Source organism: Dromiciops gliroides, chromosome 4 (assembly GCF_019393635.1).
Source record: "Dromiciops gliroides isolate mDroGli1 chromosome 4, mDroGli1.pri, whole genome shotgun sequence".
Classification (NCBI taxonomy): domain Eukaryota; kingdom Metazoa; phylum Chordata; class Mammalia; order Microbiotheria; family Microbiotheriidae; genus Dromiciops; species Dromiciops gliroides.
In genome coordinates this window covers 477,868,794-477,999,766 of record NC_057864.1, presented here as the reverse complement: position 1 = coordinate 477,999,766, position 130,973 = coordinate 477,868,794, and the positions used below count along the sequence as shown (strand labels likewise).

The window sequence follows — 130,973 nt, the reverse complement described above, 5'->3', positions numbered from 1 at the left end:
CTCCAGCCACTTGTCCACCTTGGTCCTTGATAGCCCATAGCCTCCAAGGTCCTGGCAGCTCCAGAGCTGTCATCCTGTGACACTGTGACCCATGTACACAGACAAGCAAGCATGATGTCATTCGGAGCGTGTCAGGACTTGACGGAGAAGGCTGAGCTGAGTGTTGAGGGAAATAAGGATTCTGAGAGGAGGGAGCATATGCATGCTAGACATGAGGGCACAGCCTGAGCAAAAGCACGGAGGGGGGAGATGGAGCCATGTGTCTAAGGAGTCGTGCGGCTGGCATGAAGTGGAATCCTGGGAAATGAGGCTGGGAAGGGAAGTGGGGGGCCTCAGATGCCAGGCTGAGGAGTTAGTTGATACTTTGCTTTGGGGCAGTAGCAAGACAAGGCCCATCCTGTGCCTTGGGGAGGTTTTTTTAGGTGGATTGGAGAAGGGCGGGCCTGGAAGTGGGGACCCTAATTAGAAGGCAGGTGGGAAGGGGGAAGAGGGGGCAAGGGAGATGTCTGGCCTTGGTGAGTCTGAGTGGAGAGAAGGGGAGAGATGTGCGCAGTGTGGTGGAGACGGAGCTGACGACACTTGGAGCCTGTGGCTGAAGGGGACAAGGGCGAGGGAAGTGCAGAGGGTGACTGAGGTAACAGGTCTCCTTGTCCCCAGCAGAAACGAAAGCCTGGAGACGGGCTTAGTTGATGGATAGAAGGTAATAGGATCATTACATTTAGAACAGAAGGGACCTTGGAGGCTAGCAAGTCTCACTCAGTCACTTTACACATGAGGAAACCGAGGCCACAGTGGGCAAGTGACTTGCCTAGGGACATGCAGGTAGCACACGGCTGAGCCAGGATGTGAAGCTAGGTATTCCAGCTGTCACTCTCACACTCTTGGTGTGGCGACACCCCTCTCAGAAAGCAGGGACTCACACCGAGGCACAGTTGCTTGTGCCTTGAGCTCAAGTTCCAGTCCTAGGGATGGAGCCTTAGAAATGACCCTTGAAGCACAGGCTGTACTTAGCCTGCCCTGGGCAGAGCTTGGGGGTGAGGCAGGGCTGGAGGTCAGGCCCTCTGTGACTCTTGTGGGGCCTCACCATCATCCCTGCCCGGTAGCTCCCGGATCACCAGTTACTCATTGGACTCTTCAGACTAGACAGAAGTCTCTGAGATGGCTTAAACTCGACGTGACTAAAACTAAACACGTCATTTCTCCCTCAAACCCACAGACTTTTCTTTCTTTTTTATCCTCCTCCTCCTTTCTGAGGTTCTTCGTCTGGACATAATCCACCTCTTTCCTCTCGCCACGTCTCCCATGACTCCCTCTCACCCCTAGGATCTAATATAGACCGTTACAACTTGGCCCCAACCCCAGCTTTCTGAGTTCGCTGGATATTGTTTTCTCTCCTGCACTGTTTGATATGCCAAACCAGCCTCCAGTTCCTCACACGGGACATCCCACCTCCCATCTTTTTGCCTTTGTGCTGGGCCTCCCCCATGCCTGGAAGGCTGGAAGCAATTCCTCCTGACCTCCCTGTCCTAGTGTCCTCTTCCTTTAAGGTTCGGCTCTTGCACTGCCTTCTCTGCAGAGCTTTTCCTGGTTCCCTCCAATCCAACCTACCTGGTAGTTCCTTGTTTTGTTTGTTCATCCGTCTACATAGATTTATGTGGCTAGTGATAATAGAGGTAGTTATATCTACATAGATATTGTTTGTATCATTCTTGGGAAAGGGCTGAGCCAAAGTCACAAAGGAGTTACAGTATTTAATAACTCCTTTATTTTTTCTTTTTAATTTACAATACCATAGCATGTAAATCCATGGTCGTCCGCAACTGGCGGAAGCCTACTACTACTACTACTACTACCACCATAGCATCATATGTAGTATATATAGGAAATAAAAAGTAATTTTCTAAAAGTTATGAAAACATCAGACCCCTTTGTGACTTTTGGCCCCCCTTTACCTGTATCCCTAGCATGTGCTTGGCACATAGTAGGGCCTTAATAAATATTGGTTGATTTATAGGACTGAGAGGAAATTATTAGTTGAGTTTAATGGCTGGTTGTTCATCTTGAAGGTAGCAGTGAATGTTGCCAGGAGAAGAATGATGATCATAGCTAATGGTGGAGATCCATGAGGTCGCTGGGCCCATCCACATCTCGGGCCTGTGCAGACAAGCAGGTTTTTGCTTTGCAGATTTCTGGGGATTTCTGGGACTTACCACCCTGTCTTTGTTACCTGTTGCACTGTTATTCTTCCCAATCCCCCAAACCCATTTGGGCCTTTGCTGCTTCAGAGAACAAATGCTTGGAGTCCCATCCTCACCGTGACATATCCTGACAGACAACAGCCCTTTCTGGTTTTCTCTTTCCAGGGTGGAGCAACCCCCTGCTGTGGACTTGTCCTCACAGGACCCTGTCTCCATCCCCTTATTTTCTTTGTTAAGAGGCTATCTTTTCTGCTTCTCCACATCCCTTTGAAAGTGTGGTGATCAGACCTGAGCACAGCTTGAACTAAGAGTAACTGAGTCGTGAAGGTGATGGAGAAGGATTGACTCAGCCTCACAGCTTGGTAGCCCATCTCCTAAGCAGGCGGGGTTGTGCTGCTGACTTTGGCTCTTTGGCTTCTTGTCCACGGTGACCCCTGGGTCCTCTTGGTCTGCACCAGGTATCTTCTGAGGAGAATACAGAAAGAAAGCAGCTTCCCCCACAGGACGAGTATTTAGACGTCCAGGGAGGCAGTGGAGTCTTCTGTAATCCTCTGTCTGAAATCATTGGGGGTGACCCTGGGGGCCTCCAGCATTTCTTATTGTTTGGAAAGGCAGGTCTCTGGCAGGTGCAGAGCCTTTCCCTGCCCCCTCCCCTGGGAACTAGTCAGATTCCATCTCTTGAAAGTCATCTGGCTTCTGGGTACTGGGAGGAGGGCTTTGTTATATCAAATCCAAGTCAGCACATGAGCCCCTGGCCAGAGCTGCTTTCAGTACCGTGCAGGTGGGGCCCATTCAGGGGAGGCCCTGTGTAGGGGGTGCTGGGCAGGGGAGGCTGCTCCCTGTTCCAATATCACATGGGAGATGGAGAGTGTTAGGGAAAAGCATGAACTCCAGGCATGTCTGTGTTAGAGATGTGAATGGGTCCAGGGACCTCATGGCTCCCTTCTCTACCATTAGCTATGATCATCATTCTTCTCCTGGCAACATTCACTGCTTGCTACCTTCAAGAAGAACAACCAGCCATTAAACTCAACTAATAATTTCCTCTCAGTCCCATCAACCAACCAATATTTATTGCAGTATTTCTGCTCTTGGAGAGCAGTGGGTCTGAGGGACTCTTCCAGAAGTCACTTGGGCTATAGTCTCCAGCTCCCTACCACTCCATTCTCAAGTCACTTTAACCTGTCTGGGAAAAGGGGGCACCTTTCCCAGCCTTGAGATTGCTCATAAAGAGCACCCAGGGTGTCCGACTCCCTGAGCTGTGCAGATAAGAGGCGTGGCAAGCCCCGGCTTAGGCGACTGATTGTGAGCTTGCCTAATGTTGAAAACTCAGAGTCCTCAAGGCTCTGCAGAGAACCCAGCGGCCCGGACGATGCCCTGACGTTGGCCTCGCTGGGCCCGTTCTCGTGGGCGGCCGGCGTGGTGCTGAGGCAATGCAGCCGTTGGCCTGTGTTGGTCTGCACTATTAGTATTAGACCTCTGCTCAGGACGCTGCCCTTTGTCTCGCAGGTGGCCATGGTGGAGGTGCAGTTGGAGATGCAATACCAGTACCCCCAGATGCTCCTCATCGCCTTCAGCGCCTGCACTACGGTGCTGGTGGCCGTCCACCTCTTTGCCCTCCTCATTAGCACTTGCATCCTGCCCAATGTGGAAGCTGTGAGCAACATCCACAACCTGAACTCCATCAGTGAGTCCCCCCATGAGCGCATGCACCCCTACATTGAGCTGGCCTGGGGCTTCTCTACCGTTCTGGGGATCCTCCTCTTCCTGGCAGAGGTGGTGCTCCTGTGCTGGATCAAATTCCTCCCTGTGGACTCGAGTGCGAAAGACGGGCCTAATTCCAAGCCAGGGCCAACCAGCCACACGGGCTGGCAGGCTGCCCTGGTGTCCACCATCATCATGGTGCCTGTGGGTCTCATCTTCGTGGTGTTCACCATTCACTTCTACCGTTCCTTGGTCCGACACAAAACTGAGCGGCACAATCGGGAGATAGAGGAGCTTCACAAACTGAAAGTCCAATTGGACGGCCATGAGAGGAGCTTGCAGGTTGTGTGAGTAGCTGGACACCCTGGGGGGCGGGGGGCGCATCTTTGTCAAGGGCAGAAAAGCTGGAAATAAAACAGGCATTTTGTTCACGGGAGCGCAAGCGTTGCTTGAGTTTTTTGGAATTGTAAAAATCCAGATTGTTAACTCCTGTTTCTGTGAGGCTGCTTAGACACGGCCAAGTAGTTCAAGACCAACATTTTATTCAGTCTCAATACCATAGCAATCTGTGGGAAACGATCCCTGAGATAATGGAAAGATTTTTAAATAAGAAACTGTTGCCAAGAGTAAGTTTCCCTTTCCCTTCCCATGTAACAAAAGTAAACTATTTTGGGAGGTGAAGAGACCGGCCTCCTGAGGCATGGGCATGCATGGTGGGGCGGGATCTTTCCTGGGCTTCAGCAGAGGTGCTGGCTTTTAAGAAGAGCCTCAGTGTCGGAAGTGGCCACATAATCACCCCTTTTCCTACAAGTCGCTAACAAGGAATGATCCGGGACAGTGCCTGGAGCTGAGTCTCCCTTCCTGGCCTCTTGCTGTGGCCTCTACACCCCGGGGAGGAAGGGCGGTGAAGATGCACCTGGAATCCTGGTATGGTCATGTGTTCTGAGCCCAGGAGGTCGTGCAGATGTGCTGGGAGCAGGCAGTCGTGTAAATCGCCAAGAAGCCGCGCGCACCATCCGCCCCCTTGCCCGTGAGTCACTGACACCCTCTGGGCAGTCAGGGATAGGAGACTTATTCCTAGGACTCACCAAAGCTGCCAAAGATTTTTTCCTTCCACCCCGCATTCCCTGGCGCATCCTGCGCTCTCCCAGATGTGCAGCCCACCGCTGCCCTGTGACATTTGGAAAGCATGTCTTGGGCGAGCTGCAAAGCCTTCTTACCCGTCCCTGAGGGGCATCCTGTTTGATAAAACTATATCCAGTCCCCTGGTGGGAGAGACAGGTTAGGGTCATCTTCCCAGCAGGCCCACTTGAGGGATAGCATCCCTGAGGCTTCCTGTCCCCCTCTCTGGATCACAGGGCTTTTGGAGTTGGAAGGGACCTCCCTCAGAGGTCACTTGGGTCTTGCTCTCATCCCCTCACTCTCGGGGGGGGGGGGGGCTATTTTAATTGCTCTGATCTGGGCCGTGGACCCCAGCAAGGCCCACCAGCTTGCACTTAGACCGATTGGCTTTGTGGCTCAGTAGGACCACTGTAACTTCTTGTGAAGACCCAGGTCTGCATTTCCTTTCTGTAAGGTTAAAAGATTGACCTAATTGCTTCTCCACCATGATTACTGGTCAGAGTAGGATCGTCTCAGGAAGGGTTCTTAACCTGGGGTTCACAAATACATTAGGAGGCCATGGGTAGACTTTAGGGGGCTCACAAACTTGGATGGGAAGAAAGTACATCTGTTTTCACTATAACCTCTAACTGAAATTTAGCATCTCTTCCCATTATAAATTATTATTATTATTATTATTTTTGGGGTGAGGCAATTGGGGTTAAGTGACTTGCCCAGGGTTACACAGCTAGTAAGTATCAAGGGTCTGAGGCCAAATTTGAACTCAGGTCCTCCTGAATCCAAGACCAGTGCTCTTTCCACTGTGCCACCTAGCTGCCCCCCATTGTAAATTTTTAAAAAATGAATTCTGAGTCTGTAGGCTTAACCAGACTGCCCAAAGGGTCCATGACACAAAAGAGACGTCCCCATCTCGTGTCCTCTGAGAAGAATCCAAGTGGCCGTGGACCTCAGGGTTCCCCTGGTGCTTGTCAGGGTCATCTCTGAGTCAGAAGGTTTGGAATGGATGGCCTTGGTTGTATTTACATGAAACAAGCCCTGCCGTCACTGGCAAGCTTTGTGCTTGTCCTTACAGATGCCTGTGGAGTTCCGTGGGCCCCTTATCTCTAATGGCAGCTTAACCGAGTTACTTCTGAGAGCCTATGCCACCTCTGCTTATGACGTCCTTGAAGGCCTATGGAGCAACACGCTCTTGCCAACGATGTTAAAAACATCTCCTTGAAATGTGAAGCGCTTTCCTGTGAGGGATGTGGGGAATTCCTAATAGAAGTTGTTGCTGTGATGTTGCGAGCACAAAAGCGACCCTGAGTTGTTGAAGGCCGCAGTGGTGGCCCAGACACTGCTGAAGCCTGGCCACGTGCACGGTCATGGTCGCCACTTGGTGCCACCAGGCCACGCTAGCCATGGCGGGCCTGCGAAGTTCCGTCCCATTAAGCCGAAGACAAATCTTGAAATACTTGTCTGGCGTGCCCCCACACAACAGCGTTTAGACATTTCTCTTTAATGTGTTTCTGTTGGATCTGTGCCCTTTAATCTCATTGGACATGCTTGATTTACCATTGTAAGCCCTGCAAAAATATGTAAGTCGAGATCCCCGCACGAAGACAGCTTTGCATTTGGCAACATGATGCACAAGGAGCACTGTGCAGAGACATCCTGGCTCTTCTCCAATATGATCCACAAGGGAGCTCGAGACCGGTCACTGCGAGACACCTTGGCCTCCTATTCTTACCTAGAATTCCTGGCCCAGCCACAGATGTGCCGTGGAGCTTTAAGCTTCCTACTGCTGTGGCTGGATGGCCCTGAGCTGCCACCTAAGGGCCTCCAGACTTTTAAAAGGAGCTGTCAGTTTTCTGGCCAAAGTTGACCCTACTCAGAGCGGCTGTTAGAACAAATACTGCCTTCGAGACTTGGGCCCATCTCATAATAAATGTGGAACAGAAGCAGCAGTGCTGTTGGAGAGGTATTACCTCCTCCGCCATGGGGGACCCAGAAGTCCCCTTTGGGCCTTTGCGAAGCTGTCTTCTGTTCTGTCCGCTGTGGGTGTGACAGCACATGGAATTGATTGCAGCCAATAAAGTGAGCAAATTAGGTTGCAAACTAGGAAAAAAAAAATCTGGAAAAACAAACCTTGGTGGGCTCTTGGGTTCCAGTTCTCCAAAGCTGCACATTGTTTAGGGATGGTCTCGCAAGAATTACCGTAGCGTAATGGATCAATTACTTGTCAGTTGATTGACCCTTGGTGATGCCCTGACTCCTCCAGTCCTTGGACTGCTCTGGAGGTTCAGAACCATTGTTGGCTCCCACTCTGGGGAGTGTGGGGGTCTCCCTGCACTTGTTCCAGCTAAACTCAAATCCGAAGGCACAAGGGAGCAGGTTGGCCTATTATTTTCTAATTAAGTCCTAGCTGACAGAACACTTCTCTGTCCCAGCCTTCAGTGCTTGTCAAACCTTAGCCCTCAAATATTTGGAGATGACTCCGAATATAGAGCACCTCCATTTGATATTTGTCATGGTTTCAAAATTCACTCATTTGTATTTTAGTCAAGAAGGCCGGATATTTTTAAGCATCCAGCAAAAAAAATCACATTTTCAAGTGAGGTCTCTTTTACAACAGAATGATCCAACCTCAAAGGCAATAAAGGTGGCATTTGGGGAGACAGTCATACCTCTGGGTGGCTTTAATCTTTATCAGTGCATGGAAATCATGTAAAGCATATATATTGTACATAATCCCTCTTCCACATGAGCTGAATAAATAACTGAAGCCATAAAAAGCTTGTCCGATTTTGTGTAGTTTCAAAGACCAAAACTTTCATAGAATCACATGGATGGATGTGATCTTAGAAGGCCATTAGGCCCATCGCCTTGTTATTCACCCTTCTTTTAAGGACCCCTAGATGCTCCTAACTAAAAGTTTTTTAAAGCCTTAAAAGGCCTTCTAGTGTTACTTAGATGCCTCAGAGATGGCCGTATTCCTGTTGTTCAAAGAGAGACATTTCCCCTCTCAAGGTGAGATAACTACCCAAACTAAACCAATTAGGATGAACACTAGGCATGACTTAAATGTTGGGCATCTTCACCCCTTTTATCTGAGACTGCAGGGAAAGGGATCAGCATTCAAAGGCATCACTGAAGGGTCTGGGTATGGAAGGAAGAATGAATGAATGAGCTGCTAGCTGGGTGGGTGGGGCAGAGCCTCTCTCAATTCCTACCCAGTTGAACGGGAGCAAATCATCAGTTCTGTGATTGAACAATGGATGAGCCCCATTGGTGTGAGTCAGACTCATCACATAATTTTTGGGCGTGGGGGTGGGGGTGAGGCAATTGGGGTTAAGTGACTTGCCCAGGGTCACACAGCTAGTAAGTGTCAAGTGTCTGAGGCCGGATTTGAACTCAGGTCCTCCTGAATCCAGAGCCGGTGCTCTATCTGCTGCACCACCTAGCCGCCCCCACATAAAATTTTAATAAAGGCCCCTTGTAGAGGTTGAAGCTTCACTTTTCACGATGCCGGCAGCTAGAGTAGAAAAAGCCCCAGGTAAGATCTGGGTTCAAGTCCCAACTCCCCAGACAACACCCCCGTCCCTTCTCTGGTCCTTATTTCCTCTTTAAAAAGGGGTGGAGGCAATTGGGCCTGGTGGTCTCCAAGGGCCCTCTTAGCTCTAACATTCTGATTCTAACTTGCATTTGGGGAATTTAGTGTATACAAGGCAGCGGGTGACATCATTTGTAAACTCAGTTTAGAAAAAGCATTTTGTTTTGGGTTTTTCCCCCACAGATCTCCACACCTGTTGAAAATCCAAGGCAGTCTGTGCTAGGATGTTGCTAAATTGTCATCCTCCTGATTTCCAAGTGGTTTTGTTTCTGTTTGGTTTTAACAGCCACCCGTACAGCTATAGGATTTGGAATGATCATCTTCAGGTCGTGACTTTTAAAATGATTAGAATAACCCTGACCTGGCTCCCGGGCTCAATACTGGTATCGAATGTCATCCTCTCAAACTCCAACCCCCAAGGAAGTGTGGCCTTGACTAGATAAACTTGATAGACCGAGCTGACTAGAGGTTTGGTTTGTGATGGACCCATTTCTCCAACTCCAACCATCAAGCCATGCTGAGCTGAACACACAGCTCCTGCACTAGCCGCCTTCGCGTGGGAGAGGAAGGGGAGGCAGCGAGACCAATAACTATTTGTTTTGTCATCCTACCCTCAAAATTGCCCTACCTGAAGGTAAGAGGAATGAGGTGGGCTTAGGAGGTCCCTTTGGCCCAGGTTTAAACTGGCTAGGGCCTGGGATGATGTCCGTCTAGCCTGGATGACAGACCCAGGGAGATGGAATTGGCTGTAGGAACAAACTGCTGGTCCCAGGATGCTCAAACGGGGTCTTTGTGGCATGAACCTCTTCTCAGATCTATATTATTAAATGCATAAGATAAAATATAGAACATTGCAAAGGAAACCAATTTTGTTGAATATAGCAAAATATATATATATTTTTTGGTGAGGCAATTGGGGTTAAGTGACTTGCCCAGGGTCACACAGCTAGTAAGTATCAAGTGTCTTGAGGCCGGATTTGAACTCAGGTCCTCCTGAATCCAGGGCCGGTGCTCTATCCACTGCACCACCTAGCTGCCCCATAGCAAAATATTTTAAAAAATTTTAAAAACAAATTCAGATGCCAGATTAAGAACCCCTATTCTAGATTGTGCTCCCTAGTTCACCCTGAATCTTCCCAAGTCCCTTAAAACCTGTGTTGACCCAACCTCTAGAACTAGTTTGGTTCCCCTGGGGTCTTACAGGCTGGGATTGGGCTAGATTTCCTGTGACTATTTCAGTCCAGAAGAACCCCTAGGGGGTTCTTGTATGGGAACTGGAATACCCTTACAGTGTTGGCTAAGGGAACAGAAGCACCCTTGCCAGGTTGGGCAGGGGATCTAAACTATCACAACTCGAGTTGATGAATTATCATTGCTTAGCCTGTGCCCAAATTTAGAACTCAAAGTAAATAAACAAAACTATTTTCTGAAGTCATCTGGAAGAGAAGACACGGGATAAGATGAATTATCATGTCCTTACGTAAAAATGCCCTATTAAAATGGAAGGCCATTCTTTAGAAAGCCATGATGAGGAAGTAGTGAAGATAAACCAATGGAGAGAGCACTTCAGCAAACTTGGGCTCTCATTCCAGCTCTGCTGTGCATTAGCTGGGGGACCTTAGATTTAGCTGGGGATGAAATCTCCTACCTGGTAAAGAAGGGGATGGGAGTGAGTGATCTTGAAGGATCTTAAGTTGTCTCTCTCAATTTGAAAATTCCAGAAATGTGAGAATATCCACATCTCGTAACAAGAACCTCTGCTAGGAGCGTGGGCCTGTATCGCAGGATGTTGGGTCTAGCCTCTCCTGAAAGGCCATCATTTCTGTCCCATCTTGTACACGGATTCTTGAAACCCAGGTGGGCCACCCCAACCCCTGCTCAACCCCAGCTCAAGCCACCCAGCCTCTGTTAGATGTAGCCCACGATTATCACACCAGCAGCGAGTCTGTCATTAAGGCCAGACCCTCAATCTTTCATCACATCAGAACTTTAAAAAAACATGTGTTTAATGCAACGCTCATCCTTCCATAACACACAGAATGTTGTGTATATTTAGAATGACCCCTAGAGTCTTACACTAATTTGGGTGAAGCAGATGCAATTAGGGGCCTTTTCCCCTCATGGAAACATCCATAGGCAAAGGCCCACCAATCAAAGGGCTGGATCTTCTCAGGCGAGCTGGGAGGAGGGGGTGCCAAGGTAGAGCAGCCCTCCCCAGCGTGGCCAGGGCTGCCGCATCACCATTCTTCCTGCCCTCTCCCGCTCTACCTTTACTCTGCCCAGGCCCTCAGCCTGGCTTCTTTCCAAGACAACAACAAGATGAGAATTCCCAAAGTGCTCTTCTTCAGACTGTGCAGCCCAACTAAAGTCATCCTGTTACGAATCCAAGGCTTGCAGGTGCAGCAGTGCCACCAGGCCCTGGACTTGTTTCGTGACAAATCTGGGTGCCGGCTCCCTTCCTCTGGCCTTGTCACACGGGTTTTCCTTGGAACGACAGAGCTATTTGCAGGAGTTCCTGCCCTAGTTCCCCCCACTTCCCTCCAGGACAGAACTCGGCCGACAGCTCCCGAAAGGTGGCACAGATTCGGCGGCTCTGGATGTGCTGGCGGTGGATGGCGTGCTTCCACTGATAGCGGGCAGCTCCAAACAACACGAGCAGGGACCTGGCAGGCAAGTGAATGGCCACCTCCACCTGGTCACACACAACAGCCCTCCGGGTGACCTGGGCGTCCTCAGGGTCTCCTGCCTTTGTGTCCTTCTGCACAGAGTTTCTCATTCCCCTCGGGGCCGCGGAGAGTAACTGAAGCATCTCATCACAGTCCCGAGACATGGACATCACCGTGGGCGAGAGCAGATTGAGGCTGAGCAGCCGCTCTCCCCAGAGCCAAGAGTCGTCCAAGTGGGGGTCGATCGCAGAGCCTCGTTCGGGGTGGTAGTCCAGGTTACACTGCTCGACCGGCAGGAACCTCTCCAGGAGGGGGTGCGCCCCCATCCTCTGCACGATCTCCCGGCTGAAGCTGGGCAGGCCATCAAAAGCACCAGGTTTGAGCTTCTGCTTCCTGAAGTTGACTTTGGGACCATAGTCCTGTAGGAGAGAGGAAACAGAAGAGGGCAAGGGGAAGGGGTGGTGATTTTCACTTGAAGCAGCTCCCTTATTAAGTAAATCTGAGCTAAGTGCTTGGGGGGGTCGAGCAGACATCCGGGCAGACTGGATTGCTAACTCAGATGTCTGTAGCTCCAAATTGGGCCTCGTGCAAGGACAGGCACTGAGCTCTGTACTGGGGGGCTGCAGGGCCTGGGCACCTCAGGAGACGGTCTCCGGGGGCTGCTCTGGCCAAAACGATCACCACCGGTAGGTGATGAGCCCTCCACCGAGCCGATTCCCAGACAGAATTGGGTGTTTCAAGCTGCAGACCTTTCTGGCTCGGTGGCCTCCCCCTGAGCTCGGGCTTCTGCTAAAGATGACAACACACCTGGTAAGTGCTAGATCACAGCCAGATGGACATGAAAGGAGGAATTCGGGAGCACCTATGGCTGCGACCAGAGACAGTTCTGCAAAGGGCCGTGCCTCGCCTGGCAGCTGCTGTACCTGTTTCCTCCTTCCAGACTGTGAAAGCTTCCAGTCGTCCTGATCCATTAATCGAACCAGTTCAGCCTCTTCCTCAGCAGTAACAAAGTCCTTTATCAGAGCCACTCCTGGGAAAGGAAAAGCCCAGCCAGCAAACTCTGATTTCTCCTTTCCCATGGCTAAGCCGGTCTCTAAACAGTAGATAAAATGGGCCGTCTTCTGCAAAGGAAAAGACAGAGGTCCTGCCATGACAAAGTTGATTTTCTTTTCTTTCTTTCTTTTTTTTTTTGGTGAGGCAATTGGGGTTAAGTGACTTGCCTAGGGTCACACAACTAGTAATTGTTAAGTGTCTGAGCCTGGATTTGAACTCAGGTCCTGAATCCAGGGCTGGTGCTCTATCCACTGCGTCACCTAGCTGCCCCAAGAAAGTTCATTTTCAAGGGTCAAGTCTCCATGATCTCCTTATGTGCACCAGGCACTGTGCTGTGTACTCTACTGTCTCCTTTGACCCTCACTACAACCCTGGGAGGGAGGTCCTATTATGTCCTCATTTTACAGATGAGGAAACTGAGGCAGGCAGGGGTAAAGTGACTTCCCAAGGCAAGTGTCTGAGGCCAAATTTGAACTCAGGGCTCTGTCCCCAGCACCACCTACCAGGAAGCTGGGAATGTTTTAATGATTGATCTTTCTTTCTCCCCCTCCTGGGTTCTAGCGTGTTAAAGTCTCTCCTCTGCCTATTGCTGGCTCCCACTTGATTACCCTGCCCCGTCCTGGCTGGTCAAGCCTGGCTAGTGACAGGCTGTGGTCCTCAAGCCAGTGACCAGCCCCTGGGCTCCTCAAGTTGCTGACTCTTCTGTCCCTCCCTTCTAGTCCATGCCCATCAGCCTTTTCAAGCCTTCACCCAAGGCCCCCAGCGCAATGCCAGGACCATTAACAAGCCCAGTCTTCCGGTAACTTAGCGCTTGGTCGGGGTCTGTGCCTCCACCACAGGACTCAAAGCCTGGGAGGTGGGGAGGGAGGTTCAAAGGGATCAGGGCAGGCTCCCTGGAGGAGGAGGCATTTGAAGTGAGCTTGGAAAGCAGGTGAGAACTTCACAAGGTCGTGGCCTGGGGGCGCGGGGCACCCACTAATAGACCAGAGGGACCCCGACCACAGAGCCCCGCCCACTCAGGGCCAGGAGCCTCTGATCCCACTCCCCTCGCTGGGGGAACGCAAAGGGGGAGTCTGAGGAGGGAAGATGGGTCACAGGTGGAGGGTGGACAAGAGCTCCCCGCGGGAGGCGGAAGGGAGCTGGGGATGCTAAAGGGAAGGAAAGGATGCCCCCCACCCCCGGGCAGCCACAAGCCACGTGACTCGGCCTTAGTTTGCCCAACTGTGAAATGGAGACACCCCGGGCCAAGGCCGGCCGCCAGGTGCTTGGCAGACTTTGGGGAGCTACGTCAGCGCCCCCATTAGACAGATGGAGCCCCGGGGGGAGGGCTTTGCTCGACCAAACACAAATGGGAGGGGCAGTGACCCCCGGCCCCAGCCCCGGGGCTTCCCGCCCCGCCCCCTCCCACCTGAGGGGCCACAGCTCCGGGCGGGCCGCCACCTCGCTCCCGCTCGCACACCAGGCAGGTCCGGACCCCTTTGCAGCCGCAGTCTCGGGGTCGGGCCCCCCCACCGGCCGCCGCCATGCCGGTGCCCAGAGTGCCGCCGGGCGGACAGCCTCAGCGGGGTGTGTGCGCAGGCGCGGGCCGCGGTGGCCGCTGGGAAAGGTAGTCCCGTGGGGCCAGGACACGTGGGATCCTGCTCGGCCAGGCCTTCTTCCGGCCGGCGGCGCGCGAACCTCTCCGGTGCGAACAGCCGGACGGAAAGCCGAGGCTGCCGCTCGGAGCCCCAGCGTCGCCCCCGCCCCGGGCCCGGGTGAGCTCGTGGAGCCAGCCCCAGGCGGCGGCCGGCGTGGGCAAGCAGGGCCTCGCGGCAGGGAAGCAGGGCGCGCCCGCGGACGCCGGTGGCCATGGGCCGGCTCGAAACCCCGCTGCTGCTGCAGAGGGGGCAACCCAAGTCCGACCGGCTCAGCAGGATCAAGAAGCTCGAGTAAGACTGGGCGGGGACGCGCGTGCGCGTGTGCACGCGCGTGTGTTTGCGGGTAGGGGGAAACGCGTGTGCGTGCACGCGTGCGTACCCGCGCCCTTCTTCATTGGGCCTTGCGCGCGTGCTTGCGTGCTCGCGGCCGTCGGCTCGGTGTCCTTTCGTGCGCCTGTGCGTGCGTCCAGCTGCCAGGTGTGTTGTGTGCGTGCAACCGCGAGCGAGCAAACCCTGCTCTCTCCTCCAGCTGCCTCTGCCACTCCTGGCATCCGTGACCCGGCTGCCACGTCTCCCAAGGCCCTGAGCAGCCCGTGCCAAGGCGGCACCGCCCTTGACCCCCTGGGGCCCCGTTCACCTGCCCCGTGTCCCTCTTCGTGCTCATGTCGCTCTTTGCTGCGGAGGCCCCCCCCTCTGCCCTGGCTCCCAGCCGCCGACCCCAGGGGCCCGAGGGTCGGGGCTGGAGCTTGGGCCCTGCTGCCCTCTCCGGGAGCTCGCTCCCGTGCAGCCTCTTGTCCTCTGCCTGCTGGGTCACCTCTTGGAGCCCCTGCTTCCATCCCTGTCCAGCCTCCTTCCCTGCTCTGGGCTGTGACCGGTGCTCCCTCTGACCTGCTGTCCCACTGGGATTGAACTGTCCCTTCTTGAAGAGTGACCTGGGTGACTTGGGCTTCGATTCTCCCCTGCTAAGGAATGGACACAAGGGCCCCACAAATCCCTTCCCTTGTCCCCCTTTCTCCTTCCGTTGAATGAAGCGGTTCAAAGCTGCTTTTTGCCACTTGTCCCCGTCTGTCCCAATCACTAGGTTCCCTCTCACTGCTTCCCACCCCCCTCCTCCCCAGCAGTCCCCTGCCCTCAGGAAGCTGGCCCGGTGGCTGGGAGACCAGCTGCCCAGAGAAGAAATCACCCTAGTTCTCACCAGATTTGGGGGAGCCTCCCCTCACCTTCCCTTTCCTTGCTGCAGTTTGTCAAACCTCCAGCTTCGCACAAAAGATCTGGATCTCAAGCTCCTCAACCGCATGAAGCAGCTGAAGGAGCTGGATCTGTCAGACAACCTGCTGGAGAAGGTGCCCGAGGGCCTGGACCTCCCCTGCCTGCAGATCCTCAAGTGCTCCAACAACCAGCTGGAGGACGTGACCCCCCTGCAGCAGTTTGCCACACTGGAGGAGGTGGATTTTGAGGATAACTTATACCTGACGGTGAGCTGGAGGGTCCCTGTCAGAGCGGCTCAGGGTGAGGAAGAAAGCACGGTGCTCAGTCATCTACAAGTACTTATTTAGGAAGTGCTGACTATGTGGGAGGTGCTGGCAGTAAGGGAAGAGCGAGGGATGGCTAGAGAAAGCACTGGATCCAGCACAAGGACCTGAGTTCACATCCTCTCTCTGACACAATGACCATATTAGCCTCCTTTTACAGATGCTTCCTCATCTAACTGGACTAAAACTTTCTTAATCCAGCACTTTCCCTCTGCTGATTATTTTCAATTTAGCCTGAATATGTGTGTGTATATACACATATATAACACATAATGTAATACACGAGCACATATGTCATGTCATGTGTCTGCATAGTTTGCTCGCATGTTTATGTGTTTTCTGTCATGTGTCTGTATTGTGTGTTTCTTTTGTGCACACACATTCAAACATAAGTTTATCTAATATAATATATGTGGATGGCGCTTGCCTGTGCATAGTTTAGACTTTGTCTCCCCCATTACACTTGAGCACAGATTATCTTTTGTCCTTCTTTGTATTCCCAGTACCTGGCACACAGTAGGTGTTTAATAAGTGTTTGCTGATTGACTGACTGGAGGGCCTTTGAGGTCCCTTTAGCTCTAGGTTTCTGATTCTCTGTTCTTCAGCCCTGTGCTGGGTGCTATGAGGGACTCATAGGACTGTGAGCCACACAAAAGAACCAAACAGTCCCTGCCCTCAAGAAGCTTCCATTCTATAGGGGAGACAACAGGTACATGTAAAGGAATATTCGGAATCAATAAAGGATAAACCGGGTGGCGCCGTGGATAGAGCACTGGCCCTGGATTCAGGAGGACCTGAGTTCAAATCCGGCCTCAGACACTTATCACTTACTAGCTGTGTGACCCTGGGCAAGTCACTTAACCTTCATTGCTTAAAAGTCTAAACTCTTGCTAAAGTGACCACTCATTAGATTTTTAGACAGCCTTGCTAGAATTTTAGCCCCTTACAGATAGCAACGTAAAGAACTCAGTACCTTGAGGTTTGGGTTGGTGGCCAAGACCGCTTGTTCCTGAGCTTGTCTGTATTTACCTCCAGGTCAATGACAATTACAAGATCTCCTCCCTCCTCCCCAACATCCGAAAAATCAATGGGAAGGAAACATCCTCACTGATGAATCATGTGAAGATCCTGAACCGGGAACTGACCAGCCGAGTAAGGATGGCAAGAGGTGGGGTGGAAAACCTTTCTGGGGCCTTGCATAGAATTCCCTGTTCTAAGCTCCAGAAGTTCCCCTGAGGTCAATAAGTGCTTCCCCCTACCCCCAGTATGATTTCTGACTGAGACACTAAACTCAGAGTCTTGCTAATGCAAGTCCTTACAGGTCAGACACTGGCCCCCAATACTGAAATTGACCTTGTCTGTATGTTTACAGATTTATTGTCTAAATAGGGATTCTTAATCTGGGATCTATGGAGCACCTAGGGGTCTGTGGGTGGATAGATTTCCAGGGGTACTTGAATGTGGATGGGGGGGGGAATTACGTCCTTGTTTTCACTTATCTCTTTCTGAAATGTAGCATTTGCTTCCATTTTTTTTCCCATATAAATATTTTATTATTTTCCAGTTACATGTAGAGATAGTTTTCAACATTTGTTTTTATAAGATTTCTTGTTTCAAATTTTTCTCCCTCCCTCAGACAGCAAGTAATCTGATATAGGTTATATATGTACAATCACATTAAACATGTTTCTGCATTAGTCATGTAATGAGAGAAGAATCAGAGCAAAAAGGAAAAACCTCAAAAAAGAAAAACAACAACAACAAAAGCAATAGAAATAGTATGGTTCTATCTGCATCCAGATTCAATAGTTTCTTTTTTTTCTGGATTTGGAGAGCATTTTCCATCATGCATCCTTTGGAACTATCTTGGACCATTGTATTGCTGAGAAGAGTCAAGTCTATCACAGTTGATCAACACACAGTGTTGTTGATACTGTGTACAATGTTCTCCTGGTTCTGCTCATCTCACTCATCAGTTTATGCAAGTCCTTCCAGGTTTTTCTGAAATCTGCCTGCTCATCATTTCTTACAGCACAATAGTATTCATATACAGCACAATAGTATTCCATTACATTCATATACCACAACTTGTTCAGCCATTCCCTGATTGATGGGCATCCCCTCAATTTCCAATTCCTTGCCACCACAAAAAGAGAATATTTTTGTCCATGTGGGTCCTTTTCCCATTTTTGTGATCTCTTTGGGGAAAAGTCCTAATAGTGGTATTGCTGGGTCAAAGGGTATGCAAAGCTTTATACCCCTTTGGGCATAGTTCCAAACTGCTCTCCAGAATGGTTGGATCAGTTCACAACTCCACCAACAATGCATTAGTGTTCCAATTTTCCCATGGCTTCTCCAACATTTATTATTTTCCTTTTTTGTCATTTTAGCCAATCTGATAGGTGTCAGGTGGTGCCTCAGAGTTTTAATTTGCATCTCTCTAATCAATAGTGCTTTAGAGCATTTTTTCATATGGTAATAGATAGCTTTGATTTCTTCATCAGAAAACTGCCTGTTCATATCCTTTGACCATTTCTCAATTGGGGAATGACTTGGATTCTTATAAATGCTTCCATTTTTAAGACTTCATTCTGAGAAGGGACTTCACCAGACTCCCTGCCAAGGAGTCTACCCTGGTGATTATCCCTAATCCTTACAGTGGTTGGAGAATAAGGTTCTCCAGGAGGAATGGATCATCTAGGAAATTAGGCATATTATAATTGCTTTTTTTTTTTATAGGGCAGTGAGGGTTAAGTGACTTGCTCAAGGTCACACAGCTAGTGTCAAGTGTCTGAGGTCAGATTTGAACTCAGGTCCTCCTGAATCCAGAGCTGGTGCTTTATCCACTGCACCACCTAGCTGCCTCCTATAATTGCTCTTAATAGGAATCTCCACCGTTTTCCTGCCTGAGGAAACACAGTATCTGCTTAAATATTTGGATGTAGCTCTAGGTCCCCAACACTAGCCATCTTTTAGATTTCCCATAAGCATCTCAAACCCAGGGTGTCCCAGGTGGATTCATTGTTTTTCTCACGAAACACACTCCTGCTTTCTTGCTCCTTTCTGTTGAGGGCATGACTCTCTCCCACATGCCCATCATCTTCTTGCCAGACTGGTCTTTACTGCCCTTTCCCCCTCTTGCTTTGGGTGGAGGCTGTGAATTGGGTCTTTTCCATCCAAAACTTGTTGCTGTTTTGTGAGATGATGTTGCATAAAGGAAAATTTTACTAATAAGTTACTGTTCTAAACAAGTGATATCAAACTCAAGTAGAAATGGATCCCTGGGCATATTGGCTTAGAAAATGATGAGTTAATATTATTTATGTTGTCTTATATTTTAACTTATTTTGCTAAATGTTTCCCAATTACGGTTTAATCTGGTTCTGCCTGGAAGGCAGCATGTTTGACACCTCTGTTCTAAACCACTGTTGTCCTTGGCTGACATGTTTTTCTTGGCAAGGAGACCAAGTGCTTCTTGGCTATGGTGGTTTCTAGGTTTTTTGTTTGTTTGTGTTTTGTTTTGTTTTGTTTTGCGGGGCAATGGGGGTTAAATGACTTGCCCAGGGTCACACAGCTAGTAAGTGTCAAGTGTCTGAGGCCAGATTTGAACTCAGGTACTCCTGAATCCAGGGCTGGTGCTTTATCCACTGCACCACCTAGCTGCCCCCTCTAGGCTTTTGTGACATCCTAGTTTTAATGATCTGATTTATCAGGTTTAAACTTCCTTAGTAAATGGTGATGCTCAATGTCAGTGTCTATTTCTTTACCCATTTCCCATTGTTCATTGTCAATAAGTTGTTTAAATAGGCCAGGCTGTAGCTATTTCACTTGCAGACCCTATCTTCTCATTTTCTTCATCTAGTTTGGTGCTGATTTTTATCTTTGTGTTAATTGTCTTGATTGTACTCAATGACCTGATTTGGAATAACCTCTCATGGGTAACCAGTTATATCCAGACTGTTGGGTTACAGCCACTTTCATCCTCTGCTCTTAATTCTTCTGGAAGAAAGTCTTGGTGCTAACTAGCTTGTGGTGGCTTCGGCCGCTCTCGTTTCTTCCTCCTGACTCAGATTCTCCAGCATATTCTTTTGCCACCCTTCCCCCATCCCCATTTCTACAACGAAGTTACTAAAGATTGGAGTATATGTCGATTTCACTTGCAGCAGATTCTGACCAAGTTCATTCTTTCTTTTTTTAAAACTTTTTTGTAGTGAGGCAATTGGCATTAAGTGACTTGCCCAGGGTCACACGGCTAGTAAGTGTTAAGTGTCTGAGGCCGGATTTGAACTCAGGTCCTCCTGGCTCCAGGGCTGGTGCTCCATCCACTGCGCCACCTAGCTGCCCCCCATTTAAGTCTTAAGGGCCCTTGACCCCTTTGCCACCTCCCTGCACACACTTTCTTGTTTCATGGTTGGTCTTGACCAGATAATTTCTCAGGAAGTAGTCAGAATGCTGGCAAGAAACCTCTCTGTTCTTACCTCAGAGGATCACAGATGTACAGCTAGAAGCAGCTCCTCTTGTGGTACAGATGAGGAACTGGCAGGCTGGCGGGCAGGGGCATGCACAGTCACCCGGTGGCTGGTGATGTCTGGGCTTGGAGCTGTCCTTGGACCCCTTTCATCAGGGTAGCACGTACTGGAGCTTAGAGCAGCCAGGGTCCCCTCCCTGTACTGCGCACCGTGTCCCAGGCGGCGGCAGACCGTCTGGAAGAAGGTGGCTATGGGTTTCAGAAACAGTTTAATATAGACAGTGACAACACTCAGAGGCAGGCGGGCAGACTCTGACGGATTGTAGTGCATACGCTGGTCCTGGAGGACTGGTGGCAGGGGCAGGGGAGGGCCTACACCGGGAGCTGTGGGATCCGTGGGGTCCAGAGGGATGATCGTAGTGGAAACCCATGGGGCGATAACCTTAAAAGCCGCCCCAGCCTCATTCGTCCTTCCTGCAGGTTCCCTGGTGCCCCTACGTCTGAAGCTTCTGTGGCCAGGGAAGCCAGGTCTCTGAGCAGGCTGAGAGGTTCATTTCAGACGCAGCTGAGATGAACTGGTCCTGCTCCCTGTGGAAGCTTCTCATGCCCCGGCTGATAGGTGGCCTTCAGGGTTCCTCCCAGCTCCGAGCCTGCTTGAGCTTTACCCTTTCTGGCTGTGAAAACCCCGAACATAGAAACTAAGAAGGACGCGATGTACGAGAGGGAGGGAGGGGGTAGGGGGGAGCGAACTCAGCAAGGCCCACAGGCGGCAGCTAGGACTGTATCCAGGGGTAGGCACCACCTGAGAAGCCCACAGACCCTTTCTTGCTTTCTCTTGTCCTGGCCTAGGTCACTGCTTACTGGGAGAAGAACTACCAAGAGCAGCTGGACTCCCGGGCCCAGGCCAAGGACATCCATAAGGAATTTGTGAAGGCTGCCGTCAAGGAAGTGCGCTACGGGCCCGAGTCCCTGAGCGACTTCACACAGTGGAAGGTAGATCCCGGGGTGGGGTGTGGGCGTCAGGGCCACTGGGCTCTTCTCTGTGTCCCTGTGTAACCTGGGCGAATGAATTCCTTCTGCGTTTGTGAAGTCGCATCATCATTCCCTGACTGTTTGGAAAATCCCTGAGTACAGATGAACCCACCAGTCATTTCGGTGGGGCCCTGTTATGGCCTTTTTTCTTTTCTTTTTTTTTGGTGAGGCAATGGGGGTGACTTGCCCAGGGTCACACAGCTAGTAAGTGTCAAGTGTCTGAGGCCAGATTTGAACTCAGGTCCTCCTGAATCCAGGGCCGGTGCTCTATCCTTTGTGCTACCTAGCTGCCCGCTGTTATGGCCTTTTTAAAAAAATTTTTTGAAATCCCCATGATTACATGCAGAACATTCGACTTGGCTTAAATGAACATATTAACATTTCTTTTTCTAATGTACTTGAACCATTTCCCCTTAAATGACCCCATCCTCCACCCTCCCTTCTAACAAGAACAATCACATCCACCTGTAGTTCCCCACATTTGACAGAGAGAAGGGGCCTTTTCAGCCTTGTTTTCCAGACCCAGCTGTTCGTTCTCATCATTTGAGCTCAGCAGCCCCACCCCCTCTCCCAGACCCCAGCACGTAACAGTGTCTCCTGTGCTGCTTGTCTGTGCCCAGTTGTTTTCCCTGTTGCTCCTTCCAGAGGGCAGGCACCGTGGTTTGGTCTGTTTTTGCATCCCTAGCACTTAGCCCAGGCCTTGACAGGCCATAAGCACATAGTCAGTGCTTTTTGACTTGAAGGACTTTGGCCTACCCCAGGTGAAAATGATCGCCCAGCAACTGGTGACCTCGAAGCTGAACAGAAAGGAAGCCCCCTTGGAGGAGGTGTCCAAGGAAGAGGAGTCGAGCCCAGATCCCCCAGAGACCCCGGCGGCGACTTCAAAGACCCCGGCAGCAACCTCGAAGACGCCGGTGACCCCAGCAGGAGCGCCCAACCAAGAGTATGTGGTAAGGTCCTTCTCCTTGGGAAGCCTTGGCTGTGGGCCTGCCATGTATGGGCCTTACCTTCAGTGAGTGACTCATTTAGGGCCTGATCGCCCTCACCGCCCCCCCCCCCCCAGCCCCTGGCGTGATCAGACCCGATCTTCTCTCTGCCTGGCCCCCCCCCCACTTGATCTCCCTTCTTCTGTGTTCTCTCCCTTCCCCCCACGCCCCCCACTAGTGTCAGCTTTTGTAACAGTTTCTAAGAGGTGCCTCTGGGATGCCCCATTTCCTGACTGGCACCTGGGCCTGAATGCCATGCCCCTCGTGGTACAGATATTTTTCTTATAGGGCACTCTGGCCCAAGGATTCAGACCCAAGTCGATGTCTCAGTTGACATCTGTGAAGCCTGGCAGGACCCAGATTCAAATCCTAGCCATGCATAGGCAGGGTTGGTAGGTAAAGGGGAAGAACACCCCGTTGGAGCCAGGGATTCTGAGTTCAGATTCCATTCACTCAATCAGTAATAAACATGTATTAAGCACTTACTGTGTGCCAAACATCATGCCAAAGCACTAGGGTAACAAAAAGAGGTGAGACAGTCCCTGACCCCAAGAGCTCCCGGTCTGAGCTGCTGCAGAGACAAGGATAGTGAGAAGTGGTGACCAGAGGGAAGGCCCTGGGGAAGCCTTCCTGGAGGAGGTGGAAGGAGGGGATGGAGAGGACGTCCAGAGCCTTTGGCTTTGGAGCAGCCCGGAGGCCAGCGTCACTAGGTGCCTCGCTCACCCTTCCCCGCGCTGTGACTCAGTTTCCCCCTCTGTAAAACGAGGGTAGCATTGGGTCCAGGGGTCCCCGTAGTCTTGGGCTGCAGTCTCTGACCAGCAGTGCCCTCCCCCCACCCCAGCTCCAAAATTTCTTTTCCCCAGCTCAAGCTCTCAGCCTTCAAATGGAAGAAGAGGCTCCCTTCAGACCCCCCTCCCTGCAAGAGGGCCCGGCCCTCCCCGCCCCCCCAGGACTCGAAGCCGGGTCTTGGGGAGGCCAGCCTCAGCAGCTCAAGCTGCGGCCCGTCGGCCCTGGCTGCGGGCACCCAAGGCGAGACTGAGACAGAGAGTCAGGTAAGGCTACGGAGGTGCTGGAGGAGGGGGCTGGAGGCCAGGTTGGGTCCTGACCCTGGGGGCTTCTCTGCAGGAGCCAGTGGAGCTGCAGCCCCTGCACTTTCTGCAGTGCCACAGTAAGGGCAACAGCCCCGAGGACTTCAGCACCCAGCTGTGGGCCTGTGCCTTTGAGCCTACCTGGAGTGACGGCTCAGGTGAGCATCCTCCCACCCTGCTTGGCGCAGTCACCTGGTACACAGGGGAAGCCCCACCCACCCACCCACACACACACACACACACACACACACATACCTCCCGTCCTCAGTCCTGCTGCTTGCTTCCCTTGATGCCCCACCCCCTCTCCCTCAGCCTCCTGCCTGTTGCCCACCCTACCCCTCTTCCAGGACAACCCGGAGGTACATCCCAGACAGTGGCCACTTGTGGTGGGGAGGCCGTGTGCGTCATCGACTGCCAGACTGGCCTTGTGCTCCACAGGTACAAGGTGCCTGGAGAGGTGAGTGGGGGTCCACAGGGGCCTTGTCTCCAACCCCTGCATGACCAGTGTCTGCTTCGTTCCTCAGGGCTGGGGCCTGTGCCGGTTGCCGCCCAGTGGGCAGGGATGCAGGCTGTTCCAGGCTCCGATGGGGTCAGTGGGGGGGCTCTGGGCATCGTTTCTTGGCTGACGTGACTTCATCAGTGTGGGGAGAGCCCTCTTGCCTTCAGGGGGACCTGCCCAGGGCTTGGGGGGCCCATTTCCATGAGCATGAAAGGAGTCGTGCAGGTGCATGGAACGTCGGGAGTGGGTGCTCTCGCCCAGGCCCGTGAGCAGCAAGAAGAGGGTGTCCCTCTGAGGCCGGCCCCTTCCCCAGCGCCCTCTGCATCCTCCCCAGGAGTTTTTCACTGTGGCCTGGACCTCTTTGACCCTGGTGACTCAGGACGGACGGAAGAAGCGCAGTAGTGTGCTGGCGGCCGCTGGCCGGCGTGGCATCGTGAGCCTCATCCATGTGCGTGCAGGCTTCTGCTACGGAGACATTCGAGCCCACCGAAAACCCATCGCCATGGCCTGCTTTAGCCCCTCCCAGGAGACCCACCTCTTCAGTGAGACTCCCCTCCTCCACCCCGCCCTCCTGCCTCAGCAAGGCTGCCCACTGAGTGCTGACCATCCATGCAAAAGATCACCGTGGCCCCATGGCCAGGAGTGTGCATTCATGCCCTCTCGGGCCCCAGGCTTTTGCCTGCACACGCCCTTATCGACCCACCTCCCTTCTGGGGCTCTGGCCGCCTTCCCAAAACGGGGGCTCCTCCAGCTGCGACCTCACAACCTGGCCCCACTCTGGGAGGCTTCAGCTTTGGCTTTAGGCTTGGACAGTCAGCCTTTTCCTCCTTTCTCCCCAGCTGCCTCCTACAACAAGCGCATCACCCTCTGGGACATCGGCCTCCCTGACTACAACTATAATTTCAGGCCCAGGTGAGCTTTCTCTCTAGAGCCCTGGCTCTGTGGCGGGGGAAGGAAGGCCCCCCGCAGGAGGCTCACATTCTTGCTCCCTCCCCCAGCCAGCTCCTCATGCTGGATGCCAGCGCCACCCCTCTGCGCCTCTGCCCGGTGCCCTCTTGCCCCGACCACTACCTGCTGGCTGGCTGTGAGGACGGCTGCTTCGCCTGGGACATACGGCTAGATGAGCCACAGAAGAGAAGGTGAGGGAGGGCGGAGATGGGAGGCAGGAGATGGGAGGCAGGAGGGAACCAGCTGTGATAGACACAGGCTGGGGACCTCAGGGGCTGCTCTCAGAGTTTTCTTCCCACCTTTACAGGCAAGAGAGGCCTAGTTTGGGGAGGGGGTGTTTGGGGGGGCCCTGATGCAAGGTCCGCCTGAGACCAGTGTCCCCGTGAGGGTGCCGCCGATCTGGACGCAAACTGGCTGGCAGCAGGAGTGGGGGGAGGGGCAGTGCCGAGATCCCTTCTCTCAGCAGGCGCCACCTTGACCGTGGTTGGTGTTTGCTTGTTTTTACTGAAAAGATCTCGAGGCTCAGAACAGGTGTGGGATTGGGCTCATGCTCACTCTCTGGGCTTTGGGCGGGTCACCGTGTGGGACACCATGTGGGACGGCGTCCTGCGTGTCAGGCTTCTCGGCTGTCAGGGTTTTGATGTGTGCCTGTCTTCTGCGCCCTCCCTTTGCATCCCAGATGTCCCAGAGGAGCTCGATTGGCCCTTGGCTGTCACGGTCTCCTGCGTCTCTGAGACAGCCTTGGAGCCATCACAGGCCATTTCAAGCCCAGCAGGGTCTGAGTCGCCCCCATTCTCTGCCAGGGTGAACACAGTTTAAGGAGGGAAGGTGCATTAACCTTGCAATGCTTGACCTTCCCACAGAGAATTTGAGATGGTCTTCCTATTCCCCCAAGGCCCGGGGAGAGCACACAGGAAGGTGGATGGGCTGGGTTTTGTGAGTGAAGACGTCGTGGGTGAGTGCTTAGGGCCTGCCCAGCCTAGTAGACCCCCCCCCCCCCCGGGGCTGGTGGGGCAAGTCCCGAGAGGGGGAAATGCCCCCAGGTGGGGCCCATGAGACCAGAGCGGAGGAACTGTCCTTCATGAGAAGGGGGTCCCATGAAGGACTGATCGAGGGCTCATGGGGGTACAGTGGGTGGAAAGCTGGGCCCTGAATGCCTTAACCCCAAGCTTCTCCCCCTGGGAGGCCCCTCTCCCTTGGGTACCCTCCAGTCCCCCGAGCTGGCGGTAGGACCCCCTCCCCCTTCAGTGGCTGAGCGTCCTCCTTTTCCTGCAGCCTCCAAGGGCTGTACCCCAGGCTCTATCTGCTTGTGGAGCTGGAGTCAGTCCCTCGCAGGAAGAGGAGACAAGCAGCAGGTCACAGCTGCCATCTTGGCAGAACTACAGTGGTCCAACACGGAGCTGCCCTACCTGACCCTCAGCACCTGTCCAGGTAGAGCTCACCTCCAGAAAGCAGGGAACTGTGGGGGGCAGAGCCAGGAGGCGCTACCGAGACAGCAGGAACAGGTGGGGGGGAGGAGAAAACAGGCCTCAGGAACTCGGCCTACGCCTCAGGAGGCAGCTCTGTCAAGGGAGATGCTAACGGTGTCCTCCGGGGCCATCGCTGGGGTTCTAAGCCGGCCAAGGCTGAATGCAGCCAAGACGGGAGACCTCATAGGAAGGGTAGTGGAGGGGCCCCTGCTGGGGCCAGGAGAGGGTCTCTAAGCAGACTGGGGGCAGTGCAGGCCTCTCTGACTTGGTCACCCCCCCCCCCCTACGATTACAGAAAAGGCCTTTGTCTTCTGCGGGGATGAAGAGGGCAGCGTGTGGATGTACAACATCAAGCGTTATCTCGAGCAGCAGCAGCAGCCCCTGCAGGCCAAGGTGGCCCCCACAAGGGTAGGCTCGCTGGAAGTTCTCTGGGCAAAAGATGTGGTTTTCATTTTGGCTCCAACTTGATGCTTCTCATCTGTGGGCCCGTGTCCTTATCTTAAAAATGAGGATGAGGTGATTTCTAAAATCCTTCCAGACCCTGTGATCCTGGAGTGGCGTTCACAGCCAAAGGCTCAGAAATGCTTCCTTAGTCCCTCTCTTGGGTAGAAGTGGTGGCATTCCCTTCTGTTGCCCTCCCAGAAATGCTTTACAGACCAGTGAAGCCCTAAAGCCAGCTCTTAATGCTGTGCTTCTCTAGGCCTGGGCTAATCCTGAGGGGAAGAGTATGTCTCATGAACAATACATCTCAAGTTTCTTCTTTGTTTTGACAGATTCTCAAGTGGCCAGATCTCTCAGCCCGAGGCAAAAAGATGAACAAAACTTTAATCAACACAGCGGTGGCAGACCCTACCTTTACCTACCTTGTGGCTCTGACAGACACAAACATCATTGCCATCTGGGGGAGACTAGCAGCCAGCGGCAGGGTCAAATGACTGGTTTTGTGCTTTTCGTGGTGGAAATTGTGAGGCTCTCCCAAGTGTGCGTTTTCTAAATGGATAGTTTTTAACTAAACTCAAATTAAAACAAAGCGAGCTGTGTTTGTATGTTCTGTGGACCAGGAGAGAGGGCTAGCTAGCTAGGCCTGAGCATAGACACCAGATATTGGCTTTCCTGCCTTAGTGGCTATGTACTTGGTTGCTTACTGGATTGGGTGTAAGCAAGATGGAGTTTTGAATCCTGACGGGCATCTAGTCAACTACTTCAGTTCCCAATTCGTAGCACACCATCCACAGCAACAGGACAGAGCCCTTTGGCAACCTTCCTTCCGGCCGGACACAGATGAGCCCATCTCCCTCTAACAGTCTCCAGCCCACAGTGGCCAGGCTGTCACTTCATGGTTTCATGGCAAGCAGAACTTTGAAGATGGCTAAAAAGCGCTACTTGAAATATTGCGAGACAGTGACTCAGAGGTAAGAAATACATTTAATGAGGAAATTATAGGAGCTGTATGCTAAAGAGAAAAGCGATGAAGTCCCCCCAACTTTTCACATCAGTTGGATGTCAACAGGGAGAGTTTCTGTGCTCACAATCCTACAAACACTGCGTGGGGAGACACCAAGAACTATTCAATTCCTTCTTGTTTGTCTTTGATAGCAACCTAGAATGAAAAACCCAATTTAGCCAATGAGTCAGGGGCAAGATTGCTGAACAAAATAGAGCATCTCAAGGTAAGTTATAGGCATATCATGACCGATAAGAGTTCAAATGTTTTCTTCTGTTCTAGGAAGGGAAATATTAATAAAACACCCATATACATTTAGGCTGCATCGCAACAGTTATTTTACTATAGGTAAGAAACCCATTAACTGCAGCATCCACTTAGATAAGTGTCTTTGGACTTAATGTTGGCCTTTCAAAGTTGTTACCAAGAGAGCCATGATGTTTGTTACAGGGGGGAGCCCAGAGCAGTCTGATCTGGTGTCTCCATGGGGAATAACCTTTGGGGAATGAACTAAGTTGTCCCCATATCCCAGGTCTGTGGGACACTTGGAAGTGTTCTTAAGGTTGATCCTTTTATGTGGAAGGCCATGCTTTAAGAACAAAAACACACCACCAAGCACTGTGCCACCTCGGGCTAGAAGTATTCCAATTTGGGTCAGACTCTGGCAGATGGAAAAAAAGGTTTGTTTTGTAGAGAAGAAGCTACAAACACAGTGGGTAGAGAGAGACTATCAGGGGAAGATTCTGTTTTCCAGATGAGCTCATCCCTGTGATGCCCCACACCCTGGGTTTCTCCTTACCCGGAATCGCTCCTCCAACAAGGAGAGCTCACTGATCAAATCCGTGATGGCATTGGTGAAGGCCTCCTGAGGGCTATAATCGGGAGTTGTCTGTACTCGAATGATGATTTTGTGTTCCAGTGGGTGGGGGACTTTATAGCCCGCAAACAGCACCTGAGGGTCTTTCAGTAACTGTCTGAAACACAGAGGAGGCCAATGCTGAAGGTAATCCAGCTGAATGGAGAATGACAGTACCAGCTTCATTCCCACCATCCCCTCTCATCTACCTGCCCTGTGCTCCACACCGGCCCCCTCAATATCAGAAGTGCTTGGGACAGTAAAGGGATCATTTTTACAATAAAGCTTCAACTTTCTACACCTTTTAAAAACGTCTAGTTTGCAATGTCTGTTGCTGTGATTACTTATTTTATGTAATTTGGCACTGGGTACCAGATCTTTGAGACGTTCTTTAAATCGCTACGAAACCACTTATCGCACTGTATTTTTTTGGTTTTGTTTTGGTGGGGCGGTGGGGGTTAAGTGACTTGCCCAGGGTCACACAGCTGGTACATGTCAAGTGTCTGAGGCCAGATTTGAACTCAGATCCTCCTGAATCCAGGGCCTGTGCTTTATCCACTGCGCCATCTAGCTGCCCCCCCCCACACACACACACTGTATTTTAAAGGCACCTCTGGGGCAGTCTATAGTTTTTAATTGGGTTTAAGTAGCAGCCATTGCAACATCCTGGCCAAGTTTCTTGGCATCATGATGCCATGCATCACAAAAGGCCAAGACTGTAGATCTGTACTGTCCCCATCTCAAAATTTCCGTAATTCTGGAACAATTTGGCTTCTCATATCAGTTTGTCCTTCACTCTCAAAGAGGAACACGGCATCAGGAGGCGATGTCATGACTTGTACTGAATTGGATTTAGGCTGTGCAAGGTCACCAACCTCACTCTCCTCCAGAGCCATCTGGGGCCAGTGGCAAGATACAGATCAGGATGGCTGGAGATGGCTTTGGATGTTTTAAGGCAATTGGGGTTAAGTGACTTGCCCAGGGTCACACAGCTAGTGTCTGAGGTGAGATTTGAATTCCAGGGCCAGTGCTCACTCTAACTACTGGAATTTGTCAGAGTTCACTATCTCCTCAATGGGGACAAGACTTTAAGGCCCACTGTAAATTTTTTTTTAATCCCCAGAACATTTGGGGGTGGGGGCAGGGAACAGCAAATGTTCTATAGGGTGATGATGTCCAGATCTCAGGCTCACCTGAACTTCTGACAGTTTTGGGTAGAGCCTTGAATGACAAACAGTTTTCTTAGTAGAAATGACCCTTTCCCAATCTTCAGGACTCCAGTCTTGCCCGTATCAAGTGTGTTTTCTCCCCATAGCAGCAGTTCACTGCTGGGATTTGATGGTATAGAAACCTAGAAGAGGAAATTCCCTTTACCAACAAAAGGCAGCACTATCTCTGCAACTGGCTGTTACCTAGAACACGGTAAAAGAAACTGACCCACCTAGAGTCACAGTGAAGATGTTTCCAAGGTGGGACTTGAAGCCAGCTCTCTGCCCTTTCCCCATATCTCATGTTCTCAGCTGTACTGGGCAGGTCCCAGAACATGACTTGTACCTTCCTGCCTGGGGACCTCTGGTCAAGTGGTCCCCTAGGCTTGGAGCATCTTCTCTCCCCTTTTGCCAGATGAATTCCTATTCCTCCTCTAAAGACCAACCCCAATACCAGCCTCCTTCTGTGACGACGTGACTCAGAGCTGATGGCACTAGTCTTCAGCTTTCTACTGCACTTCTGTACTAAGTGGTCTGGGCATCTCTGGGCCCCCGTTACACTCCCAGCAGTCTCTCTATAAAGGCAGGGAACGTCTCTTAGCCAACCCCTCTAACTCTCCTTCTATCTACCACAGGCTCTGTACAATGTAAAACCTTAACAAATATTTATTGACTTTATATTTCTGAATATGGCCAAAGTAGCAGGATGGGAAGGTACTTGGCCAGTTAGCAACAGGAGCTAATTTACAATTTAAATTAATTACATTAAAAAAAACTGACACCAACTGTGTAAGGCATGGGCCCTAGTCATGCTGTGGGGCGGACAAAGGCAGCTAACACTCCCTGTTCAGACAGATCATTTCCTGTCAGTGTACCCAGGAAAGGGCTCCTGGAAGAGTGGGATCTCAGTAGGAAGAGAGGATGTGGAGGGGGCGAGAGGCCATGCCAGGCAAACAGTCAGAGGCAGGTGAGCGCACACAACACTAAGAGTAATTGGCAGGACTGTTACAAAAGGCCTGGCTGTGAGGGAGGATGGAAATAAGCCTGAAAAGGCAGCTTAAGTGCAGCAATGAACTAGAAAAAAATTAAATAGATACACAAACAGAACTGAAGTATCACTATGCCACAAGAAAGAGTAGCCATTGTGAGAAATAATTATTAATAACCAATATTTTGGGGAGATTCTGAGTCCCCATGTCCATCCAAAGTGCTAACTTTAAGTCTAATTTTTCTTCAAAAGGGCATTACTGATGATATTGTGTGGACCCACCTCATTTTGGTCAGACCCCCACCAACCTTGCAAGGCATTTAAGCTAGGGTGGGGAAGATCTATTCTAGTTTGGGTGGAGACAGACCCTTTAGTCCAGAGAGCTGAAGTCTGGGTATGATCTGAGGAGAGAGAATTTCTCTGTCCAGGGGTCACTCTCAGACCCCCACTGGAAAAGGTCTACATGCTTTGAATTGATAGCCTAAAGCTATGGGTGGTCTGGTATAAAGAAGCTTTCCCTATGCAAGAGATAACTCAGCCTTTCATTTTTTTTCCTCCCCCCCTTGGTGAGGCAATTGGGGTTAAGTGACTTGCCCAGGGTCACACAGCTAGTAAGTGTTAAGTGTCTGAGGCCGGATTTGAACTCAAGTCCTGCTGAATCCATTGCACAGCCTAGGTGCCCCCTCAGCTTTTCATTTTAATAAAGCCCACCTCCAATCACATTAACCAATCAAATTTGGTTGCTGTTTGATGGACCAGCTGCTTTGAAGGGTATATAAACTTTGAGTCCACCACAATTGTCTTTGGACTGAGAGATAGCCAAATGACCACCCTCTTATTAATAACCTGCTGGCGTAGGGAGAGAGAAAAGTTTGAAACTGGAAATCTTATATAAACAAATGTTGAAAACGATTTCTACGTGTAACTGGAAAATAATAAAATACTTTTATTTTAAAAAAATTATTAAATTACCAAGAAACTATGTCTCTCAAGCTTTTTAAATGTCACACCATGATGAAAACAGGGAAATATGGGAAGACTCAAATAAATGAACTGAAGCAAAGTTAACAGAACTAGAAAAACAAAATACACAATGACTACAACACTGTGTAGGGAAAGAACGGAACAGAACAAGAGAAGCCTACTGCTGTAATAGTCTAATAACCAAGCCTGTCCCCAAAAAGATACTCGAAAGTGCCTCTTCCACTTCTCTGCAGAGGAAGGAAACCATGGGTGCAGAACGCTGCCTAAAAGGCCCAACTTTTTGGATGTGTTTTGTGAGTTTGGCTTGAAGTTTTTTTCAGTGGGAAACCGGTTACATAAAGACAACAGCTATCAATAAAAACTTAATTATTTTAAATGTAGCCTAGGGATCAGACCTGATGGCTAGGAGGCACAGTGCCTAGAGAGAAATCTGAATTGAAATCTGGCCTCAGACACTAGCTGTGTGACCCTGGACAAGCTGCTTAACCATATTTGCCTGTTTCTTCATCTGTAAGATGAGCTGGAGAAGGAAACAGCAAACGCTCCAGTCAGTATCTTTGCCAAGAAAACCCCAAACAGGGTCATGGAGAGTTGGACAGATCGAAAACAACTCAACAGCAAAAGAAATCAGATCCTGGAAGGCATCCAAAGCCAAGCTAGGAGTTTTATTCTGTAGAAATTGGGGAGCTACTGAAGGCGTCTGAGCAAGGAAATGGAATAAGGACTATTTGGGTAAGATTAATCTGACAGTGGCATGTTAAGGCAGACAGTGGTAAAAACAACTTTTAAGTCAAGAGACCAGTTATAGTAGTCTAGGTGCTAGGTACAAATGATCTCCCAACCTAATTTAAGCCTCCTAAACTTCCCCCACTTTTATACTAAGCAATCCAAGGCTAGATGTTCACAAGTGATGAAATGGGGCAAATGAGCATGAATTTCTCCTTCCTCCCTTTCCTCACAGCTGCAGAGGTCTAAGTGCAGAAGATAAAAGGGATCCAAAGGTGGGGAGTGAGAGGAGGGCCTGGCTGTTTGGCATCTGAATGATGTACAGCCTAATTTATACTAGATGAACATAATGAGTCCACGTTCACACCTATGTGAAGAAACAAAGGAAAGCAAAAACACTCCAGGGCTGTCCAGTCTTCTCTGCTTCTGAAGGTTGCTCTGATTCGGTTTGAAGAACTTGCGCTTACTTATGATGAAGACAACCAGCCAGAATACTGGAATAAGCCCAATGGGTTGTGTGTGAAGAACAGGAGCTAGAATGCCAGGTCCCCATTACCAGCATCCTGCCTTTCCCTAGCATACTAGCATCAAATCCCAAAGTGCTCAGGAAAGGAGGAATGCAGCCACAGGGCTTGGGCTTATAGTTTTAAATACTGTATTCCCTTAAATGGGAAGACGAGCACTTCATTAGCCAAGGAATAAGAGAGGAGGAGTGGAGACGGGCATTCCCAGGCTGGGCCCGTGTTGCTGCCCATGCTCAGGCAGGGGTAGATGGTAACTTGTCGGAGGCTGGCAGAGGGCTGTGGTCAGAACTGCCCCCAACCCTTCTCCCTGCACATGAACTCGTACTTACGATTTGATGATGTTCCCCAGCGTGTGGTCCTCCTTGTTGATCGTGAACAAACAGGCATTGGGGACCTTAGTGTCCTTATTAATAGTAATCCTGGGGAGGAAAAGGAGATGGTGAGCCTCCCTCCCGAAGGCATCCTTGCTGCTGCCTCCTCCGTGACTAACAGCCGGCCTGCACCGGACTCCGTTTAAAGGAGGCGCCCGGGGCAAACACTGTAGGGAGCCCCCTTTGACTGGGACATGGGGGCCCGAGCCCGCGGGGGCTGCACAGAATCACGGCCAGGCAGGGGTCTGGGAGGCCGCTAATCCACCCTGCTTCCCATTTTATGGAGGGGAACATTGAGGCTCCCGAGGGACTCCGCCCTAGGGTTCATTCTTTACACACACGGTAACTTTCCGTGTTTTTATGGCGCTCTGCGGTTTCTGACAAAGACAAGTGACCCCGGGCTCTTTTAAAGGTCAATTACAGGTAATTCACGAGGTGGTGGACCCTCAATCGGGAGGACCTGGGTTCAGATCCAGCCTCAGACGCTTAACCCTGCACGAGTCGCTGCTGGCCTCAGTTTCCTCATCTGTAAAATGGGAGGAGGGGTTGCCAGTAGCGCCTATGACGCCACCCACAAGGTTCTGCCTATATTTACCCATCTGCCCCCTCGTCTTCCCAAAGGAAGGGCCGTCGTATTCTTGGGGTCACGGGCCCTCAGAGAGTAGGGGGGAAGGGGCCGGTCCAGGGTGCCCGGGGACGCCCCCTTCCGAGCCTCTCCAGCCCACAGGAGGCGCGTGAATGGAAGCGGGGCCTCCCCGTGTGGAGCCCCCCATTTTAGGGAGGAGGAAGCTGAGGCCCGTCCCGCGGGGGCCCCAGCGGCCCCGCTCAGCCCGCCCGCCCCGCGGCCGTGCTCACTTCTTCTCTCCCTCAAAGAGGAGGAAGGATTCGAAGGCTGGAGGGGCATTCATCCTCCGCCGTCACCGCCACCGCGGGTGTTTCCCCAGCCGGCCCAACTTCCGCTTCCAGGGCACGCTGTGATACGAAGAGAGGTCGCGCATGCGCGTCCACGGCGGAACAGGAAGTAACGCGCTCCGCCGCGAGATGAACCGAAAAGGGAGAGGAAGATCAGCGCATGCGCGTCTCGGGGCCAGGCCCAGGAGAGAGGGCAGGCCTAATAGATATGTGTGCGCGTGTGTACCCAGCGTTGCGACCTTACCGCCCCGCCAGGGGGCGACGCGGATCCGGCGCTGCAGCCTCTTGGTCCTGGGCTCAGAAGCTGGAAAGCGCTGGAGGTGGAGGACTTGGGTTCTAATTCCGACCCTGCCGCCGACGCCCTCTGTCACTTTGGACAGATCACGTCCCCTCCATGTGCCGCAGTTTCTTCATCAGTTAAAGGCCTGTAAGGGTCCTTCTGGCGCTGGAGTCTCAGCGTATGCCACATTTCTCACCCGGCGTCTCCTCCGTTCGCTTTCGCCGGTCCCTCTGGAAAATGGCAGCCCCTGGCTTCCCTTCCCGGTGTGGGAGCCCCCTCTGCCATGGTTCGTGGCTGACCCCAAGGAGGCCTGACGTGCCCCTCCCAAATCTTTCCTCCGCCCCGTGGAACCGTGGGGAAGAAAGCTGGGCTTAGACCCGAGTTCAAATCCTACCTCAAGCACTAACTAGCTCAGATATCTCTCTCTCTCTCTCTCTCTCTCTCTCTCTTTCTCTCTTTCTCTCTCTCTCTCTCTCTCTCTCTCTCTCTCTCTCTCTCTCTCTCTCTCTCTCTCTCTCTCTTTCTCTCTCTCTCTCTCTGTCCCCCTCTCTCTCCCTCTCTTCCTCTCTCTGTCTCTCTCTGCCTCAGTTTCCTCATCTGTGAAATAGCACCTGCCTAATAGAGTTAGAGTTTCCATATAACATGGAGCTGTTGGGAGGCTCAAATGACATAACACATGTGGACACTTGGTGAACCTTTGTAGGTAGAAATGATTCAAGACTCTCCTCAGGAGATCATTCATTTCCTCCATATCAGTGGTGTCAAACTCAGGGAAACAGGAGCATATGGGCTTAGAAATTAACATTATTTACAAAATATTATCTATGTTGTATTTTCATTTATTTTATTAAACTTTTCAATTATATTTTATTTATTAGTCCATTAAGTAATATTTATTATTTCCCAATTACATTTTCATCTGGTTCAGACCAGATCACCTCTGGTTCATAACACTGGCCCAAATTCTAGTTACTGGGATAGTCTCTTGTTATGCAAGTTATCCCTCCTTCTGTGTAACAGGGAATTCAGCACCTTCCTCACAGTCTCTCTTGGACTCCCACCCTCACCTTTGGAGACTTCAGTATACCAGTGGAGGGGGGGGGGTGTCTTCCACCTGGCTTCCCAGTTCATCCTTTTCAAATCTCATGAATGAATGAATGAATGAAAAAGCATTATTCCAAAACTCCTGTTTTGTCTTTCCCATTAGAATGTAGACTCCCAGGGGCGGCTAGGTGGCACAGTGGACAAAGCACCAGCCCTGGATTCAGGAGGACCTGAGTTCAAATCGGGCCTCAGACACTTGATACTTACTAGCTGTGTGACCCTGGGCAAGTCACTTAACCCCCATTGCCCTGCCAAAAAAAAATAGTAGACTCCTTGTGCTTGGCTTTGGCAGCACATATACTAAAAAAAAAAAAAAATTTGGAATGAGAATATAGACTCCTTGAGAGCAAGAACTGGAATGGTCAATCAACATTTATTATGTACCTACTGTGTGTCAGACACTGGGCTAAGTGCTTTTTACAAATATCTCATTTGACCATCACAATAACTGTGATCAATCAATCAACATTTATTAAGCACCTACTATGTGCCAGGCACTGGGCAAGCACTGGAGATGCAAAAAAGAGACAAATGGCAGGTCCTGCCCTCAAGGAGCTTACAATTGAATGGGCAATCTAGCATGCAGACAACCATATACAAAGCAAGTTACATACTGAATAATTAGGAAATAATCAAAAGCGGGAAATCACTGGAATTAAGAGGAGTTAGGAAAGGCTTTCTGTAGGTGGGATTTTAGTTGGGACTTAAAGGAAGCCAGAGAAATATTCCTAGCCCTTAGTAGTGCCTGGCACTAGTAAGTAATTAATAAATTATCTATCTATCCAGGCAGCTAGGTGGCACAGTAGATAGAATGTCAGTCCTGGAGTCAAGAGGACCTGAGTTCAAATCCAGCCTCAGACAATGACCAGCTGTGTGATCCTGGGCAAGTCACTTAACCCTGTTTGCCTAAGTTTCTTTATATGTGAAATGAGCTGGAGAAGGAAATAGCAAAACCTCTCTAGTATCTTTGTCAAGAAACCCCAAATAGGATCACCAAGAGTTGGACATGACTGAAATAAATGAACAACTATCTATCCATCATCTATCTATCAACTCATTCCTATTTGTATAGATATCTGTCTGTCTGTCTATCCACCTATCACTATGTGCTTAGCACAGGGGACACTACACAAGCTAAATGGTCTATTCCCCCAAGGAGCTTCCATTCTAAATAGGGGGATTTAACATATTGCAGGGATGTTTGTCCTTAAATCCTTAAGTTTCCCTGGGACAACCCCTGTGGGCTCATTTAGACTCAGCTCAGGGGAAATGGTACTATATCTTCAGTCCACCCAAGCCACCCACAGGACTGGTCAAATCTTAGCTCATCCTCTCCCACAACAATGTTATCTCCATGGTCTTCAGCTTTGAAATACCTCCCTGATCATAATGTTCTCTTCTCTCTCTGCCTGACTCCTTCTAAACCTCTTTTTTGTCCTTACCAGTGCTGTGCCCTTCCAACCATGAGTAAGCCTCCAGGCTCTCCACTCCTCTATGTGCTCCACTCTTCCCTTTCTTAAAATGTAACTGGAGTGGGGCAGCTAGGTGGTGCAGTGGATAGAGCACCGGCCCTGGAGTCAGGAGGACCTAATTTCATAATCCAGCCTCAGACACTTGACACTTACTAGCTGTGTGACCTTGGGCAAGTCACTTAACCCCAATTGCCTCAAACACCCCCCCAAAAAAATTTAACTGGGAAATACTTAACTCAAGATGCAATAAAACACGGATAATACATTTGAAGACCAAGACAACACGTGGCCCCGGGGATCCTTTTGAATTTGGCACCACGGTTCTCCATTCTGATCCCCCATCCTCCCCTCCTTTGCTCCATGCTTTGTGGGTGCCATGGTCCTCCTTGCCAAGGCCAGCCCCTCTTGGTACCATCCCTTTTCTTCTCCCATCATCCCCTCTCTCCCTCACCTTTGATCTCTCAACACACCCACTGGCTTTCTCCAAAGCCTATAGACACTCATGCTTCATAAACGTCCTCCTGACCCTCAGGGATCCATGACTTCTTCTGTAGCTGGAGGCAATGCCAAAGGGCACTGGATCCAATCCTCCCCCAAAAGGGGCACCCGGGAGCTGAGGTAGAAATGATGGGAATCTTCAGAGGAGGCGACAACTCCATTGTAGAATCTGCAGCCAGCCCCCCAGGACAGAAAACATGGGTAGCCTAAATCTCAAGAGAGCAACCTAGCACGGTGGCCAGTATACAGCAGGTGCTTGCTGTTTGTCGAATGTTGGATGAGTCTAAGGATCTGGGCTCGAAGGGAATCCCAGCGGGACAAATTTAGAGCTGGAAGGGACCTTAGAGATGATCTCCTACAAAATCTCCATTTTACCAGTGAAGAAACAGTCCCCACACAGGGACCCACCCAGGGTCCCAAAGGTAGCTGGCGATTCCAACCTCCATCCTCTGGTTCCAGAAGCAGGGAATAAACCCGGTCAAGGCATTGGAGCAACTGGCCTGGCCTTTACTTCCCATATTCCTTCTAGCTGCACAGCACACCTTTTACCCTTGCCTCCATGTCCTACCCACCCAGCCTGGGTCAGGCTCAAATGCCACCTCCTCCAAGAAGCTGTCCTTGATGCCCTTCAACAAAAGAATCCTTTCTTTCCTCTGAATCCCTTAAGGACTCTGGCTATGGCCAAAGGCAGCTGGGTGGTACAGTGGGTATGCTCTGGGTTTAAAGTTGTTGAAGTCTTTTTTAGGCAATTGGGGTCAAGTGACTTACCCAGGGTCACAGAGCTAGTAAGTGTCTGAGGCTGAATTTTAACTCAAGGCCTCCTGGCTTCAGGGCCAGCATTCTCTGAGTCTAAAGTCAGGAATACCTGGAAGACCCAAATTCAAGTCAGGCCTTTGACACTGTGTGACCCTGGATGAATCATGGATGTAGCCTCATCTCTCTCATTTGTAAAGTGGGGATCTTATTAGCACCTACCTCCTGGGGTTGTTGTCAAGATCAAATGAGACAATATTTGCATAAAGTGCCTGGTACACAATAGGTGCTATATAAATGTCTTGCTCCCTTCCCCTTGTTCTTGACGCCTACTTGTGGACAGGAATGGTTCACCTTTGATTTTGGATCCCCAACACAGCATTGTGCCTAGCCCAGAGTAGACACCTGCTAAATGCTTGCCGAGTGACTAAGTGCCCTTAACTAGAAAGCCTTCAATCTTTCCCTAAGCACTGCCTCCTACAGGTATCCATTTTTCTACTCCCCACTCCCAACCCCAGAAGTCCTCTGTGACCTCCTCCTCCTGTAGTCCCGTTCCAGTCCTAGACCTCTCTCTTCCCTAGCTGTCTCCCTTCCTCCCCTCCCCAAAGAGAGGAAGAGAACCTCAGTCCAACAATGGTAAACGAAAGTTTATTGTAATCTGCAGTGATGCCCAGCTGGGGGACAGGCTGCCAGCCCGGGGGGAGGTGGGGCTGCCTGAGGCTGCCCATCCCTGGGGATGTCAGGAAGCAGGATTCGGGTCCTGACCCTGATGAGCCCCAGGAGCCTGAGTCCCTTGGAGGCAGAGTGACCATGTTGGGAATGGGGGTGGAGGGCAGAGAAGATGACACAATGTGCCACTTTCTTCTCTCCCCACCCCCTCTAGGGGACTTTGCTCTCCAGACTTCCTCCCCAGGAAGGGGGAACAGGTGGGACACCAAGGACACCAGTCATGGGACCAGCAGAGTGAGGAACGGACTCCAGAGACATCTTAGAACCATCAGGTCCTAATGAGTAATCACAGACCCCCTTTCCCTCCCCAGCTCCCCCACTGTGAACCTCATGGAATGTTAGAATCAAGGATGGAGCTAGGAGTGGGCCAAGGGTGGGGAGCAAGCGATGAAGTGGGCCTGGGGCTGCCCCGGCTGCCTTTCCCCCCACCCCAGACCTGAGGCAGGGGTACCAGGGCACGGAGGTCTCCACTCCCTGGCTCCGCAGGAGACTTTCGGCCTCCCATTGCTCTCTTGGCAAATGAATGAAGCCTCTTCACAAACCAGGACAAAGGCTCAGGCCCCTACAGTGCTCATGGAAATGGGGGGAGGGGGTTGGTTTGCAGCCAAGGACTGAGCTTTGGGGCAGAAGTGAGGGCAGGGGCCTGGTGGGTGACCCAGGCCACAGGCAGAGCTCCAAAGCACAGAGTTCATAGGTGGCCAGCATGACAGGGAGCTCCCCGGGAACAGACAGTCCCAGCCGGAGGCATAGGGTGAGAGGGATGGTGTCGGGAGGGGGGCCTGGGCCCGGGCCTGAGGGGAGCAGGGCTCAGTCTCACGTCTGTAAGTCCAAGAGATAGTTCTTTTCCTGGTCTGCTGTGGTCGGAGGGCCAGAGCGGTGAGCATCCTCTAGGTCCTGGAGAACCTGGAACAGCTGGGTGGGGCCGTCCTCAGGTGCTGGGGAAAGAGCAGCCCCAGAGCACGTGGTAAGGGCCGAGAGTCCTAGGGCTCGGGGCCTTCCCGGCAGCCAGACTATTACAGGATCAGAGCTGGAAAAGACCTGGGAGGCCAGCTAGTCCAACCTTCTCGGCTTAGAGGAGGGAGAACTGAGGCCCAGTGAGGTTTGAATGATTTACCCAAAGTCCCACAGAAATGATCACAGATTTAGAGGCAGAAGAGACCTTGTCTAGTTCAATTGCATTATTTTACAGAGGAGGGAACTGAAACCCATGTAAGTGTCTCTGGTGGGATTTGAACTCAGGTCCTCTGGCTCTAAAATCAGAATTCTTCTCCACCAAACTACCTGGGAAGGATTGTCATGGAATGGGAATAGAGAAGTTTGGGAGGGACTGTCAAGGTCCTACCTTCACTTTGGATGTTGGGGATATTCCCAGCAGCCCCCAGGGCAGTCAGCTCCAGGTACTTTTCACTGATGAGGAAAAGAGACAAGTTTTAGGCCAAGGTGGCCCCCTCTCTTACTTCTGTGAGACCCTTTGGATGACTGCCCACTATCTGTAGTTGTAGTGGTAGTTGTAGTAGTGGTAGTGGTGGTGGTGATGATTAGTGTTTCCTATGAGTAAAATCCTGTACTAGGTCCTGAGATCTGGGGGACCTTTGGCTGGGTCGGTGGAGGGGACAAAGGTGGGAGAGAAGCAGTGACTCAGTGAAAGTCCCTGATAAGCTTTGAACAGATGGCCCTGAAGGTCTTCCAGATTCTCTGTGTCTCATTATGGCTGTGCAAGGACTAGTTAGATGTTAGGGCCTCCAGGATTTTACTCATAGGAAACACCCGAATGTTACTTAAATTAAATTGGGGACTTCCGGGGCAGAGCCAAGATGGCGGAGGAAAGGCAGTGAGCTCTCAAACTCATGACACAATCGCTCCAAAAAACATCCAAATAATGCCACAGGGCAATTCCTGGAGCAGCAAAACTCACAGAAGAATGTGCTGAAATCATCTTCTAACCAAGAACGGCTTGGAAGGTCAGAAGGAGGGAGCTGCTGTGCTGAGACAGGAGTCGAGCCCAACCCCACAGTCACCCTGACACAGATCCAGTCCCAGGAAGGCCTCACCAGAGAAGGAGACCCTCAGAGCCTCTGAATCAGCTGAAGCGCCAGTGTTGTTTGGAACTAAGCTCACAGTCTGGTGAGTGGGCTGAGCCCTGGGCAGGGGGGAGACTGCAGGGGCCTATGCTGGTGCTAAGGCAGAACTTGGGTTTTATACCCCTACTGAGAACCAGGAGCTAGGCTCAAGTAGAAGTGGCCCAGGTGGGGGAGGGGCACAGGCTCCTCTGAGCTAACAACCACAACACACAAAGCTGGTTGATTGGCAAGTTGGTCTGGGGTCATCTAGGACCAGGAAACAGGCCAGGCGAGGGAAGAACCTGATTCTCTTTAAATCATACAACCTGGGACGTCTTAAGCTTGGGATACTGCAGCCTGGAAACAGTGCCCCACTTTAAGGAGCTAAAAGTCTAGTAAAAGAAAGGCAAGATGAGCTGACAGAGAAAGTGAGGACCAGAGAAAGTTTCTTCAGTAACAAGGAAGACCGAGGGGCACCCCTCAGAGGAAGATGCCAACATCAGGGCCCCTATATCTAAAGCTTCCAAGAAAAATACGAATTGGTCTCAGGCCATAGAGATGCTCAAAAAGGACTTTGAAGATAAAATTAGAGAGGTAGAGGAAAAAAATAGAAAGAGAAATGAAGATGATGCAGGAAAGACATGAGAAAAAAGTCAACAACTTGAAAAGCTAAATGGAAAAGGAGGTACAAAAGCTCTCTGATGAAAATAATTGCCTAAGAATTAGGAATGAACAAATGGAAGCCAGTAACTTTATGAGAAACACAAGACACAATAAAGCAAATCCAAATAAATAAAAAAATAGAGGGCAATGTGAAATATCTTCTGGGAAAAACTGCCGACCTAGAAAATAGGTCCAGGAGAGATAATATGAAAATTATTGGTCTACCTGAAAACCATGATCAAGGAAAGAGTTTAGACACCATCTTCCAAGATATTCTCAGGGAAAATTGCCCTGAAATTCTAGAAGAAGAAGCTAAGATAGAAATTGAAAGAATCCACCAATCACCTCCAGAAAGAGATCCCAAAAAGAAAACTAGGAATATTATAGCCAAATTCCAGAGCTCTCAGTTCAAGGAGAAAATATTGCAAGCTGCCAAAAAGAAAGAATTCAAGTACTATGGAGCCCCAGTCAGGATAGCACAAGATTTAGCAACTTCTACATTAAAGGACCGGAGGGCATGGAATATGATATTCCAAAGGGCAAAGGAAATGGGATTACAACCAAGAATCACCTACCCAGCAAAACTCAGCATTATCTTTCAGCGGAAAAAAAAAATGGGACTTTAATGAAAAAGAAGACTTTCAGATATTTGTGATGAAAAGACCTGAATTGAATGGCAAATTTGACTTTCAAATACAAGACCCTAGAGACCCATAAAAAAAAAATTGGAGCTGGGGGACATACCTGGGGTTGTACAGTGGGCGACTGTCTTGTGTCTGAGGCCAGGTTTTGGCTGGGATCCCCCTGGGTTCAGGGGTGATGATTTGTCCACTCTGTCACTTAGCTAGATGATAACATCTTTAGGGTTAAATTGAAGGGTGAAGGTAATTCATTGGGGGAGGGGGAAGGACAGAAGCAAAATCCTACGTGAAAGTAACAGGAAAAGGCTTATGGAGTGGGGGAAGAGATGGGAGAGGAGCAGGGCAGTAAATGAATTTTACACTCATCAGAAAAGGCTCAAAGATCTTAAACTCAGCAGAGCTGCCTCAAGGAGGGACTAATAGACACACCCAACTGGGTGGAGTAATCTATTTAATCTGGGCAGTAAATGAGCCTAACACTCATCAAAATTGGCTCAAAGGGGCAGCTAGGTAGTGCAGTGGATAGAGCACCGGCCCTGGAATCAGGAGTACCTGAGTTCAAATCCGGCCTCAGACACTTAACACTTACTAGCTGTGTGACTCTGGGCAAGTCACTTAACCCCAATTGCCTCACTAAAAACAAAAAAACAAAAAACAAAATTGGCTCAAAGACCTCAATCTCATTAGAATTAGCTCAAGGAGGGAATAATGTACACACTCAATTGGGTGGAGTAATCTCTATAACCCTGCAGGAAAATAGGAGGGGAAAGGGATAAAGAGAGAGGGGCAAAAGAAGGAAGGGCAGAGTGGGGGAGGGGACAGACAGAAGCAAATCCCTTTTGAAGAGTGATAGGATGAAAGAAGATGGATAATAGAATAAATATCATGGGGAAGGGAATAGGATGGAAGGGAAACAGTTAACAATAGGGATCATGAAAAAAAGAAAAGGGGGAAAAATTGTACAAAAAATATTTATAGCAACTCTTGGTGGAGGCTAAGAATTGAGAATCAAGGGAATGTCCATCAATTGAGGAATGATGGAAAAAGCTGTGTTATATGATTGTAATGGAATGGACTTGTGCTACAGGAAATGACAAACAGGATGATTCCCCCAAAACCCTGAAAGACTAATGAACATCGATGTATAGTGAAATGAGCAGAGCTGAGAGGACATTGTGCGTAGTGACAGCAGTACTGTTCAATGAGAAATTGTGAATGACTTAGCTACTCTCAGCAGTGCAATGATCCAAGACAATCCCAAGGAACTAATGAGGAAGCTTACTATGCACCCCTATAGAAAGAACTGATAAAAAGAACACTTGTGGATTGTACATATATAACCTGATTGCGATCTTGTGGAGGGGGGAGGAAAGGGAGGGAGGGAGGGAGAAAAATTTAGAACTCTAAATCTTATGAAAATGAATGTTGAAAACTACCCTTACATGTAAATGGAAAATAAAAAATAAATGTTTGTTGAGAAAAAAAAATTAAATTGGGTCAGAAAAGAATCAAGAGGCCCAAGAAGGAAAGGAAGCCAAGAGTCTGGGTTCCCTGAACCTACCAGGCCTAGGAAAAGGGGGAGGAGGTCGTCAGGTACCCTGCTCTGGGGGGCCTGGTTCTGGGGGCCCCCTCTTGGGCAACACTGGGGAAGGAGGTCACAGATGTCATTCTCACCGCATTGTGTCTTGTACACCCAACAAGTGTCTGTAGATGAGCTGAGCTTCCAGATCCGGGTCCAGGGGGTCATTCCATTCTTGTAGGGTCACCCGGTATCGGGTTTTGTCACAGCCCAGACCTAGGAGAGACAAGAGATGAGGTGTACCCCATGGGAGGGAACAGGGGGAAGCTGGAAAGTACTAACAGGGGACTTTGTCCTTTGGAGATGAGTGGGTGGAATGAAAACCTCGGTCTAGGGGGTAGAAACCAATAGATGTTGCAGCCCCAGGATTCATAATCCTCATCAGCAGGCAGGGATGGTCCCCCGTGACTCAGAAGAAACCTAAAGGAAAACCTTTCTTCCACAAAACCAAGGTTGGAGGGTCCTCGGGGGCACTCCCATAGAGCAGGGGCTCTCTTGTATGTGTGGGTGGGTGGGTGGGTGGGTGGGGCAATTGGGGTTAAGTGACTTGCCCAGGGTCTCAGAGCTAGTAAGTGTCAAGTGTCTGAGGCCGAATTTGAACTCAGGTCCTCCTGAATCCAAGGTTGGTGCTCTATCCACTGCGCCACCTAGCTGTCCCTTTTTGAAAACTTTGCTTTGTTTAGTTGTTTCAATTATGTCCAATTCTTTGTGACCTCATTTGAGGTTTTCTTGATGAAAATATGAAAGTGGTTTGCCTTTTCCTTTTTCAGCTCATTTTACAGGTAAGGAACTGAGGCAAACAGGGTGAAGTGACTTTCCCAGGGTCACACAGCCAGTAAATTTCTGAGGGTGAATTTGAACACAGGCATCCATGACTGGGTCGGCACTCTCTCCACTGCACCATCTAGTGGCTCACTTTGAAAACTATTTCAGCATAACCGGCTTCCTTTGTAATTCTGTTTATTTTACACATTTAAAATAATTTTCATGGCGCAGTGGTTAAAGCACCGGCCCTGGAGTCAGGAGGACCTGAGTTCAAATCCAGCCTCAGACACTTGACACTTACTAGCTGTGTGACCCTGGGCAAGTCACCTAACCCCCATTGCCTGCAAAAAAATAAATAAATACAATAATTTTCCTGAGTGGGAACCCTCAGGCTTCGCCAGACCCACACAAAGAGGTTAAGAGTCCCGGATATGAAGATGGACAGGCATCCACATAAGTAGACCTGTAGGGAGAAAAAGATGATTGGCTGTCTTGTAGTGGTGTGGAACAAAGAGCAATGTGCCAAGAGTCAGGAGGACCTGAGTTCAAATCCAGCTCCAAGTCTTTATTAGCTGTGTGACCCTGAGCAGATCCCTTAGCCTCTGCCTGTCTCAGTTTCCTCATTTGTAAAATGGGAGTAGTGATGTCACCTAATTCACAGAGTTGTTTTGAAGAAAATTGCCAAGCACTTAGCACAGGGCCTGACTAGTCCCTTTCTCTCCCTGCCTCAGTATGGTGCACACCGCAGCCCATGAGCAGGCCTGCCCAGAGCCCAGCTGACTCCCAGGAAGGATCAGAGGTGAGCTATAAATAGCCAACAGCACCGGTTATTAAGCTTAGAATAAAAACAGCCAACCAGCAGAGCATTCCCAGTTAGTCATTGCCTCTCATCCCCCACAGCCCTCCAAGCACAGGGTTTTCTGTAACCCAGAGTGATGAGCCACCAGCCAGCAACCAGGTGGGCCTATCGGCAGTTCCTTCCCTTGTTATCTCAGGGCCCGTCCTGCCTGCCCCATGTGGGTGAGAGCTGTGCGTCCTTTACAGGCAGGGCTTGTGTTGTGGCCGGTTCTCTGCCTGGGAAGGCTGGATTTACCTTCTCTTGCCCTGCAAGGACCCGAGCCCCTGGCGTATCCCCATAACGAAGCCCGTTTTCCCTATAGGCATTGCAAGGTCGGCCCTGCAACCCAGCATGAATAGAATTCTCTAGCCGACAGGTGAGGCGGGGATGAAGCCGGGCTCCTGGGTTCAGAAGCCAGCGCAGCCTCTGAAATTCTACCTGCCCCTAGAGATAGCAGGGAACACCCAGGAGGGGAGGATGAATGCACAACAACAATGGTCTCCACTTGAGACCCCGTGTGGTGGGAGGCAGGCCAGAGGAGCCATGTGCTCTGGCAGAGTTTGGCTTCCCTCATGCGGTGCTCTCTGCACGACCACACAATTTGTTCAGGGGGCGGGAGCCCTCAGGCTTCTCGGATGCTGTCATCCTGACGTGGAGCAGGGGCCTGGCTCCAGGGAGCACAGAGGACCCACCCAGGTGCCTCAGCTACCCTCCCCATGCTGGGGGCTGGTGTCCCGAAGGAGAAGGCACAGTTCTCACCCAGGAGCCCACTCTCCTGCTCCTCTACAAAGAAGGGAGGGTCCAGGCCGTCTTGGCGGAGTGCAGGGTGGGAACTGGCTGCCAGCTGCCCAAGCCCAGAAGGGAGTTCTTCCCCCCTCTCAGGCTGATCAAAGTCCATCTCAGGAGCCTCCTCCTCCTCCTTCTCCTCCAGGGAGTCTTCCCTGATCTCTTCCTCCCCTGGATCCCTAGGGTCCTTGCCCATCCCAGGCTATTGTGTCTGTCCCATCTCTGCCCCCGGGTACCCTCTAAACTCTGGGCCTGAATTCTGTGTGGCCACCAGACACGGGGGCCCATAGGCACTGCCCCTCGCCCACCCCCGGGCCAGGCCCTCCTACTTGTCTTTTCCTTCTGGTGACAGCAGCTCCACTTGTCTCCTCGGAAGATGCCCGGGTGGTAGGCACCCAGCATGCCCTGGTTGTTGAGGCAGACTTTGCGCAGGGCGGACAGCCACTGGTTCAGCTCGTTCACGCACTGCAACACAGGCGAGGGTGACCCTGGGTCTGGCCCTTGACCGAGTGCCTAGCCCTGAGGAGGGGCTCTCCCCCTGGAGAGGGCTTCAGAGGCCATTGAGAGCACCCCTCACTTATAGAGGAGGAAAGTGGGGCTTAGACTGGTCCCTGAATCAGAAAGTGCCTCGGGCAGATTTGAACCTGACTCTTTCTGACTCCAAGCCCAGCACGAGCCATCCACGCCACTCCCGACTCTCAGCAAGGCCCAGCCCGGCTCCCGGTCTGGACACTAGATGGAAGGCAAGCTCCTTGGGGGAGGGGTTAGCAGGGGTTTCATCTTGGTATCTCAGTGCCTGGCACCGGGCCTGGCACATACCAGTGTTGGTTGAGTGATCGATTGTAGGCCTTCTGAGGGCAGGGACTGTGCTTTAGCTGTCCCTGGGTCTGTCTCCTGCTGTGCACACACACAGGTACACTCCTATATATACACGCAGGTACATGCACAGCACAGACAGATGCACAAGTATACAGTGTACACCTTCAGATATACACCCATGCATGGGAGACACACATGCACCCACTCACTGGGGAGGTGGAGGGGAGCAACAAGTGACATAGAGAGGAAGGAAAATCGACTCCCAGTGAAAGGAGCTGGATTCAGGAGCCCAAAGGCCTCCTGGGAGGGGGGAAGGGAGGGAGGGAGGAGGAGGGGAAGGAGAAGGTGGAGGGAGGGGGGGAGAGGAAGAGGAGGGAGAGGGGAGAAAGAGGGAGAGAGGGAGGGGAGGAGGGAGAGGAAGAGAGAAAGGGAGGGGGAGAGAGGAGAAAAAAGGAGGGGGAAGGAGGGAGGAAGGGAAAGAGTGTGTGTGTGTATGTGTGTGCATGTATATGTGTGTGCTTGTGTGTGTGCACGTGTGTGCGTGTGTTGGGGGTGGGTGGGAGGGAGAGATTCTGCCTCTTCATTTCTTTCTCTGCTCTGAACCCTCCAAGGAATCATGGGGAAGCAGGTGAGTCGGCTTGCGGCCGCCCAGCCAGGCTCACCTTGCACTGCAGGTAGGCCGTCTCAGACTGGCCTGCTTCCCCCGCATAGATGATCTGCATGACATGAGAACTGCCGAAACTCTTCTCTTCTACCTTCTCAGCCGCCCGGATGTTGGCCAGTGTGATGAAGGACATTTTCTGGAGCAGGAGGCCAGGGGAGGGGAAGAGGGAGGGTCTTGGCTCAGAGGAGAGCCCAGCGCTGCAGGCTGGAGGGCCCCAGAGCCAGGATGGCAGTGGGGGGGGCAGCCTTTGTATGAACCATCCCCCCCCCCCCCCTGGCCATCCCAGAGCCTCAGAGAAACCCAATGCAGGGGAGGCCATGAGTGAGAGTCCATGGGGTCGAGTCCTGCCTCTGATGTTTACTACCTGTATCAGCCAGACAGATGTCACTTCATCTCCCTGGGCCTTAGTTTCCCCAATTGTCAAACGAGAGGGTTGGGCTATTTAGCTTCTGAGCTCCCTTCTGCTCTAGGACTGAGCCTAGGAAACACTTGCTGGGTTGGCTGAGGTCCCCAAAGTCCTCTGCTAAAGGCAGGACAGAAACCAGCGTGGGCATCGTGTCTGCCCTATGACAAATCTGGTCATCTGGTTCTCTGTCCCCTTCAATCATTACGAAGTATTGTTTTGGGAAGTAGCTCACATGGTGAGGGAAGCCACTCTGCCCTTCTCCCCAAACGTGGGCAGGCACCACAAGGCCGGACCCTCGGGCTCTGACAAGCCTGGTGTCCTGCTGGGGGAAGGCTCTGGGAGCCTAAATCTAAAGCCCCTGAGAGAAGGCTAGGGAGACAATCTGGGCAACCCTGGCCAAGCCCCAGAGCGCGCCCCCGCTTACCTTGGCACTGGGTGTCTTGGCAAAGCTGAGGGCCTCGCTGGTGAGAGAGAAGTGGAGCTTCTTGAAGGAGGACAAGAGTGGGCCCTTGCCCTTGGCCTTGTGGATAAAGAGGGGCCCCTCCTTCACAGGCAGGGCCTGCAGGTTAAGGGCCCGCTGGAGATCCAACTCTGGGAGGAAGAAGGGGGGCACGGGGCCAGGTGAGCATCCCTGCCCCCCCCCCAAATCTGGACCTGTGCTCCAACCCTCCCGGTTCTAGAGAGGCTGATGAGAAGGGCATCGGCTGGGCCAAGGCCTCCTCCCGACCACAGACCTACCCCTGGGCCTCTAGACTCCCAGCAGGATCAGGGCCCACGGCCCCATTTCTCCCACTGCCATCTTGGGGGCCCCACAGGGCCAATTCCCAGCGTAGCAGAGGCCTGCCCATGGAGAATGCATAGGAAGGAGCCTGCATCCCAGCCCCTTCGGGGTGGCTTGCTGAGATCTGGCCCTCTGCTAAAGGATAGGAAGGACCAGAGATTCCTGATCCCCAAGTTGGCAGGGGGGCTGTCAAAGACCTTTGGTGACAGGAGGAGCCTCCCTGGGTGTATTCTGGCTGCTAGGTATGTAGCAGAGCCGGGGGATGGGAGGGGAGAGAAATCCCTCCTCCCCTTCAATACGGGGTCCAAGAAGGAGCTAGGCCCCAACAAAAACTGCCTTGGAAGAAGAGTTTTTTCCTTGATGGGGCGTGGGTCTTCCTGGCTCAGTGGTCAATGATCTTCAAGATAGCTCCTCACCATTACCACCCCCTCCCAACCACGGAACTAGCCAGGAGCCACTGGCCACACACACCCTTTAAGTCAGGGCCAGAGCCCATGGGCTCCCCCAGAAGGGGCTGGGAACATTCTCATGTAGTCCATGTGGGACAGCCCCTGCCACCCCAGGCTGGAGATGTCCGAGTGAGGAGGGGGCCTTACCCTCCTTCTCCTCGATGTCAATGAGCTTGCTAATGAACTCCTTCAGCTGAGCCACACCCTGCTGGACCATGGGCTGGAGGGGCTCCATCCAGGCCTCCTTGGCTCGGGAGGCCACTGTGTCCATGTTGCCCACGTTTTGCACAGCCTAGGATGGGGCAGGATCAAGCCCACGGTGGTCCATGGATTTGTGGTCCCTCCTCACCCCAGCCCACACCCCTACAGCCTGATCCAGCTGCTGCTCCAGATACCTTCCTCCCACCCCCACACACGGGGGCACCCCCGAAGCCCGACAGATGGCAGCAGCATGGTGCGGTGGAGGGAGCAGGACACCTGCTGTGGGTCCCTCTCCTTCTCTGGGTCTCAGCCTCTCCCTCTGGAGAAGGAGGAGGATTGGATCCTCTCTCCTGACTCGGCTCAAGAGTTGGAAGGGACCTCATAGCCCATCTAGTTCAACTCTCTCTTTTTACAAACAAGGAAACTGAGGCTCATAGCAGTTTAGCCTTGTCCTGGGCCACTCGGGCCATTAGTGTCAGAGTTGGGATTTGAACTCAGGTTCTCAGAATCCAGTCAGTACTCTGTCCTTTGTAGCAAATCTCCTCCTCCCGCCTCCCTGCTGAGCTAGATCCCACCTGGCCTTTGAGCCCTACCTCCAGCCTTTGCTGAGTCCCTCGCTCAGTCTACAGTGACGTCCCCGCCCTCCTTGGCACTCTTTCCTCTCTGGGAGGCCCATCTCTCCAGCAAGGCTTGGACTCCCTGAAGACAGACCTCATGCCTTCCCCTGCCCATGCCACAGCTTCGTCCAGGAAAGATAGAGCCCACCACCCCCAGCCCTACCAGTGGACTATGCCTAACTGCTTTTGAACCTGGGTTAGGGCTAGACTTTGGAATCTCCTTCCTGGTAATGAAGCCTTTTATGCCTCGAACTCTGAAACAGTAACCACATCTTCATGTGTGTGTATTTTTATTTAATATTTTATCTTATTTTATTTTTTGTGTGAGGCAATTGGGGTTGAGTGACTTACCCAGGGTCACACAGCTAGTGTGTAAAGTGTCTGAAGCAGTATTTGAACTCAGGTCCTCCTGAATGCAGGGCCAGTGCTCTATCCACTGCGCCACCTAGCTGCCCCATGTGTGTGTATTTTTAACGGGGCTTTTGATTTCACTAGTGTAGGGAACTTCTGGTAAGGAAACTCCAACAGTGAAGATCAGCACTTTCCCGAAACTGGCAAGTCTTTGAGAATTTCATGGGGCCTGGAGAAGTTAACCTTGCCTAGGTTCAGAGATGGGACTGGAACCTAGGTCTTCTATAGTCTTTAAATACGTTTGCCCCCCCTTCATCTCTGCACTAACATTTCCTACTGGCCCACTGCCAACCTCCTCTACTATATGTTCCCTGGCCAGACCCTCAGCATGGCTCCCAAGCTCCAAATGCCACCTCCCATCCCTCAGAACACCATTTCCCCACCTCATGCTCAGCTTCCTCCTGTCTTTGGTCCTAAGAGTACCTATAAACCACCATAGCCACCGAACTGCAAGGGCCACCCGGGTACCTTGGCCAAGAGCAGCAAGGTGCGGCTGGTGCGGGCATCAGCGTGCTTCTCGCGCAGGTGGAAGAGTTTGGGCGCCATGATGGCTGGCGAGAAGAAGCGTAAGCACAGGAAGCTGGTGACGGCAATGAACTTCAGGTTCTGTGGGTTGGGTTTGGGTCCCCTCTTACTCTGGGTTAGCAGCACCCCAGAAACCCCCCTTTTCCCCTGCCCACATCCATCTGTCCTGCAGCAGCAGCCAGGCTGCTGTGTCCCATGTAGCTGCTTCTGGGGGGAGTATCTTGGCTCAACCCAGGCTGGGGGTAGAGAGGGCAACTTATCATCTAGCACAGTGGGAAGTCCAGGAGAGTCAGGAGACCTAAAGTCCTGTCCCAATAACCACTTGTGCCACCTTTTAAAAGTCTGGACCTCAATTTTTTCATCTGTAAAATGGGGGTCATTAGACCTGCTTTTGCCTACCTGTGAGGAGTGGATGCACTAATGGGATTGAAGACTCTTGGAAGGTACCTAATTCTACACCTTTGTGGGAGGTTGGGTAGGTGGATGGGTATTATTGTATTAGCTCCAAAAGCAGAAATATGCCAGGCTCTCAGAGGCTGTATGCCTGGCTCCCGCTCCACTCTTACTAGAATCCCAAAGTGGCTTGTAAACCTTTGACCCAGTTGGCTTTCATAACCCTCCCTTGGCTCCTAGAAATCTGAGGGAAATCTCTGCCACCACCCCAGGGGCAGGGTCCCAACTTAGAAGATGATGGGCTCCAACCTGGTGCTTGTTCTCAGGAAAGTGCTCCTGAACCCGCTTGAAAAGCTGGCGGAAGGTGGCACGGATGACTGCTGGACACATCCTCACTGAGCGACTGATAGCCGACAGGAGCCCACCCAGGTATGACTGCAGGGTGTGGGCACTCTGTTCCATCACCTCACTCTCTGTCTGGATCCGGTGCAGCCCTGAACACCTGAAGTGAGGGAAGTGAATGCCATGCTGGGCTGGTGTTCCTAGCCTCCCCTCAACTCAGACAGACACAGACACAGACACACAGAGGCAGAAATATAGTCAGAGACAGATATAGATACAGACAGATATAAGCACAGATGCAGATATGTGCACAGACACAGGCATAGACATAGATATAGGTACAGATATAGACACTGACACAGAGATATAGACATAGATACAGAAAGACCCAGGCACACAGAGACAGAGATAAAGACATAGACACTGATGCAAATACAGATATAGACACAAACATAGACATGGATATGGGCACAGACAGACATAGCCAAAGACACAGACTGACACAGGAACGGACAGACACAGATATCAAGATATAAACATAAAGATAGAAATAGACATAGACACTACCAAACACACAGCGACACAGACATACAGAGATTCAGATAAAGACCCAAATAGAAGCACATATGGTGATTCAAACAGACATGCACAAAGACAGACAGAAATACAGAGACCAAGACAAAGACACACAGAGATTGAAAGAGACACACAAGCATAGAGAGAGGAGCGAATGAAATTTAACAAAGAGGTAAACTGAGGCAATTCTCTGTGCAAGATATCATTTATTAACAGAGGCATGTGACCTGGTAATACAGGATAGATTTAATGGTCCTGTCTCTGGCTAAGAGACCGCAAATTAAATAAAAATCATGTAATTGGCCAGCCTCACAGAAGTGAGAGATTATTGGTTATGTCAAAGAAAGCAGAGTTCCCTGTGGAATGACAATGATAGCTTTTCTCTATCTCTAAGAAATGCTTTTGTGAATGTCATGGGTCCTAGTTGCGTCCTGAGGATACTGACAAGGACAGACTTACTGGAGACTAGAGAATTAGATGAGACCACCTTAACTATTAAAGATGGGACAAGGTCAGTTAGTCCAGCTTCTCAGGGATACCCCACAAGTCTTGCAGGGAATGCTGAGACAGTGTTTTATGAGAACATGGAGAACAGAGTTTTTCTTTAACTAGCAGTAATTGTATCCTTGGTATCTCTTTTCAGAGAGGGGGAGGCCAAACTTTAGCACACATAAGCTTTACCCAGAGACAGAAAAGATGCCCAGGCTTGTTAGATAGAATACAGAATATGGTTTCAGAATAAAATCAAATATAAAATATAAGATCAAGAATTAATTCCCTCAGAGAGACAAAGGGAGAAACAAAGAGCCGGGATCCTTCTTCCCTCCAACTTCAGGATCATGCAACATCTATACCTCACTTAGCCCTTCAAAGACTTCGAGATCGTTAGCACCCAATCCCTTACTCCTGAGGGGTCTGGAACTGGGCAAAGCATTCCCATATTCCTCTCTTTCTCCCTTTGTCCCCATAGCACAGGCCAAGAGTGCCCACCCACAGAAGGACCTGGTTCTTTCCCTCAAGCTGGAAGCTGTCCTCACCCGACGTCTTTGATCTCGACTTTGCTGGGATCTAGCTCCACATACTTCTTTTCTTCGAAGACTCGGTTGATGGTAGGGCCCAGAACACTGTGTAGGTACTGCATGCCTGAGACCTGCAAGAGAGAGGGGCCAGGATTGGTCATGGAGGGAGGGAGGGAGAAAAGGGTGGGCTGTTCATATGGTGGACATGGCAGGGACGGGATGAAGGAAAGAACAGGAAGCATTCTCTCACTGGGAATGCCATCCCCCTTCCTCTCCACTTAGCCAAATACCATCCTTTGGGGCTCGGGTCAAGTCCCACTTCCTCACTCATTCAATCAACAAGCACTTATTAAATACTTATTATGTGTCAGACCCTTTGTGAAGTGCTGGAGTGACAAAGACAAAAGCAAGACTTTCTACCATTAAGGAAAGGAAGGAGTTAAAGAAGATTCTATATTAGGGGATGATAGTGCCCTCGACAGAGGCAGAAAAGTTTAGACAAAAGACAAGCTTAGGAAAGAAGATGAGTTCCATTTTGGACAGTTTGGGTTTGAGATACCTATTAGACATCCAGGTGGAGATGTCTTAACAGGCAGTTGGTTATCAGAGTTTGGGAGAGATGAGAATTTGAACATATAGGTCACCCCCCCCCCATATAGAGAGCTGGAAAGGACCTCAGAGGCCAGCTAGTCTACAACCCCCTCATTTTACAGGAAACTGAGGCCCAGGGAGAGTAAGTGATTTGTGCAAGGTCTCAGATCTAAGAATCATTTAATAAAGATGATAATTGAACCTATGGGAGTCAATGAGATTATTGAAAGAGAGAAGGTGCTTTGAGAGAAGAGGGCCTAGGACAGAGCCCTAGAACTCATCCTTGTTTAGGGGACCCAAGTTGAATGATCTAGAAAAGAACACTGAGAAATAACAATGATAGCTAACATTTTTATAATGCTTTAAGGCTTGCAAAGGGTTTTACAAATATCTCATTTGATCCTAACAACCACCCTGGGAGATAGATGCAATTATTATCTCCACTTTGCAGATGGGGAAACTGAGGCAAACAGCAGTTAAATGACTTGCCCAGGGTCACACAGCTGGTATCTCAGGCAGAATTTTGACTTGGGTCTTCGTGACTCCAGGTGCAAGCCAGGGTGGCGATCTCACTGGCTTCCAGTCCCATTTACCACAGGTGTGCACCCTCCAGGAATGCTTGCAGGCTTCTCATGAAGTCCTGGACTACATGAAGAAGCTTGCTGGTGTTTCCTCTTGTTTTATTGATCAGAGCACCATCTGGCTCCTTTTCATCTTTGCTGGGGAGTTTCTCAGGAGAGCTGGGCTCTGCTGTAGCCATGCATGCCACCATATTTGCTGGAAGCCTTGTGGAGAGTCCCCTGTACTTTCTTGTTCCTTCAGCCTGGCTTCCTCCCCTCCCTCTCTTAGTCTTCCATGATGTGTCTTCAGGAAAGGCGGCTCCCATTGATGAAATGGAAGAGCATGGGTGAGTGTGTGGATGAGGGATGTGGGTGGGAAGGTGTCTGTCCCTATCTCTGGTTCTATCCCTGTCCCCAAGCATACCTACCCTCTCCCCCACCTCCCTCTCACCTTCAGAAAGGATTCCATGGACTTGGAGGCCAAGGAATTGCTCCGGAAGAGGGTGTTGGCTTCAACTGAAATATCAATAAACATTTATTAAGCACCTACTATGTGCCAGGCAGATATAGCTAATAAATGTGTAATAAATAATGACTAACAAAATAAAAAGAGGATTGTGAGGGTCCTAGGAGTGGGAGGATGGTAAGGAAGGAAGGTAACTGAATCTGAGATATGGCTTTGTTCTGAGACTTGGGTTGCTCTGGTGGCAGAGGCTAGAAAAGCCACCACAGTCAAGGGTCTGGGGTACTTGGCCACAGATATTCTCTTCAATGGCCTCATTCCCTCGCCCCTCCCCCAGGTCTGGGATTGTGAGGCAGACTCTTTCCCTCCTCCCCTTCTGACCATCCCTGACGTTCAGTTGTGCCCCATGGAGTGTCCTGCCCATTCCTCTGTTCTCACTGTTCCCCCTCCCCCTAGACAGATGCTCTCCTTTCTTATCCCTGCTTATCTGCATCCTCCAAGACTCAGCTCAAGCCTCACTTCCTCCAGGAAGCCTTCTCTGATTGCTCTCCCCACTGCACTCCTCCTAAGTTTAGGAAGACCTCTTCAGCTATGTTTCCAAAGATCCACACTTGGGGCTGGTCCCTGCTTCCCCCACCCCCATCCATGGACACTGCCACACCTTCTGGGCCCTTAGGACTGCCCCGCTCCCCAGCAAGGCCTCTCACCCGTGCGCCTGAGTTCCAGTTGGAAAAGCAGGTCCAGGAACTCCTTGGCGAGCCCCTGCCCCAGGAAGAGCTTGACCAGATTGGTGGCCACCTCCTGGCGACACTCTGCTGTTGTGGTCTCTTCAATCAGGGAGATCAGCTGTACTGGATGGTCCTTTGGGGTTGGAGGAGGGGAGGGGCAGAATGGGAGGAGGAAGGGTCCAGTGAAGGGTGAGGCTGAAATCCACTGCCCCTCCCCCCCCAGGAATTGGGAGATGACCTCCAGCTAGGCCACTCACTTCACCCCCAAACCAGGGCCTCAATTTGTTCTTTTGCAAGGTGGGTCCCCCGCCCAGGCCAGGAAGGCCTACTGCAATGGGGCCCCACACAGAAAACATTCCATGGAATGTCCTCTTCTGCCCACCCCCAGGGAGAATAGGGAACTAGGGGAACAGTAGATTGGGAAGACTGGCAGGAGGGGGGTGGGGTGGGCTGGAAGTGTCCAGTGCTAAACCCAGGGCCCTGGATGGGAGAAGATTCTGCTGATGGTGGATTTTCCCAGCTCCAGATGAGAAAGCCAGGATGCCCATGCCCCTAACCCTAACCTTGGGGCTCAGTTTGACCTCCCGGCAAAGCAGCTGCACCAGGGGCTGGTAGTGGCTGGAAGGCAGCACCGTCTCATCCCGAAGCCGCACCTGCAGCTGTAAGGAGCCCAGGCTGCCCCTGGAAGCAGGAGGGTGCAGTCACCAAGTCAGGTGACCTAGAGGAGCCCACCATCCTTCCAGAGTCTCCCCAATTCTAGCCTCTCCCTCCCCCAATCTAGGCAACATATTCTTCAAGATTCATCCTCCTCAAAGGGAACTTCAAGGTTATTTCATCTCACCTCGTCCCCAAGCCTTCATTTAATAAAGGAGAAAACTGAGGCCCAGCTCCAAATTCTTTAGCTTAGCATTCAAGGCCTTGGATGATCTGATCCCAATCTACTTCTTCCACCTTATCTCTGATGATCAAGCCCAAGTGTCCCACTCACCATTTCCCATGAGCATTTCCACCTTCTGCCCTTCCCCATTCTTCCCACTTATCCTGAGCCCACCCACCCTTCAAGATTCCCCTCATATCCAGGGTTTGCATTGATTTTCCCCCTCTCCTGGACACCACTTGTTATCCACCATCATGTTTGGGGAGGGGTCTGACCTGCAATTTTAGCAATGCCAAGAACTCCCAGTATGGAAACTCCTTCCACCAATTTATCAATAAATTTTTTAAAAAATATTTTATTTTATTTTTTGCAGGGCAATGAGGGTTAAGTGACTTGCCCAGGGTCACACAGCTAGTAAATGTCAAGTGTCTGAGGCCGGCTTTGAACTCAGGTGATCCTGAATCCAGGGCCAGTGCTTTATCCACTGTGCCACCTAGCTGCCCTTTCAATAAATTATAATCTTAAAGGGCTGCCTGCCTGGGGCACTGGCAAGTTAAGTGACTTGCCCAGGGTCACAAAGTTAGTACAGGTCAGAGATGGTACTGGAACCCAGGTGCTCTAACTCTGTGGCTGACCTTCCATCCACTACACCATGTTGCCTCTGTCAGGACAGTTAGTATCCTGTATTGTTGATTCATTTCTCATGTGTCCATTTCTTGATGCCTGAGTGGACTGAAAGCCCTTTGAGGGTCCACACATTGCCCACCCCCCATACCTGGCATGAAACAGGTACTCAGGGATGGCATGTGAAGGGGACACCTTGGAATAGATTGGACTCAAATCAGGAAGACCTGGGTTTGACTCCCACCTCAGACACTCAGTTGTGTGACCCTGGGGAAATCACTTAACTCTTTTGTGCCTCAGTTTCCTTATCTATAAAGGGAGAGGGTTGAACTCTATGGCCTCTAAGTTTCCTTCAGCTCTGCATCTATGATGTACGACTGCATCTACATCTATGAGCTAATATAGGAGCCTTGATTGATTGACCAACTGGTATCAAGATGACAGAGAGTTTCCCCATCTGAGGATGATGTAGGACAATGTTTTTATAATGTGTGTTTTGTCTCCCCCCATTAGAAGGTAAACCCCTCGAGGGCAGGAGGTGTTTTTGCTTTTTCCTTGTTTTGCCAGCACTAAGCACCAGGCCTGGCCCAAAGTAAGTGCTTAATAAATGTCTGTCGATTGATTGGTTGATCCTTCCCTACCCCGCCCCCCCAGCCCTATTTAGGCACTGGGGACACTCACGAGGGGATGGCAGGGATGGGCTGAGATACATCTGAAGTCAGTGGCCAGATAGCCCATACTCAGAACCCAGACACTGTCCCACTGATGTGTCTGGGGCTGTGGGGTTATAGAGAGACCCACGGGAGGAAGGCTGTGGGTTGGGAAGGGTCAGTGACTCCTATGCCTCTCTAGGGAGCCCCAGTAGTGGTGAACTAATTGGATGCTGCCCCCTTGCAAGGATCTGCCTTGGAAGACCCTGGAATGAGTCTCTGTCCTGAAGCCCCCTAGTCCCCATTCTGAAGATTTCCCTCTGAAAACTTTTCAGACACTCACTCGTCCACCCTGGTCTTGGATTGGTCTGGTCGCAGCCAGAACCAGCCCTCCTCCCGCTGGGCAGCCTGCAGGCCATGGATATTGAACATCACCTGAGGAAGGAAAGAAATCAGAGAAGATCGGAATGCTGGGACCTCTCTGCCCACGAAGGGACTCAACTCTGCCACTGATCCTGAGGATCCCAGAGCACTCTCCCTCCCTTTAGCCCTCCAATAGAAAGGTTTAATAAGTGTGTTGTTTAATAAGTTGGAGAGTAAGAACAATTCATTTTCTGACCCTGGCCCCCTACTGTACCACAAACCTGGTGGGAAGGGGCTACCTTGGCACCAGACACCCCCAAGTCCAAGTGGACGAACCAATGAACAAATCCCATTGAGCTAGACCTAGAAAGAACCTCAGAGGCTGCCCGAGCCAACCCCTTCATTTTACAGATGAGGACACTGAACCGGGGAAAGTCGAGTGATTTCCCAAGGTCACTCAGTGGTACACACATGCATATGCACATACATGTATGTATGTATACATAAGCACACAATGCATACACATATACACTGCATACATACATACACACATGCATATAAGCATGTGTACATGCATGCCCTTTTAAAGAGCCCAAAGTATATGAGATATGTTTATTTATATAATCCTCTTTCTGGTTCTCCTTTGCGTGTTGACATGTTTGTATTTGTTGGTGGTTGTTAAGTTCATAACAAACAGATCTTTTCTCTTAAAAGGAGAAGTCACACAGACCAATGTGCTCAGAGCTGGGCCCGACTCACCTTGCCCAGGAAGTCATTTCTGCTGACCAGGTCCCAGTCCCAGGCTTCCACACACAGTGTCCCTGGGGCAGACTCATCCAGCTCAAACTCGAAGGTCTCATTCCATCTTGGGTAGCAGGATTTCTTCACAATCTGTCCAAGGGGGGGAAGGGAAGAAAGGGAAGCCAGTCTCCTACCTGCTTGATGCATCTCAGATTTGGGGCTTGGGAGCAGGGGGACCCCATTATTCACAGGTTCTTCTGACACCAGGCACATCCCTGACCCAGTTCAGAGTGGGGCTCGATCCCTGAGGTTGAGTTAGAGAATCACGGCAATAGAGTGGAAAAAGCCCCTGCTCTGGAGACAGAAGTGGTGGGTTCAAATCCCACCTCCGAAGCTTACTACCTTTGTGGCTGTGACCAAGTCACTTAAGCTCCCAAAGCCTCAGTTTTCCCATCCATAAAATGAAGGGGTCAGCAGGACTCTGGGGTTCCTTCCAGTTCTAGATCTAAGATCTTAGGGGTCATCTAGTCTGACCTCTTCCCCTTTTCACAGATGGGAGAACTGAGGTGCTGAGTGGAGAAGTGACTAGACCAAGGTGAAGGCAGTTGGGACCAGACTACATCTCCTGACTCCCCAGCCAATGTTCTTTCTCTTGTAACACACTCTCCTCCTAGGGCTCCACTGAGGTGGGTCTGGGTGGGTTTTAGCTACAATGACATTCCTAGTTCCTTGATCCATGCTTGGCAGAGAACAGCATCTCATTGCCTCCTTCCTCCCTCCACCTGGGAGTGGGGGGACGATGGCCCCATGCACAGCCTGGTAAACACCCTCTCTCTAGCCCCCTCACCGAACTCTCCTGGGTCTTCCCATTGTAGCGCACTCGGACAAAGGGGTCAGATGCTCCATTACGGTCCTTTCGGGCCAAGTCCCTGGGGAAAAATGGTGACTGGGTCAGTTCTGGTGACCCCTTTGTCCTCTGAGGTACAGGAGGACAACGGAGAAAGACAAGGGGCCCTTCCCTCCCACCCTAGAGAAAAGGCTTTGTCTAATCTTGTCTGGCCCTGAAGGGTGGGGTGCCCCACCAAAGCCTCTGTCTGCCCCAGCCCCACCTCAAAGGATGCCTCAGCAGTCTGCCTGCCCAGCCCCCACCGTGTGCCCCACCAAAGCTTCTGTCACAACTGTTCACCCTAAGACACCCAACCAGAGTTTCATGAGATTTAACAATCATCATAATAACAACAGCGATTTTACATAAATAATAGGGATAGGGCCTGGGCCTGTGATTTCAGTTTTATGAAGAACTTCCAGATAAGGAAACTCCCTCCCCCATTGCAGGTGAGCACTCTCTCTGCAGCCCATAGTCTTAGAGTTTGTCCAGAGCATCAAAAAGATCAGTGACTCTGGGTCAAAGGTGTACCAGGCTTGGGGCTTGAACCCAGACTTTCTTGGCGTGGAGGTCAGCTCTCTACCAACTCTGCCAAGTTAGGTCAATAATGGAAGACCTGGGGGCTTTCTCATAGACTATAAGATTGATATGATATAGCAACCGAAGAGGTGAACGAAATCTGGGGATGCATTAAGAGAGGCAGGGAGAGCTTCCAGGAATGAGAAAGTGGTGGTGGTGTTATTTTAGTCACTTCAGACTCCCCGTGACCCCATTTGGGCTTTCTTGGCAAAGATACTGGAGTAGTTTGCCATTTCCTTGTCCAGTTCATTTTACAGATGAGGAACTGAGGCAGGCAGACTTAAGTGACTTGTCCAGGGTCACACTGCTAGTAAGTATCTGAAGTAGGATTTGAATTTGGGAAGATGAATCTTCCTGACTCCAGGCCTGTGCCACCTAGCTGTCTGATGGTATTCTGCCTTGGTCAGATCTCAGCTGGAGTAGACATCAAGTGCTCAGCAGTGCCTAGCATATTCTAGACACTTAATAAATGCATATCGATTGGAAATATTTAGTTCTGTTCCAAGCACCAAAGTTGAAAAAGGAAATTGATTAACATGGGAGGGGGGATCAGCTTTGTTCTGTTCAGCCCCACAGGACAGAACCAGGAACAAAGGGTGGAAGTCTCAAAGAGGCAAAGCCAGGGCCAAACAAAAAAACAGTCTTTTAACAAATGGAGCTGTCCAAAAGTGGACTGGCTGACCAGGAAAGGAGGTGGGTTCCCTCTCATTGGAGGTCTTCAAGTAGAAGCTGCATGACCACCTGTCCAACATGTTGCAGCTATGGTCCTTTCCAATTCTAAGTTCTAAGACTGTAAGCCATCAAGAGGCATGGATAGAGAAGGGAATTGGCATTTATATAGCACCTACTGTGTGCCGGGCACCATGCTAAGTACTTCCTAAAAATATTATCTCTTCTGATCTTCATAACAACCCCGGGAGACAGGTGCTGTTTTCCAGTTGAGAAAACCTAGGCAAATAGAAGTTAAGTGACTTACCCAAGGTCACACAACTAGTAAATGTCTGAGGCTGGATTTGAACTTGGGACTTCCTGGCTCCTTTGTTTGGCATTTAAAGCCCTTCACAACCTGCCCTTCCCTACCTTTTCCATCTTCTTATTCATTATTCCCCTCCATGTTCTTTATGATCCAATGACAGCATCCTATCTGTTTTTCCTCATGAATCTCCCATCTCCTAGATTTTCCACTGGGTGTCCCCCATTCCTAGAATGCTCCCCATCCTCCCCCCCTTAGAATCCCTGGAGACCTTCCAGACTCAGCCTGAGTATCACTTGTCACAGAAGGCCTTTCCTGCCCCTTCCCCCCCACCCCAGCTGCTGGTGCCGTCACCCCTAAGAGTACCTTCCATACACTCTTTCTTTATCTTGTCTGTGCCTACTTTTATACATGCTGTCTCCTCCAGTGGAATGTAAGCTCCCTGAGGGCAGGGCCCAATTAATTTTTCTGTCTTGTATCCACAGTGCCTGCCTCTGGGGCTCTGGGTCTGTTTCCTCCTCTGAAAATGAGGACAGTGGACTGGATAAATGATGTCTAAGGTTCCTTCTAGCTCTAAACCTCTGATCCTAGATCGGGAAGGCAGGAAGGAGCATCAAGAGAGGGGAGGTCACCCAGGACAAACTTTGCTGCCTTTAAAGTCCAAGAAAGCACGGACCACTGTCCAAAGGCCTCAGTTTCCTCATCTGTAAAATGAGAGCTTAGCTCTGATGGCTTCTGAGCTATGATCCCATGACCTTTCACCCTTAGAGGCTCTGGATGACCTGGAGTATAGACATGGAACCCAGGTGTTCTGGCTTCCGGCTTGACTCCTGATGGTCTGGGAGGTGCCCTCCCCATCAGCTGCCGGTGGTTTGATTGGAACAGAGTCAGAGCTGGCTCCCTGGCGCACCTGCTCCCTCATCAGAGAAAGGGGCAGATCCAAAATGGCTTTGGGGCCATAGCTACGCTTCCTAAGGGTGGAATTCTCCATGACTCACTCCCAGAGGCTGGCACAGCTTGTGGGTGGAAGCTAAAAATACCTGGGGAGACCCAGACGGTCCAGTCAGGGAAGACAGCAGATTGTCTCCATCCTGCCTGCTCCCCTCCCAGAGTGAGTCAGTGCCAGAGAGGGACCCAAAACATCAGGAGATTCTGGGGAGAAAACCCCAACACACCCAGGCTGTCTGTCATTGCTCCCACCAACGAGAATGAGGAGAAAGGGAAGGTGAGTCACTCCTGGAGATTCCCAAACATCCTCCCACGCACATATGGCCACACACGTGGACATTCACAGCAGGCTCAGCTCAAGCAAGGGTCAGATGACAGGAAAACCTTAGAGCTTAAATCCTCACAGTGGGGGATAGGAAGGGTGGCTGGGAGGGGGCAGGGACAGCATTAGACACACAGTCTGGCTTACTCTAGGGGAGAGATGCTGCAATTTGTAGAACCCCAGATTTGTAGCCAGAGGACCAGAATGTGAATCTTTCCTGTTGCTAATAGCTGTGTGACTTTGGGTAAAGTTTCCTCTCTGGGCCCTGTAAAATTAGAAGGTTTAACTGCTTAGCCAAAAGAGAAGTGGATTGGGAGTCAGAGAGCCTTGGTTCAATGCTGCCTCCATCCCTTATGACCACTTCAATCTCCCTGGGCCTCAGTTTCCTCAAATGTAAAAGAGAGCATGAGACTCTGTTCCTACTCTGCTGTTTCATTCTCTCTTTTCAAGGTCCCCTGACCAGCAGCCTGGAACAGGTTTTGATCAGGAGAAGAGGGAGGGAACAGTGGCCCCTGCAGAAGGAGATGTTACAAAAACAGATGGTGCCTGGAAGTTGAGGGAATGGCATATGAATGTGATGGAATACTACTGTGCTGTAAGAAATGATCAGCTGTCTGATTTTAGAAAAGCTGGAAAGACTTTCATGAAATAATGAAAAGGGAAATGAGTAGAACCAAGAGAACGTCATACACGGGAACAGCAATGCTGTTCGAAGAACATCTAAGAATGGCTAAGTTATTCTGAGTATTATAATTTCAAATTGACTACAAAGGACCTATGAAGGAAGGTGCCATCTATCTCCAAAGAAGAACTGATGCATGCATCCTATACTTTTATGTATATGTATATGTATTTGTATGTGTATGTGTATATACATATGTGTGCATGTATATGTATGTCAAATGGTGACCTCTAGTGTGGGGTGGGGAGGGAGGGAGATAATTCTTTTTTTTTTTTAGTGAGGCAATTGGGGTTAAGTGACTTGCCCAGGGTCACACAGCTAGTCAGTGTTAAGTGTCTGAGGCCAGATGTGAACTCAGGTCCTCCTGACTCCAGGGCCGGTGCTCTATCCACTGAGCCACCTAGCTGCCCCCTGAGCCTCAGCTTCTTCATCAGAGTTGAGATTTCCTGGACTGGGGTCCCTCCCTCCCTTGGAGCTGCACACATGCTCTGAGTTCAGTCTAGTGAACTCCTCTGACTCATTTGATTGCTTGTTGTCTCCCCCATTAGATTGGAAGCTCCCTGAAGTCAGGAACTGTCTTTTGCCTCTTGTCCCCAGTCCTTAGCACAGGGCTTGACACATAGTAGGCACTTAATAAATGTTTATTGACTGACTGGATTAACTAATCCCCAGTGGCTGGGGCAGTCAGGATGGGGGTAGGGGATGCCCCAAAACTCCAAATAATGCCATAAGACAGGATGGGGGTAGGGGGTTGAAGATGATTTGTGAGCTACTGTCAAGGGTGATGGACAGAGGGCTTCACTGTGCCCTCCTGGCATGGAGCAATGGCCCATGAAATGACCAGTTCCATGGTCCAGCTCCAAGTGCCCTAAGCCTCAAAATCAGGGCTTCCTCTGATCACCCCAACCATAATCACAAAATGAGAGGGGTTGTCTCACTCTTAGTCTATGAGCCTTCCACAGTCTGGCCACAAATTAGCCTTCATCTCCTCTGCCCTGCTACAGCCTGAGCCCCTAGCTCTCTTGGGAAAATGAGAGAGTGTGGATGACTCAGTGCAGACTATCCCCACCCAAGAGGCAGAAGATAACTGTTCTTAGTGTATCTTCTTGACCATAAGCTCCCAAAAAGCAGGGACTTCAGTTTTCTCAGGGGATATATGAAAACTGGATGGATATCAGTCCTTGACAAACCATGATGGGGGGATGAGGGCTTTGCATGGGGAAACTCCCCAAATTACAAGTCGATTCATCTCAAATACTGCTGCAACTAATGCCAGATTCATTCACTGTGCAAAGCTGGTTTATCAAGAGATTTTCAGGAACACAGTCACGTCACAAAGGAAAACTCCCCAGCAGTGAATAAAAAGCATTCATTAGATTTACAGTAGGGAAGACCTGGGTTCAAATCCTGCTGTAGATGCTTCCTACCTTTGTGTCTGCTTCCTTCAAGACTCAGCTCAATCACTGGTCTCTGCTGGAGAACTCTGGTGCCCACAGCTGCTGGTACTCTCCCCTCAAAGGCTACTTTGCATCTACCCTCAATGTATCTTGTATGGGCCTAGTTATGGACTTGTTCTCTCTCTCATTGGAATGTAAGTTTCTTGAAGATAGGAGTTGTTTCTGCTGTTTCTTTCTTTTTCTTTCTTTTTTTTTTTTTTGGTGAGGCAATTGGGGTTAAGTGACTTGCCCAGGGTCCCACAGCTAGTAAGTGTTAAGTGTCTGAGGCCAGTTTTGAACTCAGGTCCTCCTGACTCCAGGGCCGGCGCTCTATCTACCGCACCACCTAGCTGCTCCTCTGTTGTTTCTTTCTATCCCTTGTGACCAGCACAATGCCTGGCTCATGGTAAGCACTTAATTATTTTTCAGTCACTCACTCTTCATTCATTCATTCATTCATTGTCTCCTCCAATGAAATATAAGTCCCTTGAAGGTAGGAACTGTGTCATATCTGTCATTGTATCTCCAGTGCCTAGCATATAGTAAGTGCTTAATAAGTACTTATTGATGAATTGATCGACCCTGTGTAATTTAACTTCTCTGAGCCTCACTTTCCTTTTCTATAAAGTGGGGATAATAATATCATCTCCCTCACTGGGTCGTTAATATCAAATGAGATGCAAAATGTATGAAAATGTCAGCTATTACTATGATTACTACCTCTTCTCAATCTATCCCCCCACCTCAGTGGGGACCCAAAAGTAGAGATCTTGAGGGTGAGGGTCCCCCACCCACGCACCCACATACCTGGCCTCGAACACTGTGCAGCGCAGCTTCTGGGGCCCCCGGCCTTGCACGATCTCCATCTGCAGATGGATCTCTCCCTGTACCTCCTCATCCGGGTCAATCTCCTTCAGGTGGAGCCATCCACTATAGCCTGGGAGAGGTAAGAGATACAGGCTCTTAATAGTCCTCTTGGCCACTGGGGCCAGGTTGAGGCTGGGCCACCCCGGGCAGGCAGAAGGCGAGGAGGGAATATAGAAGGCCTAGGAAGGAGCCTGTCTTGTCTTGTAAGAACCCGACTTGTGCCCCGTGCCCTCCACCCCCTCCTCCAGCCCTGCCTCGTCACCCATGGTGGGGGGCAGGGAGAGGCCTTCTGCTTGGGCCCCCATCTGGGTAGAGTGGAGCATTAGGGAGCACCCAGGGCTGGAATCCCCAGCTTTGACATTTATGACCTGCTTGGTTTGCCCAAATTCATCTTCCTCCTCTGTAAGGTGGGATGGTCAGGTTAGACATAGGAAAGAGGGAAGGGGGAGGAAGCTAAGTTTTAGGACCTGAGTTCAAATGCTGACTGCTATTTATTTCATGTGTAACCTTGGGCAGGTCCCTTTCCCTCTCTATATCTATTTCCTCATCTGTAAAATGAGCTGGTGGGCCTAGAGGACCTCTGGGGTCCCTCCCAGCCTTAAGGGTATGATGTTCCACTTCCTGCTACCTGTGTGACTGTGGGCAAATGAGGGTAATGATTCCTGCCTGGTTTAGCCCACTGAGGTATCTTGGAGATAAGATTCATGGCCTGCCTGGGAAGGAGTTCAGAGTCACTAGATCATGGATCGTGGATCTGGAGTTGGAAGGGACCCTTTTGGCCATCTAGTTCAACTCCTTCATTTTACAAATGAAGAAACTGAGGCACACAGAGGGGAAGCCATTTGCCCAAGGTCTCACAGTGAATAAGCACCAGAGGCAGGATTTGAATCAAAAACCCCATGATAGTCAATGATTTCCATACCCCAGTGGACGATCATTTGTAAGGAATGTTATAGGAAGATTCCTTGCATGTATAGATAGACTAATGACTGTTAGGTTTCTTTCCACCTCTCCAATTCAGTGATTCTGTGAGTCTAGGAAGCAGGATGAGGCAGGCTTCTGAGCAGCATGGACCTCAGGGTCTGAGGAAGAAACTTAGCTACTTTTATCTCAGCTGTCAGGGATTCGAGGCCTAGGCCCAGAGAGAAGCAGACAGAAAGGCCTCTGGTCCCAGTCCCCGGTGGTGTTGGGTGAGTCAGTAGCTCAAAGCAGCCATGAAATCCCTCCAAGGGGTTGGCAGCCCATTAGAAACAGCAGCAGCGGGGGAAGAAGGAAGCAGGACCCCAGGGGGAGAACCCAAGCTAGCAAGCCTCTGGGATGTGAAGGAGAGGACTCAGCCACAGTCCTAGGCGCTGTATGGTTTGGCCCAGCTGACTAGAGGACTGATGTGGGAAGACCGTGGAGGGCATTCTTGGCCTGAAGAGGAATATCACCCATCCCCTCTGCCCAGGTCTCTCATTGGGCTGTCCATGCCTAGAGGATGCCCCTATAGAGCAGGGCTTCTGTTTGTTTGTTTATTTGTGTTTTTGTTGTTGTTGTTGTTTTGCAGGGCAAATGGGGGTTAAGTGACTTGCCCAGGGTCACATAGCTAGTAAGTGTCAAGTGTTTGAGGCTGGATTTGAACTCAGGTCCTCCTGAATCCAGGGCTGGTGTTCTATCCACTGCGCCACCTAGCTGCCCCCTAGAGCAGGGCTTCTTAATGGTTTTCCCCTCATGGGCGCCTTTGGCAGTCATGAATCCCCCTCTCAGTATCATGTTTTTAAATGATCGAAGGAAATGGGACCTTTCAGGTAGAGGTAGGTGAAGATAAAGGATGGCATTCCTTCCCCCCCCCCCCCCCCCCCCCCCCCCCGCCATTCAAGTTCATCCATCTATACACAGACACCAGTTTAAGAACCTGGGCTATGGAGAGAAATGCTTCTAGTTCGAGGTTTGAGAAAAGAAACTCTATAGAGAGTAGGCTGATGAGATATAGGACCGGAGCAGGGTCCCCAAGGCAGAGGCTCGGCTCTGCGAGGTCCTCCCTGCCCAAAAGGCAACCTTTGCCCCTGGATAGCTCCTCTTCTGTCTCTATCATCAGCTTCCCAGTTTGGGCCCTCTCCTACTCCCCGTTCCAAATGCAGCTGGCCCCAGGATTGGGACACGCGCTCAAATTTCTCACAGCTGACTGGGGCTGAGGAAAGTGGACTCCATCCTCACCCAGGAGGGACCAGAGCAGCAACCCTTCACTGAGGACTGATCACACAATAGAAAGGGGGAAACAATGTGGGGAGGTGGAGGTAGGGGCCACGTACCCCCTAGGGATCTCTACAAGTGACAGTGACCTCATCCTTTCCATTCAACTCAACTGAACAAAATTCCTCCCTCCCTGTCCTGGCACAATCTGTCTCCTGGGCCTGGACTGCACTCACTCTGCACCACTCCCTCTTAGAACCCCAAGCTTCCTTTAGGGCTCAGCTCAAACACCACCTCCTACAGAAGGCTTTTCCTGACCTGGCCAGCTGGGAGTGCCCCCCACCCTTGCTTAAATGACTTCACCTTTGCCTTTTCTCTTTTCTCTTGACTTGTCCGGGTCCTTATTCCCCAATAGTAGGATACTGGTTCTTTAATTAGAGGCGTGTTACCATTACCCTCAGCATCCAGCCCAGTGCAGGACACATATAACAGGTGCATGTTCAAGACCCTGGACAAGTCCTCACCACACAGTGCCCTAGGACCCTCAAGCTAAGGCAAAGTGCAGCCTGCAGTAGTAGAGGCAGCTTCCACTTGCTCTTACCAGTGCTAGGAGCTGTCCTGGGTGCTGAGGAGAAATACAACTAGTCAAATATTCCTCCCCTTGAACTCAGTCACCTGGGATGGTTTAAAGGGCAGAATGGGGCTGCTCAGATGCTGAGACTGGATGAGGTGACTGGGAAGAGGAGCTGGCTTTGGAGTCAGAGGGTTTGGGTGTGAATCTCAGTCCTGCCGCCGATTAACTGGGTGACCTTAGACAAGTTATTTCACAGCCATGGGCCTCAGGTTCCTCATTTGTAAAATGGAGGGGGGGCGGGGTAGACTAGATGCGTCTGAGGTCCCTTCCAGGCATAAGAATCTATCAGCTTCCAGTCGTCATTAGCTCCCCTGTTTCCTGTCACTTCTCTAACTAAGGGTTGGGCATGGGGACTGGGCACAGAGGTATGAGGTACCTGACAGGCTGGCTGATGTGTAGATGCAAGGGACACTCCAAAGTTCCAGCCTGGCAAATGACCGTGACCCTTCCCCTTTTCCCTTTTGTCCCCCCTCTGGCCAGGAGTCTGGTCTCTCTGAAACTTCAGAGGGAAGACAGGAATAGGGGACACTACATACAGTAGATACAGGGAGAGGCCCTGTAGTGCAGGGCCAGGGCGCAGGACTGGAAGATGCTCTTACCCTTGGGATGCTCAGCTAAGACGTCTCTGGTAAGGCAGACTTTCCCAATGACATCATCTCGGCTAGAGGAGGGGGGGGGGAAGGGGACAGAACGTCAAGATTAATGGCAATGGAAAAAAGCAGTTGGGCTAGGTCAGAAGATCTGGATTCAAATTCCACCTCTGATTCTTTTTTTCTTTTTTTTTTTTGGTGAGGCAATTGGGGATAAGTGACTTGCCCAGGGTCACACAGCTAGTAAGTGTTAAGTGTCTGAGGCCAGATTTGAACTCAGGTACTCCTGACTCCAGGGCCGGTGCTTTATCCACTGCGCCATCTAGCTGCCCCTTCCCACCTCTGATTCTTACTATCTGTATGACCTTGGGCAAGTCTCTTCATTTCTCTGGGGCCTGGTTTCCTTATCTATAAAATGAGAAGGTTGGACTGGAGGGCCTTCTGAGGGCCTTCCTACCCAGCCAGCTCTGCTATTCATCTAGGAAAAAGTCGTGGACTATTTCACCTAGAGCTGAGAGTGCTGTGCTGAGTCACAAAGACCCGAATTCAAATCTAGCCTCAGACACTTATTACCTGTGTGACCCTTGTTTGACTCAGCTCTCTAATCTCTACAATGAGAATAACAATAGCACCCAAACCAGGACCAAATGAGATAATCCTTGTGAAGTGCTTAGCACAGTGCTAGCACATAAGAGGCACTATACAAATGTTAGCTATTGGGTTATGATTCTTCTATGACCCAAGTCCAGACTCTGTCCCTGACTCCCTTTGCAATCTTGGGCACATCATATTACTTCCTTGGTCCTCTTCATCCATAAAATGAGAGTACTAGACTAGATGCCCTCTGAGCTCCTTACAATGCCTTCCCATGAGTTGGTAGGCTGTCCCCCTTCTTGGAGCTCTAGTCCCCAAGGGGTAGAAGCTCGGAGCCACTGTCCTGGCCAGGCTTAGGCTAGGCTGTGAGGACAAAGCTCAAGGGCCACATCTCATCCACCACTATATCTATCATTGCAGACTATCTCATCCTTTGGGGTTGGGGTCACGGGGTGGGACCCTGGGCCAAGGACATACTTTCTCTCTGGCTTTGACCCAAAAGAAACAGGATTTTAACTTCCTTGTGCAAAATGCTCCTATTCTCAAATATACACACTTACAAGTGTGCAAATACACACAAGCACGCAGTAATATGGGCATACCCTCTGGGTTAGATGAGGCTCTTTCTCCAATAGGAGGAGAAATGTGGAGGTAGAGACAGCTGGAGTGATGGGTGAATATTCATGAGTACAGCCCCAGTCTCCAAAGACTAATCTCTACTTTCTCTCAAATCTAAATCTAATCAGGATTGATGACCTAATCATGACAGGTGCCTGGGGTCTACTTGCCCTAGATGGGTACATTTGTTGTTGTTGTTGAGTCATTTTTCAGTCCTGTCTGCCTCTTCTCGACCCCATTTGGGGTTTTCTTGGCAAAGATACTGGACTGATTTGCCATTTCCTTCTCCAGCTCATTTTACAGATGAGGAAACGAAGGCAAACAGTGTGTAGTGACTTGCCCAGGGTCACACAGCTAGTAAATATCTGAGGCTAGATTTGAACTCAGAGAGATGAGTCTTCCTGACTCCAGGCTCAGCAGTCTATCCACCACACCACCTAACTGTCTGGGTACATTCATAATAAACTTCATTTCTCTATTTTCTTCTTGTTGTTGAGTCTATTTTCTACCTTAATATAACCCCCACCCCCACTCCCTAACATCTGTAGGCCATCCAGAATCCGTCCATTGCCTGGATGGAGTCAGTTGCCTGCATTGCAATACATGAATTTAGTTTTATTTTCCTAAATCAGGACAAAGCAGGGACCTGGGATAGCTGGTAGGCAGGGTGCACACATCTCAGAATTTTCTTTTATGAATGAGTGTGGCCACAAAATCATTTTGTATACGATCAATAAACCATGTAGTTAGGGTCAACTAGGTGGTTCAGTGGATAGAGCACCGGCCCTGGAGTCAGGAGGACCTGAGTTCAAAACTGGCCTCAGACACTTAACACTTACTAGCTGTGTGACCCTGGGCAAGTCACTTAACCCCAATTGCCTCACAAAAAAAATAAACCATGTAGTTAGATCAGCTGATGTGGTTTGGTGGAAATGACATTAAGGAAGACACATAATCATCTACTTTGTGGACATGCCCTAAGGACTACCGGGCCTTTCCATCTGTCCTGCAGATGAACCCTCCTATATGTGATGTTTCCCCCATTTGAATGTGAATTCCCTGAGAACAGGGGCTACCTTACTTTCTTATTTGTATCCTTGGTGTTTAGCACTGAGCTTGGCACATAGTAAGCCCTTAAGAAATGCTTTCTTCTCCCTATCCATTCATTCATTTATTCATTCATTAACAAAATATTACTCTTTATCTCTGTTCTTTCGATTTGATTCAAGTTAATCAACATTTATTAAGCTCCCACTATGGGCCAGACCACTGTGCTAGGTTCGGGAGAGAGGGATAGGAAATGAGCCTGAGATCTCATAGGTGGGATTCCAAGGAAGGAGTTTCCTTTACAAAAACAGAGGCTTAGAAAGCTACCTAAGGCATTGAGTGTTAGTGGCTTGCCTTTCCACACACAGCACTGGGGTCAAGACAAAAATGAACCAGTTCCTGCCATGAAAGGCCTTAAATTTTACTGGGAGAATAAACATATACTTGGCAAGTGAGTCCTTTTCCCTATCAAATTCCTCCTCTGTCACATCAGTGGGTGGGACCAAATGGTTCCTAAGATCTTGATGTCTTAGACTTTTAGAACAAAGGCACTAGGTGGGGGATGTGGACCTGGTTCTAGGCCAGCATGTTTGTGTGAGGACTTGAATCTATTCTCCATACCCAACAATGTCCTTTTTGGGACCACCTCCCCTCATCTCCCTTCTACTGCACAGGTGCCTACCACCACAACCATAGCCATCCATTCTGGGTCCATCTCCTGGGGTCCCTCCTGCCTCTGGCTCTCTGGAGTCCCTAACCAGACCTGAAGGCACCGTACCTGAGGGCATCTTCATCCATGACATAGAAGGATACTGAGTGGAAAGTGGGAGGAAGGTGAACCTTGTACTCCTCGCCCCAGAATGGGGACAAAGTCTTCCATACCGTGGCTGTCCTGTTGGAGAAAGGTGGATGGAGAGAAAGAGAACTCTTTAGGGACAGTCCCTAGCACCAGAGCCCAGTCATCTTCCACCTCCCCACCCTCTCTAGAGACCCCTAGGAGTTCTTTTTATTCCATTTTATCATTTAAAAAATGTCTTATTTTAACCCCTTGAGTTCCTAATCTACTGTTGCCATCTAGTTGGGCAAATGGCTTCCTTTCTTTGTGTTTGTTATTTTCCCCACCTTCATTCATTCAGTCATTTGTGCATTCAGTCAACATTTATTAAGTACCTACCACATGTAGGGAAATCCAAAGATAAATAAAACACAGCTCCTGCCCTCAAGGAACTTAGAGTCCACGATAATCTTTATACCAATTTTTCACATTCGTTGTTCACATCCCTTTTATTCTTGGGATAGTCCCATGAGATAAGCAGGGCAGGGGGTGACACAGTGAGGAAACTGAGCCAGAGAAAGGGTAGATTTGCTTTCCTAACATCACATGGCAAATCTCCTGATTCTCACCCCTAAAGGGAGAGATGACCCTAACCTTTCTTCCAGGATCTGCCATGCCAAGGAGAGAGGATCTCTGTGCTTTGACTGACCTCACTAGAGGCAGCAGGATAGGCAATGAAAGAAGAGATTGATCAGAATGAACCGAGAAGGGAGAGGAAGGATCATCTTAAAAAAAAAAAAAAAGCCGGCTAGGAGCAGCTGGGTAGTGCAATGGATAAAGCACAGGCCCTGGAGTCAGGAGGACCTGAGTTCAAATCCGGTCTCAGACACTTAACACTTACTAGCTGTGTGACCCTAGGCAAGTCACTTAACCCCAATTGCCTCACTTAAAAACAAAACAAAACAAAACAAAACAAAACAGAATGAACTGAGAGGGGAGAGGAAGGATCATCTTTTTTTAAAAAAGCCAGCTAGGAGCAGCTGGGTAGTGCAGTGGATAAAGCCCTGGCCCTGGAGTCAGGAGGACCTGAGTTCAAATCCGGCCTCAAACACTTGACACTTACTAGCTGTGTGACCCTGGGCAAGTCACTTAACCCTCATTGCCCCACCCCCAAAAAAGTCCTCTTGGTGATGGGCAAGAATGTTGAATTTGGATTCAGAAGACCTGAGTTCTGGTTCTGGTTTAACACCTCTCTGGATGTGTGACCTATTAGCTCCTAGGCTGGAATGATAGAACACAGCTCCTCAAGAGCAGATTGCTTCATTTTTGTGGGTAACTAGCATGGTGCCTGCCAAAAAGGAGGCACTTCCCAAATATACCTTGAGTGATTGGCCTTGGACAGTTTTCTCATCTATAAAATGGGGACAATTAAATTCAATTGCTATTTATTAAGCACCAACCATGTGCAGAAAGGACTGGCTATTTCACAGGGTTGTTATGAAGACTGTACTTTGTAGATTTTAAAATGCCGCTGGTTATAATATAATCTCCTTGAAAGCAGGCTTTGTTTCTTTTTAAACATTTTCCCTTTGTATTCCCACTGATTAGTACAGTGCCTGGCACGCAGACAGGACTTAATAAATGTTTGTTGATCAAATATATGTGTGTGCGTTACTGTTACTCTCTCTGTTCCCATGTCCCTGTTTTATGATCTGGGCTACAGGAACCTACCCAGGCCCTATGGGAAGGAAGGAAGGAGCACATCCCCAAAGGGGTTAGCCCCTCCTCCTCAATTACCTGATGATGGGCTCATTGTCGATCTTCACAATGCAATAGGGATCACTGCTGCCCGTGCTGAAAGAAAAGACAAGAAGCCCCCATCAGTGTTGTCTGCCTATGAAGAGGGTCAAACAAAGTGGGGAGGTGCAGGCAGGAGCAAGAGCTAGCTGTGGTGGGGAGAAAGGAGGGAAAACAGTCAGAGATGTGGTTTCTGCCTTGCTGCAAATGGAGGAAATGCTTCTGTTCTTTAGACAAAGAGATCAGGACAAGATCGGCTAGGGGAGGGGAGGATCTGAAATGAAATGGGGAAAGAGCTGCAAGGGTCCCTCACTACTTGGGGCTTCAGGGAAGCTGCACTGAAATTTCATCCACCCCCTCACTCTATACAAATCTATGTCTAACATCATCCAACAAGTCAATCAGCAAGTGCTTATGAATCTCCTCCTAAAGGCAGGGAAGAAAAGAGAAAAGTGAGAGTCCCTGCCCTCAAGGAGCTCATATTCTACAGCTCTTGGTGGGACACTCGGTGGTGTTGGAGAAAAACACGTTTACAGATGAGTAAATACAGGATGAGAGAGTTAGAGCGCTGCAGTGGATAGAAAACTGGCCTTGAAGCAGGAAGTCTCGGCTGTATGACCTTGGGCAAGTCATCTAATCTGACACTGCTCTGGGCAACTCTCCAAGACTATAAATTGCATAGAAGGGGCCCACCTGCATTGGTAGAAGGAATTTTCCTCATCTGGGAATTCCTAAACCAGTGAAATCACAGGCCGGTCCCTAAGTCCCTATCTTATCTATATAAAATGAATATAATATAGCTTAGCATAGTGCCTTGCATGCAGTAAGGACTTAAGAGGTTCTTTCTCTCTCCCTCTCTCTCTCTCTCTCCATTTCTCTATCTCTCTCTCCTCATCTCTGTCTCTTGCTCATCAGAGGAAGTACTAATAACAGGGGAAGACATGACAGGTCATCCAAAGGAGATGGCTGATACCTGAGCTAAGCCCCGAAGGTAGCCAGGATCCTAGATCTAGAGATGAAAAGGACCTCAGGGGTCATCCAGTCTAACCTCCTCATCCTACAGATGGGAAAACTGAGGCTTAAGGAAATGAAATGAAAGTCACAAATGGGGATTTGAACTTGGCTCCTCTGACTCCCAATCCATTTGTCTTTCTAAGTGTAGCTTGATGGCTCTCCAAAAGAAGGGACTCCACTTTAGGGAAGCAGCTGGAGGAGATGGCTTGAGGAAGTGCCTCCTACAGAGGTCCTCTAGCTGATCCCCTTATTTTGTGCCCTATTTTTCCTTTCTGGTTTCTCATTTCATCTTCACAATAACCCTGAGAGGTAGGTACTATTATTATCTCCGTTTTACTAAAGAAACTGAGGCAGGCAGAGGTTAAATGATTTAGCCAGCATCACACACCTTCATAAGTATCTCTGAGGTAAAATTTTAACTCAGATCTTCCTGACTCTGGGCCCAGTAAGCTATTCTATGTGCCACCCAGTTGCCCCTAAGGAGTGAGGGACAGTGAAAAGTCAAGGATTTCTCTGCTAGGTTGCAAGCCTGGATGACTGAAAGAACTAGGGCATTCTTGATAGGAATAGGGACGCTTGGAGGAGGGTCAGTTTTCATTTTGAACCTGGAGAATTAAAGATGCTTATCAAACTTCCAAGTGGATCTGCTGAGAGGGTTACGAGTACTTTGGAACCAACATTCAATAGACATTTTTAAGGAAGCCTGTGATTTCATCACTGTTGGGAGCTCCTGGGGAAGAACTTCCTCTACCAATATGGCCCCACCATCGAAACTGCAATATATAACCTCAAGTGTGTAGCTGGGGACATTCGGGGCTACAAAGTCATTATCTGTCAAAGAAAGGACTTGAACCCAGGTCTTCCTGATTCTAAGGCAGGCTTTCTACTATGCCACACTCCTGCTGGGGAGAAAGATTAGGGTTGGATAAATAGATTTGCGGGGAGGGGTCTCTGCATAGAGATAATAATTAAACACCTGAGAGCTGATGAAATCACCACTCAAAAGTATTTATTATGCACCTGGCACTATTTTTTTTTTTCAGTGAGGCAATTGGGGTCAAGTGACTTGCTCAGGGTCACACAGCTAGTAAGTGTTAAGTGTCTGAGGCCAGATTTGAACCCAGGTATTCCTGACTCCAGGGCCAGTGCTCTATCCACTGCACCACCTAGCTGCCCCGAGGCACTATTATAAAAACAAAGAAGGGAAGGGAAAAAGAGAAGCGGGTCTGGGATGAAGCCTTGGGAGATGTGCACATTTAGTGGTCAGGAGATGGGAAATGCAGCAAAGGAGAACGAGGATCAATCAGTCAAGGGGAGAACCAATAGAGTAATGTCATGAAAGACAAAGGAGAGAGTATCTAGCAGTAAGGAGTGGACAGTAGTGCCTAAAGCTGCCATCAGAATAAGGACTCAGCAAGGCCATTGGATTTAGTCCTTGGTACCTTGGGTAACTTGGAGAAAGCCAGTTGGTCAAGGGGTGGAGCTAGAAACCAGACTGGAAGGAACTGAGGTGTGTGAGGGGAAGAAGTGGAGGATAATAATGTGAGGGATTGCCAAGGTAAAGTGAGAAGTTTTTAAAGATGGGGAGAGGGGCAGCTAGGTGGCGCAGTGGATAGAGCACCGGCCCTGGAGTCAGGAGTACCTGAGTTCAAATCCGGCCTCAGACACTTAACACTTACTAGCTGTGTGACCCTGGGCAAGTCACTTAACCCCAATTGCCTCACTAAAAAAAAAAAAAAGATGGGGAGAAGTTGGGTATATTTGTAGGTGTTAAGAAAGGAGCCAGTCTATAAGGTGAGCTTGAAGATGAGGGAAAGAAGGGGGATGATTGAAGGACGAGCTTCCAGAGATGAGAGGAGATGAGATTAAACACAAAGTAGAGGAGTTGGCCTTGGGAGGGAGGGCTGCCTAGAATAAAGGAGAAGTGAGACAAAGAATTGGGGATTAGAGGTGAGACATGGGGGAGCCCAAGGAGATGACTATAGATGGCCTCAGGAAAGCACAGTGTGAGGTACTTTGCTGAGAGGGGGAGGGGAGGAGGTATCACAGGAGCCTGGAGAAGAGAGGCTTGGAGTAGTCAGTGTGGAGAGTGACTGTCGTCACACTGTCAGTGTCACGTCTATCTCCTCTGACTGGATGCCCCCCAGGATTCCTTCCAGCTCTAAGTCTATGAGTCTAAGGTTTAGACCACATGGCATCTGATGTCCCATCCAACTCCGAGTCTCTCTGTGGCCTATAGCAGAAACTCCCTCCTGAAGAAGAACCTCAACTTCCCTTTTAAAGAATGAGGAGTGAAGATAAAAAGAAAAGCCCCATATATTTGTAGCAGGACTTTTTTTGTGATAGCAGTCGACTGGAAACAAAATGAGGTCCATCAATTGAGGAATAGACTGTGATATCTGAATGTAATAGAATATAATTCGACATAAGAGATGAGGAATACAAGGAATTTTGAGACCGAGGAAGGCATTTGAATGTGGAAGCAGGAACAATACAACAATATGGAATGACCACAATAATGTAAATAAAAACAACAATTAAATGAACTCCGGCTAAGTGGACACATTTCCATCCTCACTGTAGAGTTTACAGGGGTAACAAGTTGACCACATTAAGTAAGATGTGGTTACTGGGTTGGTTGGCTTTCTTTTTCTTTGTTACAAGGGAGGATTCAAAGGTTTGGGGGGGATGGAGAAGCAGGGATATTGATAAATGATTGTGGCATCAATGAAACAACCCCCAAAACACAAGAAGAATTAGGGTGATGAAGTAGGAATTATGTAGTAGTATCGGGAGGTCAGGTTCAGGGGAATTCCAGCTCATGTTCCACTCCCCTTTCAGTCAAATGGCAGTGTCCCCACAGAGGAAGTGACTGATGGGAAAACAGTTGGACAGCAGCCCAGTCTCCTAGCCAAACAGGAAACCAACTGATGAGGCTGTCTTCATCCTCTTGTGGCTGTGTGATCTGAATTGTGTCCAGTGATTCTTCTTACAAGGCAATTAACCACTCTCCCACTGAGTGATGTGTGTTTGGGAATTGTGTTGGGAGTTGTTGTAAGCTGTGACTTCCCAGGAATTGGGAGATGTTTAGCCTAAAGAAGTGAAATGTTGGAAGCCACATTAAAACTAGGATCATCCCCATCCTTGAGCTTGGAAATCATTAGAAAATCAGAGTGGGGAAAGGTCTATTTTTTCTTTCTTTTAAAAAAAGTTTTACTATTGTCTTTTGTATCTATAGCATAGTTATTTCCTCCTAGACTTCTCCCCGCCACCCTTCTTTTTCTTTTTGGAGGGGTGGGTGGGGGTGGGTGAGGCAATCAGGGTCACACAGCTAGGAAGTATCGAGCATCTGAGGCTGGATTTGAACTCATGTCCTCCTGACTCCATAGCCAGTAGTATATCCACTGTGCCATCTAGCTGCCCCATCCTAGCCTCCCTTGAACTTCTCCTTGTAACAAAGAAAAACATTTAAGCAAAAACAACATAAGTAATCACATCTTACAATGTATCTTACATTTCCCATATAAGGTCTTCCCAGCCCATCTCTCTACTAAAAGGCAAGGGACATGTTTCCTTATAAGTTCCCCAGGACTCAGATTGTTCCTTATAAATCTTCAGAGATTGGCTGCTTTTTAGTAGCCACTATCTCTATTCCTGTAGTCATGTATGTTGTCCTCAATTCTATTCTTTGCCTGGCATCGGTTAGTACAAATCTTCCCATGTTTCTCTGAATCTCTCATGGTCAGCATTTCTTACTGCTTAATGATATTCTCTTGCTTTCTATGCACCATCTTTCTTTCAGGAATTCTCTAGTCAGTGAGCACCCACTTTGTCTCCAAGTCTTAGTTAACGCAGCAATGTTGATACATATGAACATATTGGTCTGGCTAGAAAGGAAGGTGCCTGTTGGGGACCAATGGGAGATATTATTTGGAGAGGTAGATTAGGGCCAGATTGGGGAGGGCTTCCAGAGGTCTCCATACCTCCTTCCTACAAATGTCTTTAGGGTTTTAAAAACCTTTAAAGTGATATGGAAATGCAGTCCTTTTATTATTTTTAATAATAGTATTATCAGTCATGGTTAGAGAGCACAACTCTGATGAGCCAGCCACATTGTTCAATGGCCAAGTGTACATTTTCCTAAAAGACTATTCTATGGGGGCAGCTAGGTGGTGCAGTGGACAGAGCACTGGCCCTGGAGTCAAGAGGACCTGTGTTCAAAAGTCATTTAACCCCAATTGCCTCACAAAAAAAAGGTAAGAAAAAGAGACTATTTTATGGAGAACTCACACAAGGCAAACACTCACACGAAGGCCAGAAGAAGTGATTCAAGGACACTCTCAAAGGTCTCTGAAGAACTTTGAAATCCATTATGAGACATGGGAGACATTGGAACAAGATGGCCCAGCATGGAATACCCACATCAACGAAGGTGCTGTGCTCTATGAGCAAAGCAGAATTGCAGTAGCCCAAAAGAAATGGTAGATGTACAAATGTAGAGCCATCTCCACTCCAAATGTTCATTTGGACTATTTGTGCCTGACCTGTGGTAGAGCCTTCCAAGCCCATATTGGTCTGATCAGCCACAGTGGGACACACTGTACCTTAACCCTAATATAGTGATGCGATTTTGGTTATCTTTAAGAATGAAGGACAATGGGGCAGCTAGGTGGTGCAGTGGATAAAGCACCAGCCCTGGATTCAGGAGGACCTGAGTTCAAATCTGGCCTCAGACACTTGACACTTACTAGCTGTGTGACCTTGGGCAAGTCACTTAACCCCAATTGCCTCACCCCCCCAAAAGTAAATAAATAAGAATGAAGGGCAACAACCAACAAGCCATCAGTCATGTCATTACCAGTCATGGAGCCTTTCTGGAGTATGCTTATGGGATTGTAGATCTAGGGACTTTAGAAGCCATTGAGTTTAGCTCCCTCATTTTACAGACAAGGAAACAGAGGTACAGAGGTACAGAGGTACAGAAGTTAAGTGACTTACTCTGGGCTATTGTTCAGTCATTTTTTAGTCATATTTGACTCTCTGTGACCACATTTGGGGTTTTCTTGGCAAAGATCCTGGGGCAGTTTGCCATTTCCTTCTCCAGCTCATTTTTTTTTGTTTGTTTTAGTGAGGCAGTTGGGGTTAAGTGACTTGCCCAAGGTCACACAGCTAGTAAGTGTTAAATGTCTGAGACCAGATTTGAACTCAAGTACTCCTGACTCTAGGGCCAGTGCTCTATCCACTGCGCCACCTAGCTGCCCCTCTCCAGCTCATTTTACAGATAAGGAAACTGAGGCAAACAGGGTTTAGTGAGTTGCCCAGGGTCCCACAGGTAGTATCTGAGGTAACTGCTAGTAACTACTCTGGGTCACACAGCTAGTAAATTTCCAAGATGGGATTTTGATTCAGGTATTTCTGAAACTGAATCCAAAGACCTCTTATACTAGCTTCTTAAATGATGGAGGACTAGAGCCCTAAAGAAGATTTGGAAGATGGGAAGAGACTAGCAAATGGCATTGCAGGTAGGAAGAGGACTTGAGCAAAGGTCTCAAAGTGGGAATGAATATAGCATCTGCATGGGACAGGCAGTAAGTACGGTGGCCTGGCTGGAGTGCTACCACTTCATAGTCAGCACTCCAGGGTAAGTCTCTCCCTCCTTGGCCCCTTCCAGCAACCAACAGGACACTAACTTCGGGGCACTTAGACTCTTCCTGAGAACAGTGGTTTCCTTTTCGAGAGAAAAGTGGGAGGAGTAAGTGCATTTCTGCTGTACACGAGGCCAGGCCTCTATATTTAGGGCCTTGGCAGTTTCGTCCAAGAGAAACAGAGAGCAAAAGAGAAAGAGAAGTGAGGGCAAGTACCAAAATAGCCTCTGAAATAGCAGATGTTTGTACCCAGACCTTCTGGGGGCTAGGATTTCTCTACTGACTTAGATTAGCAGCTCAAGAGGGAGAAGAAAGGGAAGAATGAGAGAGGAAGGGAGAAAATGAGAGAGAGAGAGAGAAGGGGGAGGGGAGAGAGGGAGACAGACAGACATAGAGACAGAGACAGAGACACAGAGAGAGAGAGAGAGAGAGAGAGAGAGAGAGAGAGAGAGAGAGAGAGAGAGAGAGAGAGAGAGAGGAGGGGAAGAGAAATGAGGGGGAGAAAGAAAAAATGAAAGAGCAGAGAAACTGCTTGTCTTGTCCTCAGAGGACTTCCAGTCAGATCTTGTCAGAGCAGCTCTCATAAGCCCCATGTGAGATCATCACTACTGAAGGCACCACTGACCACCATTGACTCAGACTAAAGCAAGGGGGATTTAAGGTTGATCACTGAAAGGTCTCTTCCGACCAGGTTGGCAAAAGGCACAGGAACATGGGACCTGTAGAAGATGCACAACAAAGCAGTAGAAGTGACAGCCACTCCCTGGGGAGTGTGGAGTCTATCCCAGGGACAGGAGACTGGCCTCAACCATTTGCTGATGCCCTGTATAGCCTAACAAGGGTCTCTCCAACCCCCACACCAAATGAGGAAGCTGGTGGTGCAGTAGATAGAGCACTGGACTAGGAGTTAGGAAGATGAATTTAAATCCAGCCTCAAATCTAGTCGTGTGATCCTAAGCAATTCACTTCACCTCTTTCTGCCTCAGTTTCCTCATCTGTAAAATGAGGATAATAATAACACCGACTTCCCAGGTTGCTGTGAGGATCAAACATCACAGCATTTGTAGAGAGCTTAGCTCAGTGCCATGTATAGTACGGCACATAGTAGGTGCTGTAGAAATACTTATTCCTTTCTCCTTGGGTGACCACTCTGAGGTAGTTCTGGGAAAAGAGAGGGCGTGCTCTGTCTCCCCTCCCAGGTGGGGGCCAGCCTCATCTCTAGCAGGTTCTGCTACCTTCAGACCTCCTGCCAATCATCTCCTGACCACTTCTCTCCATCCGAGAGATTTATAGCCTTTTAGGTCCTTTCACGGGTTCCCCCCTGGGAGGGGTTGTCCTGGTGAGCTCCTTTCCTCAGAGGAAAGTGAAGCCCATTGAGAGGAAGTCACCTTAGAGAGGGAGTAGCCTAGCCCTGCTGGGACCAGACCCCAGGTCTCCTGCTATGTACTTTCATGGGCACTCTGGAGAGCTGGAAGGGACCTCAATGATCATCAAATCTAATCCACCCATTTTACAGATGAGGAAACTGAGGCATAGAGAAGTTAAATGAAGAGTTTATTTAAGAGGCTTAGATTCACAGGATCCTAAATCTAGAGCCAGAAGGGACCTCATTAGCCATACTGGTGAACCCCCTCATTTTACAGATAAGGAAACTGAGGCCCAAGATCATATAGGTAGTATGCTTCACAAGTAGGGTGTGAGCCCAGGTCCTCTGACTCTGGAGCCTGCTCTCTTCCCACTGCCCATACTGCCTCCACTAAGCTGTGCTGCTAACAGGAAACCCAGGGACGCTGGGAGTTCATAACCAGGGAGAACATCTCCCCATCTCCTCCCCTCCTCTCCCCTACTTCAGCAGTTTCTCCCTTTGCCTCTTAAAGATACAGATACAGCATTCCTAGTCCCCACTGGAGAAGCTTTTAAAGCTGGAGATTCACCAACGATCCCTCTTATCATCAAGGTGCCAGATGGAGTCAGCCGGGGAACTACTTGGATTTCCAGGAGCATCCTGGAGGAGAAAACAGGGGAGACACAAAGCATCAAGTAGGAGGCAGGGTGGGGGGGGCTTATGGGAGATGCTGTCAGAGAGACCAGGGAGCAGCGACATGGTAGAGTGGACTCAATGTTGGACCAAGAAGGAAAAGGGTGACCTTGAGCAAGTCCCTTCTCCTTTCCAAGCCCCTGTAAAAAGAAGGCATTCGCTAAGGTTTCTGGCCAGCTGTAAGTCGCTGATCCCATGATTTTAGCTGGTACTAAGATTCACACTCTGTCAGCAGATACTAGGGTGGGAAAGTAGTCACCAGGCAGGACCAGCCAGGCGGCAGCAGAAAGCCTTCAAGAGAGGCTGGGTGACTGGGACCTGACTAAGGAGGGCTTTGAATGTCAGGCTAAGCAAGTGCTACAGTGGAAAGAGTCCTAGCTTTGGCATTAGAGGCTGATGCAAACTCTGATGCCTCTTGCCTTCGTGATCTAAGGGAAGTCATCTTACACCCTGGGCGGGGAGGTCCATTTCTCTGTTTGTAAAATCAAAATGTTGGACTTGATGCCTTCTGCTGCTCTGGATTTGTGATCTTCTCGCCGTCATCCCTGCCCTCAACAGCTCTGGGTCCTGTTAGCAGAGGAGCTGTCTTTGGCAGTGATATCTAAAGGAAACACACTTAGTGGTTGGCGCCTTGGCAGGTCCCTGCGCCGATGAATGGACAGCGGGGAGGGTGTCTTGCAGAGAGTGGATTTAGGAGGAAGATTAAAAGGAGTTCTATGTACACAGAGCTAGAGTGAGAAATGGGATATGACTCAAGGCACCAGATACCAGAGGATGATCCATGAGCAGGGGGAAGGCGAGGGAAGAGAAGGTAGGGAATGGTACAAGGCTGAAAATAAAAACCCATCCTCTGTGAAAAATCCATCCATCCAACAACCGAGCATTCATGCACTGCCTCCTGGGAACATCGTTCCACAGCTGGAAGAGACCGCAGGCCATCTAGTCCAGCACCTCATTTTGTAGATGGGGAAATGGAGGCCCAGGATCATAAGCTCCTTGAGGGTAAAGACTATCTTTTGCCTCTTTGTATCCCCAGCACTTAGCACAGTGCCTGACACGTAGTCAATGAATAAATGTTTATTGAAGTGACTTAGAATCATAAGGTAATCAATAGAGAGGACCCTCTAAGGATATCTAATTAACCGCCCCCCCCCCCGACACACACCCCCCACCCTTTTCAGGGGTCTGCTTTACTAGCTGAATAACTTTGGGCAAGTCCCTTCATTTCCCTGGACCTGTTTCCTTGTCTGTAGTATTAGGCTTGAGGACCTCTTTAGGTCCTTTCCTGCTTTAGCTCTATGATCCTTAGTATAAGGCATAGTGTTAAGGCATGTGCTGGGGATACAAAACCAAAAACAAAAGAGTGCCTGGCCTCAGGGAGCTTTACATTCCACTGGAATAGGGCTAACCTCCTCTAATACCCTCCCCAGAGGTTGGGGTGAGTCTCAAATGAGGTACAATCCATAAAATGCTTTGTAAACTTTACCTGGCTGTGTGACCCTGGGCAAGTCATTTAATTGCCCTTTGCCTCGGTTTCCTCATCTGTAAAATGAGGATAATCATAGCACCTACCTCCCAAGGTTCTTGTGAGGATCGAATGAGATCTTTATAAAGTGTCCTATAGACAATAAAGTGTCAACTAAATGGGAGTGGTGAGCTCTGTCTCCTACTTTCCTCAGGAGAGGGCTCACATTAGATGCTGGCTTTTAGTGGGTTTGAGATCACAGGATTCAAACTCTGGAGCTGGAAGGGACCTCACTGGCCAGTTAGTCCAACCCCCTCATTTTACAGATGAGGAAACTGAGGCTCAAGGAAGTTAAGTGACTCATCCAAGGTCATACAGAGAGTATCAGTGGATTTTGAAACTAGATCCTTTGACTGGAGAGACAATGCTTTTTCCACTGCATTCCCAGGCCGACTGGGTCCTTAGCATCGAACAGTGTGGGCAGATGTTATTTTGGCTTGGCTGGAACTATCTGACCTATGGGAGGATGTGGGTTCAAAGTCTACCTCAAGCACTTACTGATACACTTCCTCTCCATCCGTGCCTAATTCCCCCCACCCATTCCCTGCCCCGCCTACTTCCAGCTGTGTCTTTGGGAGCTGGGTTTGGGGGCTCAGCCCTAACTTCACCTTTCTGGGCCTCAATTTCTTCAGCTGAAAAAATGAGAGAGTTGGACTGTCCAGCTTCTTCTGCCCCAAATCTGTGAGTTTATGAGGTAAATATCTTTAAGGAATGAGCCATCAGAACTGTGTGACCCAGGGCTAAAGGTAGGCAGGGGATGGCCCAACTCTTACTGCCACTTCTCCTTACCCTCAGCTAAAATAGCAGGTATTGGCAAAAAAATAAAAAAAACAAAAAAACCCCAACATGCACAGGGAAAGCCGTACTGTCCACTTCCAGCAGACCTTTTGTTCTGGGACCAGAAGGAGTCAGGGCCTGGGTTTGAATCTCAGCTCTGTTTGCTGTCTATTAGATCTTTTCCAGAAGCTGGGCCTGTTTCCTGGCCCATTTGTCAAATGAGATCATTCATCTCAAAAGTCCAAACCTAGGGCTTTGGGCCCAGGTACTCACCACTGAATGGTGAGTTGTGTTCCCTTTGCTCTGCAAAGACCCAACTAGGTCTGTTGGGTTTGACTTTGATTTACATGGTGAAATCCTGCCTTGTTCTGTTCATGTGTGAGCTCCTAGAAGGCTTTGCCCTGTTATCTTCTGCCTGCCACAGGGCACTCCCACACATAGTAGTTTCCCCTGTCTCTTGGTGGATTGGAGCTTCATGGCCAACCCCTAGACATAACATGTTCCTGGAGAAAACTCCTTAGATGCTCAAATGCTACCTCCCCCAGCTAAGAGTCTAGTTTTAAAACTCAGCCGGCCATCTCAAACAGTTTTGCTTCTTTTTGTGTCCTCATTGCTTAGCACAGTGATTGGCACATAGTAGGTGTTTAATAAATGTTTATTGATTGAATAGCAAGGGTGGTTTTCCCAGCTCTTGGGCTAGTGTATAGTAAATTATGAAGGTATGATGAAGTCCACATCTCCCCCAACACCTGCACCTCTATCCCACCCTTAGTCACGAGTTGGGAGAAGGAAAGAGCAGAGATGACACCCCACCTATGTCCACTCATGGAGACATGAATTCCACTAACTTTTAGTGGCAGTGGTGGGGGGGAAGGAAGGCATTTATTTCAGGGACAAGGGAGAGATCTCAAATTGTGGGGCAATGAGGGTTAAGTGATTTGCCCAGGGTCACACAGCTAGTAAGTGTCAAGTGTCTGAGGCTGGATTTGAACTCCAGTCCTCCTGAATCCAGGGCCAGTGCTTTATCCACTGCACCACCTAGCTGCCCCCAATCTCAAATATTTTAAACTCATCTGAAGGAAGTCTAAGAAAGCTGTGGAAAAACCAAATGGTGAACCAAGAAGGTAGGAATATGAAAGGTGAGAGTGCTAAGAAATGTGGAAAGGGACAGGGGGGATTCTGGGCTGGGAGGTCAGGAGAGAGAGAGCAGCCCAGGACAATGTAAAGGGCTATTTTTAGAGAGACAGCAACAGGGTTTGAACCCCAGCTCTGGGATGACCTTATCAATTTAGTATCAATCCACTAATGACTATTGATTTTGTATCAACCTGTATATTTCATATCAACCTAGAGGCATTGTGTAGAGGGCCTGAGTTCAGATCCTGAAACTGATGGAGAGTATCTGGCAAATCCTTGCCTGGTACCATTTTTCTCATTTTTAAGATGAGGGGAATATAGAACAGGTGACCTCTGATGTCCTTTCCATCTCTAGATCTCAGAGCCTATGGGTAGACTCTCTCCCTCAGTAGAATGGAAGCTATTTATGTGCTAGGGCACATAGTAGGCACTTCCTGAATGCTTGTTGACTGATTGGTACTTCCTTGATTGATTAAAGTCCTATATTTGTCCTCTCTGGGCTTGTTCCCTCACTTGTAAGAAGGGGAGTCGGGGAGGAGGTCCAGATGCCCCCAAGGGTCTCTGGCTGGGGTGGGAGGTGGAGCAGTCTTTGGAAACTCAGAAGCCCTAAATCCTTCCTAAAATAGGGTTGACCTCTAGACCCAGCTCCCAAAGACACAGATGGAGGTGGGCAGGCATGGATGGAGGGAGAGAAAGGGTGTGATGAAGAGGAGAGGCAGGTGACAGATGAGCACTTGATAGGGAGGTGGCAGACATTATCTTACCAGGGTGTTCTCACTTAGGGTGGCCCCCTTCCCCCGACACAACTGGTGACCTACATGACAGCTTGCTGCGTGACCTAGACAGGGTTTTAAGCTGTGGAAGGGGCCAAGGCCGGATGCCTAGCAGGTGTGTGTGTGTGTGTGTGTGTGTGTGTGTGTGTGTGTGTGTGTGAGTGCGTGTGCGTGCATGTGTCTATGTGTGAGGGGGGAGGGAGGGAAGGAAGAGATGGGGGAGAGAGACAGAGAGAGAGATGGAGGGAGGGAGAGATTCCTCTCACTAGACTGAAAGCAGCTTTGGGCCTCTCTCCCCCTTCACGGAACCTACCTATTCACATTCACTCGGGCTGTGAATGACTAATCCACATGAAATGGCCTCCCTCCGCAGCTGGCCCAGCAGCATCAGAGACCCAGGGAGGCACCCCCTCCCTTTCCTTCCTGTTCAGCTCTTGTTCCCTGCCTCCCCATGCCCACAGTTCATCTGAAGAGCCTCAATCCCCCCTGGCTTGCTTTTTCTGCTGTCCAGCCTAGAAAATCCAAGCTGAGACCAGGCCATCCCCTCCCTTCCTCCCTCCCTTCCTCCCTCCCCTCCATCACTATGGTAACCACTGACTGTGAGGTCGTTCCTCAGCAGGGGCCCAGGGGGCCTTGAACTATCCACTGAAATGTGCTGGGGAAGAAAGAGACAGAGAGACATGCTCGATGGCAGGGGTAGGGCAGGAGAAGAGGGGTTTGTGGGCACAGGATGCTACGGCTACTCTTGCCTCCTCCTCCTTTGCTGGGATCTGGGGAGAGGAAATCCAAAAATCAGGAGCAGAGGGAAGTCTTGAGAGGTCAGATAGTAGCTGGAAATCTTGGGATCCCCCATATGAGTTTGACAATGCTAGGACCTTGGACAGATCACTCATCACTCACCTCAGTTTACTTAACAGATTACTAGCTCCTTGAGGGCAAGACTTGAGTCTTCCATCCCCCCACATCTAGCCTTGTAGGCCCAACACAAAGTAGGTGCTTTCATATTTGCTCGTTTAACATACACAAATCTTCTTAATATCCCATTTGTCTTGTACTTTATGTTCTCTCAAACTTTCCTTTGCTCTTTTTGATCCTCAAAATGGTCCTGTGGGGTAGGTAGGGCAGGGACACTATAGATGAGGAAACTGAGGTCTGGAAGAGGTGAAATCTATACCCTAGGTTAGCAATGGGAAAAACTAGGAATTATCTTGAGATCCCTATCCATAAACTAGGAATTATCTTGAGATCCCTATCCATAAAATCAACAAGCATTTATTAAGTGACTACTGTATGCCTGGCACCACATGAGATCCTGGGAAAGCAAAAGCAGAAATAGTCCCTCTCTTAAAGTAACATATTCCAGGAGGGGGAGACAACATTTATATTTCTACTTTTAAAAGGTGCCAAGTGACTTCAGGTGGGAGGAGAAGGGTATTTGAACTTGGTGGGGAGGGGGGAATCAGGGAGGGCTTCCTGTAGAAAGTGGCATTTAAGCTGAACCTTGAAAGAAACTCCAAATTCTAACCAGTGGAGGGAATGAGGGAATGCATTCCAGGCATAGCCAGGACAAAGGCATAGAGATGGAAATGGGGTGTCACGGATAAAGAGCATTAAACCGGCCAGTCTGATTGGACCATGGAGTGAATGAAAAGGAGAAATATGTAAAGAGTCAGAAAAGGCTGAGGGAAGTGTTTCTATTGGATTCAAACCCATGCGCCTTTTAGGTAAAAGAAAGAAAGGTGCTCATAAAGAAAAGGGCCTTGGGAGATGTCTCTCTCTTTTTCTCTTTCCCGTTTCTTCTCTCCCTCTCTCTCTTTGTCTCTGTCTTCTCTCTGTCATACACATATGCTCCCCCTGCCCCATCTCTCCCTGTTTCTTTGTCTTTCTGTCTCTGTCTCTTCTCTCTTTGTTTTCACCTATAAACCTCTATCCTTCTAGCTACTCTAACCATGGACTCCAGGTTAAGAAAGAGTTCTCAAGAAAATCTTGTATTTCATCCTTCTGTGTCTAAATAGGAGTTCAAATGGAGACTAAGGTGGATAAGGGCTGGTCTATAATCACATCCCCAGGTCCCAGGACCAGCCTCTCACAATTGAGACCCCATCAATGTAGCAATATATATGAGCCCCACAGAACCAGCTCACCCTGGTGATATGATCCCTCCTCTTCCCCTCCTTTGCCCACCCCACCCCCAGTTGATTTCCCTGCTTGGGATGCCAGCTGATGCCATCTCCTGGTCTGGCCAGTGGGGGCCACTGCAGAGTGGACTCCAGGTGTGCTGACCCCTTTCCGACAGCTTTCCCTCCTGAGACCCTAGCTTCATTCTTTCTATCTGGGGGAGAGCACCCTATGTTCCTCTCAGCAGAAGGGGGCACCAGTAGGGACTGGCAGCTACTTCCCCACCCCATCTCACTGAAACCTCCTCCCCTATAGGTCCTAAGGCAGCTGGCCTCACCTCAGCTCCACAGATCAGTGATATCCTCCCTCCTCCCCACCCAGTACCCCCAAAGGCAGCTTTCTTCTCTCAAATCAGAAGCCAGATTAGGGGGAGCTCAGAACAACCCCCAACTTCTGCTCCGCCCCTAAAGGCAGGTGGTGCCCGGGGTCCCTGGCCATGGAGATAGGGCACTAATGCCAGCAAGGGCCCTAACCTGGGAGGTTTCTGGAAGAGTTCCCCCTGTGGGGGCTGGCCCACATTCCTGGCAACAGGACAGTCTCCCAATCCTAAGACTGAGACCTTTTTCCCGGTGCTGATGCCGCTGCCCAGCACTGACTGCTCCAGCCTACTGCATTTTCCCAGTGCCTTCCAAAAAGCTCAGAAGGAATCCCCGCAGGTTGTCAGTGTGCCAAGCCCTCTGGTCCAGGTCTACCTAACTTGGCCGTTATTCTTTTCCTTGTGCCCACACCTGCTGTGGCTACACAGGCCACACTCCAGGCACTGCCCTGCTTCTGGGGAGCCGGGAGTGCTGGACAGTCACAGACTCTCCGAGCTGAAGGAGCCCTCCGAGGGCGGCCAGCCCAACCCATCTCTGGGCTGGAATTCCCTCTAACACCCCCCCCCCACAGGTGCTCAGGAAGCTTCTGCTTGGGGGAGACCCCGGCAGAAACGGAGAATTCCCTTCCCACCTACGTAAAGCGGGTCTTTTCCTGTTCGGCCTTTTCGATTTCTGCGTCTAGGGTTAAAAACCCTGAGAAGTGGGGAGCAAAGGGCAGGTAGAGGGGAGAATTTACCCGGGCAGTCCTCGAAACCCTCCTGAGCCCACATCACAGTGGCGGCCCAGTGCCCCAAAGAGGTGGCCTGGGGAACCTGGGGGAGGTTACTTGGACACGGATCTGACCCCCCCACCCAACCCCCAGAGCAATGAAAGTTGTGGCCGCCGCGCGGGGCCCCCACTCACATGTCCTTGGCCTGTAGGTTTTTGCCTTCTATGATGCGGATGGAGAGGGAGCTCCGCTTGGCCATCCCGACTCTGTCCGGACTGGCCCTGGGGAGCGGTGGGGGAGGGAAGGGCCAATATCAGTCTGGTCCAGCCGGCCTGGCGTTCGAACCAGCGCGGGACCCCCACGGGTGTGCAGACACAGAAGGCTAGGAGACCCGGACACCTGGGTCCTGCGCAGGGGCCGGCGCCGAGAAAGGGAGGCGGGGAGAGCGTGGGGTGGGGAGAGGAGGAGCGGGGCGGGGCTGGGCGGGGCTCGGGAGCCCCAACTCCCCCCATCTCCGCCCCCCGACACGTGCTGCGCCCTTCGCCACTGGTCCATCCAACCGGGCAGCAGAGAGCGCGGAGGGGCGTGTCTGAGCTCTGGGCCTGGCCCCCATTGGTCTCAGCCCCCTCCCCCCGCTTCGTTCCACCCCCGTTCCCCCCCTCCCCAGTCCCAAACAGGAGCTGGAGCCCCTGCTGATGCAAGAGAAGTGGGCCCGCAGGACAGCCGAGGTACATCCCCAGCGGCCTGGGGCCTGACTGGGACCGAACACACCCTCACGCTCACTGCCACTCATACAGAGACGTGTGTGCCCATGGATGTGTATATGTACATGGATGCATGACTGTCTGTACATCTGCGTGTCACCATATGTGTCCATACACGAAGACGGGCTCTATGGTGTGATCGTTCCCCCCCCTTTTTTTTTTCAGGGATTTGCACACAGTAGGCACCTAATAAAGTATTATCGAATGGACGGACGTCAGGATGGATGAAAGAACAAACTAATTAATGTGTGATGCATCGCAAAAGCATGGCAGGGTCTTACATGTATGCACACATATGTATATCAGTGTGTGTATATATGGGACTAACCACCTACCTACCTGTGTATGAAACAGAATATGTGCCAGGGACTGAGTCTCTGGGGCTGTGGGTATGTCAGTGCGTTTTTCTGTAGGCCATGGGTACCCATAATGAAGTTATAAAGGATGCCTGGTCCTCCAGTAATGCTTTGTTTGTTTGTTTGTTTTGGGTGAGACAATTGGGGTTAAGTGACTTGCCCAGCGACCCACAGCTAGTAAGTGTTAAGCGTCTGAGGTCGGATTTGAACTCAGGTCCTCCTGACTCCAGGGCCGGTGTTCTATCCACTGCACCACCTAGCTGCCCCAGTAATGCTTTGTAATATTCAGACAGCTGCTTGGATGACCACCCTGAGGACCTGCTGGCCTCTGGGCATTGGACATCCATGATCTCCTTTGGAATCCAAGATCTCCAAAGCCCCTTTCATCTCTGAGATTCCATGACACTAAGGTTCTTAGAATGATCAGAGCCTAGGGTTCTAGCTTACAATTAATGACAGGTGACTCAGCAAGGACTTAGCATTGAAGGAAATTGGGGTGAGCTGAACTATTTTTACAATTCTTATAGAGTGAATAGGTCTCATTCATGTCAGTGTGCTGATGAGGCCATGACCCTGTATCTGATTCTGTTATTAAGGATAATAGTGTTATTGCCATCAATTATTATTATTTCTAAATTATATTTCTGGGGTAAAGAAACCCTCTGGACCAGGGCAGACACCTACCTTCTCTGTACCTTATACAGTATTGCAGACTGGCCCAGAGCACCAAGAGGTGAAATTGTCAAAGAGGCAAAGTGGATGAACCACTGGACCGAGTTCTAATCCTGCCTCACATAATTGCTAACTCTGTGATCGTGGACAAGTCACTTAACTTTCCTCAGATTGTTTCTTCATCTGTAAAAGTGGGATAATAAAGCACCAATCTCTCAGGTTTTTTTGTTTGTTTGTTTGTTTGTTTGTGAGGCAATTGGGGTTAAGTGACTTGCCCAGGGTCCCACAGCTAGTAAGTGTTAAGTGTCTGAGGCCAGATTTGAACTCAGGTCCTCCTGAATCCAGGGCCAGTGCTCTATCTACTACGCCACCTAGCTGCCCCTTCACAGGGTTTTTGTGAGGATTAAATGAGACAACGTATGTAAAGAATTTTGCAAACTTTAAAATGCTATGTTAATGCTAGTTAGTGTTGTTACTATTATTTTTGGGGAGGGGCAATGAGGGTTAAGTGATTTGCCCAAGGTCACACAGCTACTGTCAAGTGTCCAAGGCTGGATTTGAACTCAGGTCCTCCTGAATCCAGGACCGGTGTTTTCTCCACTGTGCCACCTAGTTGCCCCCTACTATTATTATTATTATATTTTTTTTTAGTGAGGCAATTGGGGTTAAATGACTTGCCCAGGGTCACACAGCTAGTAAGTGTTAAGTGTCTGAGGTCGGCTTTGAACTCAAGTACTCCTGACTTCAGGGCCGGTGCTCTATCCACTGTGCCACCTAGCTGCCCCCCCTACTATTATTTTAATACTAATACTATGGGGGGGCAGCTAGGTAGTGCAGTGGATAAAGCACTGGCCCTGGAGTCAGGAGGACCTGAGTTCAAATCCAGCTCAGACACTTGACACTTACTAGCTGTGTGACCCTGGGCAAGTCACTTAACCTTCATTGCCCCCCCCCCAATACTAATACTATGGACTGGGCACTGAACTAAGCACTAGGGATACAAAGAAAGGCAAAAACATGGGTCTCTGTCCTCAAGGAGCTCATATTCTAATGTAGATGGCTGGAAGATAGCTTTGTAAATATAAGATGTCAGTGGAAGGAGGGATAGCTAGGTGACCCAGTGGATAGAGCATTAGGTCCAGAGTCAAGGAAGACTCATTTTTCTGAGTTCTAATCCAGCCTCAGACACTTCCTAGCTGTGTGACCCTGGACAAATCACTACACCCTCTTTGCCTCTGTTTCCTGATCTGTACAATGAGCAGGAGAAGAAAATGGCAAACCACTCCAGGATCTTTGTCAAGAAAACCCCAAATGGGGTCACGAAGAGTTGGACACAACTGAACAGTTAAACAAATGGAAAGAAATCTCCAAGGGAATCCACTTGGGGAGGAGAAAGAGGGGGCTGCCTCCTGGAGAGGGTGGGATTTGAGCTGAATCTTAAAGGAAAGTCAGGAGGCAGAAGTGAGGAGAGAGTGCATTCCAGGCTTGGGAGATAGCCAGAGAAAATGCCCAGAGGAAGGAGATAGAGTGTGTTGTAGGAGGAAATGCAAGAGGTCACTGGGGCTACCAGAGTCAAGGATAAGAGGATTGGAAAGTTAGGAAGGAGCCAGATGGTGACGGACTTTAGATGTCAAACAGGGGATTTTGTTTTTTATTGTAATAGGAAGCCACTGGAAGAGATTGCGCTGGGGGATGACATGGTCAGTCAGGCTTTAGGAAAATCAATTTGGTAGCTGAGTGGAGGAAGGCTTGAGGGTGGATGGAGAGAGAAACTCGAGGCAGGGAGACTAAACAGGAATCTAATTCCAGGGAGTGAGTGGAGAGAAGGGAACCGAGAATGCTGGAAAGGAAGGAAAAGATGGCAGGATTTAACAAGAAATTCGATATGAGGGGTGAGTGTGAGCGAAGAGTTAGTGAAGCATCACAGCAAGCTTGTGAATATGGGTGACTGGGAAGATGGTGGTACCCTCAAGAGTAATAGGGAGGGGGCAGCCAGGTGGTGCAGTAGATAAAGCACTGGCCCTGGATTCAGGAGGACCTGAGTTCAAATCCGACCTCAGAAATTTGACACTTACTAGCTGTGTGACCCTGGGCAAGTCACTTAACCCTCATTGCCCCTCAAAAAAAAAAAAAGAGTAATAGGGAAATGTAAATGCATTGATCCAGTTTTCACTTACCTTCCTAATGGCATCAAAAATGAAAACTCCCAATTTTGAAAACATTTGTTGTGTCTGTAATTTTTTTTTCTTTAGAAGTATTAAGATTGGGGGCAGGGGGAGGCTAGGTGGCGCAGTGGATAAAGCACCGGCCCTGGATTCAGGAGTATCTGAGTTCAAATCTGGCCTCAGACACTTGACACTTATTAGCTCTGTGACCCTGGGCAAGTCACTTAACCTCCATTGCCCCGCAAAAAAAAAAAAAAAAAAAAAAAAAAAAAGATTGGGGGCAGCTAGGTAGTGCAGTGGATAAAGCACCAGCCCTGGATTCAGGAGTATCTGAGTTCAAATCTGGCCTCAGACACTTGACACTAGCTGTGTGACTCTAGGCAAGTCACTTAACTCCCATGGCCTCACCCCAAAAAAAAAGTATTAAGATTTCTCTGATAATGGGAAAAAAGTAAGCCTGGTGTCATAGAAATTTATTTTCTATATTTCTCACTGTGATTACAGCACAAAGAAATGTGCTCCAAATTATTTTTAAACATTTTGTCCACATAAAAACTTAAAACAGATGAGCAGAATAAGACAATCAGTTACAATCAGAATTGAAAAGTGTCATAATAATAAAATGGCCTTGTTTTCCTATAGCAATAATGACCTAGTGAAATGACACTATTTAATAAAATCATCTTTCAAAAAAGAGAGTAATAGGAAAGTTGGGAAGAGGATGGGGTTGGGGGTAAAGATAAGGAGTTCTGTTTTGGACATGTAGGAATTGATGTGTCTATGGGCTGTCCAATTTGAGATGCTTCAGATCGGGTGGTGATTTGAGACTAGAAGCCAGACCTGGATATATAGATCTGGGGATCATCACTGTGGAGATAACTGAGCCCATGAGAGCTGATGAGATCCCTAAGCAATGTGGCAGAGGGGGAAGAAGACCTGAGTTCAAATCCAGCCGCAGGCACTGTGTGACCCTAGGTAAGTCACTTATCCCTGTTTGCCTCAGTCTTCTCGTGTTTTAAAATGCATAAAATATCTAGGATTACAAAGGAAATAAAGATGTACTTTTCCCACCCAAGTTCATGAACACCTTGGGGATCTCTGGACCTCAGGCTAAGAATCCCTGCTCTATATGATCCTCCTCCCACTTGAGCCCTCAAATAGGCAGTAGCAGAAGCCTAGACATGAGTTTGAATCCCAGCCTTGAGCAAATTCGCTAAATTCCAGCTTCTCTGTTGGGCTCAATAATCACCATAATCCACATTTATTTAGGCCCTTAAAGTTTACTAAGTGCTTTGCATACGCTGTCTCATCTGATCCTAACAGCCAATCTGTGTGGTAGGTACTATTATTATCCCATTTTAGAGATGAGGAAGGTGAGCTTCAGAAAGGTTGAGCCACCTGTGCCCATGGTCACACAGGTAGTATAGGAGGCACAATTGGATCCTATGTCATCCGGATGTCATGACCAATGTACTAGCCATTCTACCACACTGCCTCTCTCTAGTCTAGGGGCTCTCAACCTTCTGGACCCCTTTGGAAGTCATTCTGGTGAAGTCTGTGAACCCCTTCTTAGACTCATATTTTTAAATGCATTAACTAAAGTATAGAGTATTACAAAGGGAGCCAATTATATTGGAATACAGGTAGAATATGAAATCAACAAATGCATGGACTCCAGGTTAAGAATTCCTGCTCTAAATCATCCCTAAGCTCTCTTCTAACTCAGGCTCCTATGAGAATGGTAGCTTTCTCCTGGGACTTCCCTGGTAGAGGAAAGGGGCAGGAGGAAAGATGGGAGGGAACTGAGAGAAGATGTGAATGGTATTTAGGGCCAGCCACCTACACCTGAGGAAATGGCTCTGGTGGCTGTCTTGATAGTCCTACCCCATTAAAGGTCTAGATGTAGTTTATTGAGCCTAATGGCTGACCTCTAGGAGCCCCAAGTCCCTTTCTGCTCCAGGGTCCCCCCAGGGCATTAGAGATAGAGCCCAGATCCCCAAGCCCCTATCCTGGGGAGATTAGCCACACTCCTTTCGTCCCCTAACCTGACCTCCTGGAAGAACCCAATGACTGTGCACTGCAAAGGAGCAGAATATCTTGTCTCAACACTTAATGAGAACTCCAGGACAGCTGGTTGGTACAGTGGATAGTGTGCTAGGCCTGGAGTCAGGAAGACCTGAGTTCAAATCAAGCTTCAGGAACTTACTAGCTGTATAATCCTGGGCAAGTCACTTCACCCTGTTTGCCTCAGTTTCTTCATCTGTAAAATGAGTTGGAGAAGGAAATGGCCAACCACTCTCTTTAGGGTCTCCTAGGGTAGCTCCTTAACCTAGGGATAGATTTCAGGGAGTCTGTAAACTAGGATGGGGGTGGGGGGGATCACATCTATTTTCACTAACCTCCAAGTGAAATGTAGCATTGCCTTCCATATTTCAAAATATTCTTTGGAAAAGGGGTCTCCCGGCTTCCCCAGACTTACTGCCAAGGGGCTACCCAAGGCCCCAAAATGGTAAGAACCTCCACTCTTAGGCCTTTTGTTTTTAACCTCAGCTCTTCTTCTCAGATTTCCACAGATTGGTCCTTCCTGAGTTTCTCCAGCACATAATGGGAGCTGGGATGTAGGGGAATTACTACAGAAAGAGAAAAAAGCTAGAAGTCCAGATAGAAAGCTACAAATGCAGGTGAGGAGCTGAAATCTAGCTAGAAAAATTAAAGGATGATCAGAGTCCTGGGAGCTCCTGGCCAGAATGGGAAACATGAAATAATTGGAAAAGTAAACAAGTCCTAAGCTTTGTGGGAGAAACGCTGCAGATGATGGGTCTGAGAAGAGGGGAGAGCAGTGAGGGCCATCCTCCTGGAGGAAGGGAAAACTTCGGCAAAACATTCTAGATGAATTCTTAGAAATCTGTTCTGTAGCAGCACATGGAAATCGGCTCTACAAGCTGCTTGGAGATCATTTCTGTAACTCCCTTTGAGCCCTAGGGAGTGTGGTGTGAGACTAAGTGGAGGTAACCCACTTACAAGTTGCTGAGGCAGAGATGGGCTTCCTTTGAAACGAGTTAGGAAGAAGGCAATTAGGGAGAGCGGTCCTGAATGGGAGAGAATGGGCCTTGGCACCCTGGAGGTAGGGCAGTGGGAGGGCCAATAAGGCACAGAGGTACCTCTGCCTAAAGATGAATGGATAATGTCTGGGGGCAAGTCTAGCCCTCCTAGCTTGGAAGTTTATAAGTTTGTAAACTCAGCACGCCTGCTGGCGCCTAGCTCTCTTGGCAGGACATGATTCTGGCTGACACGAGCCAGAGCCCTTTGGGGGTTAGAGCATCCAACTGGTTATTTGGGATATCCTCTTTTGGTTCTCAGAGAAGCAGAAGGAACTGGGAGCAGTGGGCATCACCAAAACCAGCCTCTGCCCCAACCCCTCCTAGAGTAGGCTAGGGATCTTGGCATTGGTGGTCTTCCCACTGAACCACTGGGAGAATGAGTGTTGGGATCCTGAGGGGAGGGGAGGCTGAGCTGAAATCTGGTGCTCCTCCTCACCATTGCCCAGTTTCTTCCAAGGCTTGGGGGAGCTGTGATTGGGCAGAAGTGTATCTGAATAGGGGAGTTTAGTAGATTGCAAGCTCAGTGTGACTCAATAATGTGATACGGCAATACAAAAAGTTATCATCTGAATTATTGTGATCAGTTCTAGATGCTAAGTTTTGTTTTGTTTTGTTTTTGCTTGGGGTAATGAGGGTTAAGTGACTTGCCCAGGGTCACACAGCTAGTAAGTGTCAAGTGTCTGGTGCTGGATTTGAACTCAGGTCCTCCTGAATCCAGGACCGGTGCTTTATCCACTGTGCCACCTAGCTGCCCCTCTAGATGCTATGTTTTATGAAAAATAGAGAGCATTAAGAAGACACTTAACAGGATGTCAAAGGATCCTGAGCTAATTCCATGTGCAGACTGGTTGAAAGCATTAAGAATATTTCCCTGGAAGAAGTAAAGATTAAGGGGAGTGGAAATACATATTGAAGACAACCAGAAGGTACAAGAGGCAGAGAGGCAGAGAGGCCTGGGAACACAGGGCTAGGGCCAGGGCTTCCCAACATCTGACCGGATCTCCCCAGTTCTAATATTTTCTGCTGCCTCCCAAGCTTCTAACTCTGAAGGGCCTGATGGGGACATTACACAGTATCCCTGACATTTTTACCTAGAGGAAGGCTACTGGGATGGTGAGAGGGCTGCAGAACTTGTCGTATGTTGTTTGTCCATTTTCCGAAGAGGACCGACAATATCACAAGGGATATGTCTTGACTTGAATGTGAATTGGATTTAAGTGAGGCCGATTTGCACAAAGTCTTGTCAGTTGCCAATGAAGAAATTGAGGGAGAAGATGGTAAAAGGGATTTGCCCAAGATCACAAAGGGAGTGTCTTGTGACACCATGTCCAATTCTCTTTCCATTCGCCATATGGCCATTTATCCCTTTCTGGCTTCTCTTTGTCATTTATCACATTCCAAGTTATAGTATAGTTATTTCTATAGTATAGTTATTATCTAGTTATTTCTATAGTACAGTTATTATATAGTTATTTCTATAGTATAGTTATTATCTAGTTATTTCTATAGTACAGTTATTGTATAGTTATTTCTATAGTATAGTTATTATCTAGTTATTTCTATAGTACAGTTATTATATAGTTATTTCTATACTGGATCTTGTAAATTTCAGGACCTTCCTCACACTGGGACCCTAGTTAGCCACACCAGGTCCTGAGTATTTGGTGGGTCAGAGTCCTCTCCAAACCACAGTTCATGAACTAATGTATTTTATTTTTTCCAGTAAGCCACATGTTCTCATAGCAAGGGTTATTTAATTAAAAAGCACCAAAAAAAAGTAACCACAGAGCATTCACCTGTATAAACTCTAATCTTATTCTCCCACAAATATGTACACACTCGTAGGAAATGTAGACTCCTATAGTTGAATTACATATGGAACATCTCTGCATGGGGGGCATGTAGGCTCCCATGCATGAGTGGGTGTACACACAGGGAAAATGTATGACCTGGTCTCACACAAAGAAAGGCAACATGCCTCTGATACCACAATACTGGTGAGTTTTCTGCTCATCTCATTTCTGCTGGACCTGTTCTCCAATGAACATTGCTCCCTAGTCTAGATTCTTCTCAATTCTATTTTCAGGATCACCTAATACGCTATACAATATCCACTAGGAGTGCTATGGTTACAGCTCTTTTCCTAGCTCTTTTATCCACCTCCATAATTCAATGGGAGTGCTGTGGTTCATGAGCCTCTCTCCTGCGGAGGAAAGGTGACACTCTTTCAGTCCTCTCTTTCAACCTACTCTTTTTTGGGGGGGGGGCAGGGCAATGAGGGTTAAGTGACTTGCCCAGGGTCACACAGCTAATAAGTGTCAAGTGTCTGAGGCTGGATTTGAACTCAGGTCCTCCTGAATCCAGGGCCAGTGCTGTATTCACTGCACCACCTAGCTGCCCCTTCAACCTACTCTTTCAGCCCCTTTCTGTGCCTCAGTTTTCAGATAAGGTGCTTTCTTCAGAACAACCTGCAGTTCAGTCTTCCATCAGCTGGAGGCTCTGTGATGAGTAATCTTCTTCCCAATGGAAAAGAACATAGATCTGCTCAGCAATAGGCTATCAAAATTTCTTCTTAATTGTCAACTCAGGCCATTTTCTTCCTTGCTGCACTCCTCCTTCCCCTTTCACTTCCTTTAACTGTAATCATATTACTACTGTTAATGGACTGCTCTAGTTTTCCACTCAGCATCTTTATGACTTACCAGTCCATAAATTCTCTTCCTTGGCCATTCCCCCCACCCCCCACCACCCCATGTATGTTAGGGTAAAAAGCAAGCTACTTAAGGAAAGGGACTATTTTACATTTGTGGTTGTATCCAGATCCCATAGTACAGTGTTTGGAACAATTTTTTTTTTTTGGTTCATTCATTCAAAGTACTTAAATAATTTTCATTCATAGTACTTAATAAATTATTTTCATTCATTCATTCATCTCTCTCAGTCAGGATTCTCAGCTAATAATAACTGTGAAACTCTCTTCCCAGACAGTGGTCTCAGATAAAGCTGTCAGCTAATCTTCTTACCCAGGGTCTATGAGGCTCTCTTCTCCTCAGCCAGGCTGCCCCAAAGACCCTAAACTGTCAGTTCTGCCCTTTGAACCCTCCTTAGAACTTTTCTGTTAATTAGTTCTTCTTTTGCACTTTTCTATGAAATGAACTTCATTTAATTGCATTGCCTGCTGCTATATGCATGGCAGGATATGAGAAAATCCTGTCTCCCCTGGGGTCTCAGTTTAACTGTCATCTTATGGTCAGAAACTCATTTTCATTCTCAGGTGTTTATCACACTGGGTAGCTGGGGTAAATCTCCCCAGGGATTGACTTCCTCCAACAGAAAAGGGATTGAAAGACACTGGTGAAGAAACTATTTAAACCTTATTCTCCATCTTATGCAAAACAGTGACTGTGATTGGGGCGGGGGTGTCAGAGAGAATTCTTAGACACTATAACCTTAGCCCTCTTAGCAACACATCACCACAAGGTCTTTCATTGATATTTCCAACTGTAAACTCCCTGGGGGCAGGGATTATGTTTTTAATAACTAATAGATGCTTGGTGGATGAAGGCAGAAGGGACTATCTTGTCACTGTTTTTTCCTAACTTTTTTTTTTGGCGGGGCAATGAGGATTAAGTGACTTGTTCAGGGTCACACAGCTAGTAAGTGTCAAATGTCTGAGGCCAGATTTGAATTCAGGGCCTCCTGAATCCAGGGCCGGTGCTTTATCCACTGCACCACCTAGCTGCCCCTCTTGTCACTCCCTAAAAATTGAAAGACATAATTTCTGGGTAATTTAATCATTTTATTAATAAGGACAGCTGGTAATTAATAAAAGGATGGTCATTTAGAAGTCTCTCTTAGACCAAAGACCCCCCTAATGGCAGTGGGGTCACAGCTTATATGCCCTTCAAAGAGGAGGTGTTTCTAAGGGATGCCTAATCACTTCTGATTGGTTATCTATTGGTTATGAGGTGGGCTATCTTGAGGTATGTGACTTTTTAAAGTAATAAACATTTTTATTTATAGTTTGGGGTTCTAATTTTTATCCCTCCTTCCCTCTCTCCCCTGCTCCCTCCCTGAGATGATAAGCAATCAGAAATAGGTTATACATGTATGATTATGCAAAACATTGTAGAGGTATAAGACTTAGGTCACTCAAATCTTGATCAAAGAAACATCGATTTCATATCATGTCTTGATAACATTAGAATATATATGATATATAGATATGTATTAGAATTTCTTTTACTGTCTGATTAGATCTTGGTCTAGGTAAATCTCTAAGAGAAATTTCCCACACTGGTTGAGCTCTGAGTGAGAAAGTAGAAAAGGGAGAAAATCTTGTTCCTAATACAATAGTTATTAAATATAATAGAGAAATATTCATTTCTTATACCGCCATGCTCTCATCCTCAGATTTTTAGATTTTTAGATTTCTAGTCAGGTTAATAAACTCTATAGGTATAATGTTCTAATATTTCAGCCCCAATTCTTTTATCTAGTGTGGATAAGTCAATTCAATTCAATTCAACTCAACAAGCAACAAACTCTTGAAAGTCATACTTGCCTTCTTCATTTAGGATCTCTAACTCATCTTTTTTGTTTGTTTGTTTTGTTTTTTGTTTTTTAGTGAGGCAATTGGGGTTAAGTGACTTGCCCAGGGTCACACAGCTAGTAAGTGTTAAGTGTCTGGGACGGGATTTGAACTCAGGTACTCCTGACTCCAGGGCCGGTGCTCTATCCACTGCGCCACCTAGCTGCCCCCTTTTAAAAAAATTAATAAAGTATTTTATTTTTTTCCCATTACATGTAAAGATAGTTCTCAACTTTTGTTTATATAAGCTTTCCAATTTCAGATTTTTCTCCCTCCCTCCCCTCCCTCCCCCCTCCCCTAGACAGCCTGTAATCTGATATAGGTTATATGTATATGTATATGTATATATACACACACATAATAACATTAATCCTATTTCTGCATTAGTCATAAGAGAAAAATCAGAGCAATGATGAAAAACCTCAAAATAGAAAAAACAATAGCACCAAAACCAAAAGAAATAGTACAGTTCATTCAGCATCTATACTCCACAGTTCTTTTTTTTTTTCTTGGATTTGGAGATCCTCTTCTATCATGAGTTCCCTGGAACTCTTCTGTACCATTGCATTGGTGAGAAGACTATAGTCCATCACAGTAGATCAGCACTCAATGTTGATGATACTGTGTACAATGTTCTTCTGGTTCTGCTCATCTCACTCATCATCAGCCCACGCAAGACCCTCCAGGTTTCTCTGAACTCCTCCTGCTCATCATTTCTTACAGCACAATAGTATTCCATTGTATTCATATACTACAACTTGTCCAGCCATTCCCCAATTGATGGGCACCCCCTCAACTTCCAATTCCTTGCCACCACATAAAGAGCAGCTATAAATATTTTTGTACATGTGGGTCCCTTTCCCCTTTCCATGATTTCTTTGGGGAAAAGACCCAAAAGTGGTATTGCTGGGTCAAAGGGTATGGACAGCTTCACAGCCCTTTGGGCATTATTCCAAATTGCTCTCCAGAATGGTTGGATCAGTTCACAGCTCCACCAACAATGCATTAGTGTTCCAATTTTCCCACAGCTTCTCCAACATTTATTATTTTCCTTTTTTGTCATTTTAGCCAATCTGATAGGTGTCAGGTGGTACCTCAGAGTTGTTTTAATTTGCATCTCTCTAATCATTAGAGATTTAGAGCATGTTTTCATATGGGAATAGGTAGCTTTGGTTTCTTCATCAGAAAACTGCCTTCTAACTCATCTTAAACCTTGGAGGCAGGAGCTCCCACCCTCCTCAATCCCATAGCTATTCTAAGAAGGCTAGGTCCCAGTCCCAGATTCCACCTCTCCCCAAAGGGCCCACAGCATCCTTCCAGATTCCCTCTTTTCCCTCTTAGATGGAAGAGAAGAGGCTGTTGAGGGTGTATGCCCAATTCACCCTAGGCTGAACTACTTCTCTCAGCATCAGCTCCCAGTGATTCCATGAAAAGCTTCAGGAGTAGTCCCTAGAAATGATTAACCAATTTCTTATCTCCACCTGCACAACCAGATGCTTCCTTCTCTGGTAAATATTTATTGAAAGAACGCCATCCCTCCTCCACCTCCACCTCCCCATACCATGCACGCTTTCCCCTCCATGTGCTCTCTGAGCACTCTCTGAGTTCCCTATCTCTTTGCTGTCTATCTTGGGGTACTGTGTTGGTTGTTTCCTTTGCTCCTATCTGTCCTGGAGGCTCAGTCCTCCAGCCTTTAAGATTATCTCTATTGCTTTTCTTAGTAATCCCCAGCCACAGGCTACCAGAACAACAGATATATACTGGAAATCTTCAACATATTCTTTCCCTGGGAGTGCCTGGCCACTGCCCAAGCAAGTGACCTGACCTCCTCAGGAGAGTTCAGCAGCCTGAGGAGGGAAGCACTGGGGGAGTGGTCTCCCTCTGACTCTCAGAGCAGAGCCTAGGAGGGAGTTCCTTGGGAGTGATAGCATGCTTATCAAATTGGGGATGAAAGAAAATTGGGAGAGCTGGTTTATACATCAGATGGCAAAAACAAGACTTAAAAATCATAATAGCTTATGTGTCCATAGCTCTTTCCAATGAGCTTTGTCCACAATAACTGTATGGGGTCGGTCAGCAAGTCAAGTATTTTGATACCTCTTTTACAAATGAGGAAACTGAGGCTGAGAGAGGGGAAATGTCTCATCCAAAATCACAGCGTTGGTAAGTGTTGGAACCAAAGCTGAGAATGAAAACTCCTGACTCAGCCCAAAGCCTTTCCCACCATATCTCACTACCTCTAGGATACTATTGTGCTAAGCTCCAATGATGGGCAGAAACCAACAAGATGAAATATAATAAGAATAAATGGAAAGTTGGGACCTGCCTTGATAGAGATTCGTGGGGGAAAAGCTCTTCATATGAGACCACAACCCCAGGATTGCAATAAGACGAGTGGAGGTCAAGGGACTGCCTGGGTCACATGACATGCAGAGTATTGTGTTTGGTTCTGAGCATCATATTTTAAGAGGGACATCCTGAAGTATGTGCACAGAAAGATGCCCGAGATGGATAACAAAGGACCGAAAACCTTGTCCCCCCAAAAAAGATCAATTGAAGGAGCTGGGGAGTGGTTAGCCTAGAGAAAACTTGGTGAAGAACATGATGGCTGTCTTCAAATATTTGAAGAGCTACCAGGTGGAAGAGGTAATAAAGTAGATTTTCTAGGTGGCTCTAGAGGAAAGATTTAGGAGAGAATTAGAGAGAGTCTGGTTTCAACTCAATCTAAGAAATATATTTCTTTGATGAGCAGGCAGATTTCAGAAAAACCTGGAAAGACTTAAATGGACTGATGCTGAGTGAAGTGAGCAGAACCAGGAGAACATTGCACACAGAAACAGCAACATTGTGTGATCATCAGCTGTGATAGACTTGGCTTTTCTCAACAGTACAATGATCCAAGACAATTCCAAAGAACTCATGATGGAAAATGTTCTCCACATCCAGAAAAAAAACCTGTGGATTTTGAGTGCAGATTGAACCATACTGTTTCTACTTTTTGGCAGTTTCTTTTTAGGTTTTTCCCTTGTGTTCTGATTCTTCTTTCACAATATGACTAATGCATAAATATATTTAATGTGATTGTGTGTGTATATATATATATACATATATATATACACACACACATATTTATAACCTATATCAGATTGCTTTCTGTCTTGGGGAGAGGGAAGGGAAGGGAGGGAGGGAGAAAAATTCAGAACTAAAAATCTTATGAAAATAGATGTTGAAAACTATCTTTACATGTAACTGGAAAATAATAAAATGCTTTTATGATTAAAAATATATTTCTTTTTTGTAAAATATTTTTATAGATAGCTTTTCCCTTTACATTGCCTAAGACTTCCCCTATACTCTTCCCACTGTCTCCTCCCAGAGAGTCATCTCTTTAATAATAATAAGAAGAATATCAACTATAATGATGATAGCTAGCATCTCCTTTGATCCTCACAACAACCCTGGGAGGTGGGTGCCATTATTTTCCCCATTTTACAGATGAGGAAACTGAGGCAGACAGAGATGACTTGCCCAGCCTCACACAGCTAGTCAGTGTCTGAAGCCAGATGTCCAGCCCTATGGTCACTTCACCATTGAGCTGCCTCAGAGGGCTTCCACAATGGAATGCACTGTCTCAAAAGGGTGTTGGCTTCCAGTGGATGCTTCCTGTCATTGAAGGTATAGGGAGGGCACTTTACTGTTCTGGTGCCCCATTTTAGGATGGAGTTGGAGAACTAGAGGAGAGTGACTAGGATAGAGAAGAGCCCTGAGTCTATGCCATGTGCTAATGAATTGAAGGAAACGGGGAAGTTTAATTAGAAGAGAGGAGTTGGGGGAGGGGCCAGGGCACGAGAGCTGCATTTTCAAGTTGAAGAGCCGCCATGTATATGGAGGAGTAGTTGCCCTTGTTTTTCCTGGTCTCACAAGGCAAAACTAAGATTGTCTAATGCTCTCACTTAGTAGATGAGTGAACTGAAGTGCAGAGAAACTCAATAATTAAGGATTATATGATTATACATCTAGAACTGGAAGGAACTTCAGAGGCAGTGGAGTCAGGAAGATCTGAGTTCAAAACCAGCCTCAGACACTTATAAGCCATGTGACCTTGGGCAAGTCACTTGACCTCTGCCTCAGTTTCCTGAACTCTAAAATAGGAATAATGATAACACCTATCTCCCAGGATTGTTGTGAGAATCAGAAGAGATAATATTTATAAAGTGCTTAGCACAGTTCTTGGAATACATAGACAATGAATGCTTATTCCTTTCCCTTCCCCCATTCCCTAGCAAAAAATGTATGTATGTCTTGTCCAATATCCTCCATCTACAGATGAGGAAACTGAGGCTCAAAGAGATAAAACAATTTCAGATCATAGATCTAGAATTGAAAAGGACCTTGGAGGTCATCTGTGCCAACTTTTAAATTTACAATGAGAGGTCTCCAATGACTTTCCTGAGGTTCCACAGAGAGTAAATGTCAAAGAGAACATTTGAACTCAGGACCCTCCAATTCCAGGCCCTCTCTTCTTTACCCTCTACTAAGGTGCCTCAATCAGAGTATCATTTCCTTAAGGACACTCCTCATCTCTTCTGGCTTCTTTTTTGTTGTTGTTGTTGGGCAATGAGGGTTAAGTGACTTGCCCAGGTGACCCTAGTAAGTGTCAAGTGTCTGAGGCCGGATTTGAACTCAGGTACTTCTGAATCCAGGCCGGTGCTTTATCCACTGTGCCACCTAGCTGCCCCTTCTGGCTTCTTTTAAAGAATGCCACACTCCCCTCTCCTCATCTTGTACAATTCCCATGGGCAGCCCTGGATACCTGGGTGGGAATCGGACCAGCAGATGCTTTTCTTCTTGGATAAGAAGGCAAGTACTATGGAGAAGAGAGAAAGCAAAACCAGAATGGGGAATTGAATCTAGGAGGCTTGGTTGCTGTTGTTCAGTTGTGTCCAGCTCTTTGTGATGCAGTGAAACATAACACACCAATGCTATCCGTGGGGTTTGCTTGGCAGAGATACTGAAGTGGTTTGCCATTTCCTTCTCCGGCTCATTTGACAGATGAGAAAACTGAGGCAAACTGGGTTAAGTGACTTGCCCAGGGTCACACAGCTAGGAAGTGTCTTAGGTTGAATTTGAATTCAGGGTTTTCTGACTCCAGGGCTGGTGCTCTATCCACTGAGCTGCCTAGATGCCATTGAGGAGGCTGGGGAAATTTAAAGACTATTGAGAAAGGACTCCTGCCCCAGAGCCATTAGCCAGCCAGTTCAATTCCTAGGAGACAGTAGGTACTTAGTAAGTGCTTGTTGAATTGGGTAGGAGTTTAGTAGAAAGAACGCTGTATTTGGAATCAAAGGACCTGGGTTCAAATCCTTCCCTCGAATACTTATTACTTGTGTGGCCTTGGTCTCATTCCTGGATTCAGGAGGAAGGGTGGGGAATGGGAGGAAGGTGTTGAGGGGAGGACTTCCCTAGCCTCCCAACCTCTCTTCGGCCTCTAGATCACTTCTCTTCTTTGCTGGGCCTCGTTTTCCTCACTTGTAACATTAGAGAAGTGGTCCAAGTGGACAAGGAGGTCCTTTCCCTCTCTCAGTCTATGATCTTCTAAAGTCCCTGGACCTTCTGAGCTCTATTTCTCTCTGTTTCTCCCATCCAAGCTACCAAAAGGCTCTCAGAGAAGCCTCATTTCAACACCTTCCTCCCCCTCCCCACCCTTCTGCCAGCACCCTCAAATGAGACCATGGCCGCTGTAATCCCCTTCCATGTAGGGTCTTTGGAATGAAGGACACAGCCATGTCCCTGTAAGTCAGACGTGACAGCAGGTCTCAGATTTGACTCCGTGCCCCAAACCAGATCCTTCCATTTCCGTGAAATTAATCATCCTCTAAATCAAGTTAAGTGTTTTGTCCTTATTTTCCTTTCCAACTTTCCAGAAAGTTGTGGGGAAGAATCCACCCCTCCTCTCCCTTTGGGAGCCTCCTGGTGTCTTGGGAGCTACTTGGGAGCCATAGTCTTGGATAGCTCGGGAACTTCCCAAGTGTCTTCCTTATCCCCTTTCATCAACATGCCATCCTGTTTCTCACAGGCGTGAGAAGCATTAAAGCAGGGGTGGGGAACATTTGGCCCTGAGTCTGATTTCTTCTGGCATTTGGAGAAGCTCCCAAAGGGTGAAGGATTGGAGTGGGGAGAGAGCTGTGAACAATTCTTAACTCAATTCCATAAATATTTATTGAGCCAGTGCTGCATTTCTCTCCATCCTCTCTATGTAACTGAATAAAGTTTTATGTTCTCCACTCTGAACTGAGAAAAACAGCTCAAAGGAGCATTTTAGAAGGGAGGTTAAATGGTACCATGGATAGAGCTGGACTGAGGTTTAGTATCAATGATGATACTGACCAGCTCGGTGGGTCTCAGTTTCTTCATATGTAAAATGAGGGAACTCGACTCCATGTTATCTACAAGCTCCATTCCAAAATAGATCTATGTCTGTGATTGACTTTTTCCTGTGGGTCGGGGCATCAGAGTCTGGTTGGAAAAGGAGAATTATAATGAAAATCCAACTCCACTGAAGCCAGAGAGAGAGAATCAGAATCAGAGACAGAGAGAGATGAGAGAGAAGAAAGGAGAGAATCAAAGAAACAGAGAGAAGAAAGAAATAGAGAGAGGAGAGACAGAGAAAGAGAGGAGAGAGGAGAGAGAGATGAAAGAGGAGAGAGAGAGAGAGAGAGAGAGAGAGAGAGAGAGAGAGAGAGAGAGAGAGAGAGAGAGAGAGAGAGAGAGGAGAGAGAGAATCAGAGAGAAAGACAGATAAGGTCACAATCCCATTCCTTTTAGACCACGTCTACCTCTCTTGTGAGCCCTTCCTTAGCTCTCTTAGTCCTTTGTCCAGTGGAGAAGGGCTAGACCTAGCTCCACCCAGTAGCTTGGAGGTCGATGGGGAGGCAATGGGAATGAGTTTAATTTGGTATTGCCCACTTTTCCGTGGGACTTTCCTCAAGGGTTCAAAAAAGATTTTAGAGAAAAAAAAGTTCTTTCTTTTATATTTTCAGTTTTACTAAAAAAGGAGGTTTTAAATGTGCTTCTACCATTTACTGTCCTGACAGTGAAAGCCAACCCCCCAGTGGAGAGAACTACCCCAAGAGGCATGGGCTTCTTGTTTTCTGGAGGTCATCACACAGGAGCCCAAGGACCACTTGTTGGGTGGGTTATAAAAGGGATCCTTTTCCAGGTTTGATTTGCACAGGATGATCACCTGGGTTGTTTCCAGCTCAGATATTCAGTCATTCTCTGAGCAAGTTACTCTTTGTGTTTTTTGTTTGTTTGTTTGTTTGTTCTAAAAAAATTTTAATTAATTAATTAATATAGAATTTTCCCCTACCTTACATGTAAAACCAAATTGCAACATTGATTTTTTAAAACTTTGTGTTCCAAATTCTCATCCTTCTTCCCTATCCTCCCCTTAAGAACTCAAGCAATTCAGGGGCAGCTAGGTGGTAAAGTGGGTAAAGCACTGGCCCTGGATCTAGGAGGACCTGAGTTCAAATCCAGCCTCACACACTTGACACTAGCTGTGTGACCCTGGGCAAGTTATTTAACCCTCATTGCCCCGCAAAAAACCAAAACAAACAAAAAAGAACTCAAGCAATTCAATATGTTATACATACGCAGGCCCGAGCAAGTTACTCTTTGTTTGTTTTTTATTTTTTTGGTTTTTTTTTAGTGAGGCAACCGGGGTTAAGTGACTTGCCCAGGGTCACACAGCTAGTAAGTGTTAAGTGTCTGAGGTCTGATCTGAACTCAGGTACTCCTGACTCCAGGGCTGGTGTTCTATCCACTGTGCCACCCAGCTGCCCCATAAGTTACTCTTTTTTTTTTGTTTGTTTTGTTTTGTTTTGGTTTTTTAGTGAGGCAATTGGGGTTAAGTGACTTGCCCAGGGTCACACAGCTAGTAAGTGTGTGTTAAGTGTCTGAGGCCGGATTTGAACTCAGGTACTCCTGACTCCAGGGCCGGTGCTCTATCCACTGCGCCACCTAGCTGCCCCCCCCGTAAGTTACTCTTAAGGAACATTAGCTCTAAGAGTTATCAGTAGGGTCATGGAAGAAGGGAAGCTGTACCGCCAGTGGAGGGGGTGGGCAGGGATTTGGGGTCCTCCCATGGCTTCCCTCTGGGAAAGCCACTCCTCAGCAACCCCTCTTATCCTAAATACTTGGGGAAGCCTTACAAGGTATCCCTCCCTCACTCAAGAGCTGCCCTTTCCTCCCTACTACTGAAAAAGAAAATCCCAAAGTCTCAGCTTGCTCTTCAAAGCCCTCCATAATCTCACTCTAATCCACCTTCGCACACTCATCTCCCCCTGGTACCCTCTGCCTTAATCTGCTTCCAGATCTTTGCCCATGCTGTTTGTTGTTGTTCAGTCTTTTTTTCAGCCGTGTCCGACTCTTGCTGACCCCATTTGGAATTTTCTTGCCTGTGCTGTTACCCTGAGCCTTGTAATGCCTCCCTTCTCCTCTCTGCTTAGTTAAATTAAAACCTACCCATCCTTCAAGACCCGGCTAAGGAGTGACCATCTGTGTTCCTCCATTATGCCCAGAGTGTGGACCATCTGCTCTAGCCCTCAATTTGCTTCCTTTGTCTGAAATTGGTCTCCTCAGGGAGACAATAATAATAAATATTCACAGGTGCTTGCATTTGAGCCCCACAGCTGTGGGAGGCAGTGCTGGGCAGTGAACTTAAAGATACAGGGCCTGAATTGGAATCCCTGCTCTGCCCACTTAAGAGGGATGGGCATCAGGAAGACCTGAGTTCAAATCTGGTCTTAGACACTTACTAGCTGTGTGACCATGGGCAGGTCTCTTAACCCTGTTTGCCTCAGTTTCCTCACCTGTCAAATGGGCTGGAGAAGGAAATAGCAAACCACTCTCTGCTAAGAAAACCCTAACTGAGTAAAATGACAGAACAACAGTCGCTATGCAATCCTGGGCCTTCTTTTAGCCTCAGTTTCCTCAGCCATCCAATGGGAGGGTTTGACTTGATAGGAGTGAAGGTTCCTTTCAGCTCTAATTGATGATCTCCTTTTACAGATGAGGAAACTGTGTCTCAGGGGGTTAAGTGTGTGAGACAGTTTATTACCCGAGGCTCAAAGGTTTCGGCTTTTGCCCGACCCACTAGTCCAGGGCTTAATATCTCAGTAAACACTCAGTAAAGCCCAGTTGGCCGGGTGAGTGTGGTTGCCAAGTGTGATATCCCAGGCCTCACGTCCTGCACGAGGCAGAGAGGTTCAAGAATAGGAAAGCAGATGAATCCTGTCTGGGCCACTGGCCAGCTCTCCTAAGACCTGGCCCCTGGACCAGCTGATTCCTGGGGGAATTGGGGAGAAGTGTTTTCTGGTCAGGGAGGCTCCACCCAGATTCCAGGAACCTGCTTCAGGGGCTCCATGGCCTCTGCAGCCTCCTTCCTGCCCCCTCCCCTGGGCTGCCATTATCATGCTGCTATAGGCACGTTGGGAGTGAGGAGAGGAAGTGTGCCTGGAGAAGGCTGGGAAGGAGACGCCTCTGTAACTATCCCAGGGACCCCAACAATGGAACCGCTTCTCTTTAACAAATGAGCAGAACACCCCCAAAGGAGATGGGACCTAGGCTAGGCCACAGGAGGAAGTGAAGGGGGAGGACAGAGGAGAATCAAAGGGAAATGGATCCCCCAGCCCCAACTCCTTTGGATAGGTTTGGGATAATACAGTATCTGGCGAACGTTGCCCTGTGACCTTGGGCTGGTTAATTAACTTCTCTTTGCCTCAGTTTCCTCATCTGTAAAATGGTGGTGGTGATGGTGGTGGCGGACTACATGGCCTCTGAGGTCCTTTCCAGCTCTGAGTCTGTTTTGTTGTGGTGGTTCTTTGGTTGTTTTTCAGTCGTGTCTGACTCTTCATGACCCTGTTTGGGCTTTTCTTGGCAAAGGTACTGGAGTCACTTGATTGGCATGCAGTTTACTGAACTAGCAAAGAGATTAAGTGACTTGCTCAAAGGCATATTAGGCAGTAGTGATCAAAGTAAGGATTTGAACCCAGGGCCTCCAGTGCTGTCCACTGTGTCAAGATTGGGTAGTGCCCCAGCTATAAAGCTGCCCCACTCCTCAGATGAAGCACCTTCCCTTGTTTGAGTTGTCATGGTTTTCTTGGCAAAGATACTGGAGCAGTTTGCCATTTCCTTCTCCAGCTCACTTGACAGATAAGGAAACTGAGGCAAATAGGGTAAAGTGACTTGCCCAGGGTCACACAGCTAGGAAGTGTCTGAGGCCACATTTGAACTCAGGTCCTCCTGACTCCAGGCTCAGTGCTCTATGCACTATTGTGCCACCTAGCTGCCTTCTTTTGTTTTAAAGACCAATGTATCAGCAGCTTCTCATAATCAAAGCCCAAGGCCAAAGACCTTAGTCTACAGCTGAACCCCTTCCTGATAATTCCCTGGACTGTCCTTCCAAGTAGCCTAAGAAGGAAATTCTTTTTCTAGCTTTCCATAAGAGGCCTGGTCACTACTGCTTATACCAGAGTGGCAAAGTGGGTAGGTAGCGCTGACCTGCAAGTCAAAAAGACTAGAGTTCAAATCCCACCTCAGACACTTACCAACCCCAAGCAATCCCTTAACTTCTCTTGACCTAAGTCTTTTCACCTATAAAAATGGGGACAATGATAGTACCTCCCTCACTGGGTTGTTGTGAATATCAGATGATCATGTAAAATGCCCCCTATAAACACCAGCCATCAGTGCTATTACCATTCCATCCTTGTGGGACATAGAACTGTTGGGAGTGGGAAGGCCCTCCTTATTTTACAGGTGGGGAAACTGAGGCTCACAGTGACTTGCCCAAGGTCATACAACTAGTTAGTGCCAGTGCCAAGACCAAGCCCCAGACCTCACTCTGAGTCCAGCATCTCCCCATTATAAGTCATTATAATGGGCTGTGCCACAACTTGTCAAAAAGATGAATCCCTGCTGACTGAGTCCTTTGCACCTGAATTGGGGGCTCTATAGACTTTCACATAAGAAGAAGCAGAAAGATGAGAATACAAGAAGTAAACAGCCTTTATTTAATGGATTTTAACTCAAAAAAGGGGCTGCAGGCTGGTGCAGGGGCTGGAATGCCAGGCCTGGAGTTAAGAAGACCTGAGTTCAAATCCAGCCTCACACCCTTACTAGCTAAGTGACTCTGGGCAAGTCACTGAACCCTTTGTGCCTCAGTTTCCTCATCTGTAAAATGAGCTGGAGAAGGAAATGGCAAAACCACTCTAGGATCTCTGCCAAGAAAACCCCAAAAAGGAGTCATGATGAATCAGCATTGCTAAAAACTACTGAGCTACTCAAACAAGGGAAGGTGCTTGTGAGAACTGAATATTTCTTATATTTAATAACTAATTATTGTATTAGGACCAAGGTTTTCCCCTTTTCTACTTCCTCATCTGGAAATCAACCAGTGTGGGAAATCTCTCTTAGAGATTTACCCAGACCAAGATCTCATCAGACAGTAAAAGAAATTCTAAGTTTGGGTTAATAGGTGTATTCCTGCTCACAGTGTTTGCTTAGACAGGTCCTGGAAAAATGTTGATTCTCCCTATTTTCAAGGCAAGTGATATAGAAATTGATGTTTCTTTGACCAAGATTTGAGTAATCTAAGTCACATACCTCAAGATAGCCCACCTCCCATTTAATTAACCAAGCAGAAAGTGATTCGTATCTCTTAGGATCACCTGCTCTTCCATGAGCATATCAACTGGGACCCCACCACCATTAGGGGTCTTTGGTCTAAGAGAGATGGCCAAATGACCATCCTTTTATTAATAACCTGCTGGCCTTATTAATAAAATTATTAAATTACCCAGAAATTAAGTCTCTCAAACTTTTTCATCATCACAGTGCTTCATTTGTGAGTGGAGCAAGTTTATAGCAGGAACAATAACCAATCTGGGTACAGTGGACAGCACTGGCTCTGGAGTTAAAGGGTCTGGGTTCAAATCCCTACTTTGATAACTATTACTTATTATCCCTTTGAGCAAGTCACTTAATCTCTTTGCTAGTCTGGTAAGTTTCATGTCAGTCAATTACCCAACATCTCCATGGACCATCCCTATGACATCCCTAAACACAACACCCCTCCCCATCTTGTGTAGCCTTCTCTTAGAACAAAATCTCCCTGAGGACAAGCACCAGATTGCTTTTTGTCCCCAGTGCCTGCAAACAATACCTGGCCAATGGTAGAGCTTAGCGATGCTTTTTTATTTGTTAATTCACTTATCAGGAAAGCTTGTTGCCCCTTGTTCTTAATTTTGATAGCTTAAAAATGAAAAATAAAAACCCCCCTCTCTAAAGCAGAGGTTCTTAACCTCAATTTTGTTAACTTTTTTTTTTTTGGTGAGGCAATTGGGGTTAAGTGACTTGCCCAGGGTCACACAGCTAGTAAGTGTTAGGTGTCTGAGGCCAGATTTGAACTCAGGTCCTCCTGACTCCAGGGCCAGTGCTCTATCCACTGCCCAACCTAGCTGCCCTGACCCGTTAACTTTTAAAAAAGAAAATATTTTGATGATTTTATTTCCACATAATTATTTTCCTCTGCATGCATTTAAAACCATTCTATAAAGGGCTCCATAGAAAAGGTTCTAAACTACCCATGCTTTGAGAAAAGACAAAACCTTAAGTTGCTTTTTGTTAGTCTCTGGCCCCAAATTGACTTTTTCTTTTTTCTTGTGGGCCCTCCCTCAATAAAACCTGATTCTCCAATTCTCCACTAATCAAGCTTCTTTCCTTAAGAAATAACACAAGATCCCCAAAGGCAATCGAGAGCCAAAAATGCTGAGGACAAGGCTTGGACTCGGGTCCTGGCACTCCCTCCCACTCTTCCACCACACCACTTGATTAGCCAGACCCAGAGTTCATTAAGGAAGCAGATCGGACCCTGCAGCAGACTGGCATTGCTACAGGACAATACAAGAAGTGACCTGGTTCTTCCTCTTCCAGATTCCTCGGAAAGGTTGAGAGTGTATATTCACACTCTTGTCAGAGGACTATTGTTAGCAGGGTTGTTATTGTTATACCTTTTTTCCAGGGTCCTATTTGTTGATACACTTCCCTTCTCCCTCCCTCTCCCAACTAAAAATCTGGGCGGGGGAAGAGAACATTTGCCCTGTGACTTTAGGGTCGGAGCTGCCTAAAATTATCTCTCCCACCAGCCAGCAATGGTATCTGATAATGCACCATGATAGAGCACTGGACTTGGAATCTGGAAGACTCCTCTTCCCAAGTTCAAATCTGGCCCCAGACACTTACTGGCTGTGTGACCCTGAGAGAGTCACTTCACCTTGTTGGCCTCAGTTTCCTCATCTGTCAAATGAGCTGGAGAAGGAAATGGCCAAGAAAACCCCAAATGGGTCATGGAGAGTCTAACATGACTGAAAAATGACCTGGCAGCAACAGCCACTAGAGATATTGGTTCCTTTGGATCTTACAGAGTCCCCACTGACAACATAAATGCTCCCAATGAGAAGGAGAATACTGTCAGCCTCTATTAGTCAGGAATTTATACGGTGTCAGGTTCCCTCAGAAATAAGAAAGAAGGCCAGGCATCTGGGGGAGGGGGAGGGGGAGGGGATGGTAGAATAGAACTGGAGCCCTCCCTTTTGGAGACCTCATGGTTACCTTCACTAGGCCCCCCTCTCAACCCTGGGGCTTAATATGCTGGCTCCTGCTACTTCAGTCTCTCCAACAACATGGTCAATGGTCAATGGTTGGGGCCCAGGGAGAAAGGGGATCGTAAGTCTCCCAGATTCAATCCAGCTGCCTGGGCCTTTTGTGATTCTTTAGGGGAGGAGGCAAAACTGGATGGGGAAGGGACTGGGCCCATAATACAGAAAACTGCTGGGTCGGTCCTGGCAGGGTTTAAATGACCCTCCAGGTTTCTCTGAACTCCTCCTGCTCATCATTTCTTACAGCACAATAGTATTCCATTGTATTCATATACTACAACTCGTCCAGCCATTCCCCAATGGATGGGCATCCTCTCAACTTCCAATTCCTTGCCACCACATAAAGAGCAGCTATAAATATTTTTGTACATGTGGGTCCCTTTCCCCTTTCCATGATTTCTTTGGGAAAAAGACCCAAAAGTGGTATTGCTGGGTCAAAGGGTATGCACAGCTTCACAGCCCTTTGGGCATTATTCCAAATTGCTCTCCAGAATGGTTGGATCAGTTCACAGCTCCACCAACAATGCATTAGTGTTCCAATTTTCCCACAGCTTCTCCAACATTTTATTATTTTCCTTTTTTGTCATTTTAGCCAATCTGATAGGTGTCAGGTGGTACCTCAGAGTTGATTTAATTTGCATCTCTCTAATCATTAGAGATTTAGAGCATGTTTTCATATGGGAATAGATAGCTTTGGTTTCTTCATCAGAAAACTGCCTGTTCATATCCTTTGACCATTTCTCAATTGGGGAATGACTTGGATTCTTATAAATTTGATTTAGTTCCCTATATATTTTAGAGATGAGGCCTTTATCAGAAGTACTGCCTGCCATAGATATTAATCAATATCTGTTGGTAGTTTGATTGATTGATGATGCCTGTGACACAGAGTCACCTAACAGGGCACCAGAATGCCTATCACACTCAAACCCTGTTATGGGGAAATAGAGTGGGGGGTCTGGGATAGGAGTTATGTCTGACTCTTGGTGACCCCACTTGGGGTTTTCTTGGCCAAGATGCTGCACTGGTTTGCCATTTGCTTCTCCAGCTCATTTTACAGATGGGGAAACTGAGGCAAACTAGTTGAAGTGACTTGCCCAGGGTCACACAACTAGTAAGTGCCTGGGGCTGGATTTGAACTCAGGAAGATGAGCCTACCCACTGTGCCACCCATCGACCCCAGCATAAATTGAAGGTTTAATAAATGATTCTGGATTGATTGATTGATTGATTAGTGGGGAGATGTAGCTCCTGCCCCTAGGGAGTCCCTGGCCTATTTACCTTCTTTCTCTGCCCTTGGCCTGGAGGAGGTCTGGGTCTGCACTAACTCCCTCCTCTCTCCCAGGCAGAAGCAACAGCTGGCTGGGTTATTCTCCCTAATTCAGGAGTCCTGGAGGTAACTGGAGATTAAGGCTGGAGGGGAAGCTGGGGGCTGGGCTGGGCTAGGAGTCATGACTCCTCACCCACTTGGACCCCTTAGGCCTGAGCCCTTTGCCATGTCTGTCCTGTTAGGCTCAGCAGTTTGGGGCTCTGCCCTCCCCTCCCTCTGCAACGTCTGCCAGTTAGACCAGATGCCCTTTCCCAGGATTGCCAGGGGCTAAGGAGATCACGGGCTCATAGATTTAGAGCTTGAAGGGCCTTTAGAGACCATCTCATCCAAACCCCACTTTTACAGAAAGAGAAACTGAGGCAGGGGTTGGGGGGGGGGCTCATGAAATCTCACCGAGAGAATTCCAAGCCATATGTTCTGATAAGAGGAAGGAGAGAGTGAGAAAGGCCCAAAGAGGAGACATGGTTTTAATGAATGAGTATTCACAGAGTAACAGATTTAAGGGAGCCATCTCTGGGGGACTCATGTCTTGAGTTAGGAGGTGTCTCCAGGCATTACAAAAATCAATGTAACGGGGGCAGCTAGGTGGAACAGTGGATAAAGCACTGGCCTCGGATTCAGGAGGACCTGAGTTCAAATCCAGCTTCAGATATTTGACACTTAACTAGTTGTGTGACCCTGGGCAAGTCACTTAACCCTTATTGCCCCAACCAAAAAAAAAAATCAATTTAATGACTATGAAATAACTTTTATAGCACTTGAAAAGGTTGTAAAGCCCTTTCCTCAAAACAACTATGAGGTCAAGCATTATTATCCCCATTCTACAGATGAAGAAATGGAGGCACAGAGAAGAGAAATGATTAGTCCTTGGTCACCCAGTTAGTAAGTGTACAAAGTAGGATTTCAACCCAGTGCTCTTGAGCTGAGTCTTGAAAGACCAGAAGGAAAAGCTGTTATTGTTGTTTGTTTGTCTTTTCACTGTGTCACCTACTGCCCCCTAGACAGAAGAGCACTAAAAAGACAAAGGCTCCTCTTGGTTTCACCCCAGGTTGCCCCCCCCCCGCCCATCTTAGGGACCCTTGCCCTGCATTCATTGTACAGTCTGTATATCCTCAGACCCTTATTCCCTCCTTATTAGTCAGCTCTACTTTTGTTTCTGTGAAATGTCTATGGAGGACCCCAGAAAAGGTGGGAGAAAGCCAGTCACACTTGGAGGCAATGATGCATTTCCCCATTCTTGGCCAAGATGTAACAAATGATTATGGTAACTGGGGCAGCCAATACCAAAAGATGTTCTTAAATCAACATTTTAAGACAAATGCAGTAGAATGTGAAGTGGAAACAGGGAGAGGAGAGTCACTGGACCTTAGCCCTCTGGCGGCAGCAGTGGCATGGTGCTGGGGAGACAGAGATGTCAGGACATTAGAGACCACTGCCAGCATGAGAGTAGGCACATTATTCCTATTTAGTTGTCTCTACCCGCTGAAGTACACGAGCTTCTAGAAGAACTCATCCCCGGGGCAAAGCCCCAATGGCCTGCCCTAGTTACAGTCTCCTGGCTCCTAGTCTCAAACACTGGAACCCTGCTGAGTTCCAGAAGTCCATTCTATCTCTCTTCCACTGTGCTCTTTCCTCCCCCCCCCTTCTGCTGTCTCCGCCCCCCTCCCCCCAGTCTGTTCCAGCCTGCCTGGGAACACCGACCCATAAAGGCCTGTAAACTAGACTGAGTCATGTTTCCATTTTGTGAGCCCTGACTTCTGCCTTTGGAATTGGCGTGGAAGGAGGGAGAGGAAGCATCACACAAGGCCAGCCAGGAGCTTCTGTGGTCACCCTTTGTCCCCCTGGCTCGGCTCTGTGGATGCTTCTCTGGCTCTGGGTCCTCAGGATGAATAGAGACTGCTTTCCCTATTTTCTTGGGGAAATGAACAGACTGAACACAATGGCCAAGCTGGGCCCTCTGAAGGCGGGAGGGCTGGCCTGCTGCCCCCCCTGGGGCTCAGCTGGCCCATTTTCCACAGGCAGGCAGGCAGGCAGGCCAGCTTCCCTTCTTGCCTGGGCCCCAAGTCCTGAGCCTACTTCCTCTGGGGATGTCGGGGATCATGGGCTGGTGGGCTGAATTCTACAGGACCTTAAAGTCATCCTCTGTATTTTTTTTTTTTTTAGTGAGGCAATTGGGGTTAAGTGACTTGCCCAGGGTCACACAGCTAGTAAGTGTTAAGTGTCTGAGCCGGATTTGAACTCAGGTCCTCCTGAATCCAGGGCTGGTGCTCTATCCACTGTGCCACCTAGCTGCCCCATCCTCTGTATTTTATAAATGAGAAAGCTGATGCTCAGAGGTCGAATGACCTGCCCTGAGTAACTACCTGAGGTCACATGGGTGGATAATAGCAGGGGTGGGATTTGAACCCAGGTCCTCTGAAGCCAGAGCCAATACTCCTCCAGCTGCTCTGCAGGATACTATTGGCTCTCTTTTCATGTGTGCCTATTCTGGCTTTCCAACTGGACTCAAAACGTCTTAAGGAGGGTAAGGCCCGTGTCTTCTGTTTCATCCCTCACAGCACTAAGCATAGGGCTGGACACATGGCTGGTGGTCATTAAGGACTTGTCTTCTGGCCAAAGCTCCCCATCTCCAGGAAGCCCTCCCAGCTCATCAAGTCCATTCATTCTTCTAAATGCTCTCAATTCCTAGGATCATAGATTTAGAACCAGAATGGACCTTGGGGAACATCCACTTCAGTTCTTACCCCCCACTTCATTTTTTAAAATTTAGAGGGGCAGCTAGGTGGCGCAGTGGATAGAGCACCGGACCTGGAGTCAGGAGGACCTGAGTTCAAATCCCGTCCCAGACACTTAACACTTACTGGCTGTGTGACCCTGGACAAGTCACTTAACCCCAATTGCCTCACTAAAAAAAAATTTAGGAAGTAATGTGACTTGTGCAGGGTCATACAGCTAATGTCCGAGGTCACATTTGAATTCAGATCCTCCTGACTCCAAGTCCAGTGCTCCATTCACTGCACCCCCCAGCGGCCCCTTATCTCATTTCACACAAGTGAAGCAGAGGCCAGGCAGGTCCAATCACCTGCCCAAGGTCATAGCCAGGATCTATCTGAGGTACTAGTACAGGGTAGAGAGCCATGGAGTCAAGAAGAAGACCTGAGTTCAAATGTCTCCTTTGTAGACTTCCTAGCCATGTGACCCTGCTCAAGTGATTTCATTTCTCTTTTCCTCAGTTTCCTCATGTGTCAAATACAGGGACTGAACTCTATGGCTTCTAAGGTTCCTTCCAGCTCAACTCAACTCAGCTTAGTTTAATTAACATGAAGTGCCTATTATTTATAGGTGAGACCCTGTCCTGGGTGCGGGAGGAGATGGGAAGCCGACCAAATGATGCAGATGACCTCAAGGGGTGTATTATTTAATCAAAGGGATAGAGCAGATACATAAGTATATAGCAAGAGGATCGGACTGGGGTAGAAGAGATGGTCTAAGACAGGTCCGTGGCAGGTGTGGCATCTGAGGTGGACCAGGAAGGAAGAGGGCACCACGAGGGTCTGAGACCCCAGAGTCCATGAAGTCCAATTCCTCCATTTTACAGGTGAGGAAACTGAGGCTAAGGGAGGTGGTAAGGTCACAAAGGTGATAAGGATAGTGAGGGGCAAGGGCAAGATTTGAACCCACGTCCTCAACCTCAGAAGCAGTGCTCTTTTCCCGAATCCTAATGATGGAGGGTCAATCAGACTTCTAATCTTTACTGTCCATCAGAGAACACCTGGGCCAAGTTCCTTGTTGTCACCACAGGGAATGCTGGGAGATGTTGGGCTGCCCCGTCCCTGCCCTGTGACCTCCACTGTCCTGTGGTCTTAGTGTTGAGGTCCCTGAGGGTACACTTGTGCTCAGCGACCTGGGGTGGGGAGGATTGGGGGGGGGCTTATGGAATCCCAGATCTTCTCTCTCTCCTCCCCAACAAGGGGTCTGCAGAGCAGCCTCTGCCTGCAGAGCTCTGGTAAAGAAGGAAGAGCCGACCGCCTCCCAGGGCAGCCAATTCCATTGCTGGACAGCTCTCGTTGATGGTTAAGAAGTCTTTCTTGCCCTCCAGCATTAATTAAGTTGTAAAAACGTCCACTCGCAGCTCTTGGCTCTGCCTTCTGGGGCCAAGCAGGAGGAGATGAGTTCCGATTCTAGGTGATCTCCCTTCGACACGTCTCTAACCCTCCCCGCACCGGTCCCGAGCCTTCTCTTCTAAGGCCCAACGCCCCAGCTTCCTTCCAACAGTCCTTGTGTGACCTGGTTTGAAGTCCCACGGGTCAAGGTCACAGTGACAGGAGCTAGGCCTTCTTCTTGCCCTCCTCCCCCTCCTTTCTCCTCGGACCCAGGCCACTGGAGCTCGCTCCCCAGGCCGGTTCATAGACATCAGTTTCCAGGGAACATTTCTGGGGCAATCGGTACAGAATGTGTTTGCTTTGGCCAATAAAAGAGTTATGGGGATTTAGAATCTCCTGGAGACAGACTGGGGGTGGGGGCGGAGGCAGAGAAGGGGGTGGGTAGACCCAAGCTGGAACCCTGCTTCCCTACCCAGCTTGCTTATCTACGGTAAAAGGGGTTAGATTTGGTTTCAAGCAATCAAGAAATCCCACCTTTGCTAGGAAACCTTCAGGCCAGGCCAGCTCTCAGTGACTGGGGGAGTGCCCTGGCAGGAACAGCCCCCCCCCCCACCAGATGGCTACCCCTACTCAGTTGGCATAGTGGCCCAGGTCTCTGCTTGTACCTGTGGGTTTTGTTTTGTTTTTAATGCCAGACTCAAGAGAGCAGTGATTGAATGTTTGCTGTTTGATTTGATTAGATAAGAGGCTGAGGCCGGAGGTGGCATTTCCTTTACCTCAAGGAGGTGAGGTGAGAGGAGTAGAACTCCAGGTTCTCCATACTCTGTAGATGGGGGTGAAGGTGTTGGGCGGGGTGGGGGAGTGAGGGGGGGTACTGGAGACCCCAGAGGGAAATCAGGTGCCTGAGGTCTCATAGCCAGATGGTGGTAGGGCCGGGGTGGGGAGGGAAGTGTCAAAGGACTGGAGTTCTATACCAACTCTGCAGTTGTAACCTTGAGCAAGCATCTTCACTGCTCCAGGCCTCAGTTTCCCCACACGTAAAATGAGGCCTTGAAAATTCCTTATTGCTTAAAAGCTGCAATCTTATATGTGCCTTTGTGACCTGGAGCAAGTTCCTTCTATGGGCCTCAGTTTACTCATCTGTAAAATGAGATGACCATGGGGCAGCTAGATGGCGCAGTGGATAGAGCACCGGCCCTGGAGTCAGGAGTGCCTGAGTTCAAATCCGGTCTCAGACACTTAACACTTACTAGCTGTGTGACTCTGGGCAAGTCACTTAACCCCAGTTGCCTCACTAAAAAAAAAAAAAAAAAAAAAGAATCAACTAAAGAGAAAGCAAAAAAAGGGAAAGAAACCAAAGTCTAAAATATTGGGGCAGCTAGATGGCGCAGTGGATAGAGCACCAGCTCTGGAGTCAGGAGTACCTGAGTTCAAATCCGGCCTCAGACACTTAAAAAAAAAACCTTAATAGCTGTGTGACCTTGGGCAAGTCACTTAACCCCAATTGCCTCACAAAAAAAAAAAAAATGAGATGACCACGTTCCCTTTTGGGGACGATCCCTAGTACCGCAAATTAGAGCTGGAAGGCACCTTAGAGGCCAACTCCTTCTTTGCAATGAAGAGAGGTGACTGGTCTAAGGTCTCACTCAGCAGAGCTAAGGATTTACCCCGGGAGCTCTGACACCGAGCCCGACTCCTTGATGCGATGCCTGCCCCCAGGAGGCTTCCTGCCTCTCCCAGGGGAGGGGGAGGGGGAGGAAGGGATCTTGAGGGGGCCCGAGCAGAGGGGAGACTGGGCCTGAGGTCGGGAGAGCAAGGGAATGATGCGGGATGGGGTGGGGGTGGGGCGGTGAGGGGAGTGGGACAGGAAGGAGCCGTCCTGCAGCAAGGCAGCGGCGCTCCTGCCCGCGGAGCATCCTCAGCTTCTCCCAGGGTCAGGTGTGCTGTAGGTGTGGTGTGTGTTGTATCTCCTCACTCGATAGCTCTCTGCTGCTCCCGAGATCTTCTCAGTCCCACAAATGTCAAAGCTGTCAGGAAGAGACAGAGATGGGGGAGAGAGACAGAGAGATGAGGAGAGAGAGACACAGAGACAGAGACAGAGAAATGGGGGAGAGACAGAGAAAGAGACAGAGAGATGGGGAGAGAGAGACACAGAGACAGAGAGATAGACAGAGAAAGAGACAGAGATGGGGAGAGAGAGACGCAGAGACAGAGATAGAGACAGAGAGATAGACAGGCAGAGAAATGGGGGAGAGAGACAGAGAGATGAGGAGAGAGAGACACAGAGACAGAGACAGAGAAATGGGGGAGAGAGAGACAGAGAGATGGGGAGAGAGAGACACAGAGACAGAGATAGAGACAGAGAGGTAGACAGAGAAATGGGGGGAGAGAGAGACAGAGAGATGGGGAGAGAGAGACACAGAGACAGAGACAGAGAGATAGACAGAAACAGAGAAATGGGGGAAAGAAACAGAGACAAAGAGATAGACAGAGACAGAGAAAGAGACAGAGAGATGGGGAGAGAGAGACACAGAGACAGAGATAGAGACAGAGAGATAGACAGAGAAATGGGGGAGAGAGAGACAGAGAAAGAGACAGAGAGATGGGGAGAGACACAGAGACAGAGACAGAGAGATAGACAGAGGAAAGAGACAGAGACAAAGAGATAGAGACAGAGAAATGGGGGAGAGAGAGACAGAGAAAGAGAGAGAGATGGGGAGAGATAGAGACAGAGAAATGGGGGAGAGAGAGAGAGAGATGGGAGAGACAGAGAGAGTCAGAGACACACACACACAGAAATAGAGGCCTGGGCCACCCCCAAGGGCACCATCCCCATTTCACAGGGAGCATTTTGACAAGACTGAACTAAAAAAATGGAGAATTCCTTCTTTATGATGAAGCTAAAGTGCCATGGTCAATAGAAGACTGGACTGGAAATCAGGCAGATCCAGGTTCGAATACTGGCTCGGACACATTTACATTTTGCTGCTCTGAACAAGTTGCTTAAACTCTCTAAGCCTCACTTTCCTCAACAGGAAAATGGGCATTAAAACATCACCGCCCCCCCCCCCCGGTTATTATGAAGAGCAGATGAGACGATTAGAATAATAAGAACAGCTAGCTCTTCATTCTGGCCTCATTCATGGCTTGGCCTCATTCACCTCACTTGATGCTCACAACAAATCTGGGAGGTCGGTGCTATTGTTTTGCCCATTTTGCAGATGACTCACTAGAGGCTGAGAGACGTTAAGGGACATGCTCTCACATCTTAGTGTCTGAGGCAGGATTTGAACTCGGACCTTCCTGACTCTAGGCCCAGTGCTACTTAGCTGGCCACACAATAGAACAGGGTAAAGGCTTTGGAAGCCTGGCACCGCCATCCGAATGCCATGCTGCCTTCCCTCATCACTCCCACAGCGGCTGAGCTGGCTCAGACTTGAATGGCCTCTTGAGTAGGCTATGGGGCTAGTCTGGTCCTCCTCCATTCCCACCTGACTCCCCCTGAAGAAAGCATTCGGCTAAATCAGAGAAGCCTCCCGCTCCCTAATAAAGGCCCCCTGGAAGCCTCATCCCGGCCCTCCCACTTACCAAGGGGGCAAGTCCCTTCACCTTCCTGGGGCTCAGTTCCCTCATGTGTAAAACACGGAGCTTGGACTGCATGGCCCGGAGTTCCCTTATGATCCCTCTCCAGGTCGGTTAGATGAGGGGGTTGGACTAAATAGTCCTGAGGCCCCTTCCTGCTCTGGCATTGAAAGCCCTCCACCACAACTGTCCCTGTCCCCCTCCGTTTTCAGGCCTTTCCTGTGTGAATCCTTGGTTCTAGCCAAGTTATTGTCATTGGTCTGGGCGCTAGGGGGCGCCATAGTGCATAGAGCATCAGGCCTGGAGTCAGGAAGACTCACCTTCCTGAGTTCAAATCTGACCTCAGACACTTACTGGCTATGTGACCCTGGGCAAGTCACTTAACCCTGTTTGCCTCAGTTTCCTCATCTGTCAAATGAGCTGGAGAAGGAAATGGCAAATCGCTCCAGAATCTTTGCCAAAAAGTAGCACATGACTACAAATGACTGAACAACAATGTCATTGTTCTGGGACTACTCCAGACTCAATTCCTGCAACTTCACCTTTGCCAAAGTTGTTTCCTCCACCTGGGAGGGCCCTCCCGCCTTCTTTTCACCTCTCCACATACTACACATCATGAAAGGACTGAGGACCAGGAAGCTTTCCCCTACCATGGCGGTTCTCATTTATCTATCACTTAATTATGTACTCAGAGCCATTGTGGTGTAATGGGGAGAGTGCTGGACTTGACATCAGGAAACCCTGGGTTTGAATCCTCACCAGATACTAGCAGTGTTACCCTGGGCAAGTCATTTCTTATCTTTCAGACTCTGTTTCCTCATCTGTAAAATGCAAATAATAATAACAAATGCCCCCAAAGAATTGTTGTGGGAGGGGCAGCTAGGTGGTACAGTGAATAAAGCACCAGCCCTAGATTCAGGAGGACCTGAGTTCAAATCCGGCCTCAGATACTTGACACTTATTAGCTGTGTGACTCTGGGCAAGTTATTTAACCTTCATTGCCCCCCCCCAAAATAGAATTGTTGCGGGGGTCCAATGGGATAGTGTACACATGTAAAGAACTTTGTCAGCCTTAAAGTATGGTAATAATAATTATTAATAATAATAATACATAGCGGTTTCCACAGCTAATAAGTATCCAAGGCTAAATTCAAACTCAGGTTTTCTGACTCCAGACCTAGCACTTTCAGCACTGTACCACCCAGCTTTCTAGAAGATGGAAGAGCTCTGCCCTAGAATCAGAGAACCTGGCTCCCAATCCTGCCTCTGATGCTCTCTCTGGGAGCTCTGGGTCTCAGTTTCTTAGATGGTAAAATGAGGGGGTGGGCTCAATGACCCTTGAGCTGTCTCTTCTAGCTCTAGAGCTATGAGCCAAATCCATAGATAGATTGAGCTGTGCAACAACGGAGGGAGAGAGCATTCGAAGAGAATGTTGGCAAAGTGGAGAGAGCTTTGGGCTCGGGGACAGCTGGCTCTAGGTCCCACCTGTGATGGCATTGGCTATGGAGGATTTTGGGAAGGTCCTTTAACCTCTCACGGCCCCAGACAACTCTCTAAGAGCATTGCTCATGGAGAAGGTGTTGAGATAGAGATAGAGAGAGAGAGAGAGAGAGAGAGAGAGAGAGATATAGGTTTAGATATAGGTATAGATTTATATGGGGAGGGATTTTCCTTGCTCGGGCATCTCTCTCCCAGCACAATCAGGGGTCCCATTAAATATAATAATAACAAGCTCTAGAATTATTCCAGAGAGTTCAAGGTGTTGGGTTGTTGTTCAGTCCTTCAGTCATGTCCGAATCTCTGTGACCCCACGGACCACAGCATGCCAGCCACTATCTCCTGAAGTCTGTCTAAGTTCTTGTTCATTGTTTCCGTGACACTCTCTCTCCATCTCATCCTCTTGCCATCCCCTTTTCCTTTTGCCTACAATCTTTCCCAACATCAGGGTCTTTTCCAATGAATCCCTTCTTCTCATTATGTGGCCAAAGTATTTAAACTTCAGCTTCAGTATTTGACCTATCAGTGAATTGCCTGAATTGATTTCTTTAAGTATGGATGGATTTGATCTTCTTACTGTCCAAGGGACTCTCAAGAGTCTTCTCCAGGACCACAATTGGAAAGCATCAATTCTGGGGTGCTTGGTTTTCCTTAGAGTCTGATTCTCACAGTCATACATTGCTATTGGAAAAAAGCCACACAGCTTTGACTATACGGACCTTTATCCGGAAGGTGACGTCTCTGCTTTTTAGTCTGCTGTCCAGATTTGTCACAGCTTTCCTTCCCACGACTAAACATCTTTTAATTTCATGGCTGCAGTTGCTGTCTGCAGTGATCTTTGAGCCCAAGAATATGAAATCTGACACTGTTCCATTTCTTCTCCCTCTGTTTGCCAGGAAGTGATGGCACCAGTTGCCATGATTTTAGTTTTTTGGATGCTAAGCTCCAAGCCAGCTTTTACACTCTCTCCTTTCACCCTCATCAAGCGGTTCCTCTTCACTTTCTGCCTATCTGAGATTGCTGACATTTCTCCTGGTAACGTCTGAGGAATGTGGCTCTTGCTTTCCTCCCTTCATCCCTTGGTGACCGTATTGGGTCTAGGGAAAGATGTTTTGGAGGTCATGATCAAGGAGAGCACCCAGGTAGGGTTAATTAAGAGGCCTTGGACTTTCCCTTCTTTGCAAATAATCAATCAATAAACATTTCTTGAACACCACTCCATGACAGGCACTTTGCTTAGTGCTAGGGATTAAAAAAAGGCAAAAGGCAGTCCCTGACCTCAAGAAGCTTACAGTCCAATGGCAGAGGTGGAGAACTATGTGTGTGGAACATTACATACAATGTTCACTTTGCTGAAGTATTTTTGGGTTCCTCTTTTTTATTCTTTGTTATAAAAATGGCTTTTGGGAGGGGAGGGTAAGAGATCCATTGGGGAATATAAGTAATATAAAAACAAAGAGATAATAGGATCACAGACTGAAAGCTGTAGGGGACCTGAGAGGCCATCTAGTTGAACCCCTTCATTTTACACATGAGGAAACTGAATTCCAAAAGAAAAATGGCGTCCAAATCCACACAGAGGAAATGACAAAGCTTCAGTTTGAACTCAGGGTCTGTGATTTCGATTTTAGTGCTCCCCATTCAAACATCCAACTGTGTCACGCTGCCAAAAATTCTTTTTAAAGGGGCGATCTTGCTTTTACCCTTGTTGTGCATCTCTCTGTCTCTGTTTGCTCTCTCTTTGGCTCTCTCTCTCCCTCTTCCTCTCCCTCCTCTCTTCTCTCTATGTCTCTGTCTCCCTGTCTCTCCTGTCTGTCTCTCTGTCTCTTTCTCTGTCTGTCTCTGTCTGTCTCTCCCTCTCCCTCCTCTCTTCTCTTTCTGTCTCTGTCTCTCTCTCTGTCTGTTTCTTTGTCTCTGTCTGTCTCTGTCTCCCTCCTCTCTTTTCTCTCTGTCTCTGTCTCTCTGTCTCTGTCTCTCTCTTTCTGTCTCTCTGTCTCTGTCTGTCTGTCTGTCTGTCACACACACACACACAGGACTAGCTTCTCCCCCTGACACTCCAGCACCTTTGGGGGCAGCCCGTAACTCACCATGTGTAGACAAGCAGAGCCACAAGAGCAAGGAACAGGAGACTGAGCAGTATCGACAGGATTACTATGATGATAATGGTGCCCTTACTCTTGGCTGGGGCTCGGGGCTCAGGGAACTCCACCGCTGAGGCATCAGGAGGGGATGTGGGCAGGACCAGCCAAAAGCATAGAATGAAAGGGTTATCATTTGGCTAAAGAAGGATGGGGATGGGGGTCGGAGAGGATCACCAACTTCCCAGTCTTCAAGCTTCTCAGGCCCCTTACTGTCTCCTTTGGGTTCCCAAGTCACTGGACCCACTTTGCACACCCTTTTCAGACATCCCCCCTCAGGTTCTCCCCACCCACTCTAGTCCCCCATTTGGGACATTAGCCGAGGTCACCATTGTCAAGCCTATCTCTGGGTGGAATAGTTACGGTTTATCAGGGTGATGTCCTCAGACCACTCCGTTTCTGCCACTGGACCAATGTTATTCATCACCAAGAACTTCACCCTGAATGAGAGGACAGAGTAGCTCCAGTGGGGATTCTCAGGAAGAGTCACCCTGTCCTCTGACATGGGGTTGTCAGAGCCAATGCTTCTTCTGAGCTGACCCATCAGTCTCTCTATGAGTGTCCCTGGGGCCAATCATTGACCTATGGGACAGGGGAGGGAGGCAATCATACCCTAGGATGAGAATCAGTCAGTCAGAACGATAACCCAGGTGAACCTTCCCTTGTAGAGAGATTAGGTCAGCCCATGCTCTTTTGCATGCACTAGGCCACTGTCGTTGAGGCCAGGAAACCTAAAATAAGGAAAGAACGAAGGAAGGAAGGAAGGAGGGAAGGAGGGAAGGAAGGAGGGAAGGAAGGAATGAAGGAAGAAAAGGAGGGAGGGAACAAGGGAGGAAGGAAGGAAAGGAGGAAGGGAAGGAAGGAAGGAAGGAAAGGAGGGAGGGAAGGAAAGGAGGGAGGGAACAAGGGAGGAAGGAAGGAAAGGAGGGAGAGAAGGAAGGCAGGAAGGAAGGAAGGCAGGAAGGAAGGAAGGAAAGGAGGGAGGGAAGGAAGGAAGGAAGGAAGGAAGGAAGGAAGGAAGGAAGGAAGGAAGGAAGGAAGGAAGGAAGGAAGGAAGAAAAGGAGGGAAGGAAGGAGCAATTATTAAATGCCTACTAGGTGTCAGGCTCTGTGCTAAGCACATTATAAATAGTGTTTCATTTGTACCTCACAACAACCCTATAATTAAGTGTTTATCTTCATCCTTATTTCACAATTAAAGAAACTAGGCAGACCAAGGTTAAATGACTTGCTTAGGGTTACACAGCTTGTAAGTGCCTGAGGCTGGATTTGAACTTAGGTCTTCCTGACTCCAGGCCCAGAGCTCTATCCACTGCTAACTGGGAACCTTCTTCGGAATCCAAGTCAGGAGGGGCCTCTGGGGTTGTCCAGACTAGTCTGTCTGAGCAGAAACCCCTTTCCCCTCCATAATGCCCTGACAAATGGTCCTTCAGCTTCTGCTTCCTTAAACTGGGCCAGGATTGGTGGCCCTGTCACTTTCACCCCCTGGTCCTTATCCGTGACCTCAGGAATATGGCTGACAGAAGGGAATTCCGACATCTGCTCAGCACCTGACTGTGAGCTCAGCTAAGTTTCATGCTCCTCATGGGCAGAGACTGCATTTCGTGTCAGGAGTCAGCATTGGCCTAAGAACCCAGGAGAGACCCTCATTTGTTGGGGCTGAGTCTAGACTACGTCCCCCAGAACCCTGTGTGGGGGAACCACAACGTGCGTAGGGTATTTTTCAAAGCACTTGGTTAGAGAGGAGCTCCAATAGGAACTGCAGAGATATATATATATATATATATATATATATATATATATATATAGAGAGAGAGAGAGAGAGAGAGAGAGAGAGAGAGAGAGAGAGAGAGAGATATGGAAAACTGACATGAGACCACAAACTGGGGTCAAGAACAGGAGCGTCATGAGGTTCCAGGGATGTGGAAGCCCACCACAGGAAGGTAGCCATGGCAGGGGTGGGGGCAGGCAAGGGAAGCAGGTGCCCAGAATGACAACTGATCATGCTCACTGGCCTTTGAGCCAAAGAGGAGAAGGAAAACACTGTCTGTTGGTCCATCTGCTCCCCTGGGCTTGGAGAGGTAGCTATCCATCAGTGACATGTGATGGTGCCTGCTATGAGTAGCCGACCCATCCTCCTCCTGCCCTGTAGGAGATACTGAGGGCTAGAGCTAATTAATGATCCTTGGGAGACCCATTGTGGGGCTGGGGTGGGGGTGGGGGGGCAATGGATGGCAGCCATTTGGGAATGGGCACCAGGAGTGTGAGTGCTGATTTCACCCTGTGTTATCATCTCTTCTATTTCATTGAAAGCCTTGACATTTAATTTGTAGTCATCTGGTTGGTTTAGTAGGGTGCACCAGCAGGGATTTATGATCGATGGCTTTAACGTGGGGATATGGAGGCATAAGATAGATGAGTGTATCCTCACCACCACGTCTGCCCTCATCAGAGGAAAGCTTTTCTGAAAGCAAATGTGGCACACTGGAGAGCCTCTCTGGGCAGTGGCGGTCAGTATGCAGGCTTCTAGAGGCTGCAGTTTGGACCCCCTGCCCCAGTGAATGAGGCTGTGCTGACACTATATTGTGGGGGAGGGAGGAGGCATCGGTCCTCCTCTCTGGGGCCTCCCACTCTGGGGTGGCAGAGGGGCTCACTCACACATAAAAGAGAGAGAGAGACCAGACACTGTAACACGGAGAAGTGAATCTTTCTCCGTTTGGTCCCAGAGAGCAGAATTAGGAGGGATTGATGGCAGAAGGACCATTAATCAATCAAGAAAAACTTCCTAACCATCTAAGCTTCTTTTTTTTTTTTAAGGCAATGGGGGTCAAGTGACTTGCCCAGGGTCACACAGCTAGTAAGTGTCAAGTGTCTGAGGCCGGATTTGAACTCAGGTCCTCCTGAATCCAGGGCCGGTGCTTTAACGACTGCGCCATCTAGCT

At 48.8% G+C, this 130,973-nt stretch overlaps 6 protein-coding genes across 12 annotated transcripts in view; 2 read left to right on the top strand and 4 right to left on the bottom strand.

Annotated features, from left to right (window-relative positions):
* Positions 1-7,828, top strand: part of ORAI2 (ORAI calcium release-activated calcium modulator 2) — a 14,028-nt gene extending 6,200 nt beyond the window's left edge. For 3 of the 5 annotated variants that reach the window (XM_043962952.1, XM_043962948.1, XM_043962949.1), the window contains exon 3: positions 3,708-7,827. In XM_043962952.1, the coding sequence (XP_043818887.1) occupies positions 3,708-4,253 (546 nt within the window). In that variant the 3' untranslated portion in view covers positions 4,254-7,827. Of the gene's footprint in view, positions 1-3,707 lie in introns of all 5 variants that reach the window. The other 2 variants (XM_043962951.1, XM_043962950.1) reach the window with 1 other exon arrangement.
* Positions 7,829-10,604: 2,776 nt separating this feature from the next.
* On the bottom strand, positions 10,605-14,003 carry ALKBH4 (alkB homolog 4, lysine demethylase). The gene is made up of 3 exons (XM_044002092.1): positions 13,744-14,003; positions 12,206-12,403; positions 10,605-11,701 (listed from the first exon to the last, which is right to left on the bottom strand). The coding sequence occupies exons 1-3, from the start codon at positions 13,858-13,860 to the stop codon at positions 11,087-11,089; spliced, it is 930 nt and encodes a 309-aa protein (XP_043858027.1). The 5' UTR covers positions 13,861-14,003; the 3' UTR covers positions 10,605-11,086.
* A 126-nt stretch (positions 14,004-14,129) lies between these two features.
* On the top strand, positions 14,130-27,024 carry LRWD1 (leucine rich repeats and WD repeat domain containing 1). Of its 3 annotated transcripts, none has more exons than XM_044002090.1 (15): positions 14,130-14,263; positions 15,213-15,447; positions 16,540-16,656; positions 20,822-20,965; positions 21,766-21,954; positions 22,854-23,042; positions 23,116-23,236; positions 23,426-23,535; positions 23,912-24,119; positions 24,417-24,489; positions 24,576-24,716; positions 25,389-25,480; positions 25,801-25,956; positions 26,290-26,402; positions 26,768-27,024. In XM_044002090.1, the coding sequence occupies exons 1-15, from the start codon at positions 14,184-14,186 to the stop codon at positions 26,927-26,929; spliced, it is 2,130 nt and encodes a 709-aa protein (XP_043858025.1). In that variant the 5' UTR covers positions 14,130-14,183; the 3' UTR covers positions 26,930-27,024. The 3 variants fall into 3 exon arrangements, with proteins under 3 accessions (XP_043858025.1, XP_043858026.1, XP_043858024.1); XM_044002091.1 differs by lacking the exon at positions 14,130-14,263 and adding an exon at positions 14,327-14,449; XM_044002089.1 differs by lacking the exon at positions 14,130-14,263 and having other exon boundaries at positions 14,461-15,447.
* A 376-nt stretch (positions 27,025-27,400) lies between these two features.
* On the bottom strand, positions 27,401-34,107 carry POLR2J (RNA polymerase II subunit J). The gene is made up of 4 exons (XM_044002094.1): positions 33,951-34,107; positions 33,054-33,143; positions 28,238-28,412; positions 27,401-27,594 (listed from the first exon to the last, which is right to left on the bottom strand). The coding sequence occupies exons 1-4, from the start codon at positions 34,001-34,003 to the stop codon at positions 27,559-27,561; spliced, it is 354 nt and encodes a 117-aa protein (XP_043858029.1). The 5' UTR covers positions 34,004-34,107; the 3' UTR covers positions 27,401-27,558.
* Positions 34,108-38,766: 4,659 nt separating this feature from the next.
* RASA4B (RAS p21 protein activator 4B) lies at positions 38,767-90,473 on the bottom strand. The gene is made up of 21 exons (XM_043963754.1): positions 90,206-90,473; positions 73,899-73,955; positions 72,105-72,218; positions 69,077-69,138; positions 65,609-65,738; positions 59,823-59,904; positions 58,994-59,125; positions 58,215-58,306; positions 56,284-56,401; positions 55,700-55,853; positions 54,981-55,045; positions 53,397-53,509; positions 51,751-51,943; positions 50,992-51,129; positions 49,442-49,586; positions 48,489-48,655; positions 47,657-47,794; positions 46,505-46,640; positions 43,882-44,002; positions 40,186-40,250; positions 38,767-39,778 (listed from the first exon to the last, which is right to left on the bottom strand). Exons 1-21 carry the CDS (start codon positions 90,268-90,270, stop codon positions 39,657-39,659), a joined length of 2,409 nt encoding a protein of 802 aa, XP_043819689.1. The 5' UTR covers positions 90,271-90,473; the 3' UTR covers positions 38,767-39,656.
* A 32,259-nt stretch (positions 90,474-122,732) lies between these two features.
* UPK3BL2 (uroplakin 3B like 2) overlaps positions 122,733-130,973 on the bottom strand; it is a 16,371-nt gene continuing 8,130 nt past the window's right edge. The window contains 3 exon segments of the mRNA XM_044003619.1: positions 122,733-122,841; positions 127,981-128,104; positions 128,395-128,471. Coding sequence (XP_043859554.1) covers positions 122,733-122,841; positions 127,981-128,104; positions 128,395-128,471 — 310 coding nt within the window.

What these genes read in the sequence shown, in the direction of transcription:
- ALKBH4 (XM_044002092.1), bottom strand. Translation starts at nt 13,860, where the DNA reads ATGGCGGCGGCCGGTGGGGGGGCCCGACCCCGAGACTGCGGCTGCAAA. An exon ending in CCGGAGCTGTGGCCCCTCAG is followed by an intron (nt 12,404 to 13,743) that starts GTGGGAGGGGGC and finishes TTTCCTTTGCAG; the next exon opens with AAGACGGCCCATTTTATCTA. An exon ending in AGTCTGGAAGGAGGAAACAG is followed by an intron (nt 11,702 to 12,205) that starts GTACAGCAGCTG and finishes TCTCTCCTACAG; the next exon opens with GACTATGGTCCCAAAGTCAA.
- LRWD1 (XM_044002089.1), top strand. Translation starts at nt 14,998, where the DNA reads ATGAAGCGGTTCAAAGCTGCTTTTTGCCACTTGTCCCCGTCTGTCCCA. An exon ending in TACCTGGAGTGACGGCTCAG is followed by an intron (nt 23,237 to 23,425) that starts GTGAGCATCCTC and finishes CCCCTCTTCCAG; the next exon opens with GACAACCCGGAGGTACATCC. An exon ending in TGTGAGTGAAGACGTCGTGG is followed by an intron (nt 25,481 to 25,800) that starts GTGAGTGCTTAG and finishes CTTTTCCTGCAG; the next exon opens with CCTCCAAGGGCTGTACCCCA.
- POLR2J (XM_044002094.1), bottom strand. Translation starts at nt 34,003, where the DNA reads ATGAATGCCCCTCCAGCCTTCGAATCCTTCCTCCTCTTTGAGGGAGAG. An exon ending in CTGGGGAACATCATCAAATC is followed by an intron (nt 28,413 to 33,053) that starts GTAAGTACGAGT and finishes TCTGTGTTTCAG; the next exon opens with ACAGTTACTGAAAGACCCTC. An exon ending in TGTTGGAGGAGCGATTCCGG is followed by an intron (nt 27,595 to 28,237) that starts GTAAGGAGAAAC and finishes TTTTCATTCTAG; the next exon opens with GTTGCTATCAAAGACAAACA.
- RASA4B (XM_043963754.1), bottom strand. Translation starts at nt 90,270, where the DNA reads ATGGCCAAGCGGAGCTCCCTCTCCATCCGCATCATAGAAGGCAAAAAC. An exon ending in CGGCCTACCTGCAGTGCAAG is followed by an intron (nt 46,641 to 47,656) that starts GTGAGCCTGGCT and finishes CCTGTGTTGCAG; the next exon opens with TGCGTGAACGAGCTGAACCA. An exon ending in TCACCAGAAGGAAAAGACAA is followed by an intron (nt 44,003 to 46,504) that starts GTAGGAGGGCCT and finishes TGTCTCTCCTAG; the next exon opens with GTCTGGGCTGTGACAAAACC.